We start from the raw sequence: 122483 nt of genomic DNA on the forward strand, positions 1-122483 counted from the left end.
TTCATAACATTAAATAAGATTATGAAATCAGGCCCGGTGGCGGAGTGATTAACTACACTATTATAAAGCCTTAATTAGCGGCCTTCCCTCCGGGGAATGAATGTTAAGAGAGAGCAGATTTGAACTCTGTAAGAGTTATCTTAATCACAGCTTTCACTGTTAAGTTATAAAACAGTATCAGAGACTCTCAGATGCACTATAGTGAATTATTATCAAGCTTAAGATGTTCATTCTGAGAGTTGTCAGACACTAATTCTCACTGATCTTACAATTAACAGCTTCTCAGACACTTCAAGTTAGATCAGTACTAGAGTGATTGAGATCTAGAATGTCTGCAGAATAGTGAATTATTATCAAGCTTAACTGATCAGATATCATCTCTCTCACTCTAGGCATTCACTTTCAGAGAATGAGATTTAAAAACTATTTAATTAGAACACTCTGAGTCTAGTAAGAACCTAGATGAGATGAGACCTAGGCACTCTTAATAGGTGATTAGTGTAAGCAAGACTGTGACAGTCAATTGATAGGCTGGAATACTGAGATTAGCAGCTGGAAGATTAGAGACTTAACTAGAATTGAGTAGCTCTGATGTTATTCTTAGTGAGAATCTCACTTATGAGTAAGCTAGTTACAGAAGCTAGCTGGGCGGCAGCTCTTTAAAGAGAATGATAATCCCTGAAGTGAGCCTGAGAGAACAGAGACAGCGGTCAGTTATATAGAGTGTTAAAATATGTATATAACTTAAGATGTAAACTGCAGAGATCTTGTTCTGTAGCTCTCTTTACTGTACTTGTTTCTTTCTGTTCTTTTCTATCTATCTATTTAATGTGTCTATCTTTAAGACTATGTTCTCTTTTCCTTTGTCATGATATTTTCAAATGATTTCAAAGTATTAAAAGGTGTTGAAATACTGTAATTTATAAACAGTTTTTATATTCTGAGCTGGAATTTTCTAATTTTATATATCTGAAATTGATAAGTGTATAATAGTTGACTCTATAGATATAGGAAAAACCCTGAGAACTAAAGATTCTCAGGTAGATATCATAGTCTCTGACTGCATACATCTATAATTGAAGAATAATAATAATAAAATATAGATTATGAAATCATCTCTCACTTACATAATATCATAATATAGTACTTATTTATTGAAAATTCAATAGAGAGTCTTGTTAAATATTATTACTTTTCTAAACACAGATTATAATTCATATAATTTTAATTATAAAAAAAATATGAAATATAAAAAAAAAACAAAAAAAACAAAAAATAAAATAAAAACAAGAAAAAATCACAATGAGAAAAAAAATATAAATAAAAAAAATATAAATAAAAGAAAAAGAAAAAAATAAAAAATAAAAATAAAAAAAATCAAGATTACAGAGCTGCAGCACTTTTAAAATACTCACTTCTCAGAGTCTTTATAATATTTATTATTAACTGTGTATCTCTCACAGTGAGAATAACACAGCTGTAACAGATTATTATTTTAATATTATCTAATAAATAATTAGAATATATCTGTATAAATGTGAATAATTAGAAAATATATACTTAAAAAGTATGATCAGAGTGAACTCTGCTATCACTTGAATAATATCAAGAACAGAATACTAGAATTAATGATTCTCTTCATCAATTTCATAGATAAGATATGTGAAGATAATCTTGAGAAATATAAGATTCTCTGACTTCTAGTAAAAATGAATCTCATGAAGAGACTCTATTTACATGATATCAGAGGCTGAGTGTTATCAAAAAGTGTTACTTTTATACAATGTATATATACTTACTGCAGTGATTCATTCTCTGTGTATATGACTGAGAGTTACAGCTTTTTCACACTGCACAGCTCTCTCTGAGATACTGTTATCAGTTTATAACTTATACAGTCTCTCAGTTCAACATGTGCTGTATGTATACAGCTCTGTGTACTGAGACTGTGTTGATCATTATGATCTGATGTGATACTCACTTTTCACAGGCCATGTTTTGTTTGATTGAGAGAGGAAGAGAAGAGATGCAACTACTGTTTTATTTAAGAGAGAGATGAATAATTGAATCTATAGAAGATAATTTGATTTCTTCTGCATTTGAAATTTAATTAGTCTATACTCTTCAATTTGAGAGTTTCTGAGAGTGTTTTAATAGTTTTCATACCAGCTTGAAATTAGTAATTGATTGAAGAAGAGAAAAGAGAGAAGAAAGAAATAAGAACAACTTATCTTTATAATATGAAAACAGAGAATTACTGCAATTATTTATTCTAGTAACAAAGATCTGTTTTCTGTATGTATCTCTGATACAGATTATATGATAACTGTATATAAAGAATATCAACAGTGTATGTATTGAATGAAGATGATATTGCTATATAACACTGTAGCTGTTTCTATACATCTCTGAAAGCTGTTAATATTTTCTTTAAGTCTCTCTATATTTAAGAAGTCAGTAATATATTTCAATGCACTTCTTCTTTCATCATTATCATTATCATCATTATTATTACTATCATCATTATTATTATCATCACTATCATTATCATTATTATTATTATTATCATTATCATTATTATTATCATTATTATTATATTATTTCTGATCATCTCTTCTACCTTCACCTCTCTTCAACACTTATTAAAATCAATTATGTTATTTCTCTTCAAATATTCTGTGATTCTGTGAATTATCAAGGCGCGTGAGCACTGTCACAGATTAGAGAGAGAGAAGAAGAAGATGTTTAAGTAAGAGAAGATAGATTGTAAGACATGTTATAATGCCTTGAAGAGACTCTGTAAGAAAGTAGAATAATAACAATTTTAAGTAATACTTCTGATAGATTTAGACTGAACTAAGTATAGAAATAATACAGATAATACTATCTGTAAGAGATTGAAAAAGAAGACAGTGAAGAGTCTCATACAGTAGTGATGAGATCAGAAAAAGTTCTGAGAATAATTTGAGATTAAGATAAAGAGAGAGAGAGAGAAGAAGAGTATTACTGCAAATAAGCAGTAATAGAAGAAGATTGAGAGAGTGTTAAAGTAGAAGATAAAGAAGTTAAAACTGATAAGTTTTTTATTTATTAAAAGATAATGATTTTTGATAATACTTCTGTTCTCTAATTGATTAGCAGAAGCTGATAGAGAAGAAGAGAATTAAGGTCTTATTCAGGTCTTGAATGCACTTCATAATTCAGAACATTGAGAAGACAGCTCTGATCTCTGAGTATGTCAATCTGCTTACTGCTGAGATGAAACCTGAGACAGCAGACCAGAAAATGCAGGATTTTGAGATACAGATTAATCTGACTGAGAGAGAGCAGCAGAAACTCTCTTCTGAGAAGACAGTGAAGAGAGATTTTAAGATGATTATTATCTTGAATAAGGAGAAGAAGAAGAAGAATAAGAATGAGAAGTGAATTGTGAAGAATGATAAGAATAGACTGACCGTGTGACTGTGTCTAAGACCAGGACCAGATTTTTTAATAGTCTTATTATCAATTCGACCGATCTCATTACACGGTTTTAACATTCAATAGTAGTCTCATACTGTTTCAGTGGCACTTACTGTCTACTCTTGTCACATTTTCCAAATGAGACCATGATTTTCACTTCTCAATTTAAATTATTTTTATTGCTTTAAATGACTTTAAATCTCATTTGAGCATTACTGTAACGTGGTGAAACCGAAGCGGTGACTAGTCAGCAGCATTATGTAGAGATAGTTGTTAAGAAGCTGTATAAGTGAGCTTGACTATCTTGCTTAAATAGCAAGCTTGTAGGCTACAGGGTTATTGTGAGAATATCACAGATATAATACTTAGTATACTAAGAAAATTGTATGAGAAACACAGTAACTCTTGTATATATTTCAGTAGAAGAAAAACAAATCACTGACTTCTTTGATAAGAAGTCAGTATCTAGTTATTCTATATAGACAATGAGTAGATACTCTTCTCTCATTTCATAAGTAAGAATAGCCAGAGTAATATCTCAGCAGCATCTCACTGTTAAGAAAGTGTAATCTGCTGATCTTATATAGAAGCAAGATTCTCATATTCATTAATTAAATCTTCATATAATATATCTGAATAATGTCATAGAGTGATTGAAAACCAGTTCAGACAGAATGAAATCATCTGTATGAAAGTAATAAGCTATGTGAAACTGTAATAAGGTCTTGACACAGCTGAGAGTGTGACAATGCTCTTTTCTTTAAGAACATAGTTCTGATACTCTCAAGATTACTGAATTAGAAGTTATCTTTATTGTATAGCAATGATTATCAACTGATTAATAGTGTATATACTGTGTATAATATAAAGAAATAAATGAGTTTTTCTGCTGACTGTGTAGGTCTTTCTTTCTCATCTCTGTTCAAATCAAACATATAATAAGTGAGTTTCTTATATATTAATTTAAAATGTGAAAAATGTAGTTAACAAGTGACTTGCAGATCTCTCATTATATTTCATTCTATATATGAAATTCTCTACAAAAGTGATGTATTTTAGAGATAAAGCTAACAGTAGTGATGAGATTTTTCAAAAAGATTCTTCTTCTCTATGATACATTTTTCTTCCCTCTCTCTCAATTGTAACAGTGAGTGTATGAGAGTATTGTTCTTAAAAGATAATAAAGAGCTTATTCTGATATTTTCTAGTGAATAATAAATGTCTTTGTGATGCAGCTGCAGTCTCTGTGACTGCTAAGAAAGCTCAGTTGAAGGTGAAGACAGCAGTATTGATGAATCACAGAAGTATCACTCTTATTATCATATCTTCTTCTTCTTCTCCTGCTTCTCTTACAGCTGTGGTGATAGTCACTGTGTCTTGCAGTGAGATGTCATTTCTTCTGCCAGTCAGTTCATTCATGTTCAGTTCTTCCTCTGCCTTCTTCACTGCTGTTGCAACACTGTCTCTCTCTCTCAGTCAACACAGTGATGTATGACCTCATGTGATCATTTGAAGAGAATTTCAGAAAGAGCTTGATTCTGGAAACAGTGACTTCAAGAAGCTCATTTTATAGTTTCTCTTTCATAACACATCTGAGCTCTGCTCAGAATGCTGCTAAGTTGAGTCTGCAGAGTTCTGCAGTTTCTTTGTCTTCTTCTTGTAAGAAGACTCTGATGTGATCTCTGATCAGTATCATCACTTGTCTGTACTATGCTAAGCAGCTGAAGAAAGAAGAAATCTTATATATTTATCTCTTCTCTCACTCTCATTATTTCTGTTATACTTGTAAGAACAACTCCTGCCTCTCTGTAAGTATTATCTACTCTATGAGAAGATGTTGTATCAGTTCTGACAAGAAGCTTAGATATTCAAGTAGTACAGAACAAGAATCTCAGAGCTTTAAGTATTAATGAATTTCATTAAGACTGAGAAGATCTCTCTTACTTATCTGCAAAAGAAGACAAAAGTGTGAATCTCTGAGATGAAAAAACATCTTAGAATGACTGATCTCAAGAAGAAGTCAGTCAGTACTGTTATTAAAAGCATCACAGAGATCAATCACTGATTAAAGAGAATCTCACTTCAGTTGAAGCAGATGACTGAGATACTTTATAAGTTAATAAGTTAATACTTTCAGTATCTCTCATACTCTTCTATAGCATGCTTCTCTGCAGCACTGCAGTGCTAACTTCTCAGCAGACAAAGATACTGATATTGAAGACTTTAATAATAAAGAATGAGTTTGATAAGAATGTGATTATTAATAAGTAGACTCTGATCTTCTCTTTTTACTTTTTCAACAGACTGCAGCTCTATTAGAATAGCAGCAGTTCATAAGTTAATAATATTAATCTTTGTTGATTTTAAATATCTCTTTCTTTTCTTATTAACTGCTTCAGGAATTTTACACTTGTATAGTCTCATTAAACTTCTAAAAATTCTTTGAGAAAAAATAGAAGAAGAGTACTATAAAGTTCATAAGATACTGACTTATTATCATGAGATCATCTTTAAAAAACTCTTTGAGAAAAATGAGAAGTTTTAAGTAATATTTCTTACTCAATATCTCTAATGTGTAATAGAGCAGTCTCTACTAGCTGTCTTATAGCTTGCAATCTCTTTCTCAGCATTTTTCAAATACTTAAACAGTTCTTACAAATTCTCTGATAATAAATACTCTTTTCATTTAATAAGATATTGAAGCTTGTTATAATATATTCACTTATACAATATTTTCTTCATAAGATATTCAGTATCATTCTCAATCTTAATATTATTCAGCTGAGATAACTCTGTCTCAGAGTATTGTTTATAGAGCTTCAAATAGAAAATGTAAAAAACAGAATGAATTAATTTCAATTCTGAGAATAATTTCAACTTATATGTCTGCTTACTCATCACTCTTGTTATCAGAAAAGATTCTAGTCATTACTCACTGAGCTTCTTACACAGTCTCATTGTCTTGATATTCTTTGCTGAAAGTAGTACCTGATTCTCTATTAAGAACTTCATTAAAAGATGTTTTTAATTATAGTATTCTGTCTATTACTTCTGAGTGTGATGAATGCTTTTCACTGTCTTCTTATAAATTTTATTCAAAAGTTTCAATCTCACTTTTACTTTTAATACTGAGAAATACTCTGTTCTCTGTATCTGTTTAACATTCTGACTGTCTATTCTCTTCTTTGAAATATCATCTGTGATATCACTGAATAATGAAGAATTATATTCATAATAAGTATAGAAAGAAGATACTTTTAAGATTACATTCTTTACATTGTTATATATGAATTCAGTGATCAGAAGATGTTTGAGTCAATTATTCTGATAATATGAATAGAATACTTAAAGATGCTGTTCTAATGTCTGATTCTGATATTCAGTCTGATCATCTGTCTGCAGATGAAATACAGTACTGAGAAGATATCTTATCATAGATATCTTATCATAAGATAATAGTAAAAAGTCAATCAGTATTTACTGATAAAGAGAGATTCTCAATCTGTTATCAATAATTTTGAAGTATCATGATTATAAATGATGATATCTAAAAACAGATCAGTTAATTCAGAGACTGTAATCTTTTTATAAATAGAGATATATTTTATTATCTTTATAAAACAGTTAACAATGACTAAAATTGAGTTATATTCTTTGACTCTTGTCAACTTCAGCAGATTAACTATGAAATTCATTAATAGATTCTATCATAAGCTCTTTAAGACAGACAGTGATGCTAATTCACTGTATTGCTTATATCACAGAATCTTTATTCTTTAATAGATATTATAAGTCTTAATATACTCTTTGATATTTATCTGAAGCTTGTCTTAAATGTATTTATATTTTAGAAGCTTCTTAGTCTTCTCTAATCTGAAGTACTCTGTATGAGAATTATTATAATGAATTCTCAATAACTTCTGATACATCACTCTACTATAAGAGACAAAGACTGAATTATTCAGCAGTAGAAGTTCATATTCTTCTAGTTATCAGTAACTTGATTTCTTAGCAGTACTGTTCTGCTCAGAGTCTGTCTCTTTTAAGTTTAAACTGAATTCTTTCTTCTTCAACTTCTGAATTTAAGCTGTAATAGAGATGTCTCTCTTCTATAACTCATCAATGAATTTTAAAAGTAGCTGAGTTAAAAGATTATAAACTGTTTCATCCTTTGTCAATTCAATAATAGTAGGATATAATATGAGAAGCTTATAATCTTCAGTATCAGTTCTCTGCAGAGATCTAGGTTTTCTTTCATCTTCTATACTGAGTCATACAGCTGTCTTATCAGTGCTGTTTCTAAGCTTCAGAGAATTTCAATTCTCTGCAGTCAGCTTCTTCTACAGTGATGACAGAGATTCTTTTATAGAATTCTTCTCTACATCAATAATATTATAATCAGGCTGTTTAAATAATGTGTTAACAGAATTAAGCTGATCTGAATAGTATCAGATATAGAAATCATACTCTGAAAGCAGCTTCACTTATCTGACTTGATATTCTATCAAGCTCTTTGTTGTCAAGAAGTATTGCAGATTTATATAATCAGTGAGAACTTACACTGAGTACTTACTACTCTGAAGATAATATTATTAGATCTTAAAGAATTCAACAATTACTAACATTTCTTGATTATAAGTATCATATCTTCTCTGCATAAGTGATAACTTCTTAAAGAAGAAGATCACTGATCTTCATTTATAGTGTCTTATAGACTCTGTGAAAAAGCCTTCTCTCACAGACATTTTATTATCTATATTTTCAGAAATGATTATTCTCTGATTCTTCTAACATTGAAAGATCTTCAGTGTTAACTGTGAAAAGATTTCACAGATCTCATTCTCAGATATATCAGTCTCACACTGACTGAGTAAGTCAGAGTTAAAGTGATTTAGTATTATAATATCTATAAAAGCTTGTTTCAATTCTGCAAACATCTGCACAGTATCTTGAGTGAGAGTAAACAGTTCTATTTTTCTGTCTTTCACACTTTTCTTTAATATATCTGTAAGAGAGACAGTAATTCATGAATATGTATAGATGAATTGTCTGTAGAAATTTGCAAATTCTAGAAATATCTGTATCTTGTGATATGTTCACAGCACTGATCAGTTCTCAATGACAGAGACTCAGCTTCTGTTCATTAAAATGCTGTTCATCTTAATAATATAATCTAAGAAATCAATCTTCTGCATGTAGAACAAGCATTTTTCAGTATTTGTATAGAGTTAATACTGTCTCAAGCAACTCAACACTTCTTAAACATGAGTATTGTATTCTTCCTTCATTTTTGAGAAGATTAGAATGTTGTTCAAGTATACTATACAGAAGATGTTGACAAGGCCTCACAGTATCTCATTTATATAGATCTGAAAGATGACTGAAGTGTTATAAAGATCAAAAGATAAAACAAGATATTCAAAATTACTGTATTTGATATAAAAAGCTGTTTTTCAAATGTTATCTTTATTAACTCTGATTCTATGATAGACATTCTGTATATCAATCTTTGAGAATATCTTTGCTTCAGATAATTAATCAATCATCTCATCAATTAACAGTAATGAATAGTAATTCTTAACTGTCATCTTATTAAGACCTCTGTAGTCTATACATAGGCATAGTCTACTGTTCTTCTTGAGTATAAAGAGTATAGATGCTTCTGTCAGACTCTTTGATAAGTATATTCAGTTCTTTGATTACACTTTCTCAAGATATTTACACAGAACATTCAATTTCTTTATAGACAAGTTATAAGAAGGTCTGTACAGCATCATTACATCATCTTCAAGATGAATCTTATATCATATCTTGATGTCAGAAAACTTCACTGCTTTCTTTTCTGAAAAGACATTCTTATAATCTGTAAAGAGACATTATATACATCTGTTTTTAATAATGAATACTGCTGTTAATCTTGCAGTGAGAGTGATGACTTCTTCATCTGTTCTTAAGTCTCAGTCATCTGCTACACAGTATATTAACTCTATCTTTTTCTCAAGATTCTTCTGATGAAACTCTTCAGATTTCTCTTTCACTGTCTCTTCATTAGTAAGATAGTACTGTTACATCTGAGTGACTCAGTCAATAAGAGAATTGTTTTCTCTCAATTACAGATGATCTAGAATGACATTCTCATCTATGATATTAACAGTGTAAAGAAGCAGACTGCTCTTCTTAAAGATTTCTTTTAAATCTGTAATCACACACTTTGCTTGAATTATGCTAAAACAGTGATATTTTATTTCATCAGTAAATTTCATATAATCTGACAAGTCTATCTTCTTTCAACTCTTCATCAAAGAAAAGAAGTAGAATATGAAGTTAGTATTCATCTCAGAGTTAAGTAGGCATCTCACTAATATCTTCTCATTTGAGATATGCATTGTGATCATAATATGAACTTAGAGATATAAGATATGAGAATTGTTAATTCTTCATTTCTTTCTCTTCTTTATCTTTCACAGATACATTTGTCAGAAGAGAAGTCAACTTTGAGAGAATATCTTCTCAGTTTCTTCTCTTCTTCAGCTTCTTATAATCACTAGTATAGTGATTATCAGCTTCACAGTTAAAACAGAGATCTTTATTAAATCTTTTTTAATATTTCTTCACAGTGAGTGAAGAATCAGAATACTTAGAATTCTTCTTTACTTTCTTTACACTGAAGCTGTCACAGTGCTGTTTAGATTCTGTTATTAATTACTTAGAAGAGATCTTGTTAATCTTTTTCTCAAAGAATTGATTATTTAAATAGATTCAAGAAGTCAGATTGACAAGCTCAGTGTAATTAATTAATAAACTCTGATACTGTGATATTATTATCTGTGTCTTGTGAGTCAGCTTCATGAGATAAAGCTGTGTTTTTAATTGATTCAAATCATTAATCAATTTCTCTTAATATTCTTTAAATCTTACATTGAAATTGAAAGAATTCTTATCATCTTATTAATATAATAAGTTGAATCACTGTATTATTATGAAGTCATGATTGCAGTGATCTTTAATTTAATTCAGTAGAAAGTTCTTGAATTCTTCTCAAGTTATTACAGTATCAGTACACTCAAGCTCTCTCTTCTTAATAACTCAAGTAGTCACAGAGATGTCTTCGAAGAGGTTGATGATATATATTACTTATATCTCATGAGTATTATACTGACTCAGATTAAGACAGAATTTTCATTCAAGAATACAGATAAAGCTGTGAAATTCAGACAATGTCTTTCTCTTATATCTCAGAGAATCTCTGATCTTAATCTCTCTATCTTCATGATAGATGTAGATGTGTAGAGGCTGCAGCAGTGACAGAGTGATTGAAGAGCTCATATTAAAATACACAGCAGATTCAGAAATCTCAGATTTCTGCTGAGATAGAGATGTATACACTCTAGAGAATGATGTGAAGTTTTCTTTAGAGAATGAAGTTGAGTCAGTCTCAGCACAGGTGTGTGAGATCATATTAGTCTGTTAATAGAGCTTGACTGATTCAAACTTGTAATCAGATTGAGCAATTTGAATTGTAATGTAACAGAACTGAAGCAGTGACTAGTCAGCAGTATTATATAGAGATAGTTGTTAAGAAGCTGTATAAGTGAGCTTGACTATCTTGCTTAAATAGGGAGTTTATAGACTACAGAGTTATTGTGAGAATATCACAGATATAATACTTAGTATACTAAGAAAATTGTATGAGAAATGCAGTAACTCTTATATATATTTCAGTAGAAGAAAAACAAATCACTGACTTTTTTAATGAGAAGTCAGTATCTAGTTATTCTATATAGACAATGAGCAGATACTCTTCTCTTATTTCATAAGTAAGAATAGTCAGAGTAATACCTCAGCAGTATCTCACTGTTAAGAAAGTGTAATCTGCTGATCTTATATAGAAGTGAGATTCTCATATTCATTAATTGAATCTTTATATGATATATCTGAATAATGTCATAGAGTGCTTGAAAACTGGTTCAGACAGAATGAAATCATCCGCATGAAAGTGATGAGCTGTGTGAAACCGCAACAGGGCCTTGGCGCGGCTGAGAGCGTGACAATTATCAAAAAGTGTTACTTTTTAAAAAATTAAAAATAGTTTAAAAAAAACCTTAAAATGTCTAAAAATAGTAACTTTATGTCAAGAAAGAGACTAAATGAAATCAAATAAGATCACTTTCTCATTTTTTTCAAGTCATGGTTTCATTTTAAGATCTCATATATGGTCACTTTGCATGTTTTTTTAATGACTAGTCTCAGCGGGATTCATATCAAGAAATGTATGAGACCAGATCAAATGAAATTAAACATGAAATTCATGATTTCAGCGGCCAGTCTAGATAAGAAGAATGAGAAAGAGAAGAAAGATAATAAGTAGAAAAACTTTTTTTCTTTTTATATTAGTTAGTTATAAGTTCATAATTATTAATAATTGAAATTAATTTTAAGTTTTTAAAAATTATTGTACAAGTTGTAATCAATGTCAGGAATAATATATATATATATATTTAACTATCATGATTCACAAATCACTATAATGTATAAGTATCAATATTTTTTCAACATTAATATTTACAATATTAATATATTTTTAATGATATTATCTGATAATATAATTTGATAACACTCTCTTTCACAATATTAATATATTTCAAGAAATATGACAGAGATTAATCAAGATTGTTTATTTACTTTTATATATTGATAATATTCAATCTGAGTTAGTACTAAAATTATAACTAAGTTAAGAAAGAAGATTATTTTCTTTTATAATAATTCTTCTTATATATATCAGTGATCAGTTATTATCTTTATTAAAAATAAATTATCATCTTTCTTAAAATCTTTATTACATCTTCTGAATTTACTTCTTTTACTTCTTTCACTTCTATTAAAGATTTATAAACTCTTTAAGAAATCACTGTGAATCACAAAGTCTATATTATTTATAATTCAATGCAGAATGCTCTCTTTCAATTATAATGAATAATCACTTCATTCTTCATATCTGATTCCAGGTTATGAAATTTATGAAAAACTTAACACAAACATTGAGATAAACTATGAAATAATTATTAACAGATTACATTGCAGATTACTGAAGAGTTATCTCTCTGCTATAATCACTACAACTTCATTCAGAAATATTCATTATAAACTAATTATGACTCTGATAAAATTTTCTGACATCTGAAGTCATCAGAATGCAGATAATAAAAGAAAAATAATCAGAAAATTACTACTGAGCTGATAAGTTACTCTACTAGATAATGATTTTTAATAATACTAACTTTCTAATTTGAAGGAAATCATGTGAAAACAATTATATATCAGTACTCTGATTTCACAACTCTTATCTAATAACTTCTGTGAACAATTACTTTGTATATATATATCTCTAAATCTTTCTCTTTAATTAATTGAAAACTCTGAATTCTGAACACTTCTTTAAATGCTTAATTCAAATCTTCATATTTTATATTGATTATGTCTTCAGTTCAATCTTGAGACATACTACAAAGCTAATATACAATATCTAGAATCAGAGTTGAAGAATCATTGAAGAGTATCTCTCATAGTGAATTCATGAACTAGTATAAACAATCTTATATTTATGAAAGTTATATATTATTACATTAATAAGAACTGAACTTATTAAGAGATATTAATTGAATTTGAATCATTGATCAGTAGTCATACTGATAATTATATAGCAGAGGTATTAATAACAGTAATTAAAACTAACTATTGAGATATTAGTCTCAGTCTTCTTACAATTATAACTGATAATGCTGTGAATAACTACACTATAGTGAAGAGCTTGAAGTAAAAATTGACTTTGTATTTCTAGAATGATAAACAAGGTCATATTTTCTGCATTACTCATGTGATTCAACTTGTGATGTAAACACTGATAAAGAATCTTATCATCAAGATAATAAATAATGAGATGACTGATTCTTGAGATGAGAATGAGATGAAAGTAATTACTTAAGTAACTTTTACATTCATTTTACAAAAGATAATGTTTTTTGATAACACTTTTTAATATTGCTTTTTAATAACACTTTTTAATAATACTACTGTTAATTTTGAATAGATTGACTAATAATTTAAATATCATAGATTTGAAACATTATTATTATTATTATTATTATTATTCTTTCATTATACTCATATGCAAGCGGAGCTTATGATGAGTCCTTGCGTGATGTTAAATACAGGTCAAGTGTTGATTATACAGAAGGAAATACAGGTGTTAAGATCATGTCAAGATAACAAGAACATAGGAAAATACAAAGAAGTGACAATTAGATACATGCGATAATAACTTCCCAGCCCAGGAACATAGAGTGATTCATTGAAGTGATTTGTACATCTCTGTATTTATTAGAAACCTGAGGTGCTTGAGTTCTGGATTTAATGTATTCCCTGCGGGTTTCGAACCCACGCGCCTTGGTTTCTCACGCCAAGGCGCTACCAGGTGGCCGCATTAACCATTCGGCCACCGGGGATTTGAAACATTATTAATACAATTTGTATCTTCTCTAAACAATAACAATGATTTCATGATATTCAATAAATAAACAAATCAGTCACATCACTGAATATGATACAGAATATTAGAATATGATGAAGTTTAATATATGAGATAACTGTTCAGACTCTTTAATTGTGTCAGATGATTGATCATTGAGTGTAATACTCTGATTGAAAAAAGATTCAGACATTGAAACTTTCTGATATGAAGTGAACTTAGTTGAAATATGTGATTAATTTACTGTTTCAGTTTTATAAGATAATAAAGACAGTCTCAATTACTTATATATCAATACTGCAGTCAGTCTAATGAGTATATAACAGTTTATTTACTTATCTTAAGAAGTAGTTAAATCACTTAAAAAGAAATTCAGTCTGAGATGATGTTATAGTGCAGGCTATTATTACTATAAGAGATAAACTGATATATTATTACAGCAAAACTGAACAATCTTTTACAGAGTACTATGCTGTAGCAGCTCTACTAGATTTCTCTCATTGAGTTAATATCTACACTTCTCAAGATTGAACAGAGAAGAAATAAGACTCATATGTCAAATTAGTCTAAGACTACTATAATATCAACTATCAGAGATTTGAACAAGCAGATATTAGAGATATGAAGACAGTGAAATATAATTTCCTAGTAAGTAACAATCTTTGATAACACTTCATATTATATAGAACTATAATACTAACTTTGAAACAGAACTTGTATACATTGATTGCAACTAAAAATCAGATAAAACTATATACTTATAAAACTGAATTTAACTGCTATCTTTAAGATAATCTGATAAATTTACACATCAAATCAATTCTAGAGTTATGAAAAATTGTTAAGAGTATATATTCAACTATTGCATTGATGATGTATGATATTCTAATAATTTCATTAACAGAGGTGGAAATGAAGTGAAAGTTCAACTCAAGTCAAGATATTTATCACTATTATCAGAGACAATTATAAGAAGAAACAATCAAGAAACTTATGATTGTAAAACATGAAATTATCAGACAGTTTAATACCTCTGATTACAGTATATCAGAGAAGTGTAGTTTTCATGAGAAAGTAAAGAATAAACTTATACAAGAATGTACTTAGTTATTTCATGAGCATTATCAATAATTGTTATCAAATTCTGATTATATAAGCAATCACTGAATAAACTGAATGAGACTGAATTTAATCTTCAGTCTCAGTCTCATTTTGATTTTGAAAGAATGATCATCTTTCATAGTTTATTCTGAGAAATTACTCTCATTTCACTGTTCTTATATTAAATCTGGTTATTTTTCACACCATTTCTCTCAGAAATGATTCATTTTCAGATTTTTTTAATGCTTAGTTCTGATGAGACTAGACTGGCCGCCGGGACTATGAATTTCACATTTGATCTCATTTGGTCTGGTCTCATACATTTCTTGATGTGAATCTCACTAGAACTAGTCATTAAAAAAACATGCAAAGTGACTATATATCAGATCTTAAAATGAAATCATGACTTGAAAAAAATGAGAAAGTGATTTCATTTGATCTCATTTAGTCTCATTCTTGGTATAAAGTTACTATTTTTAGACACTTTAAGGTTTTTTTTAGACTATTTTTAATTTTTTAAAAAGTAACACTTTTTGATAACACTCAAATGAGATTTAAAGTCATTTAAAGCAATAAAAATAATTTAAATTGAGAAGTGAAAATCATGATCTCATTTGAAAAATGTGATAAGAGTAGACAGTAAGTCTCATTGAAACAGTATGAAACTACTATCTAATGTTAAAACCATGTAATGAGATCAGTCAAATTGGTAATGAGACTATCAAAAAATCTGGTCCTGGTCTCAGACACGGTCACACGGTCAGTCTAGATGAGACTCACGCTAAGAAATGTATGAAATCAGATCAAATGAAATCAAATGTGAAATTCATGATCCCGCCGGCCAGTCTACACTGAAGTAATTCTTATAAAACCTAATAGAAAAGCTTCAATTTCTAAGTTATATAGAGTAATATCCTGCAAAAAAGGGTGCAGAATTAAGCAGATCTATTCAAAAAATTGTGTCCTGGTCTTTTATAAAGAGAAAAATAAAAGAATCTTGTTTAGACAAGTGGAATGAAAGCTGGCAGAAACAAAAGAAGAGTATACATTATTCAAGATTTGAAACAAAACCCAAGTGGAAATCTTGTTCAATTAAATGTAAAAAGAAAATATTCTCATCTATAATACAGCTGAAACTAGGACATGGCTATTTCAAATCTTATATACAAAGATTTGATGATAGATTTGACTCAATAGAATGCTCATTCTGCAATACAAATGAGAATCCTGAGCATATTGTAATGCACTGTGCATTATACAATAGTCTCAGAGCCAGATTGAAAGAGAAGTATGATCTAAATCAATTAAATATGAGATTCTTATTCTCAACTGAGACAGGAATTAAATACTTAATAGACTTTCTATCAGAAACTCAAGCAGCTACAAGAAAATGGCTAAATTCAGAATTATCTGAATATGAAGAGGAGGAAATCAACCAGATATAGTCTGTTAAAACAGCTATATACTATCTTTTAATAATTTGTTTTGTTACAGTCTTTCTTTATTTTATCTTTTCATTTCAATTTCTTTCTGTCTATCTATTTAATGTGTCTATCTTTAAGACTGTGTTCTCTTTTCCTTTGTCATGATATTGTCAAATGGTTTCAAAGTATGAGATGATGTTAAAACACTGCAATTTGTAAACAGTTTTTGTATTCTGGGCTGGAATTTTCTGATTTTGCATATCTGAAATTGATGAATGTATAATAGTTAACTTTACAGATATAGGAAAAACCCTGAGAACTAAAAGTTCTCAGGTAGATGTCATAGTCTCTGACTGCATACATCTATAATTGAAGAATAATAATAATAATAGAGTAATATCTCTATTGAACTGTCTAGAAAAGGTTTTAGAAAAGATAATAGCTACTTAACTATCTTTTATAAGCTCTATTAATAACTCTCTTCTATTTAGTGAATAAATGAAAGATAGAAAATAATACTCTGTAATTAACACTGTTCTCTCAGTTATTTATAATAGTTAAATAGCAAAGCATGAACATCTGGTCTCAACTGCAGTTTTTATTGATATAAAAGATACATTTAATCATGTTTCAAAGTCGAAGTTAATTCAGACTTTGAAGATGTTAAAACTGTTACTTTCTCTAATAAAATGAGTTAACTGTTTTATATTTAAAAGAATTATATAACTATTCTTTGATAGAATGAAATAAGACAAGACTGAGATAAAAATAGAAGTACTGTAAGAATCTTCAATCTTACTCATTTTATTTGCAATATACACTGCATATCTATTCAAGAATAGAGACATAAAAATAGTGAGATCTTCAAGTTATATGAATGATATTGATCTAGTCTACTGTTTAGAAACAATCAAAGAGAATTTAGAAGTGATTGAAAAAGTAGTAAAGAAAATCTTTATTAGAGCAGATATCAATCAAATTCAATTTAATATAAATAAAACTGAGTTAATTCATTTCTTTTCTAGATTAAATGAGAAAGAACTATATCTAACTCTTTTAAATAAAGAGATTAAACCCAGTTTAAATGTCAAATGATTAGAAGTATGATTAAACTCTAAGTTGAATTTTAAATATCATATTCAACAAAGAACTATCAAGGCAGAAAGACTATTAAATAGCATAATCACACTATTAAATACTGAGAGAGATCTATTCTTCCAGGCCATGAGACAGTTATATATAGCCTGTATTATCTCAGTAGCTGATTGTGAAGTTTAAGTTTGATGAAATAATCAAGAAAATTTCACTAAACTCTTTCAAAGTCTGTAAAACAGAGCTTTGAGAAGAATTCTGAGAGTATTTAAATCATCTTCTATTAAAGCAATGAAAATTGAAGCTTCAATTCTCTCCTCTACTATTAGATTTGAAAAGGCCTGTATGAACTATACTCTGAGAGTTATAAAGATGAGCTTAAATTATATAATCAGAGAAAGAGTCTCTTCTTCATTTTCACTAATTAACTTAGAAAATAAACTGAATTGAAATAGATTTCTTGATTGAAATGAAAATAATTCTTCAAAGAAAATACTCTCTCAACTATACAGACTATACTCACTGATTAAAAATCAATTTTCTTTATTAAATATTGAAAAAGGTGATCATGAGAAGATATCTCTCTGAAGAGAAAAGCTTAAATCTCTCATAGTGTAAGAATAAGTACTCGCAGGCGATTATTCAGGTGTTTGCAGCTTGGCGTGATATGTACTGTTAACTACTAGAAGTATTCACAGTAGAAAGGTAAATGTAGATATTAAATGTATAATAGCATTTAAGCTGAGTTATGAATAGTAGTCATGAAGTTCAGTCTATATAGTTATATATACTCAAGAGCTGCTAACTCTATTAATTATATGAGAGATAGAAATAGAAGTAAAGAATCTATAAGAAGTGAGATTTCTTATATATCTCTCTCTCTCTAAGACTTCATCTGTGAAGTCTTTCACTGAGTGATTTCATAGAATCAGACTCAGTACTGCAGTGATACTCACTAAAAACTCTTCATATCTATAAAAAATCTCAGTGAGGAAAAATCTCTTGTTATTATAAAGAGAAAAGAGTCTGTTACTCAGTTTCTTATTCTGTGAGATTCTTTATAATCTACAGATCTTTCTCTGACTATTATACAGATTCATCTCATATCTTTTATATAGAAGAGTTTCAGTTGACTAGACTGACTGTGTGACCGTGTATGAGATCAGGACCAGATTTTTTGATAGTCTCATTATCAATTTGACTGATCTCATTATATGGTTTTAACATTAGATAGTAGTTTCATACTGTCTCAGTGAGACTTACTGTCTACTCTTGTCACATTTTTCAAATAAGATCATGATTTCTACTTCTCAATTTAAAATATTTTTATTACTTTAAATGACTTTAAATCTCATTTGAGTGTTATCAAAAAGTGTTACTTTTTAAAAAATTAAAAATAGTCTAAAAAAAACCTTAAAATGTCTAAAAATAGTAACTTTATGCCAAGAATGAGACTAAATGAGATCAAATGAGATCACTTTCTCATTTTTTTCAAGTCATGGTTTCATTTTAAGATCTCATATATAGTCACTTTGCATGTTTTTTTAATGACTAGTCCCAGCGGGATTCATGCTAAGAAATGTATGAGACTAGACTAAATAAGATTAAATGTGAAATTCATGATTCTGATGATCAGTCTACAGTTAACTCTCAACTATTTCTGTAAGATTCTCATATAATTATTACACAGATTTATTTCACAGATGAATTACTTTCTGTGAGACTATTCTTATCAAAGAGAAGTATTCATGAGTTAATCTTTCACTTATTCTTGCAAATCATTCTTCTTTAACACTGTAGAGTTGTAAGAAATTTTTCATTCTTTTATCAACTCTATAGAATTGCAGAATCAAGATATCTATGATCTGCAATCACTCTTTATAGTTATATAGAAAGATTCAGATCTGTGATTTATAATCATTCTTTACTTACTAAAGTGATCTGACTGTTTTATAAGATCACTCATAGTGTAAATAAATCTCTTCAGAGTAGTATAAATACTTCAGATCTATTTATAAAATCTCATCTTCTTTTCTCTTTTTCTATAACTGCTTTTATTTTTATAAACTATGAGTATTCTTATCAATCTGTAAAGTGTTTTTACTCAGATAATAGAGAGAGAGTATTTCTAACAATGTCTATATATTGATTCAAGAACTTCTCAAGAATAAAAGTTTTTTCAATTTTAATATCTTTATAAACAATGTCTGATCACTGTTGAGCTTCTTATAAGTATTCTTATAACTTCTCTGATCACTTTTTATTAGCTGATAAAGCAGAGATATTATTATCTGTGATAGTGTCTTTATCTTCTTCAGCTCTGTCACTGTATCTAATCTTCAGATCAGCAGTTAACTCTGTATCTCTCTCAGATCAGTCTCTGACTTTAAGCAGTACAGTTCTATTCTTTACTATAAGTCTTACTGAAAGTAATTTCTTACAGACTCTAGCTAATAGTTTCTGCAAAGCTCTCAGTGCTGTCAGTGCTCTCTGCATCTGCACAGATCTATAATCATCTTCTTTCTACTTATACAATCTCTGATCAGATATATGTGAATATGTCTAGATTCTCTATTAATAGTTCTCACACTGCAGCACATTTCTGTAATCTTATTATTAATAAGAGATAAGTCTCTGAGTATCTGTAAAATCTGAGTAATCAAGACAATGCAAATGTTATAAATTTGTGATAAGAGTTAATCTGAATAGATAAGCTCTCTCTCTGTATCTTAATTATTTCTAAGCTGAATACTTCAGTATAACTGAAAGAGTGAATACAGCTTTATAAGAGATATCTGATTCTATGTACAGATGATTAGCTCTCAAGACTCTGTTATAACTGTATATATTCTGATATCTGACTCTCTTGAAGTCTGTGCATTTCTAACAGTCTTTGTGTCAAATATAATAATTGTCTGTATCACAGATATGATGCTCTCTGCTTCTTTAAAGAGAAGAATTAATAGTTATAAGAGAATTGAATATTATAAATATTGAGAATATAAGTGTGGGTTTTCTTTATTTTTTCTTTATTAATCTCTAAATTGTATTCACAGCTCTGTTTTTATTTTTCTTTATTTTTAGCTTTAATAATAATATAATTTCTTCTTTTCTTTATATATACTGTGAACTGTTCATCTCAGTAGAAACTTATTATCTTATAGACTAGAATTTATAAATAACAGTATTAATATCTTTATTATAATCAGATTCTTAGTGAAGATTATATTATTCTAACTTATCAGAATTTACAGTATAAAAGTTATATCTCAGCTTCTATAGATATCTTATCTACTTAAATAATTCTTAAGTGAACTTATTCATCTTATCAGAATATTCTTATTACTGAATCTTGAATCAGAGCTTATAATCTTACTTCTCTGAGTTAATAATTTCTTTAATCTGATATTCTCTTTCACTCTCTAGTACTTTATAAATAGAGTGATAAGTCACAGAATTCTCTTCTAAGAATTTCTTATATTTATAAAGTAAAGAGATATGAAAAACATTATATATCTACAGCTTAAATGACAGTTTTAATCTATAGAACTGTAAACTAACTTTCTTTATAATGTTATAAGACTCTATCTATAAGAGATTCAGCTTCTTACTAAATCTCTATATAATAATGTTTTTCAGACTTAGTCAGACTCTATTATCTTTCTTAAAACTTGTAAGAGGCCTACACCGAATAGATCGGTATAATATTGATAGGTCTTATATGACAAAGATAAAAACGTTAAAAAAGAAAAGAAAGAGAAAGTGCGAGAATTAGTGATTGAGATGAATATTTATACGCGTATGTGGTGGTGTACGCGGTGGAGCTTCGGGGTGAAAGAATATGCACATGTTCATAGTGACCGCGGATCAGTGATTGAGAATGAAAGAATCTATGAAGTGTAATGAAATAGTCTATATGATTGATCAGGTGCAGCCTGCTACATTAGCCTCTTCTTTTCAGAAGCAGTTCTCATCAGTCAAGAGCTGCTGTTTCAGATAATATGAAACTCAGAGTTCAGATCAGTTGATTATAGCTGACTCATTTTATAAGATATTATCAGCTTCAGCTGCAGAATCTCTCATCAAGAATATCTTCAATCTCTCACTCAAGCTCATTATTCTCTTCTATGATATCTGACAGTTGTCAGTTAGAAGTCAGCTGAGAAGGAAACAGATCAGTGACAGTGTGATAAAGTAAGCTTGTATAAAATACATTATGAATCTCTGATAATGTGTCAAGATAATAGTTATAACTATCTAGAACTTCTATCACTTTATATCTGACATAGCAGTAGTTTAGTATACAAGATAAACATGTGATTCATATATTCTTGAGATTCAATTATACAAGGTCTTCTATTTTATACTGCTCTGTAGAATCTCATCAGATATTAATTTAATCTTCTTAATCTTATTTTACAGTTGCTATGAAGACTTCTACTCAGTCACAGATATCTCAGAGCTTTATTACTATATTATCAGTGATCTGAATTGAACTATAAGAGTTCAGTGTGAACTATGTAGTCTCTAGAAGATTCAACACTTTCATGTAAGATCTGTGTGTAAGAAAGAACAGACTTATATCTATTAAAATAGTATCTCAACTGTTGATAGTGATCTCTGCATATAGAAGAAGATTATATCAATCATCTTATAAGTAATTACAGAACTTATGAAGATAATTCTTTACAGTCTGAATTATTCATTCTGATGTATTATCAGTCTCAGAGTGATAGATAGTTAACAGACAGTATATAATCTTGAGAACTTGACAGATTCTTATTCAGAGAGTGCTTATAAATTAACAGTTCTAATCTGATACTATTAATCTCAGTAATTCATATATCTAATAGAATGAACTCTGTAAAAAGGCTTCAGTAACTTATTCAGTATTCATCTTATTACAAGATTTCAATATTATATTCTTACTTAGTTGATCAATGATGATCAGAATATTTCTACAACTCTTACTCTCAGATAGATTAATAGTGAAGTCAATTACTACATCTCATCAGATTCTATCAGAGATATTAAGTAATTTCAGTAGATTTTTTCTACAGTTCTTTCATAAGATAATAGAAGAATAGTAATTACAGTTTCAGATAAAGCATCTGATACTGTTTAATATTTCAGATCAGTAGAATTCTCAGAAGATTATTCTATACAGTTATTCACAGTCTGAATAACTGATTATATATAAATTATACATCTCTTGCATTATCTGAGTGTGTAAGAATTCAGAGTGAGAGACTCAGTATTGTTTATGAAATTGTAGAGTGTTATTATCATTGATTGAATATTCTGAGATATCAGTTCTTATATATAGTTCTGAGGAAAATCAGAGTGCTTTTTAATATACTGCTTCAGTGAGAATCTGAAGAAGTTCATCAATCTGAGCTGTCATATATCATAGTTTATTCAGTGTAGAGAAAGTGAAGATATTAATATCAGTTCTAATTGAAGAAGCATGTATGATACTGTGAGCTGTTTTATCTTGATTAACTAGTATCTTCAGATTCAAGAGCTGATGCTCTCAGTTCATTCAGTGAGTATCTGTTACATTGAATGATATATCTTACTCTTATTATAAGAGAGCATCTGTCATCAAGTTCTGACTGTCAGAATGATAGTGTATTGTAAAATAAAAGCAGCTTAGAAACTCAGATCATCATGTCTATTATTCAGTAAGTTTATAAGTAGTTAAGAAGTATTTGAGATTCTTATAATCTGTGACTATCTCAAATTCAGAGATACTTCAGAGTTCAGAGTCTCATTCTTCTAAATAATGTATAATTATGAGAAGTTTCTTATCATAGATCTTATAATTGCATTCAGTGAGACTTAGTTTCTTAGATATGAAGACATATAATTGTAGAATATCTTTATCATTATATTATAATATCACTTCTTCTGTTATATAGTCAGAGAAATCAGCTTCAATAACTATCTTATAATCAGAATTAAATATTATCAGCAGAGAGATATTAATGAATATCTTCTTTATCTATATAAATACAGCTTCAGTATTCACTGATCATTGAAATACTGAGTCTTTCTTAGTAAGATCTGTAAGTAATCTTATAATATCTGAGAAGTTTTATATAAATTGCTGATAGAAGTTAGTAAATCTGATAAAGCTTTATATATCTTTCATAGTACACAGAGCTTCTCATTCAAGAATGATGAAGACTTTCTCAGAATTCATTCAAATCCTCTTATCAGCTTCTATAATAAAACTCAGATACTTGATACTCTTGACTTTAAAATCATACTTATTAATATCTATCAGTAGTTCTGCTTCTTGTAGCTATTGTAATATCTTTTATACATATTCTTAATATTCTTTTCTGAATTCATTGATGAAGATGAGAATGTCATTCAGATAAGTAGATATAAACTTATTAAGAAAATCTTGAAGTACTCAGTTAATATACTTCTGAAATGTACTGAGAGTATTAGTCAGTTCAAAGAGTGTGACTATTCATTCAAAGAGACTATAATATGTTTGAAATACTGTAAGTTATTCATCTTCTTCAGTGATATAAATCTTATGAAACACAGTAATGACATCTAGTTTTATAAATTATTGAGCTTACTCAATCTGTGCTAGAGTTTCATTGATAAGAGATAAAGAATATTAATCTTTCTTTGTCAATCTGTTCAGATCTCAGTAGTTCACACAGAATCAGAGTTCTTCATCTAATTTCTTTGTAAAGAGAATGAGAACTGCAGTGAAAGAGTTACTAATATGTATAAATTCTTTATTCAACAGATCATTGAGTGTCTTTTAAAGAAGAAGAAGTTCATCTCAGAACATGTTATAAAGAGAATCTTATAACAGTTTGAGATTCTTATCATTCTTTTTCTCTAACTTGATACTGTGATTCACTTCAGAATCTTGTAAGAGAGATATATTTATAATATTATCTTATCAGAAGACATCTAGATATTCATGATATTATTAAGAGAGTTTTATATGAGAATCTGTTATTATAATACAGAATAACTTTTCTAAGATCTTTTTAATATCAGTCAGACTGATGAAATAGATTGATATATAATTCTGCTATTAACAAGCTTGTTAATAACTCTGTCAGTGATTTTAGTAATGACTTCTTTTTCAGAGTATTTTATATGTGTTGACAGAGATCTGTGTCAGATTCATGATCTTGTGAATGTTATCTTCATGAACTCTATCATTGTTAGAAAATATCAAGCTTCTGTTTTAAGTATTCAATAAGATATCTTATTCAGATAGTCAGACAAGTTCTAATATAAGATTATAATCAAGATTATTAACTTTATATGCATAGATATCTTCACACTGATGTTCTTTCATATCTATGATCAGCTTTATTATGTAACAGATATAAATGTTCTTTAGATTATTAAATTCTGTGAGAAGTCAGAGTTTTAATAGAGAGATACACTGAAGATTATAATATCTTATAACTGAAGATTTTATCATTGTATAGTGACATAGACTGCTGTCTATCATGGCTTTCATATTATATATATTATCAATCACAGTAGATACAAGAATCACATTCATTATTATCTTCTCTTCAAATTATTATCATCTGACCTCTTCAAGCTTCTGTTTATAAATTTGAATAGAAGTTAATCTTTACTCTGTTTCATCAGAGCATTCTGATAGTTATCTTCTGAATCTTTCTTCACTACAATATAATTGATACAGACAGACACTGATCTTTCTCTCAAGTATGAAGATATATAGATTAATTAGTAGTTGAAAGCAATGTGTTCTGATTAGTTACAGTTAATGTACACTTCACATTGATATTAATCAGTGACTTCTTCAGAAGTGATCTCAGGAACTCAGAAGCCTGTTTGAACAGTGAAAACTCTTACTTATGCATAGACATTTGAATCTATTCAGTTCATAGCATCTGTATCATTACTGTTACTTCTCTTTAGTGCAGATGTATGAGTGACTGAGATGTAACATCTTCTATCACTATTCTGTATACTCTTGAGCTTGATAAGACAGTCATTCAATGTTCAGAGCTGTGTGCAGAAGTCTTCATAAGTCTGATCTTTATCTACACTTACAAGAGTCTGTAAGAGTTTGAAAGTTAATATCTTCTTAAGCATGCTAATCTTCATTTAATTCTTTCAAGATTGATTCTCTGCTTCTAGAATCTTAGTATTAAAGTCAGGAATAAATGTTATAAGAGAAGTGTTTCTCTGTCAGATACTCTGTAATCAATCTAATACTTTCTATTGCATGACAGTATCTCAGAACAGAACATTAAGATGTTTTATAATATTATCAGATATTCTCAACACTGATTCACATACTTTTATTTATAAATGAAACTTCTGTTTCATGTGATTCTTCAATTATTCATTGATATATTAATCTTGATTAATTAATAAACTGATGAAATCTTTATCTATACTCAGTTTCATAAGCACTTTCATTCTTCATGATAAGTAGAGAGTGAGATTGAAAGTATTAAAATATATAGAAGTATCTAAGCATTCTTTCAGTGCTTTTATATTCAATTCTATAGATATTGAAATCACATGAGTTAATCATTGAATCTCTTTATATTGAAGTTGTTGAGTTGCATGTATATCAGCTATTTATTATTGTTGTAATTTCAACATTGCTTAGAGTCACTGTGACATCACATCTATATTTGTGTTCAAGAGTTTCATATTATCATTAGACATGATTATATCAATTATCAAATATGTAATTGTATTCTTATATATCTGAGTGTCAGAACTCTCAGATCTTTCACTGATATTCTCTTATAAAATCTTATTCTCTTTGTAAGATCTTGTTACAGAGCTAGAGTAACTGATGAGTAAGCTTCTATCTGAGAACTCAGTGTTCACTTAACTGTTTAACTATTTCTCTATTTCTTACACATTGTTACACATTCAGATATCTCTTGATGAGTAATTGTTTCTAATAAGAAGACAATGAATGTTTTTATAGTATAAGAGGCCTACACTGAATAGATCAGTATAATATTGATAGGTCTTATATAACAAAGATAAAAACATTAAAGAAGGAAAGAAAGAGAAAGTGCAAGAATTAGTGATTGAGATGAATATTTATACGCGTATGTGGTGGCGTACGCGGTGGAGCTTCGAGGCGGAAGAATATGCGCGTGTTCGTAGCGGCCGCGGATCGGCGATCGGGAATGGAAGAATCTATGAAGTGTAATGAAATAGTCTATATGATTGATCGGGCGCAGCCCGCCACAAAACTCTTTATAATATACTTAGAGTCATAGTATCTCTTCTAATACTCTTGAGTCTTTCTCAAGAATTTACAGACTTTCTTCTGAATATTCTGAATTCTCTCAGCTTATTCACAGATATTATCACACTCTATAGTATACTCTCACAGATTTATCAAGATTATTCACAGATAAGTCTCAGTGAGTATCTCAAAGAGAGTTTTATCTGTACTGATATACTTTAAGTTATTATATACAAACTTTATAAGTAATAATTAATATATTCAGTTATTCTGATTGTAATTAATAAAGCACTGTAGATACTGTTTTAATATACTTATCACATATTCTATCTGATTATCTGTCTATTAATAAAAAATTATACTTAGATCTCATAAGATCTTCAGTATAGTTATTAGATCAGATCAGAACTTCTCTATAAAGATTAATTCTCTATCTGAGATAATATTTATAGATAATTCATACAACTGAATCATATTACAGATGAAGATATAAGTTAAATTCTTTGACTTTAAGTTCTTATAAGTGAGTATAAAGTGTGTTATCTTGATAAAGTAATCTACTACTATCAGCACACTGTTAAAGCAGGCATTATATATATTCTTACTTTCAGAAAGACTTATAAGAATGTTTATTTCTAGCTGTTTTCAAGATTTCTACAGAATAAATAGAGAAGTAAGTTCTTTATATAATCTGAACTATACTACTTATGAACTCTGATAAATAGTATAAGAATTCACTATCTTCTTTATAAGTTCTTACATCTTCAGTTAGAAGTATTTTCTTATAAGTAATTTATAAGTTCTAGTATCTGTAAAATAATCTGCTACAGAAGAGTCATAATATCTTTTAATAAGTTCTATATATAGAAACTTATTTATAGATATATAAATTTAGTTCTCTCTTAATAAAAGATTATTTAAGTCTCTTCAATTCTTTATTTCTGCAGAATTGATTTCTGCTGTAAGTAGTTTTTAAATATACTGAGTATATTTATTCTTCAGTTATAGTTCAGATAATCTGAATAGAAGATCTTATAAATACTTATACTCTGTTTTTTCTTATATCAGGTCTTTTATAGTGTTTCTTAAAGTCTGTAAATTCTTTAGATTATAAGTACTGTCTTCAAGAATTCTTATAAAGATTCTCAGAGTATTGACTCTCAGTGTTATAGAGAGTAGTTATACAGACTTCTTCTCTCTCTTCTCTCTCTTCTCTCATATAGAATTAAGAGACTCTTCAGTTAACTTCTTTATAATACTCAGTCTGAGTATTCTATGAAGCTTTTCTATCTTCTCTAGTCTCTCTGTATCTGTTATTCTAGTCTTCTTAATATAGTCAGATTTGTGAGAGAGTCTATCTGCTGAGTTCTTAGTTCTCTTGATATATTCTATTTTAAATCAGAACTTACTCAGTCTCTGAGCTCAGTAAACTTACTACTGTGAGAGTTTCTTAGTTGAAGTAAACTATTATAAGCTATTATAATCAGTTTTAATAGTAATCACTGTTATAAGACTCTTAAAGTAGTGATATTAGTAATAAAAGAATTTCACTATTATAAGACACTTCTGATTTTAAATATTATAGTTAATCTCTGCAGATTATATTTTCTATAGAAAAAAGATCACTGAAACCTAGTTCTTATTTAACTGTAGTTATAAGACTATTTCTGAAATTATAAAGAAAAAGATATCTGTCTTCAATCTAATTAAGAGTAAGAAATTAAAGTAAAACAGTATCACTGTATCTATAAATATCTATTTTAATCTTATAAAGATCTTATAAGCTTCTGAGATAAGAAAGTTCTTACAGTTCTCTCTTCTTAATAATCTTTTTATTCTTTATTTATGAAATAACTTCTTCTTATTTTCATTCTTTAGTATGTCTATAAGAGTTAAGAAGATTCTTATAAATGTAAAGATAAACTATCTATAGAAATTCACAAAGCTCAGAAAGATCTGAATTTCATGAATACTAGTTAACTCTGACTATAATAGAATAGTCTTAATCTGTAAAGATTTTATTTAAATATTATCTGCAGTGATTATATATTCTAGAAAATTAATCTGACAGATACTGAAGTTATACTTTATAAGCTTAATATACAGTTCTATCTTATCTAAGATCTTTAATATAGTTTATATATACTCAGTGTATTCTTTCTTCTTTACAGAGTATATTATCACATCATTTAGATGTATTGTTACAAAGACATTCAGATATACATGAAGTATTTTATTAATAAAAGACTGAAATACTGTAGAGATATTAATTAAATCAAAAGATATTACTAGATATTTAAATAATCTCAGTGCAGTTCTAAAGATAGTCTTTTATTCATTTTCAGACTGTATTCACAGTTATATATATATATTAATTATATTCAGTTATATGAATATAACAGCTTCTATAAGACAGTTAATCACATTCTTAATCAAAGACAGAGAGTAGTGACTCTTTATAGTCTTGAAGTTTAGATTACAGTAGTTTACATATAATCTGAGATCTTTATTCTTCTTTTTTATAAATAATATAGAGGTTTCTATAAAGATCTGTAAAGATTAGATAAAGTTATTCTTCAGATTCTTTTTCACATACATCTGTAAGATCTCTATCTTATAATGAGAGAGCTTATAGATTAGTCTTCAGAAGAGTTTCTACTCTTTTATTAAATCTATTATTAGATTCTTCTTATAGTGAGATAAAAGCTCAGCTATCTTTACTAAGCTGAATATCTCTATAAGATCTCAGTATTTCTCTAATATCTGAAGCTCAGTTTTCATAATTACAAAGTTCTCAGATATTTATAAACTTATTATATAGATGAGCTTATCTTCTCTAATTAACTCTACAGTATTAACTGATTCTATCTCTGTAAGTAAGTCTGTTAATACTGATTGAAAGTATAAACCTGACTTATAGATAGCTATGTGCAGATTATATCTTTAAAGTTATATAAGTCTTAAGTATATATTATCTATAATATCTATGATAATTATAGTTTTTATAAATCTTTTTCAAGTTTCAGAGAGATCTTGTAATTTAAAGATAACTCTTATAAGTCTCTTAACTCTCAGATCTGAGTTCTTATATTCTATTTATTATAAGAGCAGATTCTCAGTTTTTATCACTTAGCTTATTTACTTTATAAGCTTTAGAAATACTACAGTGATCTGAGACTCTGAGTCTATTAATACTTTTCATACTTGTAGAACAGTAGTATCACAGTGCAGTCTCTTTCTATAAGTATATATTTTTATTAAGAGAGTAACAGATTCAGATATCAGCTTTAAGACTCTTAAGAAGACTGTTACTAACTCTGTCTATGACTTTTTAAATTTCTATTTTAATTTGTCTGAATAGTTTGTATAAAGATATTCTGATTTAAAATAGATAAAGTAAAGATTCTTTTTCTTAGTCTCTCTATTATATACTTTATTTATAGAAGCTTATGAAGCTCTCTCTCTTTACTTAATAGTTAGATATAAATCTCTCTATATCTTATTATCTTTTCTTAGTAAATCTATTCTCTGTTATTCTGACTTTTACAGAATTAGTGAATAATTCACTCTTTACAGATCTATGACTCTCACAGTAATCTGTAAGTAATAAATAAGAGTTATCAGTTTCTTCAGAGTTAAGAACTTAGAGTCTTACTTAATAAGTTTATTCTATATATTTTTATTCAGTCTCTTTATAAATATCATTATTCAGATCTTGTTTCAGAGCTCTGTTTTCACAGATCTTAATTTATATCATAATTTTATAAAGCACTGTAAGTAGTTTTTATCAGATTTCTTATCTTTTTTTCTAATATTAATAATCACAGTTCAGATATTCTCTATTCAGCTTATAAAGTCTCTCAACTTATTCTCTAAATAGATCTTGAGAACAGATCAGTAGAATCTCTTATAATTATTCTCTAGATAATTCAGCCAGTTCTTGACTTCAGTGTAATAGAGATCTATTATTATATAAATAATAGCTTTTTCATCTTTTATATCACACAGCTGAGCTTGTAAGTCAATTTCAAATATAAACTTATAAAAGCTTTTATAGATTGTGATTCAGTAGAAGATCTTAAGTAATTATAGCTTAAGAAAGTTTCTTTTCAATTCATAGTTATCTCTGAAAATCATGTTTAGAGACTCAGTTTAAGAATATTTACAGATAGTAAGTATTTCTTATAGAAAAATAGCTTAATTCTGTGAGAGATACTTAAGAATATTCTTTATTAAGATTGATTTATTTATAAGTTCAGAGAATTTCTCTATTACAGATATAAAGAATAATATTCTATAAGTAATTAATATATTCTCTGAGACTTCTTTTACAGAGATTATTCATAATTTGAGTGACTGCTTCTAAGTGTCTATAGTAGAGTTTATAGAGATTAAAGTATATAAGTTTCTAGTTCTTTCAGTTATAATAAGTAGTTACTGACTGATAGAGCTTGAAATATAAAAATAAGTGCTTACAGATAATTATTCAGATGTTTACAGCTTGATATAATATATACTATTAACTACTAGAAGTATTTATAATAGAAAGATAAAATATAGAGATTAAATATATAATAGTATTTAAGCTGAGTTATGAATAGTAGTTGTGAACTTCAGTCTATATAGTTATGTGTAATTAAGAGCTGCTAACTCTATTAATTACATAAGAGATAGAAATAGAGGTAAAGAATCTGTAAGAAGCGGAATTTCTTACATTATCTTTAAGACTATATTCTCTTTTCTTTTATCATGATATTATTAAATGATTTCAAAGTATCAGAAGATGTTAAAATACTGTAATTTGTAAACAGTTTTTATATTCTGAACTGGAATTTTTTAATTTTACATATCTGAAATTGATAAATGTATAATAGTTGACTTTATAGATATAGAAAAAACTCTGAGAACTAAAAGTTCTCAGATAGATATCATAGTCTCTGACTGTATACATCTATAATTGAAGAATAATAATAATAATAATAATAATAATAATCTCATACATTTCTTAGCACGAATTCTGCTGAGACTAATTATTAAAAAAACATGTAAAGTAACTATTCATCAGATCTCAGAATGAAATCATGACTTGGAAAAAATAAGAAAGTGATCTCATTTAATTTCATTTAATCTTATTCTTGATATAAAGTCACTATTTTTAGACATTTTAAGGTTTTTTTTAGATTATTTTTAATTTTTTAAAAAGTAATACTTTTTAATAATACTCAAATGAGATTTAAAGTCATTTAAAGTAATAAAAAGAATTTAAATTGAGAAGTGAAAATCATGGTCTCATTTGAAAAATGTGACAAGAGTAGACAGTAAGTCTCACTGAAACAGTATAAGACTACTATCTAATCTTAAAACTGTGTAATGGGATCAATCAAATTGGTAATGGGACCATCAAATATTCTGGTCCTGGTCTCAGACACGGTCACACGGTCAGTCTAATCAGAGATCTTTTGATAGATTCAATCCAGTCTGCGAAGAAGAAGGATATCTCGACATTGATCACAGGTCAATCATTTTGAAGGAGTAGCAGGAGGTTCAGGAGGTTCTGATGGTGAAGGTGCAATAGCAAATAAGTCCATATTGAATCAGAGAATGATAATAATGAGTATAGGAATCGCGTACGTATGGAATAAGAATAATGAATGAGAAGCTTGCTTCTTATATTATATGAGGATATTTAGAGACGCGGCACCCCAGAATGAACGTTAGAATGCCACTAAAATATTAGGGCGGCACTAACGAAAACACCGGGGCATACCTGCGTAATGTTCAGGTCAGGGGGTGCCGGGAAAATTCTGTTTTCACAAGCAATACGTCCGCCACAATATGAGCCTAGTATCCGATTCCGATGGGCCCAAGAACATCTAGCTCCCACAGTAGAAAGCGTCGTGCGGGTTCTCCTCCGTCATCAACTTCCAGGGACACGAAGACAATCTCGAAAACTTCAAGCACCTCGGCCTACAGTCGGAATTTTCAGCAAAATCTAATCGACCACGGTGTTTATCCGGACGGATATGGATATCCTGATGGCCAAATCCCTTCAACACCAAAAAATATGAAGGAGATAATTGAACGATTAGCTGAACCCTGGCCCTCGCAGATACACATGCATCTAATGATCTAAAGAGAAGTCCATCACAACCTCAGTGATTCCAATTCTTGATGGTGATATCAGTGACCCGAAATGTGTTGGAGGGGACTACTCATTTAGAAATCTTACTTCTTTAACTGATGGAACACTGGCTGCTGCTAAACCAGATCACTTCTATGGTGCATGTCCTGAGCAGCTGAACCATCAAATCCGTGTAGATCTTAGCCATCATATTGTCCCGGATGATCTCCCAATGGCACCAAACTTCGTTTTCGAGGCAAAAGGCCCTGATGGATCTCTTGCTGTAGCCACACGGCAGGCATGTTATGATGGCGCACTGGGTGCCCGCGGGATGCATGCTCTACAATCCTACCAGCAAGGTGAACCGACCTATGATAACAATGCTTACACTCTTACGTCGACTTATCATGGCGGTCAACTAAAGCTATACACCACTCATGTTAGCAAGTCAGACAATCCAGATAGTCATCCTGAATATTTTATGACACAGCTCCGATCATTTGCACTCACTCATACTTCTGAGGCCTTTTAACAAGGAGCTTCAGCGTACCGAAATGGCCGAGATTGGGCAAAAGAAACAAGGGATGAACTTACTAGAGTGGTGAATACAAGGTTCTCCGAGGCTCGGTCTCCGCATTCATCTATATTCCAACACCGGACGACTTCCGATTTAACACCCATCCTGGATGATTCTGATGGGTCAACTGAGCGTGATGAATATCAAAATGCCCAATGGACCTTTGCGGCTCCAGTTGAAGAAGAAGAAGTGCCTCGAGGAAATCCCAAAACGCCGAAGATCCGTGCCAGCGAGTCCCTTGGTACGGCCGGTCATGCGGCCAGCTAAGCAACCGATAAGGCCTCCACACTTCCGAACTGAAGACGTGCACATGAATATGGTTCTACATCGATGCTAAAAATCGTGCTGTGAATTATTAACCGTGCTGTGAATCATTATACCCACTTTTTGTGCAATTCATTTAGCTAGTTTCCGTTTGAAATTATTAATGGTTTCTTGATTCTTCGATCCCAGGGACTCTGTAGCATTGAACTGATGTCCACAAGTTGGTTCCACAAAAGACGTTTGGTCCAAACGGGATGGGGCGGGGAAGAGGCAGTAGTTAATGCCAAGACAAGGGCAACTTCGCTGGGAGCTAGTTGTTTTATCCCTTTGAGTATTACGCATAAATACTTCGCACCGCCCTACCACCAGCCTCGTCACGGTGATAACTGAGTGTAGGGTGTCCTGCGATGGAACAGTCTCCGCAGCTATAACGAGGATCATTTCGGCCCATCCCGTTCGTTAATTGGTCCAGAGGAATCCAACGCGCGTGCGAACCTTGGTAAATCTTTTTTCATAACGTGCTCCGATCAAACAATCCTGGGGCCAAGGCAACTCCGTCCACACGCAGCCGGCATGTTACTGAAAATATAAGTCGATAACGGAAATTCTGCCAACTGACCCTGTGACTCAAAAAAAAATGGAAGAGAAAGAAAATGGAGACAGGACATTTAAGCGCCGTGGTTCATCATACCCCAAACTCTCTTAATCTGAACATGTCCCTCAAAATACCCCGCCCTTTGATGACCTTTTGTTATTAAGTCCTTTTTTATATATAGGAAAACTGCTCATGCACATACTCTCCTGAATATTTCCTAATAGATATCAAGTGTCAATTCCTCGAAAGAGTGCACCGTTGCGGTCACTTACCACAAGTCCCTAAGCAATCCTTGCGGCGAAGCTAGGGCAAAGGAAGAGGTGTGCACTGTAGGAAACTCAGCCCACGCTGTCACCACCGGCGCGGCTGGCTGTGGTCTTCAAGGATGTTGATGGCAAGGCTCCTCCTATGCGCGAAGGACCAGGTCGGTGGTAGCCCATCTCGGCTAATAATAATTAGGGACACTTCCCCCTAGCTAAAACTTCCGCTAGGTGGCTGGAGCGACGGCGGGTTCGATGAGACGGATGTTGCCTGGAGCGAATATTGACTGATAACGAGTTTATCGTCAACCTGACGCTCATCCGAACTAAGGTTGTCGGTCGCGATCTCTTCACATTATATACTGTTTCCGGTCTGTTTCGTGCGAACCAACGTGGCGGTCGAGGAAACCTGTTTTCCGGTGTCAAATTAGCCTCCGTTGAGTACGTTGAGTTTTGAAATGATGCAAGGTAGACCCGGTCGCAATTCAGGATCTTTTGTTGTCGCAGCCGCTGCAACACTTTTCATCAACTTCTTCTCTCGATAGTGGTTATTAAGCCCCACCATTGCCGATAGTAGTTGACCGTAAGCCCAGATATCATTTCTCTGGCGCATTTCAAGTGGCGAAGTGGGAGGATCCGACATATCTTGTATTTCTGGCGCCAGCCATTCATGGGCGACCACTTATATCAATTAGAATGGCATTCCCCTCGCTATCGATCACCACGTTGAATGTTTTCAAATCCATGTGCGTATTATTATTGCTGAGATGTATCTGGTTGAGGGCTTCAGCAATCTGTAGCGCCCACCTCCGCCATGGGTGATTGCTTCTATGTGTCTTCTTCAGTATCCCCTCCAATGCCCCGCCCGAATGGTAATCCAACAGGATGTGTCGAATATGGATTACTTGAGATAACGACGGCAACTAGCTGCACAATGCTTGGTATACCGCGAAAGAGCCTAAGATTCTGTACTTCTCGCTGAAGAACCACACTATCCCATGGGGTAGAAAGGCCTATCGATCTCTTTGTAGAGAAACCTTCAAACTCTAGGCGTCTCTGGGGTTTTTTTTCTTCTTTCCATCTAGAGAATACTTTGACGTGCCATTTGTTGTGGCCCAAACGAACAATAATGGCGTTCAGCGAGAGGGCCGGGAACCTCCAATGCAACGGTAAGACTCGTCTTCCTGGTACGTCCGCGGGACAAGTTTGACGCTACATAACTCCATCAGTATAAGCACTTCAAATTGCTCGTCCAGGTATAAATGTTGGCAATTTAAGAATAGCATTTTTTCAGCCCCGGTCTTGCAATCCTTGCAATCAACTAGCTTTAACACTGAATCCTATAACTAGAGCTTGGAAGCTTACGTAACGTATCCTTTGTTTTCTCGGTCGCCCATATCATATCATATATTAAAAATAATATAAATATCTTTCTATATATATTTATTTTATCATTTTTATAGTGTGTATTATAAGATGTTACGGAGTATATACTCCGTAGAGGAGATTCAACTGACCCATTTTGTGCCAAGTAAGGACCTCGGTCAGCTCACTAGTGCTGATGTTGCTATGTACAGTAACTTACATAACATAGCACGGGGGCGTTGGAGGTCCTACACAAGCCCTAATCCATCCGTATATTGGCCTAATAGGGCATCCGGCCGACAAGATCCATGGATATAATTACACAACCAACCACCTCCTCCGACATTTTTTAGCGGGAGTGGGGGTATCTAGGCAAATTTCCCATATATCTCATCATTGACCTCGGCATTGAAAGCTCCCTATACTCAGTCCAACCCTGATCCGGTAGTTAGCCGGTTGCGATGGATCCGCTGAATATTTCCCAAGCAAGCAGGCTTAGGACCATTGTACGGATGACAGCTGCGAAGAATCCAGAGTCTACTCAGCTTATAAGAGTAGCATAACTCGTTCAAAGCCAATCCAGAAAGTACGTCTTCTATGACTAGATCTTTCTGATTCCTGCAGCAATCCTCTCTATTGCAATCTTTTTCCTATACCAAGTTATAACTTCAATTTTGTTATTTATCCAGCATCATGGTGATGAAGTCCCGCTGGTCCATTGAAATCCCAAACACATCGTTGCTGACGGTGGTATTCAAATCCCCCACGTATCCTCTATCCAAGACGAAGAGGTGTTTTTCGGATGCTGCCCGGCCAGATACTCACTTTTTTACCGTCCATGAGTACCGTCTGTGGTGCCAGCGCTTCGCTGCTGGGCTTCAAAAGGCGGGCCTGAAGACAGGAGATCGTGTACTCCTATTCTCCAGCAATGATTTATTTTACCCGGTGGCCTTCATGGGCATCGTCATGGCAGGTGGGATCTTCACGGGAGCAAACCCAACTTATACACCCAGAGAATTGGCGTATCAGTTGAAGGATTCCGGGGCGACATATATGCTATGTGCAGATGGGAGTTTAGACACGGGGATTGCTGCAGCCGAATTGATTGGCATGGGCAAAAACAGGATATTCGTGTTCGATAGCGCGTTGTTTGATGGGAAGGGAGAAGGGCGCAAGGGCTGTCGATATTGGGGAGACCTCATCGTCTCACCGGCGGAGGGAAGCAGCTTCTCTTGGGACACGCTATTAACACCCGAAGAAGTGGATCGAACCCTTGCCCTCAATTACAGCTCTGGGACTTCTGGGGCCCCGAAGGGAGTACAGGTAACGCATAGGAATTACGTCGCAAATCTGCTCCAATTTGACTATTCAGCGTACTTGCGGAGCGATTGGGAAGAGAGGGATAGATCTACCCGTTGGCTATGTTTTCTTCCCATGTACCATGCCATGGCGCAAAACATATTCATCGCATCGTCACTGTCGCGAGGAATACCCGTTTACATCATGGCGAGGTTTGACTTCGTTCAGATGTTGGAAGCGGTACAGAAGCTCCGGATTACGAGTCTGACAGTCGTACCGCCGATCGCTGTCGCCCTTGCGAAGCATCCACTGGTCAAGAAATATGACCTGAGCAGCGTCTTGGCTGTCTCAAGCGGAGCGGCCCCGTTATCCAGAGAAATCTCAGAGGAAGTCGAAGCTTTGTTTCCAGCAGGGAAGCTGTATGTCAGACAGGGATGGGGCATGACGGAGTATGGCTAGCCCCTGTCCGCGCTTATTCTTTAATTTTTTTTGGAACCTAGCTAATGTGCCCGTGCTTTTTCTTTTTCTTTTTCCTTTTTTCGACAGGACTACGTTGTCAATGCTGGGATGGGACCCCAACGATCTGGGAACTAGCGCATCTGTTGGTGAATTAAATGCGAATTGCGAAGCAAAGATTATGGCCGACGACGGAGTGACAGAGCTTGCGCGGAACCAGCGAGGCGAAATCTGGGTCAGAGGCCCTAATGTAATGAAGGGCTACTGGAACAAACCCGAGGCCACCAAGGAGACATTAACAGAAGACAGGTGGTTGAAAACAGGTGACATCGGATACGTGGATGACACAGGAAAGTTCTATATCGTTGATCGAATGAAAGTATGTGAACCGCTGTCAAAATTGTCTATCGCAGGAATCATGCTCTAACATGATGCTTAGGAACTTATCAAGGTGAAAGGCAACCAGGTTGCGCCGGCAGAGCTAGAAGGGCTCCTTCTTGAACATCCCGCGATCGCGGATGCCGCCGTGATAGGAGTAACAAAGTAGGTTCTTTTAGCTTCCAGGTTCAGTATGCGTGAATGTACAGTACCAGCTAATGAGTATCCTTCGATAAAGAAACAACGAAGAGTACCCCCGTGCCTACGTCACCCTCAAACCAGGGCAAACCGCTACTACTGAGGATATCACCGGCTTTGTCAAACAGAGAGTGTCGCCCACAAAGAGGATCACCGGAGGAGTTGTGTTCACCAACCATATACCGAAAAATCCGTCCGGAAAGATCCTAAGAAGAGTACTTCGGGATCAAGCACAACAGGAAATCCGCCAAGAGAGCGCAAAGTTATAGTCATTGTTCTTAGAAAACCTTACGAGGTTCATTTCAGTGGAGTCTTTGTTAGTTTGAACAATTCTATTGGTAACGTTAAAGGCTATAATAGGTTGTTGGTTAAAGTGAAGTAATTTAATATGTCTAGAGTGCCATAATGTATATGAAGTTGGCGAAACGCAAATATATGAAAACGCTATGGTAGCTGGATATAGCTCAAACATGACCGCTGAATATCAGCAAAATTAGCTTGAAAAACAAATAAACTACAGAGTCAGGCTCATATCGTGAACAGCCAAGCAGGCCTTGCCGTTCGTTGATATCCATCCATTCAAAGGGATATCATGTGATATAAAAAGAGGCTGGCTGGAGTGTTATGAAACAACCTGGCAAGAATTGCTCCAAATCTACCTCTTGATTCTCGCAGCGGAACATTGCCCCATTCCGTTGCACGATGGAATATTAGATGGCATTTTGTTATCCAGTGCCGTCCCCCAGACTTCCTACCCTGAGCCTCCAAAGGCCTAGGATAATCGTTCTCCACCCTGGCAACCGAAGGTTGAAGTCAGGTTCAACAGGATATCTGGGGTGCAAGATCGAGAGAATCACTAATCGAAGGACTTGAGTATTCATCGAACACTGAAGAAGAAGAAACAAGCTGGCATCCAATCATCGCAATATCATATACAACGCCTATATTCTTGCTTCCTCCGCCAGTGCAACAGCGTCAAATAAACCCTTTCTTCCAACGCAAATACTGTGGCCTGGTGTTTGTCTTCTCTGATCTAACCTTGGTAGGATGTACTCCGTACCACGGACCGCAACGAAAAGCATGTTCCTGAACTGGTTAACTCAATGGTTAGCCCGACGGACCCAAATGTTGTGACTTTGCGGTCGAGTAAACCTTCTTCACATTCGACCAGACCCCCGGGCAGGGAGGATTCGAGGGATAGGCACCAAGATACCACTGTCTGCAACGCATACACTTGAATCTCGCTCTTTTGGTACATCCAGCTACAGCCTTTATGACCATCGATAAATTTTTTGAATGACCTGGCATTTTCGATGAGCAGGAAGGACTACAGTATACGGTATCTCATTCGAGGGGGGGCTAGGTCTGTTGAAGCCCCGGCGGGCATTTGCAATGTCATCAGCAGAGCGTGCTTCCGCGCCCGCGTGTGGGATCTGAATATTTATTTCCGTTGGAACGAGCAACACGCATACCACTCGAGGAATACAGAATCTCCTCTCTGTTGCCAGCAAAATTTCCCCAGCGGCGCTCATTGCAGTCCGAAGTTTCCGGCGGCGATCATGTAGCTGCTATTTCAAGCGTACGCTGCATCCGTCTTCTTCACGGTTATTGTGTTAGCGGCGCAAACTATTGTGGCGACCCTGGATTCTAGATCCTTTGAGCCAGGTCGTCGAAAACGAGATGAACGGCTTTGTCGATGTTCATAGGATATATGTGTTCCGCATCTTGAGACATCGAATGAGCTGCCATTTGAGAGGATTGAGTGATATTTCCTGACTAGGATAGTGGAATTTCAACTTGGTGAGGGCAAAGATTGTGGATGTTAGAGCTGAGCTCTAGTTGCCTTAGTTCCCACAAGTCCTATCATTCTTGTCATTTTGGTTAAATCTTGGGCATCGCCCTGCGCAGTGATGCAGTTTCTTTTATGATCGAGGCTGATTGGAGGGATGGCTCGTTCTCATGAAGAATACGGAGCAGGTGTCTCTGTTCTTGTTTGAAGTGCCACTCGCGTATCCATCGCCTATTTGTGGTTTGCCCCTTTCTATTCTTTAGTTCTCCATTGCTTTATTTATTTTATTTTATTTTTGCTTTTTCTCCATCCCCCATCGTCCCTATCGGCCCGGCCGCCCCTGTCGCCACATATCGAGGACCTTCGGTCTTCTATTTTTATTGATTTGGATAGTCTGTACAGATAGGTCGACGGGGTGGATTGAATGATCCCACTACCAAACTCTATCACTCTCTCAAAAAACCCACTCTCTCGACGGCCCAGCATCCACATCCAATCGATTAAATGAACCGTTACCCAGTGATTTCCAAGCTCTGGAAAAGGCCATCAGTTCATGGAGGTGAACAGCAAAATGGGAACTACAAATGATGGCGATACCTCCGGAGAGTAGAACGTGCATGATGTTTCTTCTGCGTGTTCGTATCATCACAAGACCCTAAAGAGCTGATTGACTGAAAATAGGCGAAAAGAATCTACTCAATTTTGGGCCTTCTGTTTCCTCCACGTTTTATTCGTTCCTCTCCTTTTACACAACTATCCATTTAGAAGAGTAATTACGTCGTTCTAGGGGTCAGTGTGGTGATGTGTCAAATCCGTATATCGCCTCCTGCCGACATCATTCATTTCTGTGTTAAACATTCGATTGCGCGAAAGTCCAGTAATATGGTGATCCATAAAGGGGGAAAGGGGAAAATATCCAGTTGGATATCTCGGATTTTTGGTTGGGGGGGGCAGGTGTGAGTTCGTTGAGCTAGGTAAAGTAAGTATGCAAAGCACCAGAGACAGAGAAACTTCAACCATTTGGATAGAATTCTGGACAGTTCGTGTCATTTATCATAGACACAAATCCCGAATATCACTGACCAGCCTATCTAATCTACCAATTCACTAAAAATTCCATCTTTCGTGGGACATAAGGAAAACATGTTGCCTGCCATGATGGCTGTGGCGTCGTTGACGTCAAGCCCTTTTTGCTCATTCGTTCCTTGCATCGGCGAGGTTGGGCTGACAGCCAGTGAAAATAAATTCTCGTTCTTGAAGAAACCCGAGTTGCATGCTTCCTACGCCCAATAAGTTTTTAAAAACTCCCACCTTAGTCTCCACTCACGCGGCCCCCAACTCGCGATGAAAAACCTCTCCATCATATTTTTAAATAATCGCCGCTCCGTCGCCTTAAGTGCAAGTAATGTGTAAAAGCGTGGCGGTTGACATGAGCAGGGGTTCTAGCATCAGCGCTCGCCATCGCCAGGTGAAGGCAAAGAATGGGAATTGAGAAGCATTGCATCAGCAACGGAATAAGCATGCTCACACAACATCGAAATACTAAATCGTCTATACCGGATCGCAAAAAAGAAACGGCAAACTGGGTGTGCTAGTCTAGGATGCATGCCATCTTTGTTTGTACCCTCTCTCCCACAAATTTGCCAGTTCTGCTAACTTCAGCCAGGAGTGAGATGGAGAGTTTACTCAAGGAGAGCACAAGTGGGTGATTAACATTGATATTCTCCTGCTATTTGCGGTATAATTGTCTCTAACTTTGTTCCTACAGGTATCGGACGAATCGAGGCTATCTGTAGATATGTCCGTCCGGATGGCGCACCTCTCCCAAAATGGCCAGGCTAGTGTGTGTGAAAGACTTTAGATATTGCATGGCAAACATGTAGCTACAGTCCGTCAAAATAAACGTGGCCAAATCAACAGGGAGCGATTCGGGGGCGTGGCAAAGTGACGCGACACTTTTACATCTAAGGTAGCGAACGGATTGAGGTCTCAGTCAGGCGCTGGAAGACAATCGATTTATTGTATTGTTCGCCATGGTTTCGTCTTCCGTGGCATCTGGGTGTGTCACTTGTACACTCCTGGAATGTAAGGGCAGTTGAAGGAGGGCGAATTCTCTGCTATTTCCAATCCCCTACAGTCTGATTTGGGATCTGGAAACTATCGACCTGGTAGGAGGACCTGCAAACGTCACTTTGATCCTCTTTCAAAAGCTCATTGGATGGCAATGCAATGATTACTTGGCTCCCAAATATGTCCTAACATTAGTCATAGGCGAAAGGTTTATGCGCCATCATCTTCATATTCACGGAGATAACTGAGGGCAGAGGCATCGTCACCTGCGCTGGGGCTGCGTGCTAGTAGCGTCTGCCTTGAAGATCGCATAGCAAAGAAAAAGCCGGCATTTTTCTCCACTTCTAAGCTGCTGAATTCCACCACAATATAAAGACAGCAATAGTACAATAACTAACGAATATATACAGCCATATATGAAGTCATGGTTGCTGTTGCTGTGTTATTGACAATAATAATCAAGCTCAAGTTCAACGAAGGCTCGCACTTCTATTAGAATATGTTTGGAAGTATATTTCGATCTTCATCTTAAGACGCAAGTCAACCGGTTTGAGACGTGAAATTTGACCGGAACTACAGCTGACGGCGAAGCTGTGCTCCTCATGTGAAAAATGCGCAAGCCGGTCAGCTTCCATCGTACCTTAGTGAAGTCATTTAATTTGGGTTATGTGACCGTTCGTAGGCTCACCGAATATCTCTTACAGATTGTGCCGGAGTACGGAGTATGCGCTAAATATAGAGATGTAAACAAAGGACGAAATTTTTGATATGGGAATGGAACGACAACTCCGAACGCCTAATTGTGCCAACAGAGGGCTGGATTACCAGGTTCGACCCCGAAAACTCGGTCGATGGCTGTGATGGCGATGGTTAGGGTTTTCACGCGTCTCTAAGATCGACCATTCGGAAAAGTTTATCGGTAGGTGTACTCCGTACTCCGTACATTGGTTCAAAATAAAGAATTCTGTGAGTTGTAAAAAGCAGTTGCTCTCAATTTGTCAAATTGGCGAAGGCAACAACGGCGACCAGCGAAGCAATTTCACATTCTCGGGTTCATCGTGTCAGAGAACGGCGATGTTGGGTTCGGTAATAAGAATAATGAGCAGAGCCGAAACTAGCTGCGGATGGAACGAACGACTTCCACATCTTTGCTTTCTGGTCTGGTACTTTTTTCAAGAAACCCCTTTGACTGGTCACAGGCTGCAAAGGGTATCTGCTTATGCCAGTCATGAGCAGGCACTCAGCTGAAACTGTGCGCACTTTTGCGGCTCTTGTGGGCGAAAATCCTGCTAGTCCTTCCCAATCACGCGTTCTCACATATGGTTGTGGCTAGAGACTCAACTTGCAGGCAGCAAACGTGGTAAATATAAAACTCCATCCATGGAGATTGGTCGATCGATCCAACGAGTGATTTTGAGGCGGGGGGCATGAACTCTTGATGTGGAGTTCGCGCATCCTGGGCCATCAACCGACAGCAGAACATCCAGTCTGATCCAGACCAGGGATGCGAGGGCTAGGGTAGGCTATTTGGCCTAGCGCGAAGACAACCTTCCAGTCTCAGCCTTTGGGATCACCCGGAGGAATCATGGCTGAGCTGAAAAACTACCTGCGACTTGGCCGCTAGTGTTATTTTAAGCTATGGAATGGGCCGCATGGCCATCCTGTCACTAACAGATTTTGGGATTTCCTGGATTTTCGATAACTGCTTGCAGGCTTGTTAGCAAAATTCTCGTCTCTTGACGTGTTTGTTCTTACATTGCCACAGTGGGAATTAAAAGTTTTTGCTTGCTTCCCTTGCGTCAGTAAGATTTGGCGGCTTCGAAAAAGGGCACGGGAGAAAATCCTGCTTTGTATTCGCCTCTGACAAAAGTGCATTGATGGCCATTTCTTCTGTAGACGTTGGTCATCCTGCTCCTCCCGCACTGCTGGTGATTACGAGCTCATGAACGTGCTTTAGCCCGCCCTGGCCTAATAATGATGTGGAAACAGCTATGTTGGTAGATTGTCTGATGAGCCATCCATTATTGGCAGGATGAAGCAATTGCCAGTTTCTTGTAGACGAGGAGCTGATGGCGTTGGTTGGACTGAGCTGACCCTCCAATACGTACTGCGTAGAGCAGATCGGAGCAGTTAGATCAAAGCTTAACCCAAGATAGCCCATCTCCAGCATGAAGCTTTCCTCGAAGTTGTTCTAGCATCCACCTTCGGCGATGCAGGTGGGTGGGAATCAGCTCCACGTTGCAGTTAGTTACCCCTCCGCCAAGTACGTCAACCCGCCAGTTTGGGAAATTGGGGGATAAGACGGTGCAGCTTTTTGAGATTAGCTAGATAGCTGTTCTTTTTCTGCTTTTAGCATATACCTGGGGCAAACAGCAGCTTGCCATGAAAGCCAGACGCTGGTCGGCGCTGTGTTGGTTGGCTGAAGTGGATGTGGGATTGCAGACGGCGGCGGCGAACTTCTACCGCTTACGGAGGATTGGATAAGTTTTATTCAGTTTCATTGAAATGTAGGTATAATAAGAACCCCTGACACCCTCACCCCTTGCCATTCATCGCCGTTTGTCTTTCGTTGTTTCGGGTCAGCTTCGCAGGTGTTGTTGTGTTTGGAACGTTCGTCACCCTGCGCAGGCTCCGCCCCTTTTTCCATAACGCATCATCGGTCAGGTCCATGGCAGGGACAGGATGAAATAATCATCATTCGCAATTAAAATCGAACCATTGTATCTCAATTGAAAGGAATCAATTTATTTTCTTTTCTTTTAGTCGTCTTTTAATTTTGTTTTAAAATCTGCCAATATCCATGGCCCCGACAAATGAAACGCAGCGCCCCCAAGCGCTTCCTACCCTCCCATCATATTTATACATCCTTATACCAGTTTTCGTCCTAATATCCATCGCGTTTATTAAACGCCGTAAGAAATCACGATTTCCTCCCTCCGGTAACACAAAACATAAAGTTTTTGCGCCAAAAATTTCCGAGAAGCCCATCACCACCGACGAGGAGAATGCAAACTCCATCGCACAATGTGCCACCAGAAAGACGTTACCTGGGCGTCAAGCTCAACAACCTGAGTCCAACGTATGTATTTCAGGTGATCCATCTAAAATGAAGTCTCCTGAAGAAAACGCAACCCGATCAGCAACACTTCTTGACGCACAAGCCCAGCACTGGCATCAACTTCCCAATCATCAGCCGATGCTTCTAGCTCAACAATCCCCAATTCCACCCGAGCTACCAAGGCGAAACTCTGGGGATTCGCCAGGCCCTCTTCAGATGCTACCACCGACACCTCACTGGCAACCTGAGGAAACCGCTTGTCTCGCTGACAATATGAGCAAAGCACATCCACATCCACATCCACATCCGCATCCGCATCCCTTGGGTTCTCCGGTGATGCATAAACAGCCTGTCGATTTCCCACAGGTTCAAAGTGAGGCGGTTCAGTTTTACCCCAGGGCGGGACCTGATAAGCGTCAGGCCTGGAGACGGAGAATCCTCGAGTGTAATTAAGAATAGGAGAAGTTCACCCAAGTTGTATAATTTCCATCATCTCTTATTTTTCTTGATATCCATTGGGAGGGATTTTGCCGCGGGCCATTTTCTAGATATTTTCCTTACGAGATGTTCTTGCTTTTTAATGACGTTCCTTACCGTGACCATAGTCGACGGAAACAAATAATGTCTTTCACGGCGCCTCCAAAACTGAGATGGCGAACTTGAAATTAAAAACAATGATTGTTAAAATCTCTTGAAAATCTCTTAAAAAAATGAACAATTTATCTTCACCTTCTGTCACCATCTCTATTCCTGCAGTGCTAGGGCATGCAGAAACTCCGGTTCTGATCTCCAGGGTCCGCATCGTCAGGAACAGGGCAAGGCCTCATAGGAAATAGGAGCAGCACATTCCGTATATTAGCTGAGTTGAAGCAGTCTGGGTATGTAGGTGTGAGCACCACTTTTTGTATGAATCACCACAAGAACTTGCGTGCGGCTGGTTAGCCATTCGACATAGCCGTGACATCCCGATAGCATCTGACGATATAGGATAGCTTGGAGGAGAAATTCTTGAACCATTTCCGCGACCCAACGACCTACTGCCTGAGCAAGGGCATGGTGGGGTTGAATTAGAGTAATGTAGGACACTGGGGCAAAAGAGCTCGATCACCACCAGGCTTTTACTGGTCGTGAAGGGTCCGAACCATTCCACTTATGTCAACAAGTAAAATGAATTGGAGGAGTAAACGAGCCACCCTCCGCAAGAAACGAATGGTGTTGCAATCAGGAGATAAAAAGGCGTGGATATCAAATGACGGCAAAAGGAAACTGAACAGAATTTTTGAAGCAGGGGATAAAAGGTTGCGATACTCTGAACGATTGTCAATAAAGTAAGTATGAGAAAGAAGAGCATGCAGGAGTTATAATTTCATTCTGTCCAACCCATATAGAAGGAGGAAGAAAGACAAATAGAAATAGCGAGCAGAATATAACATGCAGGGGTAAAGCCTAGCATGCTAAAAGAATTGTCTCCTCATGCTGGGAAGCGTGTGGGATACACTTCTTACGGCGGACGTCGAGGCGCATGGGTAAGCAAGGTCAACAATCGTTGTATACAAAGATATTCATTCACGCTGGCAACCATCGTGTGAGATATTCGCTTTCTGAGCAGTGTTGCCGTCGCTTTGCCTGTTCGCCCACGACGTTTCAAGCAATTTCAGTCACCCTCGCGGCTCGGCTTATCTAAGCGCTGACTAACCGTTCAAACCCAGGCTCTGACGTCGCTATTTTGATGGGTATGTATATGAATATATTGAAGTCTGGCAACTAACTACAACTCTCGACACCGTCTTCGATTTGTCGCTGTTTCAACAATGGTGCGGAAGTTGTCTGACTCCTATTCTTCCTCCGACGTTACATCCATCAACCTCACCCATCTCCTTGCCCGCCTCGAGAACAACCTGCTATCTCCTTCCGCAGATCTCAAACTGCTACGTCGATCTCCCTATCACCGAGCTAGAGTTGGAGCTGTGAGCATACAAAGCAAATCCTACCTATATGAACATGGCTATCCGCTGACAGCTTCTGAAAGAACATCGAATATGCGCGAACCCTAATCCTGAAACTCGAACTCACCCTCCCGAACATCAAAATCCAATCGCGCAAACATGCTCTCCAGACTGATCTTGCCCAGAAGCGGCAGCAAATCAAGACTCTTAAAACCCATCTAGACGAAATTGCAGCCGCCGCAGCCGAAACGGATCCAGATACCCAGACCTTCTCGTCGGACAACGAGGATGATTTGCTACCAACACCAAATGACAGTACCCCAGATACAACATCCCCACCGCCAACCAGAGGAGCAGACCAAGCATCAACAAGACATGAAGAAGTAGAAGATGAGAGAAAAGGAGAAGAAAGCGAAGCAGAGGAGACCACCCAAGAACGAAGAAACGATGAACAAGTTGTAGATAAACCGCCATCACCATCTCCAACACAACCACGAGAGCCATCACCATCAAACACCTTCCGCGGCAGACACCCCCATCACCACCGTTATCCATCATCATCATCAGCCACCACCCCAACGGCCACAACAACAGGCACATCCCTCCCCACCGCCACCACCACCACTATTAGACCCCTATTCCCCAACCGCCCAACCCCCACCACCTCATCCACCCCCTCCGCACAAACCGCCCTCTCCCAAAACGAAGCCGAACAAGACACCCTAACCACCTCCCTCCTCGCGCTAGCCACCCAACTAAAAACCTCCACGCAGAACCTACACACGAGCCTCGAGTCCGAAAAGTCAATCATCGAGCGGGCGGCGGAGGGTTTGGACCAGAGCACGACGGGGATGGAGGCGGCGGGGAAGCGGTTAGGGGCGCTGAGGCGCATGGCGGAGGGCAGGGGGTGGTGGGGGCGTGCGTTGATGTATGTGTGGATATTTGGGCTGTGGGTTGTGGCGGTGTTGATTGTGTTTGTAGGGCCGAAGTTGAGGTTTTGAAGAACGAGGGGCCGGGTTGGTTGGTTTATGGGAGTTGGTTTATGGAAGTGGGTGGTGCACTGGTGTAGATTACTTCATGCGGGGGGGGGGGGTATGGGATGGATGGGACTTTACTCTATCTCCTATGGAAGCCCTATGAACAATTATTCTTTATTAGTTTTGTTTCGTTACGACTACTACTCGTCTAGACAGCCCTGGAGATATCGTCTTATATAACTACCACATACATACCACATGTATGCAGCATGCCAGCGCAAAAAGACTTTATTCGTTCGTTGGTGTGGCCCGTGGCCCGTGATCCATAAAGTACCCCAACTCACCCATTACCCCCCCCCCACCCCAACAAACAACATCCTCCCTTCAGGCCCAATTACCCACCACCACGCCAACAACCCAGCTATTACCACCACACAGTTCTTTTCCATGCAATATTATCATTCTTATCGGATTTCAACATCCTTCGCCGTCCCCATACCATCTCATTCATCCATTTGTCTTTTGCTACCGCACAATCCCTTTCCTTTCATAAAACATGTCGGGTAATAACCCATCAACACTAGGCCCCCAGCCAGTCAAAATTTACTCCCGGAGCATAGACTAGTACAAGAAGTTCAGCGGTGTGTATGGAAACCATATTAGCACACCCAGCCCACCTATACACATATCAGATTGACCTCCAAAGGTAAAAAACGGCGATAAGTGGGTATTGCATTTCATTTCCTGCCTAAAATCTGATTTGCGAATTGTTTCAAAAAGTAGGGAAAAAAGGAGGACAAGTAGCAGACATAAAAAAAAAAAAAAAAAAGCAGAGGGAATTGGTAGACAAATAGCCCGGTCAGATAAAAAACCAAAAAGCTAATGTGTAGAAATCCGCCCGCTGATACAGGCAGAGCTAAGGTTCGAAAACAAGGCAAATAGCGAAACAAATAAAACATACTCAAGTAAAAAAAAAAAAGAGAATGAGAGAAACCCCATGGTATTTGAAGAAATAAAAGAAAATGGAAATGGAAATTCGATAAGAGGGAAACCCATATAAAGTCACAAGAAATACAGAAAGTTAAGGGGAAAAGCCCCAAGAAAAAAAGTAGGAGAAAAAACAAGAACACACGCACACACAGGTACATATCAAGGGATATAACAAGGGAATTAGAAAGGGAAATAAGGAAATAAGATATCGAAAGAAAAAAAGAAAAGAAAAGAAAAGAAAAGAGCAAGCCGAGTAGGAAATCATGCAGTAGGAAAAAAAACAAAAGGAAGGTGGACAGTTGACAGCCCTGCAGCACCGGGGGGTTTGTTAAGATTGCGCCATCAGAAACCAGGGCGGCAAGAGGCAACGATCGGAGTGGCACCGTATCATTTTATCTCCTCAGACCAAGAGGTGGGGAGCGAGGGGTTGTAATCAAAAAAGAAAAGGGAAGATCGTATGTCCCGTAGTTGCGGTACTGACGAGAGGTCCAATACGCCGTATTTTGTTTTAGAGTAAGGAAAAGGTCTCAACGCCATTGTGAGCCCGGTAATAGGCAAAGTAGGAGAGGGATAGATGTAAAGGAAAACTTGGACGGCTCTGTTTGGTGGCGGTGGTTGGGCGTGGGGCAAATTATTCTGAAAAAAAGGGGGAAAATCGAGGGTGATATCAAATACAGATGAAACGAACAGAAATAATCTAAATTAGTGGGAGCCAAAAGACCTATCCAAAAGGATTTCGTTATATCAATCCACAGAGGCGAAGGTTGTCTTGGATGATTATATCTGGACTCGGAGGGTCAGCAAAGTTTCGAATCTAGATATATGCAGGTATTTCAATTGGGAGTCACATACCGTTAACTGCCATCATAACGAACCGGATTTGCGATGTGTCAGTAGCGCAAGTGAAATGGGTATAGATTTGTTTCGTTTCGGCCTGGTTAAGCGATACGAAGCGATTGAGAATGTAGTCGCACGCGGCAGTGTACTCGGGACCACCTAGTAGAAAGTGTTAACATCCAATTGTCCATCTCCACAACACGGGGTAAGCAAACCTTCGTAGTCAGGGAAGTAGTTCTTCATCGGGCTGACAGGCAACTTCTCCTTGAACCGATCAATCTTGTTCAGGAAGAGGATGATCGAGGTCTTGGTAAACCATCTCGAGTTGCAAATAGAATCGAAAAGTGTGAGAGCCTCCTGCATACGGTTCACGGTTTCGTCCTCGAACAAAAGCTGGTCGTACTCTGAGATTGCTACAAGGAAAAGAATGGTGGTGACGTTTTCGAAGCAGTGGATCCACTTCTTACGTTCAGAGCGTTGCCCGCCAACGTCGAACATACGGTAAGTGAGGTCGCCAATAATGAACGTTGTCTCGGTGATACCAGTAGTCTTGACACGGGAGCGGAGGACGTCCTGATCGCTGGGCAAATAATCGGATCCAGCAATACGTTTGATGGAGTCGAAGTAGCTACAAATCTTGGTAAGAAGCCGAACTTTATCTAAAAATAATAAAAATAGAAATAAAAAAAAAATAATTAAAAAAATGGAGGTAAACTTACTATCGTGCTGAGTCGTTCAGCTGATACTCGCGAGATCGTCGGAAACATTCTTGCACACCAGCATCGTTCCATAAAGCGTCAATGGCGTTGCCAACATCAGCAGGTAAGCTGTCGCCTTCAATCTGAGCTGGTTGAATGAAGATGGTCTGAACATGGTATTCTGCACGCTGGTCGTCCAAGGGAATATCAAGACCTTCCATAGCTTCAAGAATTACACGCATTGACTGCACGGTGTTGCTGAAAATGATTTCCTTGAAAGACTCCCTCTCATCCCGCGAATAGGAACCCTCGTGGATGAGTTTCATTTGCTTCAGAATGGTAGATTTACCGGACTCGCCAGCGCCTGGATGTATTAAAATGGAGTAAGCCAAAAGCTTGCATGCATTGGTCTAGTAATCGTAGAAAGGAGTCGACTGCTTACCAAGTAGAAGCATCTTGATCTCATTCTTCTGCAGCAGCTTATCTCGTTTGAGCTGGTTCTCAATCTCCTCGTTTCTGGCCTTCCCCTCCTTATCCTCAGTGCTCATTCCGCACCCCATCTTGGCGGTTCAAATGTGATATCTAAGTAACTGCGGACGAGTTTTCGCGAGGTAGAAAGAGCGATAGATCACTCCAAACGGGTTTGGGCGAAATGGGAATCTACACACAACACAGGTTGGTCGATCAGTATGTTTAGGGAGTTCAGTTAATCTTAAATGTGCATACTTGATGCGTTCGCGGCGATTGGGGTTTTTCTTTCTTTCTTTTTTTTTTTTTTTTGGGGGGGGGGGCAGGGAGGAGAATAGTGAAGGGGTTGATTGGTGCGAATGCCACCGTCCCGAAACAGCGGGCGACACCTGGTTTGCTTGCTTTTAGAAATAAAACGATAGCCTGTTACTCACGGTAGTCTGACTATCCACCTATCCACGAATTGAACCAAAGACAAGTTAAGTTAATCCAGAACCGTCTTCAAAAATGCCTCCAGCCTTTTTTTATGCCAGGGTAAAACAGGTTGATCGACGAAGAAAATATGTGGTCGGGTGAAGTAGCTTGGGCGACCAATCTCAATCGCGAACAGTACAGTGAACGAGCGTTTTATTTTCACCAAAAAGGCCGGCCTGCTTTCAAGCTGAGGATAGCCAAGTCACAACTCCAATCCAAGATAACGGAGATGGAGATGTAAGGGGGGCGAGGGGGAGAGAGGCGATGGATAGAGGTGGAAGGGTGATAGTGATGGCGGTGATGGCGGTGATGGCGGTGATGGAGGTGGATTGAAGTTGAAGCTGGACGAACAATGGAGGAGAAAGAGGAGAGGAGATTGAAGGAGACGGACGGGGAAGAAGCCGGGAAGGGAAGGGGGGAGGAGGGAGATTGGTTGGCAGTGGTCGTATGGTATGGTCACAGCCCGCATATAATACGCCCACCTGTTCCCAGCGCTTGCAACACACGCCCAAACACCGCCCGCAGCCCCTCCCCCAACTGGCCCCCAAGCCGCCCAAACGTCCACTGGGGACACACTGGAGACACACTGGAGACACACTCTCTGGCACAAGCTCGCTGCGCTGCTAGGCGCCAAGCCAGCGGTGGGTACGTGAAATACGCTTGTACGGCTGGCACAGGCCGGCCGGAGAAAGAGTTCTTCCCGGCACCACCACCACCACCGCGATCCGGGTATTCTTACCCCCAGCAAGAATAGGGGGTAAGTTTCATCTCAACGATGTGAAATCCATAATAATAATGAGGTCTGCTTGGACTGCAGGCGGCGGTGAGGATTTTCGCTCTTAATATAAAGGGAAGAATCTTCTACAAGTGGATATTCTTAATACACCCATACTGACAAACGCGCATCCCCCCTTTTCCAGGGCCAATCAGTAGAGTACGCAGCTTCCCGCCGGTCCCCTCGTCCAGCCATGAATACCTCTCACAAAGTGTCTCCCAAAGAGACAAGAGGGCCTGGAAATGATAGCAAAAACGAAGTATCGTCCCCATTCAAATTCTGCTGAAGAATCGGCAGATTGTTCTGATAGTGGACCATACATAAACCGCCACTCCGAGCAGCCGAGGGAAAATATAAAAATACAGTTCATTTATTATTGGCAGACTGCAACTGGGAAAGTATTGTACATTACATATGTCGCCACTGGAATCCCTATCAGACCCATTCTCGGTTCCGAAGAATCAAGAAAAAGAAAATACAACATGCAAATAATTATTCAGCCAAGTTGATCCATCCTTTGACGTGATGTCGCTTGTTCGCTTTGAGAGTGTTTGGCGCTAACCTCCCCTGCTCCAGGGCTAGAGCCGGCGTTGATTTGATTCTTGTTTAGCGAATAATATTCTTTTGGCACCGCTCGCAGCCCAGAGTTTCCACGAGCCGCCCTAGTTTACTGCTAAGAATGCTAACCTTGTCTCAAAGTTTTAATTTCCTTCTGCTCCTTGGGGACAGAGCGCTCTCGCATGAGCATAGTATGAGTATGAGCAATGTCTGGCTACACAACAATTCTCGGGAATGGCCTGGGAAAAAACACATATACGAATCCTTTGGAATGTGCATATCACACGGAGTACACAGGCGCCGTTTGGCAGTTCAACGGGGCTCCAAATTCGGTCCGTCAAGAGACAAAGAGCTTCTGAGCTGTTACAGCTTACAGGGGAGGCATTATTATTATTATTATTGTCCTTTTTCCTTCCACAGCCCTTCCAGAAGCATGCCAGAAGGATCTACGCTGTTATGCAGTCAGTCCAACCGTCGCGCCTAGCATTCTACTCCGTACATGGGTTCCCTTTTTTCAATTGGCTCCCCTTTTTGGAGTTCAAGCCCACATAGCCAGGAAGAAATATATCATATGTAATAACAACACCTTAGTTACGGCAAATTCCGGTGAGAGTCGAATAAAATAATTCATTCCGCTGCCAGGATCACCCTCTCAAAGTCGAAGAATCAATACTCCTCAGCATAATCAAAAAATAAAAAAAATAAAAAAATAAAAAATCTGGATTTCATAAACACCTACGTAGCGCCTGTAGAACTGCATTCTTATTATCCCAACAAGTGAGCTCTACACTATAAGTCGTATTTTCCCCGATAGAATGACTTCCTCAAAACCTCCCTCCAACAAACTGGTTCACTCTAGACGACGTTGAAGAAAATATAAAATAAACATACAACATACTCCATAAACATAAACCAAAAACTAACTTCACCAATTTCCCCCCCTTCATTCCATCAAAAGAGGTTATCTTGACTCCAGACAAAGAGCGAGATTGGGTTTAACGTTTCGCGGTTGACCCCTGTCCAGTCCCATGGAAACGGAACGGAGCAACAACAAATCAGAAAAAAAAAAAAAAAAAAAAAAAAAAAAAAAAAAAACTTCATCTTGATATCAAGTACGTACAGCAGAGTCTAACTAGAGCTAGAGACGAAAAACGAAAAACAAAACAAAACCAGAAAGAAAAGAACCCTCCCTTAGAACTTAGAACTGGCTGGTGGTCCCAACTTCTCCAGCGCGGCGGTAGTGAAAAAAAAAAAAAAAGACGTTTGCCAGTTCCTCAATAATATCTTTTCCCCCGCCTTGTAGTTCTTTTATTATTTAACTATCCTGTTTCAGCAACCTCAGCGCCCCAAATGGCAAAAAGGGAGTTCGTTTCAGTTGGCCCCCGCCTGGCCTGCGGGCAAATGTGACTGCTGTTCGGCTGTTGATATGTACAGTTAAGTACTCCGTAGTTACAGAGAAAATACAAAATATTAAAAAAAAAGAATCAGAATCAGAGAAAGAGAGGAGAAAGAAACGGGAAAGTAGCTAGCTATATTGCCTCATCGGATTACTTCGACGAAGGGGATAAAGAGTTACCTGCGATGAGTTTTATACATGTATGGGTGGGAGGAAACGTAAAAAGCAGCTTTGACTCCTCCCCACAGAAATCCCTCTTCAAAACCAACTTGTGAGCTCTCACCCACCCATGGTAGACTTAAAATGGCTGGGTGTACTGCGTATACTGTGTATAGCTGCCCCTCAGATATTTGAAATACGAAGTTCAGGGCGATTGGATCTCCAAAAAAGAATACTGAAAAAAGAGGTCGGGTCGGGTAAGTGGAAGAAACCTCGCTGGCAACAGATCGCACTATACCGTTGTGAATTCTCTTTCCCCATGCAGGCGCTTCGCCGGCCGGAACATTCCCCTCCTTTTAACGAAAATAAACAAAGAAAAGAAACGGGAGGGAGGCAAATCGAATCAGAAACATGAAATAAAAATATTTTCAATCAACAAACTCCTGGTATTATATGTATGTGTATGGATATATCCACTATGCCAACCCCCATGTAATCCCCCTCTCTAGGCTACCGAGGTAGAGCAGCAGTAAAACATAAAGTAACAAAGCATGCACAGCGAAATGAATGTACTATTCTAAGAGAAACAGCAGCTGGGGTTGTGAAAGCAGGGCTGAGGAGTAGTAAAGAACCAAAAAGAATGTCTGAGGATAAAAAGTGGTGATAAAACAGAAGAGGAGGAAAGTGTATAGGTATGTATATAACTTCATGAACAGGAGAAGGGGAAAAAAAAAAGGTATATACCTCCTAAAACAAACCGATAACTAACCAAACGCCCCAATGAATCATAACACGACGGCTCCTTTCTGGTATCTAGCTAGGTATAAAGAAACGAAAAGGTACGGACTTTTTTCAGATACCATTCACTAGGTGACTATTCCCAGTGTCACCCAGTTCACTTTCGTCGTCACCATCGCCGTTATTCATCATTTTCTCCATAAACGTAATATAATCATACTTCGGTATGTTGCGATCCTCCAAGAGATCCGGGCCATCATGTCGGGGCATGGTTTCCAGAAGGTTATCGATAAGCTCCTCAGGGATGAGGGAATGCCGAAGATCCAGTTCGGTGACATACGGCTGAAAATTGATACGCCAGTTAGCAATCACACAACAGGAAGAAATTTTCTTCTGGTACAACACTTGGCACGGACGCCGAACATGACTATGGCCAATAGAAGATACATACCTTCCCATCAGCCACCTCTTTGAAACTTTGAAAGACCTGCTCTGCCGTGTTCTGGTCCTCCGTAACACTGACCATGAATCGAATGAACTGCTCGAAGCTGACGCCAGCGTTCCGCTCAACTCTTGCTGGGCCACAGGTTTCCAGAAAAACCTCGTGCATCTCCTCCTCGTCGTAAACTAAACCCAAACTTGCCAATGCAGCTGAAAACTCGATCTCATGCAGGGTATTGGAAGAGTCTCGGTCAAAATGTCTAAAGACAGACTCGAATTCTTCAAGCTGGATCGGAGTGAGATTGGTCATGTTTCTTGCTACCGTCTGATTTTCCAAGAAGGCTAGCTTTTTGCTGACACTCGATTTAACCAATCCGAGTTCGTATGCGAGTTCGTCATACGTATATGTGGTGAAATCATTTTCCTCAATATTGGCCTCTATACACCGCTCTTCCAATTCAGCTATTGTTTCCAGGAAGGCATCTAGAGGCGGGAGGTTATCGTTGAGGCGTTGCACATGCGATAGCTGGTCCTCGACATCCCCCTCGAGGCCAGAAATAGCAAGCGATAGTGTATTGAGGGTCAATGCAAAGTCGTTCGCCTTGTCAGCGAACGAACGCCGCAGGGCATTCTTAATATCACGGATGGTCTCATTTATTAGCTGGCTGCGCTCACGTTCATTTTGGGTTAGGGCACTCCATTCCTGGTCCAAGACTTCAAGCCTCAACTCCGGAGGCGGTTCATAGGCTCGCAGACGGTATGTGCTAAGCTTCGTTTTGATGTTCCCCAGTAGAGCCGCAAGATCAGATTTCTCTGCAACCCACTTCCTCTTCTGGTTTCTCTTATATGCCCCAAACTTACTCGCCTGCTCCTTGGCATCTGCATAAGTTCCCTCGAACGACGACTCACGCCATTCGGCTCGCTGCGCTCTAATAGCCTGGAGAAGCTCTTTCATTCTGCGTTCGAATGAGTTCTGCATCTCCCATGCTCCTTGCATATTCATAACAAATTTCTCCACTCGTCGGCCTGCATTTTCTACTCTTTCAAGCTGGGAAAACGCATGGAACCAATATGCGATATATGTCATGAGCGATCGTTCGTCAGGTTTCGCGACGTCGCATACGTCTTCCACATCAAGCAAATCAGGTATACCAATATCGCTCGACGCAATATCAAAAGCCAGCTGCATATTGCCCTTATGGTCGCTCTTGTCCAGAGAATCGAAATCGATAAGATCGGGCCTGTGGATATCAAGCAAGGCACAAAAGGCTAGTCCATCGTTCCAACTCGCCGAAAAATCTCTCACTTCCACTCCCGGATAACAGGCTGTTTTTCTTTGGCACCACAATAACAATCCTTCTTTCGCCGTCATTCCCTCCTCGCTAATATCGCTGATCGTGAATCGTAGAATAAGGGTCCATATCAGTCCGAGAATAATCTTTCTATTTCCGTCTACTATATCCTCAGCGCCAATGTTTGTCATCTGTATACCCCGCCCCTTGACGTAGTCGAGACTCTTGTTTGCATTCTCGAATTTCTGGACCCGCAGTTTGGGTTTGGAGGCATATCGACCGAGAGATTCATTTCCCAGAATCTCAAGTATGTGAATGAGGATGACCTATATCCAACGAGACAAACCAGTTATAAGATTATTCCAATGCGCACGGCCAGAAAAAGAACAAGAGGGAAAGGACAAACAGATGAAAAAGGATATGAAAACAAGGGGAAACAAGAAAAAAACAAAGAAATGTATTTTGAGAGCATTATAAAGGGATAAAGAAAACAACGTACCCCATCAGAGAGGTCCTTGACTAAATCATCAATGGCTAAGTTCCGAACTTTTAACTTGTTGTTAAGCCTGTAGCACCAAGTGGAAAAAGGAAAAAGAACAGTAAGCAAATGGTTAGCCAGCCCATCCAATCTGAAAAAAAAAGGAAAAGGTGTTAAGAACAACAGCAATTAAAGCAGCAGAGCCCGCACCAACCATTTTGTGAACGTTTTCTGTTGGACCGTAATCCATTGCTTCTCTTCCATCAACAACATCACTCGGTTGGGGTTTGCAAAGCCAAATCCAGTTCCAGCGCGACGGCGATAAGAGGCCAAATTAGAATCAAAGCAGTGGTAAGGACTTGGTGGTTTGTTCGGGAAAAGGGCGTAGTGGTTGTAATGATGGTGACTGTGGGAGGAGTTGTGGTGGTGGTGGTGGATAAGCTGTGGTGGTGGTGGAAGCGGCATATGGGCGATAGATAAGCGGTGGTGGTAACGTTAATGTATGTATCTACTATTTAGTGCTGCTGCCGAAGTAAACAAAGCGTTCCTTGGCTGCGAGCCAGACTGCGCCAGACTGTGCCAGCGCGTGGTTACGCCGCAACCAGGTAGTTAAAGGTCCCAGCGCCGAGCCCTCTTTCCCGGGGCAGTCTCCCAGCCAAGTCGGCAACCTTGTTTCAACAACAACAACAGTTCGTCACGACCGGGGAGGGGGATGGTGGTTTATCCTTGACGCTGGCGGTGCTATAGGAAGAGAGGAAGAGTTATGGAGCAATAAGCAGCAGCAACATCAACAGCAACAGCAACAGCAGCAGCAACAGAAGTCATTTCTTGTTAGAGTTTGAATGAAAGAAAAAGTCCCGTCTATCTGACAAGGCAATGGAAGGGTTCTTCTACTATTTTTTACTCTCTGCCCCACTGATATACACCCGTTACAATTGGACGCGGGGCCCTACTGAAGACACGTCACAACAGCTGCCACGATGAGCCAGTCACTTCAAAGCTTCACTGCGGTTGTATCTGTAAGTTAAAGACTCAGAAACATCCAGCCTGTGTTAAGGTTCGTTCCTTTAGGTGTTCCGCGACTTAGAATTTTAAAAACGGGTTGCCATGTGCATTTCACCCCCTATTTGTTTCATCCCAAGTGGCGCATAGAGCCAAAATCGCGGTAACTTTAGAACGAGTGCATTTGAAACCAATCAAACAAGATATTCAACCATTTCTATGCTCTGCAGCTGTACATACAAATAAAGCACCTAAATAAATAACCCACGTCTGGAAAAGCAGAGCGGCGATGACCATAACCGAAAAATAAACGAAAAGTTAATGTTTTTTCTTGTAAAGGAATGAACACAATAAATAATAAGGTCTCCACAAGAATGCGCCTGACAAAAAGCAGTTTGCATGAACCACCCTTCCTAGAAACGATGTACCTTCTTTGGCCGAAACTCTTTTCAATTTGGACAACTTTTGATCGTCCTCAATGCCCCCCACATGAAAGCAAGCTAGCTTACTCAATCATGTCAATATCATCATGCAGAGCGGTGGACGCAGGGGCTGCAGAAAAGGATGTGGCAGCAGGAGCAGCGGCACCGTTACCATTCCCATTGGCCGCCGTAGTGTTACCCCAGTAATCCTCCATCTCCTGATCTAGTTCTTCCTGCGTCTTTTTTGCCCTCCTATTCCCTGCTCGCCGCCCAGATCCTGCCGCACTGCCATTTCGCTCTTGACGGTCTTTCACCTCCCCAGGCCGCCGTCCTCTACCTCTTCCACCATCACCACGTCGCCGTGGCGATCGCTGGCCTGGGACGTAGCGATCGATGTGTTCCGGCGCAGGCTTTGAGACATCGCTTCTACGGCCCCTTCCGCCAACACGACCCGAAGTGTCATCGACGTTTTCGCTCGCTTCTGGGCTGAGACTGCGACTGTCTCGAGTGTGGGGCTTTTCAGTTCGGTCAAATAGGCTACCTTTTGGCTTTTCAGCAAAGTCGAACGGATTACGCCCAGCGGGTCTCCCCGAGGTGGAAGACATCATCGTGAGAGTGATTGGTTGCCCTTTCGCGTTCGCGCCATCAAACTCTCGGATGGCAGTTTGGGCATCCACTAAACGCTTATACGTCACAAACGCAACTCCTTCTGAACGTCCGGCTCGGTCGTACCGTAGAGAAAGCGCGTTAATTGGTCCGATGCGGGTAAAAAGATCCTGTCGCATATTCAGAACTGGTTCAAAGGTTTGAATTCAATTTGTAGTGGGTGTTTCTTAAATTACCTCGAGATCATCTTCTGTTAAGTCGTAATGGAGATTGGTGACGCGGAGTTTGGCACCGGTTTGGGGTCTACAGCGTGGATTTAGCAAACGTTGTCCATTTTGGCTTCATCCACTGGGAGTGGGGGAGAACATACTGTTCCGGTTCTGGAGAATACCGGTCGAGGCGACGGGCTCGGCTACCACGGTAGGAAGGAGCTAGACGATGTGTTAAGGAATTAAGGCCATGTATAGGATGATTGAATGAACGCACTGTTTCTATCATCCTCGAACTTATCATGAACCCAATCGCTTTGTCGATGTTAGAAAAAATAGGCTACCAAGACGAGAGGAAAGCACGAAATAGCGTCCTACAGATCTAAATTGGCGCGCTCTGTTCTGAAGGGCTGTTGCTCAATAAGAAGGGGGGAGGTCAGCTGAAGGTCATCTAGATGTTGTTTGCCAATACCCGATGGCTTGGGAGGAGGATGAGCAAGCCGGGAGCTTGTCTGCCTTCACGATACGGCTAGGGTGCGAGAGGAAAAGGAGGAGGACCTAAAAGCCAACCCAGTTAATCACAGTTCCTTTATATAGGCTTGGAAGCGACCAAACTACAGACCTTTTTGACACCGTTTCGAGGCGCATTGCTCCGTCGAGGACGGTTGCGAGCTTGCCCACGGTTTGAGGACTTTTGTGAAGAGAAACGTTAGTTATGAGTTTGCACAAATCATGCTATACGGAACGGCGGTTCTTCAGGCCAAGTAACACCAGCTTGGAGGAGCTCGTTAAAAAGACTTACGGGCCGTTCCGCTATGATCTCATCCAAGCTTCGGTCCATGACTGGAGGAAGTGAGAGAACAGAGGCAATAGCACAGGGGAAGAGGTCGTAGCAATTAAGGTAAAAGTACAGCAGGGATTAAACGGTTTGGTTTGTACAGGATGCTCCAGCGTAATCTTTTATGGCTGTGAGGCGAAGAGGCTGTATCTATCAATGGGAAAGGAGGCTGGAAGAAAGTGTACACAGCTCAGGGTGATGTTGGACATTTTGCCGCCAGGGCAAACGGAAGGCGGCCATCCGCGGCAAAAGTACTGTGGCGTTTCAATAAGCGCCCGCGTAAACGCGTTTATAGAGGAAACCTTCAGGTGTTGCGGTCTAATAATTTTCTTTCCTTCAAAACATATTATATTATTATTTTTCAACGTGTTTGACTTTCAAAAACCTCTTCGAACCTTGGACACTACCAGAAGAGCATTTTGAGACATGCATGGCAGCTGTCTAGTAGGGCAGCAGCCAAAACGACAGCGAAACCATGTCATTCGTTATGAACCGAGTTGACTCAGTTTCACTTTCTTTCACTTAATGAAACAACACCAATATCGGGTGGGTTGAGGTCGACAAATGCGGCGCATATTTTGAAGGGGAATGAATTAGAGTGACCAGCACTCATCCGACCTGAACCAATCACACATCTGGCACCTCCTGCCAGTAAACACCCGCTGACATGACCTGATACTCGACTTTGTGTGTCAGGGGAAAGAGAATATATTTTCTCCCGCACTCCAAGGGGCAGAAATCACCCCTAAGCCCAAATTCACCCGTTGTAGTAGTTAGTCCTCACCCTGAAGATTAAGGGGGCCACGGGAAGAATATCCACTGTAGAGTGAGGTGAGTGAGCCCTCTACGGGCTGCCCTCCCGGGAATATGAAAATTTTGAGAGACTGAGTGAATTGTAGAAGTTTTGTAATATATATTTTTTCTACTGAAGGACGCTTTCAACAACCCAGGTAGCTAGCTGTTTATGTTGGTCATTCTCCCGTTGGGATGCAAGGTACAAGGAAAGTTGAACAAAAGGGGGTGAGGAAACGGGGTACCACTACAGATGGCAAGTAATGAACGGACATGCATAGAAATAGATAGGACAAATGAATGAATGGAGAAATGGTACACTGATATACCAGTCTACAATGAAAAGAAAATGAATAGAGTTATCATTACATACCCATAAGCATACACATACCAGAGTGTGTAGATGAGTCCACAAGGTGATTATTATTTGGCATCGATTCTGTCTTTTCATAGCAAAACTATATCTAGCCACATAAAATATATTGCTTTTCTTTTCTTCTGTGTTGTGTCATTGGCAAAGGGATGGGATGGGAAGACGGCCAGCTCGACATCTGTCTCTCATACTTTTGCTTCGCATGCGCCGACTTTTCATATTCTGTGAGGGCTTGTCTATCTCCACAGTCCATACGGCTCCCTGCAAGCTTTCCATAACTTGATAGTCCCGTCCTCGCTGCCGGTTCCATACAACTTTCCATCTGGAGAGTAACTGACGGACCATATCGGTCCATGATGACCCTTCTGAACTTCTGTAAATGATGAATGTCAGTGGGCCAGTTCTTCTGGTTTGGAAGTGGATAGTTTTAGGGTAGTGTGGACTAGTATAGGCAGAAAGGAAAGACATACCAAGCTCCTCGTTAGTTTCCAAGTCGTATACCCGCGCCCAGGTGTCTCCCACAGATCCCGTCACATACCTTCCAGTCTGTTTATTCACAGCGACGCTTGCAACTTCGTACTTGAAGTCCACTTTTCTAAACAAGCGGCCAGGACTGGTTCCGTCGAAGAAATAGGCTGACTTCCCAGCAGCGACGCTCAAGATTCCTGGGTCGTTAGGCGTGGTGGAGAGCGCGTTCAACTCGCAGCTCCCAATCGTGCCATCGACGGTATGCTCTACGAAGGGAAGACGCGAGCGGAGATCCCACCATCTTATTTTTCGATCTTCACAGGCCGTGGTGATGATATTGTAATCCTGGTTCCAGATGATTGACTTGATGGTGCCACCATGAACCCCTGGGCCAATTTCAAAACTTGTCATTGGCGTTGACGTTGACCCACCACTGACTCCATTAACTCCAGTTGATCCATACGGAGACGTTGGAGACGAAGTACTGCTCTTTCCGCTTTGCGAAAGATCGAAAATGCGGAGTTTCTTCTCCATTCCACCAGTTGCCAGAATTTGAGGATTAGCTTGCATCGGGAACGCGACGGCACGGACGATATGTGCGTGCTGAAGTGTGTGCAAGCATTCTCCCGTATGCGTATCCCAAACCTTTCTATGAGTAAAGATTCAAGTAAGCCCCCAGTTCAAAATGCGGAAATTTTGCGAGAGTAGGTAAACGAACGCAGAGAAATCCGCAGCAGCAGTTGCTGCTATTGTGGCGTCTGACGAAAGGCGAGCCTGCCATACTGCGCCTTTGTGGCCCATGAATGTACCAATCCTATTCCACCATTAGCAATCGCACAACCTCACTAGCGCACCGAAATCAAACTGACCAGTCCCCAGTTACTCCATCCCTGAGCATCGGATTGTTATCTAGAAAGAGCGCTCAGTTTAACTAGATCTATAATCCCCCCGAGCCGCACGGGAAAATACCTTTACATGCTGAAATCAGGTAGTATTGATCGTCCTCCACCAGGGAAGAAAAGCTTAGGTGGGTAACAGGCCGAGAATGTCCATGGCAAGTCAGAGGGACAACCTTGGAAGATTCTATACGTCATTTTCGCCATTAGATCCTGGTATTGGTGGCTGGGAGGTCGTCTTGTGCCCAGCAATGGGCAACAAGACAGTGGACTGTTGACATGAAATTGCAACCGGGGAAGTCACCCAAAGTGAGAAGGATGCTTACCAGAAGCCATTTAGAGCTGTAAAAGAAGAAAGAGATAGATAAAGAAAATGATGGTGAAAGAGGAAAAAGTAGATACAATAAAAGGATCGGACTAGAATTCCGCAGTGAGGAGTTGGAAGCTGCTCCGCTTGCAAAACCTCAAAAAGACTAGGATGAGATCTTTCGAGAAAGACCAAAGATGGAGAGACGTCTTGCGACAGATGAAAAACTATAGCCCCGAGATTTCCTTTAATGATAAACCGGGGGAAAGAAAAATCATCAGATTCGTTATGGCGTTCCAGTCGTAAAAATGGAGGGTGGTAGCGGGTATAGCGTTAGCGAGCCCAAGAGTAAAAAGAGGGAGGGAGAGGCAAGGGAAGAGAAAGACGTTAATAAGCGGAGAAGCTGCGGATAAAGAAAAAGAAGAATAACTAAGAAAGGATAGAATAGAAGAGAAGAGGAGGTCTTTGGGGGGAGGGGGGGGGGAGGTGTTCTACTACTGAGGCCGAGCTGGTCTTCTTCTACCAACGATGGTGCAGGCGGAGGTTGGGCAACCCTGTGGCAGCAAGCATTGCAGGATCTGATAGCAGGACGAAGCGGTCCCACATCGCCGCTTGGCCGTATTGGGACTAGTGGGTGGCGCTAGTCCCTAATGAGGTAAGGCGCCACGCCACATGATTTCTATATCTCAACCTTGGATTTTTCCCCGATGTTCCCTTCAAGATCTGCGATATCAAACTTACTCGGATACAGATGGATCGCACAAATTTGCCAGAAAGGTGCTCTCCTATTCTCCTATTTCCCTTCCAAGGGACAGCCAACAAGGCATGCCGGCTGCATGAATGAAACCCCGGATGCTGTCCCATCCATGGCTGATATTAGTGTCTGGATTCAAACCGGCCATGCAACTGCCGCCTGATAATGAATTATTATATATGTTGGAACAAGATTCTGCAATTCTCGATCTCATCCATTTTACTCATCAGTGTCCATGGGCCGAATGTCTCATTTCCTTAAACTATTAGCGTTGTATCAGAATGACTGGTCCTTTCTATTTTGGCCATTCATGCAACTGATAGACAATCACGGACTCTTGGCTTCTGGTGGCCCGATTTCGTTGCTTAATTCCTTGATCTTTGGCTGGTGGGATATCCGCCCGCAGCATATGAAACTCAATCTCATTGCTGTGGAGGGATTATTACATCCAACTGGGCAATTAATCCTCGGCAAGTACTCCGTAGTATGTCGGTTGATGCGTTATAATAGTTGAAACCTCCCTGGCAATGGGCATCTGGATCTTTGCCAGATATTATGTAGCAACCGGGTTCGTAGCCAAATCCTATCTATCGTAGTCACAGTTTAGCCAGTTAAAATATCCAGCACAAAAGTTCACAGGATGGAGTTGGGCGATTTAGTAAGCATTGTTGACTCCTCAAGTTCCCCACCAATAGCAGCGGGGTGCCTGGCCATGCCTACTACCCTACCCTACCCTACCACGGTGCTGGAGCATTGTTCCAACCCCAACCCGCAACACCTTTTGTCCTCTAATACCTAATACACTCTCCAAATTCAAATTCAGTTATTGCATCAGAATTCAGAGAACAGTGGCAGCGAAAATCAATCAAACGAATAGTAGCAAGGTCTAAGGACCGCTTAGGGGCAATAGCCTATATGCCAGACTTCAAGATCTCGGCCACTTTGGAGGGCCACACCGATGATGTAAGTGCTTGCTAACGAGATACCTACGGGACCCCGTCCCAATCAATGACGTCTGAAAATGGGAAACTAATAGTCCCTTGTACCTAAAGGTTCGCGCTGTGGCTTTTCCTAACTCCAAAGCTGTCTTGTCCGCCTCGCGGGATGCGACCGTCCGTGTCTGGAACCTCACCTCCACTCCGCCTCCGGTCTACGACTACAAAATATCTTCCCACGGGTCCGCTTTCATAAACTCCTTAGCCTACTACCCTCCAACCTCAGACTATCCCGAAGGGCTGATATTCTCCGGTGGTCAAGATACTATTATTGAGGCACGGCAGCCCGGGAAACCTGCTGACGCAAATGCAGATGCGATGCTTCTTGGTCATTCTCACAATGTATGCTCCATAGATGTCTGTCCGGAGGGCCAGTGGGTAGTGAGCGGGAGTTGGGATTCTTCAGCAAAATTGTGGAAGGTTGGGAAGTGGGAATGCGAAGTTACACTTGAAGATCACCAAGGGAGCGTCTGGGCTGTGCTGGCTTTTGACAAGACAACTATAGTAACCGGTACGGGCACTTTAAAACGAATGCATTTTGCCGTATTAGAGGGGTTCGTACTGACTATTTTTTAGGATGCGCTGATCAAATGATCCGCATATATAACCTGGCTGGAAAACTATTGCGAAGTATGAAGGCTGGCGACGTTGTTCGTGCCCTCTGTAAACTTCCTCCAAACCACCCGTCGGGCGGGCAGATAGCGTCAGCCAGCAATGATGGCATTATACGATTATGGACCCTAGAAGGCCTACAAGTTGCGGAACTCCGTGGTCATGAAAGTTTCATCTATTCATTGACCACCTTACCGACGGGGGAAATAGTTAGCTCGGGTGAGGACCGGACTGTCAGGATATGGAGTGGTGATCGATGCATACAGACCATTACACATCCAGCAATATCTGTCTGGAGCATTGCAGCATGTCAAGAAAACGGTGACATTGTTAGCGGGGCCAGCGATAGAATTACTCGAGTCTTCAGTAGAGCCCAGGAGCGCCATGCAGATCCTACCGTGATCGCCCAATTTGAAACCTCAGTCAAGGAGTCGTCTATCCCACAGCAGCAAGTTGGGAATATCAATAAAGAGAAACTACCAGGTCCAGAGTTCTTGAAGCAAAAGCTGGGAACGAAAGAAGGCCAGGTTCAGATGATTCGCGAGGATGATGGAAGTGTCACGGCTCATACTTGGTCAACAGCCACGAGCCAGTGGATATCTGTGGGAACTGTAGTTGACTCTGCAGCCAGCAGTGGTAGAAAGGTGGAATATCTCGGGCAGGACTACGACTACGTTTTCGATGTTGATATAGAGGATGGGAAGCCTCCCCTGAAACTTCCATATAACCTTTCGCAAAACCCGTACGAAGCAGCGACCAAATTTATACAAAATAACGAATTACCGATGGGGTATCTGGACCAGGTCGCTAATTTCATAACCACAAATACACAGGGTGCTTCCCTTGGTTCGTCAGCGACACAAAGCCAAGGCCCACCGCCTCCAGGAGCCGATCCATGGGGCGAAGAAAAGAGATATCGGCCTGGTGATGGATCAGCCAACAATGCTCCATCCATTCCAACATCTCGTCCGAAAGTTTTACCACAAGCATCATACCTTGCTATAAAAACCGCAAATATCAAGGCAATCCAGAAAAAGGTTTTGGAACTGAATGAGCAACTCGTTAGTTCTGGATCGAAAGACCTTTCGCTGAGTCCGTCTGAAGTGGAGACTGTCATAGGTCTCTGCAATCAACTGAATCAGACATCCCCGTTAAAAGAATCGCCGCAGGTCGAGTTCGGAATACCACTGATCGTCAAAATAGCAACTGCATGGCCCGTTGCTAACCGGCTTCCCGGTCTTGATTTACTCCGTCTGCTCGCTGCCGCAAGCCCTGTGACAGCCTCAACGGACTATGTTGGTGGTGATCTGATCTCAACTCTCATCTCAAGCGGCGTTTTCGAGTCACCTCTCAACGTGAATAACGCGATGTTAACAGTACGGACTTTTGCAAATTTATTCGAAACCAAAGCTGGTCGAGCTCTAGCAATTAGCAGGTTTGACGACATCATGACGCAAATCGGGTCTGTAACTGCAAACTCTGGGGGGACGCCGAATCGCAACCTAACCATCGCCATTGCAACCCTATATATTAACTTCTCTGTCTTCGTTACAAGTGACGGGAGGGCTTCGAGTCCTGAATCCTCGGAGAAAGCCCTCTTGCTTCTCGATGGATTAACTAAACTTCTGATGAAAGAAAAAGACTCTGAAGCTGTATATCGTGTGCTTGTTGCGTTGGGTACTTTAGTTACAGCGCTTGGGGAAGAAGTGAAAAGCGCCGCGAAAGAAATATATGACATCAACATGGCACTATCGAAGGTTATTAGTTGTGGATTTGGTAGGGAACCAAGGGTCAAGAGTGTGGTTGATGAGATCAGAAGTGCGCTTGGATAAACGAAGGCCATTCTCGTTTCTTACCCTATTACCCTCCTAGACTAGCGTCGACTAACATTTATATTGAAATTTATTTCATCTTCAATGTTTGTCACCAACATGCCGTACCAATGAGAATAAATGTTGTTAGAAGGAAGGAATCAGTAATTTCAATGAGATATGTATGAAATCTACCATCCCCTTCCCCTAAAGCCGCTGCACCCCTCACAACTTCCCTTCCTTATTAACATCCACCTCAACAATCTGCTCTACCCCAGGATACTCAGGAATATCCAAATCATACCTCTCCACAATACCCTTAGTCAGAAACCTGCCTCCCAAAAAATGCCTTCCCGTAAACCATTTAGCCAACGGCTTCGCAGCTGTCAAGCTGATCAGCGTTTGGGGCATAAACTTTGCCCCAGGCCCTTCCTTCGGCGGGCCAGTTTCTATATCCCATGAGCTAGGCGCGTCAACGCTCAGGATGGGTACCTTGGTTTCCTCCATAAGCGAGATTACTCTCGGGAACGGGTCGCGAAGTGGTCCTAGGAACGAGAAGCCGAAAATTGCATCGATTACGAAATCACTGGTTTGGAGGGTACCTGCGAAGTCGGTTGTGAAGGGGACGGAGAGGTTGTGTAGTTGGGTTTTTAGGCGCTATTTTCTTGTAGTTTCGTTAGAAGTTTCTTGCGATATTGGATATGTTTAGGCTGAGTGACTTGGTAATAGGGAAGGAGCGGGAATTGTGCATAGTCCTTGCAAGTGATAAGGATACAAACCGCGTATAATTCATTTTTCCCTTGTTTCGGGTAATATACAGTCGGCTTATATCCATAGTGAGCTAGGTGACGAGCGGCAACAAGCCCATCACCACCTGCGTGAGTTATATATCGTCAGTCAGCTTAATACTGTGGACCAACGATACGGCAGCACAGGTAAAACAAGGCTTCCGAAATAGGCCAGCTCTGATCCCATACCGTTATTTCCGGGGCCACAGGCTACGAGGACATTTCTGCCTGTGGATGGAGGATGAACTCGATAGACTGTCGTCAAGCAATACACCCAGTCAGCCACCCTGAACCAGACACTGTACGTGAAAGCAAATCGTTATTTCTCAGCTAGGTATAAGACAATACCAGCTTGTGATACAGAAAGCCCCGCCAGCTCCATGAGCTGATCGAGGGAGAAACCCCCTTTGTCCATGAGGTCCTTGTCAAGGGACGCCGCATCTTTTGCGCTAATGGTCTAATGGGTCGTATCAGATGTAATGTATCTTGTAATGAGGGACACATGTCGAAGTAGAAAAGATTATACGAACTTTGAGCGTCATGGTTGTGAGCGATCTATACTTTTGGAAATGGGTAAGTAATCCACCTGCTCGCGGTCGGACACGGTACATGTAAGTTATTAGATGAGAGAAGTAGCACGTAGCTTGCCGTCTTGAGGGTTTTTAGTGGCCGCTAATATAAATTTTAGGGGGACCAGAAATTGGCAATGGCCTGCTTGCGACGATGTATGTCCAACATCTCCGAGTCTGTTCTGTAGAGGTAAACTTGGGATGACGTCGTTAAGTCGGAAAATGTTGCTGATGTAACTAAGTTAATGGTCTCTCTGGGCTTCACGCTAGATCCCCATCCGTTTGCTATATAATTATATAACTATAATGGTTGAACAATAGCTGCAATGCCTACCGATTGTTTCAATGTTGCTTCACTTTGGAGACTGTCTAGCGCGTGCTAACTACCAACCCATTCAGCAGCTTGCGGGTGAGAGCATGCGCGACTGGTTTATAAATTCGTGATTTTTCTAGCCATTATATACTAACTATATACTCCGTATAATGGTTTGAATCTTAGGCGGATAATGGTCAAACATAACAAATTAAGATCCTACTTACCTTAGACTAATACTATTCATCGATGATTACACCTCAAATAATCACCTATCTTAGAAGAATCCACTGCACTGCTGGGCCAATTTCGTATTGTTTCTCCCTCATGAACGCCCAGCGGGAACCCGTAATTATATCACGTGATATTTCGCTTCAATTGTTTCTCCGGATCTGTCAAAATGTTCAGAGCCGCAACCTTCGCCGTCCATCGAATCCCGCAGTTGAATTGTGATCTCAATCGATCGCCGGAGTTTTTCGATACCCATTGTCCTCCTTTATAATGGTCGTCAAAATTCGTTTATCCCGTTTCGGGAACCGCCACCAGCCGTTCTACAACATTGTTGTGGCGCAAGCACGGTATGTGAAGCCCGACGCCGCAAACTCAAGCACGCAGCTCTCCTATAATACTCTGATTTCACATCGCCCCCCTCTCCTTCCTGGATATGCAGAGTGCGACAGGAGATCGGAATATATCTGCTCGGATTGTCGCCGCCGATGAAAGAGTTACGCGTCATTCGTTGCGTTCAAATCCGCTAGTACACCACGTTGGGATATGAATATATTTGGCTGACCATTCGGGTGCCTTGCGGGCTGGGATTCACAGGTCGGCGCGAGATTCGAAACCGCTGGAAGTTATCGGAACTTACAGTCCTATTCCTAGGATACCAACTGGCCTCTCGGAAGCAGAAGCCAAGGTAGCAAAGCCTTTCAAAGATATCGCGCTCGATAGGTCGCGGACGAAATACTGGTTGGGTGTTGGTGCACAACCGAGCGAACCTGTATGGAGATTGCTGAGTTTGGTATGTCCTACGTTGTGGTTTTTCTAGTAGGCTTCAATTAGTTTGATTTCTCTGTATTATTGGCTTCCCCATTCCTAGGTGAAAGTACTGGGCTGGGTTTGGGGGTGGTGTGTTTGTCTGGATTTAGATAGGAAGTGCTCGCGACCTGGTTGCTAGATTGTATTTGGAGATTGTAGCGTTTCATTACCTTCTCATTCAATATTGGATCACATCAGATCATGTATGGATTTCTAACACATCATGTATAAATTAGGTGGGCCTCGTTGAACCTCGACTCGGGAAAATGCGAACAAATAATGCAGCGGAAAAAGCTACACAATAATGAACCTTCCCGGTGTTCCCAACGAAACTCTCTACGCCTGTGGTAGCTAGGCTGAATGAGTCCTTTGCGCTCCTGAACAGTATGATCCGCCAAGCAAAAGAAAGAAGGCAGGAAAGGGCAATTACCATCAACGATATTCACGCGGGATAAAACAGCCGGTATCAAACTAGATATCCTGCTCTTCACCTGCATACGCACTACATGTACCAACCTTACGTTTTCTCGAGAGCGTGATTTCATCATTTTACGGCGTTTGGATTTCTCCAATTAGTTGTCTGTGTTCATTTTCTTTCTTTTTTTAATATCCGTTATCGCTTATGTATGTGTATTTCTAGAAAATGTTGGTTTGAATTGAGTTGTATATTAGATGAATAATTATTCCACGTAGGATATATGAGTGTAGAAAGAGGGCTCGTATCATTTAATCAGCCAGAAAATTTGTAAACGCAGGAAAGCAGATACAGGAACGGTTACTCAAAACGACGGTTTCCAAAATAGGTGGCGAACAGAACTGCGGGCATAATCTGTCGCTTCATATTCAAGATGAGTACTCAGCAACAAGAAATAGGGGGAAAAAACAATACGTAGGATATAGTAAAAAACATGATATGTACTCAAAGGGTGGGTTTGACTGTCAGAATATGTTAAACCGTCCCCAGAAATAATTGAACTTCCTAGAGAAGATAGGCCAACAAGCGAGAGCCCAGAAGTACGACATAATCAAGTGGTCAGGGAGAGCTATCGGGAACGAGTTAGACACGCATGGATTACACATAAACTGGGTGAAATGCTTAAACGCTTAGATCAGGCAAACCGATTTCAGCTATTATCGTCATTCAAAGCCAAGTTATGGCCGCGAGATTTGGCCTTATTGAAACGAGGGTTCGGCTTTGAGGAAGACAGAATTGTGACATTCGCTCTCACGCCTGGTATGGCTGTTGTGGTTGACCACCGTTTTTGAGCAGGGGAGCATCCGTGTTCGCTGTATTCGAGTCTCCAAAGTTAGACGTCATCACTGGATCCCTTGCTGTGGGAACGGGACCATTAACGGCAATTCTCTTAAACCCAACACTTTTACTCCACTGCTTTGTTGGGGCTTGAGGGTCGATTTGGTTGGGATACACAAAGCCGGCCATTATGCGACCCGCGGAGGTGTAGAAAAGATACTTTCGCATCCTGGATGGCCTTGCAGAGCCAAACAAGCACAAAAGGCATGTTGCGGATGTGATGAAGAGAGTGAAAACGAGGGCGATGAAGGCGGGAATAGCGAATTTCAGGTCGTACTTGATAACTTTCCAGAAGACGAGCACTGGGACTTCGCGTTGGTCATTGTTCGCCGGCTGCGGCGAGCCTTGGCCATCTCCATTGTCACGTCTGGCAACACTCGCCCGCATCTGCGAAATCCAGCCCTTGGTTCCTAGGACCGCGTTCGCAGCAACGTCTGTCCACACTAAGTTGATGATCCTTGCTGTGGTGTTTGCTTTAGAGGACAATTCCTGCCATTTTGCATACATCGCCATGTTTGTTTGCCCAGAATAATCAGTGACTCCGATTGGCGGGGACGTGCTTACATCATAAGCTGTCTTGAACCCGCTAGTATGGAAATACATACCCGGTAGGTTTGAGTATCCCACCGGTGACCTACCAAGATGTCCAGCGTATCCGGGGAGCCATAATGACTCCTTTTGAATGACCGAAATATCGTCCCTCCCTTTGTATTCATCCGACACCAAACCCCACAGAGGTAAAACTTCATTCAAAATTTCTTCAGAGCGCTCAACTCCCCAAAGCGGTTTGTCGGCATCCTTTGCGTAAGTCCTTTCGCGGATACTGCGAATTGCAAGACTTTTCAGTCCATCCGTGCCGTTGAATCGGAAATCGACCGTCTTTATCACAGCACGGGCTGCCGACGCACAACTATACAAAGGCACAGTCCAGGCGGTGCCCGGTTCGAACACTAGCGAACGAGATCCATCGCCGCGTGTGGCAGCTCCAAATGCCATCCCACACACTGCGCTGATATTCGTAATATTTGCATAGTCAAGGCCACCGGCTCCCTGGCACAGAGTTTCTACAAAATGGTCAGCCCCATAGATACTCGTTTGAGAGGTGAACTAAAGTAACTTACCTATGGAGCTAAAATTTGCTTTGGTAATATCGAACGGATTTGGGTAATCATCGCCGGAACCTGTGCTATTAACCGTGGAGTTCGTCAACCTTGAAGCAAGTTTTAGGTAGCTGCCGAAATTTTGGTTTGTGAGGAATCTATCAGGATATGCCCTTATATTTCCTTCCAGAGGGAATGCTTTGTTCATTTCAGAATTCATGTAGGAAAAGGGCTCCAAATTCTTGGTTCTCGGATTGGAAACGTTGAGGTAGATCATAGTGAGTGCATTGTTGAGGTACGCAGCCTTGTGTGCCCTTCCACGCAAATCAGGATCACTCTGGCTGTTGAATCGGTCGTATGTAGGATAATCGGTATTGAGATCCACAAATCCACCGCGATCAGTAAGGACTAGATTTTGAATCGTGCTAGTGCCAGAGAAACTAATTTCGAAATCCATAGTCAAATTAGTATCGATACACACTGTATGAGGCTCAACAAAGAGCAGGTCCTCCGACCACTCGCTGCCATAAGGTAGCGGCGATGGAGTGGTGTGGTTACGAAACCCAATTCCACCGTTTTTAGTATCAACGATCAGGCCTTCCACGTTATCATATGCATTATTCAGCGCCAGGACACCTGCCTGTCGGTAATCTCCGACCAAGAATCTGGAACCATTGTTGACATCATTTTCCCTTCCGATTCCATACGACCTCCATTCAATATCCCAAAGGCTAGAAACAGTGGGCGGCAAGGACTTGAGGCCGCTCTGATACATTTCCTTGATTTTTGGCGAGATTCGGGCATCGTAGCCATAGGGAAAGTATTGCGAACCATTTCGATGAGTTTCGATCACGACATCTGAGCCAGGGCATTTAGTGTGCCCCATATTACCACAAAATCGATTAAACCCTAGGTCGGTCCTTGGTGGTGTTCCAAATCCAAATGAAGAGTGGTCTTGGGTGTACTGAAAAGGGTGAAAAGTTTTTGATTCAGCAGGAACAATAGCATCATACAGGCCTAAAGGGGTGACAATTGCTGCAATGGCGATAACTCCAAGAACCAAGGGTCTCATCAACGCTTCAAGCTGGACAACTCTGCTCACGGGACCAGAGGTAACAGTATCGGCTCCGACAAAGGTCGGCCAATAGGTCGAATGCAAAGCACGGGCAACCTGAGTCCTACTCGCGTGGATGAGAATCTACTAGAAGAAAGGTATTAGGGGCTAGCAGAAGTCCTACCATGTTGCAGCCGTATTTTCCTCTCTTAAAAGGCCACTTAATATGAGAGAAGTTGCCGTTGGAGTGAAACGTTGAACTGGTAGTAAGTAGTCAGCTAGGGGATATTCGAACGAAAATCGAGGCTTCTTGAACTATCCGTAGCTGTCAATGTCAAAAAAACCCGTACGTATAAAAATTCCTGCGGCAATTATGCCGGACATATAACCAACCGTCAACTCGGTCATCTTCCCAACTGGTCCTTGAGACACGTACAAAAATAAAATAGCAAAAAGAAAGGGTGTACCCAGGGGATACAAGAAAGAAAGGAGGAGCTCAAGAGAACGAAAAGGAAACGAGTGACTGGGCTGTAGGTGCTTTATGAAGAGTTACTTGATCAAAAGAATGGACGCATGGCAGGCAGCCAAGGGGGAAGCGGCTCATCCACAGAATAAAATGACTGTGAGGGGGGGAAATATCGACAAGGACGAAGATGAAGCAGTAGGCGAGTTGCCTGTCTTCATGCTTATTAGCGCGAGTTAGAGCGGCTCAAAACTCGTATTTTGACGTCCTCTCTGGTTTTTAGCCCCAATCGACCCTTGAGATGTACGCAGTAGCCATCGTCAAACATGTGGAGCAACAATGGAGGGACCATTCCAGCGAAATTATTATCTCCGCTAGTGGGGTGTTGATTGCTTGAAAATTAATTGACTGATGCCATGAGAAACTGCCAGGGATCGAATACGTTTCTCCTCTTGATTGGATCTCGTCTCTGGGAGAATGGCTCCATCGATTCATCACCACGCTTTTGTTCTTTGTTTCGCACAGCCCGTCAACAAAGTTACAACCTTTCTATCTCTCTAATCCGGGGCGAAAAAGAACAAGACCAGGGTAACGATCAGACAGGAATCCAAGGACAAAACACTTGTCAGGGGCATTTCTATCCGCTCTTCAATGTACCAATATTTAGATTTCAGGGTCCATTAGAGTTGGGAGTGAGAAGAAAAACAAAATTTCATTGAAAACTGTTGATCAACCTGCAAAGAATGAGGCGCTGCTGGGAGCGCATCTCCCTTTTTCAGCTGGGGACGCTAAATAAGTAAAACGGTTCTTCAGTGATGCTCAGCTTATGGTGAGTTTGGGCCACAATTGACTTGACGGATAGACGATTGTTGTTGCATCCAGAACTTCTGGGGGGGTCGAATACGATAATCATTGACAATGCCTGATGCAACCCCATTTCGAAGGGCAGGAGGACGAAGAAAGATCTGAACTTCCACCACGATCGCGCTTCCGGAGTAACGCCCATCCACTCTTAGTGATCTGTGAAGCTATGAACCTGGCCCTGCCTTTCGCCATCTAGCTCTCTTGCTGGCTGGTGTGTTGGTAGCCATGATGGCCACGATTGTGACCACTTTCAATACTCCGTACATCATACAACAACGTTTCGTGAGGCGTTCTGAGAAGTTTGATCGGCACGGACCAAATCAGGAGAGGCGAAGAAGCGGCTCTGCGATTGTCGTTGACATTTGCTTGGGGGCTTTGGGGGCGTTGTGCAAATAAGGAATAGTGGGCTTGGCATACTCCTCCAACCTTAAAACCTTGTTGCTGCATGGGTGTTCTCAGCTGAGGTTTCCCTGTAAAGCTGCCCTCTGACTCGGCACCTGGATCTTGCTTTGGCTTCGGATAGATAATGCTACCTCCAGTACACGGGAGTGGAACCATAATCTGCCCTTGTTGAAGCGGCGTGAGCGGCGAGGTTCCTTCTCGCTGAATGTTGTTGAATTCTCCCATCATCCCCACCTCGTACTTCGAGGCATGGGATGTTGAAAGCATTTCTCGCCCTGTGAAGAAAAAGTGTCAACATCTCTTTCGGAAGGAGATATCAAGGGCCGCCCTTGGCCACTGTCCAGGGATACTAATTTTTTGCTTGGCAGTCACCGGCTTCTCCAGCTTGCTTGATTGTTCTGTGCCCATAAAAATTTTCAAAAGTTGAGGGTATTGCCGCCAAATCTACCCGATCAACGAAGCACGCATATTAAATTTAGATCACTTTTGGACCAATTTTCGCTCGATTTTAACGGTTAATATGAATAGATTTTGAAAGATCGCCTCAGGTGCCATATATTCTCTCGCAATAAATTATCTTGAGTTACGCCAACTCACAAAGAGCTGTGATGATTGCTACCAGAGATAAGCCTCTCGAGAAATTCTCGGTTCAATCGAGATTCAGATTTCTCCGTTTCTCTTATTCCTTTGAGCATCTCAAGTGAATAATGCTCCCTAGGTATTTCACCGTTCGGATGCACCCGTCCCTGTGCTCTGACGGAGATGTTCATCCCATTTCGAATCAAGTATCATCGCAGACACATTTCCTAGCCCTAAGGCCCCATGATGCGAGTTTTTTTGTACGGCGTAGAACAAGATATGAATATATCTACACAACCTCCCTACTAGAGTCTACATATCAATTCAGGAAGCTGTCTGTTTGTATATACCACGTTAAATCGAGCAACAGCATTTTCTATATACCCACTTGTTTCTGGCTCATGGGTCTAATATCTCCTTCTGTTCCATTTTTCCACTTCATCTTTCCAAATCCCTCATGCTTAGACAAACTACCCTTCTTATGGATTTTATGCGTAGAAAGTTTTGAAAAAGATTTTTAACAATCACATGAATTCACGTTCTTCTGTTACGTGGCCATGCTACTTGTTATAAGATCAGACAAGGCACATTCTTTATCATCTATTCTACATATACTTGCATTAGCATCCATCTATTGATACTCTCCTACAGGCTTAGAACATCTTCTTAATATTTTAAATAATATAGAAAGACAACTGACTTAGCACTGAGTTCTCGGTGCATACTAAATATGTATTTTACATACACTGTTAGCAACAGCAAGTTTTGACCATATTTTAAGTGAAGATGTATTAGGTCACTAGTCATTATACTTAAAAGAGATATATATTCACATTCTCTACATTTCTTTGAGGACAAACACATTTGCAATTGAGGACAAGAGATATCTGATTCTACCTCCACATTTTCATTTTCTGGTTTAAAAGATCAGCATCGCATGAGAAATACTACTTTTGACAAATGCAACCAAAAGCTCACCCACCCACTACTGAACTTTTCACCAAAACATACCATTCTAGAAGTCCTCGTGGAACAATCACTTGGCCAATTCTATCCTTGATATTTATATCTCCACAATAACAAAAGAGGATCTCCCGAGTCCTGAGGGATGTGGCACGCCAAGGCATGCAACGCGGAGAAATTAGCGGTAGAAACCAAAAATCACAACCGCGATTTAGTTATTATTTGGTCCCAAGACAACAATGTGTCAGCCAAAATCATCGCACTCCTAACTAAACACGAAAAAAGAGCCTTCACTCAAGACGTCCTTCTATCCCAGCACGCGCGGCTGCGCAGCTTCTGGCAACATGGAACATGGACCGAGAAATGAGATTATTCTTGGTTAATCACCATCCTTGTGCTCCACAGGCTGTGAAAGTTGGGCTTGCACCCGCTGAGACGACGCGACAGCGAGATTTTGCTTCCAGTATCTTATTGGCCAGCCTGGGTGATGGCGCGGACCTAGGCAACCCCGGTACATTGGTCCTGGGTTCGGTTTTTCTTAGAGAGAGCAGCGGGCGCTGTAAGTCGGTGATGAAATAGGGGCCCCGGCTGAAATGATGTGGACATGGGTCACGTCCCACCGGGCTTACCGGCCCAAGTAGCACATTACTGGCAGTTAGGAGGGGATCGTATCAACAATTGGTGGATACGATGATCAACTTTTTCTTTCCCTCCACACCGGGAGACTGGAGTCCCTGTCTGGGGTTTGGTTTGGTAAGAAAATAAATTCTCTGAATTGGCGCGCCTAATTTGGTGGTCAAATAATGACAGGGAACCCTCCATTTTGTTGATTTCCCGAGTCCTGTTCTCATCTTCTCCTTTCTTGTTCTTTTATTTCCACGATTCTGGTTTGGCAGGTTCCATTTTTCTAATTTTTCCATTTTTTTCTTTTCTCCCAAGAATTCCATTTTGCGCGTCTGCCGCTCCGACGCTAGCTGATTGGCTGATCCTCAGGTTTATAAGTGAGGGAAAAGAACAGGCTAAGGTGCGTTTCAATTTTTGTCACATCATTCTAGCCCGTTTTCCTAAGCCTTTTTCCCAGCCATAGGCGTATGGCTTTCCTCCCCCCTATAAAGCTTTGACTCTATTTGGGTAGGGCCGGTTGCGAATGACTCCTCTCAGGCACGGACAGTTTGGTGCCCATCAAACATCTGCCAGACAGGAATCGTAAATGGAAGACCCCCTTCTTCGTCAAATCAACTCATCTTATATTAGTCAGGCTTCCACGGTTGTTTGGACTGCTCTTAGGGGTTATAGAGTGTATCCATTCAATTATTGATAACAAAAATTCACAAACGCATACATATAACAGTTAGCGTCAGGATTATTCCAAGTTTCAGGAGTCGGAACTCGTCCATGGATGTACGCACCGGCCAGAACAATCCACTTTCCCCTCATTAGCTAAGAAGGCTGAACCTTGATTGGAAGGGGACAGGTGCATACTCATTCCAACGGTTGGGTTGGGTTCAGTTAAAAGAATGACTGGGGATGAGTTTCATTGGGTTCAACAGATCCCACCAAGTTCCAACAACGGGTTTCTTTATCCGGTCGACCATGAACTGAGAGGAATAAAACTCGAGATGATCGAAATTCCTCGCCGTGTACAGATCTGTAAAGCGGCCGCGAGATCTCTTTCTAGTCGTCGAACATGTTAAAGCACGAATGAGAGGAGAGGCTCCGTCTGGTCCCCAACCCCTAAGCTGGGGGCTTCCCCGGAAAACCTTGGAGGACAGGAGGGATCGTCTTGGCAGGAAAGAAGCAGGAAGACGCAAGGAATGGCACAATGAATCTGCAGATGTTATCAAAAGAGGAAGTTTGGGGTTGGATACGCGCTGTTGGTCAACTTCAAATGCATTTGTTGAAGCCATCCGTTGTAGATATGGTTTCGTCCGTATGTCAAGTGCTCATAGATTCGGTGGAGATATGTCTTCAGACGGTCAGGTGAAGGGTTCATCTTATCTCGCGGGGCCCTTCTTAAGTGTTAAATTTTTTTCCCTAATCGTTTCTCTGGGGTGTTGCACATATATGCGGTTATTTCATGTAGTTCCCATGGGCAAGGAAAGCATCCCCAACGTCATCTTCACTGGATGATAGCTGGGTGTCGAGAGACAGTGAAGTTGTGCAGAACGGGCTGGAGACTACTTTTTAACTCAAAGGTGCGCATTGTTCCAGGTTACTGCGATGATGGCCACCATCCTTGCGCTGTTCCATAATCGGTAAACTCCCAGGGCATCCGGAAGTATTTATTTTAAACCTTAAGCATTTTGCACCACGCAACAAATTTTACAAAAGTGGACTCAGCAGAGCCATTCGGATCCTACTCTGTAGCAGTTCTGGAGATCTACAGCTATCGTTAGTTTTTACTATCGGGCTATCAGGTCCTCTATCGTTCCCCATAACTGTCCACCCGTCACCCCTAAAAGGCGCCTAGACTCTAGGCTCCCCCGCGCCCGGAGTAAGCCTAATGGTGTACCTAGGTAACACCCATCGCCACTAAAGATTCCTGCCTGCGGAGAACCACCAATTTCGCCGCAGAGCCTCTTCTTCCTCTCATCCTCCCATCCATCTTCATCCTGTGTCAACCACATACCATACCTCTTCATCTCTCCATCTCCACATCTCCTCGTCTCCTCATCTCCTCATCTCTCCATTTCTCCATTTCTCTCTCCCCATCTTGCCATCTTGCCATCTCGCCATCTCCAAACTCCAGCTTCATCTCCAAGTCGCGCTTTTCTCTGCATCGTCCTCCCTCTTCCTCCAACCCCATACGCTCTTCCCACCAATCCGTCCCAATTTCCGTACCCTCCCTCACGTAACCCCCTTGGATCGGCCACCTAGCCATCGCGCCAGCCAACCACATTCGCTGTGCTGCCAACCCTGCACTCTAGCGGGCGCAGGAGACTGGTAACTGCACCCAGACACACACTTCCAATCACACTAGCAAGTCTTAGCTGAAGCAGCCAAGCAGCAGCCTGTCCTGCCGTCTCTGCTCCCAGCGCACTTGTCGTACCTTTCTCCGACCTTTTCGATCTCGGCTCTCGCTCGTCTGGGCTCGAAGCTTGCGCGATTCCAACAGTGACTGTCACCTCTCCGAATAAGAGACAAGCCCATCGAAAAAATCTTCCGGCGCACCTTAACACTATTCCGCCATTATTATTCTACCAATAACATCGGCACCGTGTCGCCCATCTTCAATCACCACCCTCGCGCATATTTATTCGACTTGCTATTGGAGATCCATCTCTCAGAACCCAGTTGTTTTTCTGGCCCTGGGTCAATCTGGAACCCTTGTTAGTAGTCCTCGTTCCTTTCTTCATCTTCAACCTGACCCAACTCTCCCCATTGTTCGCATCCGCCCTCTTGTCTGCACATAGCCTTTCTTCTCCTTTCTTCCTTTCGCTCTCTTGCTCGTTTCAGCTCTCAAATCGCTCTTCATATTTTCCCCGTTTATTGTTCATTTTGTGTCATTTTTCTTGCGGTTCCTTCTACCAAACACACCTCCCTCCCCGAAAAAACGGGCCAAAAAAAGCGAAAGAAGCCCCCTGTACAACCTTCCATTGGATTCATCACCCGATCCTCGTCTTCCTATACCGTCACGGTCTCTGCTCAATGTTGAGTTCGGAGCGCGGCATCTTCCTTTGGCTTCCCATTTTGTTATTGCAGCTATCTTACGCTATCGTCCTCATCGCATCGCTTTGTTGATTTGGATTATCTGTACACCCAACGCATCTTTACTGGATCCACACACACTCCATTATTCTGCAATTCCACTTTATTCGGTCTATCGCTCATTGTCAATCACTTGTATTGCGATTTTCAAAGTTATAGTATTGACATTTGCGAAACAGCTACCTTTCTCAGCTCGACGTCCTCTAGCGATGCGCAGAAGTTCTTAACCTGTTCGTCACACCAATCCTACGCCGACCAGCCTCCTATCTCCTTTCTCGCGTCGAGTCTGACCTTCGATCCTCCTCGAACTCGATTTAAACAAATTTCTCGAATTATACTACAGCTTCTTACGATCGCTTCGTATTGCTACTGTTTATCAACCGTGAGACCCATCAATTTACGCGACCCGCGACACCTTCGCGAGGATCGTCCTAAAGGAGAAAAGGGGACTTTCGACTTCCTCTCTACGCCAGCACGTTCCTTGCCTTAAGCGTCTTTATATCGACCATGAGCAACGGTCAGTCGAACCAGTCGGACGCAATGTACAATAGGCCAACGCTGAAGCGCAACGGCTCCAGTTCTGCCGCAATTTCCCATCTCCCAGTCTCCACACCCAACGGCACATCCAACATACACAACGCGAGTATACCCGAACCATTCTCTCCTGTATCATCTCAACCATCATCGACCGCTTCCGCAGCTTTTAATACCATGCTTCCGCCGATAGGCCAGCCGTCATTGCATCTTGCAGAAATGGATGCTGGTGGAAATGGCATGCCGAATATGAACGGCATGAGTGGAGCATATCCTACTAAAAATGTTAATGGCGGCACTGTTGCTGTTCTTTTGCGACGTTTAGCACCAACATACAGCAACGAGTTGCTGCACGGGCTACTTACATTTTCCCAACACTTGGTCGATTACGCTTTCGTTCCGAACGAACATCCTGAAGACGGCCAGTGTCGCTCTGCGATCGCACGTTTCGAAACGAGAGCCGCAGCAGAGGAAGTTCGGAACGCTCTCCATGGCAAACTGAACAGCACGGGTGAAGCTAATATGATCGTTGAAATTCTTAATGCTCCATCTGCCTCCCTTGTGCGCCGCAATACAATCGACCATGCGTCAAGCCGCGCCCTGTCAAACTCCGCGTCTCAAGTTAGCGCTCCGCCGTCCCTAACGCGCCAGACGTCGCTTTTCAATGGCGCCTTCCAGGCTTTCGAAAGAGCAGGGAATAATGAGCTTCCAGCGCCAGACGGAAATTCTCAACTCACATCCATATTCTCCCCTCAGTCGCCGATCGAAAATTCAATCAGTGATCGCTCGTACGGCTCCGGCAAAATGATGATCAAACAAGATCCTGACGAAGATACCGGCGACTTGTTGAGTGACCCTGTTGGGTATGCCCGGAACGGACCTTCTAATCCGGTAGCTTTGCAGCGGCGGTTGACCAACCCACCAGTCCCTCTATCTCACTTCGCCAGCCTCTCGTTGTCGACAAATGTTGGTACTCCCATGCAGCAATTGGGTGGCACTCGATCGAATACGAGTATTGGGACTCCCACCAGTACAATGCCACCCGGCCTTTCATCTACAATAGTACCAAATTCTGGATACATGCATGCTTCTCAATATCATCGGGTAAATTATCCACCCGTCAACCCAGCCGATCAGAACCCTCCTTGCAACACCTTGTACGTGGGAAACCTCCCACATGATACCTCAGAAGACGAGCTGAAGGCTTTGTTTACCAAACAACGCGGATACAAGCGACTCTGCTTCCGGAATAAGCAGAACGGACCCATGTGCTTCGTCGAATTTGAAGACATCTCTTTTGCGACCAAGGCTCTCCATGAGTTGTACGGATACCAATTGTCTAACAGCGTTAAAGGCGGTATTCGCCTTAGCTTCTCCAAAAACCCTCTCGGGGTCCGCCCAGGCCCACCTCCTGGAATGAATGCAGTGCCCAATGCTAATGCTGGGAAATCGACAAATGGCAACGGAATGCCACTCTTCGCAACAGCAAACACTTTCCCACCTGGATTGGGCATCCCTCCTGGTTTCGCGAGCACAAACAATTCGATCAATCCACTTATGGCCGGCATCAACAACGCTGCAGCCAACACCACCTTTAATAGCCACTCAGTGTCGGGGCTCGGGATGAACCCTGGCACTATTGGGACATCACGTTCGCAGGCTCTTAATGGCGGACCTGTCGGCGGAGTGGCAGGTCCAGGTATGGCAAACATGAATGTCACTGCTTATGCTGATTTCATGGGCCGATAGATCAAAGCATATAAACGCATCTATATAATGTTTTGCATGTGTGATGAGTACTGGAGCGTCTGGCGTTATGGAACACTGGACTCTACATGTTAGATCGTCATGCGACGCTGGCCTCTGCCTCTTTTGATGTTTTGCCCCATGCCACGACCCTTTTTGTGCTTTGATTTCCACTATTATATTTTTGTTCTTGAGTAAATTTCCACTTTTGTTTTATACTTGCATCGATATTTATTTGTCTCCCTCAGTTTATTTTTTGCCATTTTCTCATAGTTACAGGCTTATTCTCGGGGCTATTGACCACTGCATGGAATCTTGAAGGAAGGAGCGGCTATTTTATTGTTCGGGATTAGCGAGAAAGTGCATATTGCTCCGGCGCATTTTGCTTGTGCGCGCTTGGGCCTTGCTGGAACTCAGGAGGACTCGTTCCCGTTCTCGTTTACAACCCCCCCCCCCCCCGCGCGGACAAAAAAGGGGGTTGTAATTTGGGTCTTCTTTTCGTGGCCGGCTCCTTTTACCTCTTTATTGCATCTCATTTTCTTATTTCCCAAATTTTGCGTCTGTGTCGCACTACGAACATCATTTTCTCCTTGTCCATTTACCCTTTATCCGTTTTCTGCCTTCGCAGATGTTTTCTGGGGTACATCATTTATTTTGCTGAGCCAGCCCTATTATTTTTCAAAAATTATTCCCCTCAAAAATTATCCCCCCTTTACACGCAACATCATTTTTGTAGCCTTCATTTCAAGCGCGTCGATATATTTTTTTCGTGGGATATTTTTCCTTCTTTTTCTTATTCGTCGATGACCTCTTCCCCCGCTCCTCTCCGCCCCCCAAATGAAAGAAGAAAAAGAAAAAAACACCTCGAGAGATTTGCCCATTTCACAAAGCGGCCATGTTAAGGCGTACATATTAAACGATTGTGTTTTACTTGTCTGTTTCTTGGCGTGGGAAAAATGGGCCTCTGCAGGATACGTATACGAGAAGGATGATCAGGAATCTTCTCGTGCTGGATTCATGGATATTTTCTTGTTTTTTCGTGCGCCTTTTATTATTTTCTGCTGCAAGGTTCGGTGTTTTTTTTTATTTCACTTGTTTTGCTTGCTAATTTTGTGGCCATATCTGTCTCTATCTCTCCAGTTGTATTCCCCTCCAGCATTTGCGTTCTTACTACTCATGTCTCCCCTGCTGGTTGGCATCCTATTTATTTATCATTGCCTCATTCATCTTGTCCAGCTTCTTTTATTACATCTTTAAAAAATCATTATTTATACAATGCGCTACACAAACTTTTGTTCCACACCCTTTGAACCTTTCTATACCATACCTGCACACGCGGCGCCCCTTTCATTTTCAATTTCTAAAAAATTTCCTCTTCCCCTGCCCTTCTATTTATGGAGTCAAATTCTCACCAATGGCATGATTATCATATCATCTCCCATCAGCAAGTGATTACTCTTCCAAATGAAACAGAGAGATATGGATACTTGTTGGATCAATAACTTATTTTCCCCTTCAGCATAGCTAGGCTTATAGTCAATGATCTACACAGAGACGCGGGTCGCTGAAACATTTTACGTTTGCTTTATTGCCATTGGTCTTCTTCTTTTCAGCTTCACTTTCATCATCCTCCGTATCGATTTTTGGCTCCCTTATAATGAATTTCGAGATCCATATCCATCGGTGTACACTTTGGTGCGACCTCGCCGCTAATGAAAATTGCGCTAGTCCTCTTTCGAACTGCTTCCACGTGATCACCTCAACTGGAGAAAAAAAATTGCTTCAAACAATTTCCACCAGTCCACTACATCTCCAATCTCCAATTCTACCCTCAACCAACTTGTTCAGGCAGCCATTGAACCTCCCAATCATTCATTTTACATATCCTCAATTGGCTGCCTTAACCCCTCTCTACCCATTTTTCCCGCCCAGTTTTCACCCCTTTTGTTGTAGAACGCTCCATCCAACCTCTTCTTACACTCACTCACATACACACATCAACACACAAGATGCCTCCTCGGCTAGGAGGCCTGCGACGGCTGTCTTGCAGTCTTACATCCAATCCCTCACCTTCTCAATCATCAGCCCCCTTGTGCCTCTCCTTCACCCTCCTCCTATCCTCATCATCCACCACCGCCCCTTCCCAACGCCGACTACAACATGACGCCGCCGCTGCTCCAACGCCCGCTGAGCCCCAGAACGACAAAGATGAAGAAAAGCGGCGAAAAGTGCATATGTGGCTAAAGGGCCCGGGTGCGGTGTTTAAGAACCCAAAACCGGGCAGCACAAACTATATCAGCGCCTATAACAACAATGGCATGTTGATCCGCTCCAAGGAGGGCGGCAAAGACACAGATGCGGAAACGCTGGAAGACCTTAGACCATTCCCGCTTAATCCGACGTTTGTGAGCGAGTCAGTTCTCAGTGAGGATTTAAGGAATGAGATTCATAGACAGGTTGTCGAATATGGGAAGTCGCCTAGAGAAGTTAGTGTTATGCATGGGGTGGATTTGAAAAGAGTTGCAGCTGTGGTTAGGTTGGTGGAGCTGGAGAAGAAATGGGTTGCAGAGGTATGTATAGTTTGTGTTTTCTTTTCTCAAGTCGGTTTCATTTTATCTGCCTTATATTGTCCGCCTCCCTCTTCTATACTTTGTCATGATGAGCAAAACAAATTCGATTAGTCTTGAAGACTCCTAAATTCCCATTCTGGAGAATGCTTACTTAAAATTTAAATTACAACTCTCTGAGACAATACCTTTTATTATCTACAAATTTCGGAGTTTCATGGTCATAACCACGAGTTGATCTACTTGAAACAGCCTTGCTAACAGCCAATATAATAGAACAAACCTCGCGCAATCCCGTACGCTCGGGCTGTACATCAGATGATCCCTACGACACCCTTAAAAAAATACCCTGAGCGGCCTGTTCCCCACGAATCCATAAACGATCTCCCTGTCCACCGTCTCACAGAAGCTCAAATTTTCCACCCAGTCTCAGAATCCCGACAATTCACCCGCGTCGACGCAGGGCGCGTCTTCTCCGCCGCACCCGCCCTCCCCCACGCCTCCGCCAACACCCCACATAATACCCCAGAAGCCATCGAAAAAGTAACTCACAACCCCCACATGATCGAAAAACTTGGCAAACCCAACAACGAAGAAGAAGTCCTCCAACCCGCAGACTACCGAATCCCACACCCTCACCTTGTCGCCTTCGCGCACGACCGGTTCCAGAGACCCGGCGAGTACCGGGAGCACAAGAAGCGGTTTGCGGAGCGGATTGAGAGGGAAGCGGCTGCCATGCGGAAGCGGCAGGAAGTTGCAAAGGCGAAGGAAGAGGCAAAGATGACCCGAATCCAGCCGGAGGGTAGCCGCTTTGAGTTCCGGTTCAGAGACGTGGTGGTATCTCGCGAGACGACTGGGATGGATGGTCGTGGAACGAGCGCGCCTGGTCGTCGGTATGGTGTGCCTAGTTATGAGAGGAAGAGGGGGGCTATAAAGATACCCACCAAAGTGGAGGTTTAAATGCCGGGGAATTTCGATCCAGGCCTTTTTTCTCTCTCTTTTTTTTTTTTTTTTTTCATTGTATAACTCATTTTATGTATTATGCAATTGTGTGTGCGCAGCTGCGCTGTACTGTGTACAATAAATACCTCTGTTCCCCCTTCTTGTTTTCATTGGGCAACACACAGGATTGGACTGGCTGGGAGGTGATTAGGATATCATTTTATTATTATTATTATCATCATAGTTTCTACATCTGTCATGAGCCATAGAGTTCAAGAAGATGATCAAAGCCCCGCTAACCCTCCTCCTCACTTGCATGTATGTACGATGATCCTGCTCGATTCGACTTTTGCTTCAAGTCGAATTGCTTTGCTGCTTGAAGGGTAGTAGTAGGTAGAAAGATGAGCATGGCAGGCATATAGAAGGGAATAATCAGGAACTAAATGGAAAGGGGAAAAAAAAGTGCGCAGCAAATCTATCTACACTTCTTATTGTTTGAGTGATTGCCAGAGAAGGAATCGGAAAGAAAAGAGAGAAGAAGAAAAGAGAGAGCAAGAGAAACTTGAAAGAGTTGTTGTATATAGTTCTTTTAGGCAAACGCAAAGCAGAACAATAGAAAAAAGAAAGAGAAAGAGAAAAGAGAATATAAACAACTAACAATAAGAAACTCCTACCAACAATAGTAATATATAACGATCAAATATTCCCAAGCCATATGTATATAAAAGAAAAAGAAAAGAAAAAGAAAACAGAATCATGCCAACATTTACTACACAAACCATTCAAAATCATTCTCTTAAACCGCTTTCTTTTGCTCGGAATGAAAATCAAAACAAACAAGGTAGTCCCGCTGGAATAGGATGGGGTGGGAAAGAAGTTGAAAAAGAAAAAAACGAGAAAAGGAATTTCCCACAAGATAGGTAGATAAATATGTAAGTAGGTAGATAGAACGAAACGAATAGAAAGCAAAGCATCTAGGGGGGAAACAAAAAAGTTTCCACGGTCATTTTTCTTTTCCTTAAAGAAAACAACAAGAGAAAAAGAAAAAAGGAGGACGCTCCCAACACCAAAGCATGGCACCTTAAATTAATCAAAATGAGAGACGGGGAAAGGAAAGGGGAAGGAGAAAAGAAAACATGATTTTGAGAAAAGGGACTGGGGAAGTCAGAGTCTCTCCTGAAGAAAACACAATAAAGAAGAAAGAAAAGGAAACGAGACAAGAGAAAAAAGGGAAATCAGGAAATTAAAACACACTAAGTGAACAAAAGCAAGACGGGAAACTGAATTAAAATCTCTCTTCTATCCCCTTCCCCCCATATCCTCTCTCTGTTGCAAAAACAAAACACGCCAAATCATATCGTATATAAAAATTTCCATATTCGTTATACTTTCGGTATCCTGGGCGACACACCACCGCCACTATTCCGATTCGTCCGCTTGGTACCTGAGGAATGCGTGCTTGTGCTACTTCTTGCACCAGGACTCGTCGCGTCCAGCTTTGAAGAACCATTTGCGACGCCAGTTATCGCTGCTGCTGCTGCTGATGAGGAGGCATTGGAGCTAGGCTCTTTCGCAGGAGTAGATGCTGGTACTTGTTTGATGGGATTGGCAGAGATTACCGGGGTGCTGCTGTCTTGGCTAGTTGAGGCTTCGTTGGTGGTTTTATGAGCATTATGATCGTCGATGGTAGTATGGTTGTTGTGAAGGCTGCTGCTCACGGTCTTTACACTCCCGCCGTTCCCGCCGTTGGAGCTTACATGGATATTCTGGTGGGACTTCTTGTGTTGGAGAGGAGCGGATTCACCGGTGGGTTCAGGGATCGTTGTTGTAGTTGTTGTCGTCGTAGTAGTAGACACTAGAACTTCTGGGTTTTGCTGCTCGTCGAATTTTCTCCATTTTCTCCATCCCTCGAAATCAATTAGGGCTTGCATGCATCCCCACTCGGTTACTTTTTGTTCTAGCCACACCATATTCACGGGCTACGGTGCAGTTTTCCTTAATGTCAGCATAGGGTATTTCGCAGTTGATAAATAAGGAAAGTGGGAAAGAGGAAATTTCCAAGAGTAGTGGTAGACGTAATAAGGGAAAGGAGAAACACCCCCCACCTTGGTCAAGAAATCATTGCATCCCGCAGCTAGAGCCTCATTTCGATCACTCTGCAAACTGCTAGCCGTCAACGCAACGATGATAACAGGACTGTTAAACGCTTCTGGGTTCTCCAGCTTATCCTCGGGCCTGAGGGTTTCCGGGCATCGGCTATGTCTACCCTCAACCGGTGAGCTCGGTGACGAGGAAGACGATGAGCCCTTTACTGCCGGGCCCGAAACAGTCCTCGAGAAAACTCCGATGTTATTGAGTCGTTCATATCGTCGGATTTCCTTGGTAGCTTCAAGGCCGCTTAGGACTGGGAGCTGAATATCCATTAGGACTAGATGGAACCCGCCGGCTCGCCATTTGTTGACAGCTTCCCGACCATTCATTGCGGTAGACCACCGCACTTTGAGGCGTTTCATGAATGCTTCGAGAAGCCTGAGGTTGATAATGTTATCCTCCACGATTAAGACATTGATAGGAGGCACGGTTCCGTCTAGCAGGCTCGTGGGAAGGGAGCCATTGGTGCCGCGGTTTTTGACCTTCCGTAATTTTGGGGCTGGGCGAGGGGAAGACGTGCGAGCTGGTGGAGATGTAGCATCTTTCTGTGGTTGTTCGGGTGAGGGAGCGGGAGGGGTTGACGTGGATGGAGGTGGAGGAATAGGGGACATTGCATTTATTGGCGCAGTGGTAGTATCTACAAAATCAGAGACAAGACAAAAACACGCAGAAAAGTGAAAGTTAGCAGACGTCATACTGATAAAGAAGAAGAACGAGGAGGAAGGTAGAAAATAAAAAGTAAAAATAAAAAAAAATAAAAATAAAAATAAAAAAAATAGCTTAAAAGAAATAGACTAGTCGACGACCCTGACGAACTCTAGACGATACGGAGAAGTCGTAGACGTACCGGCCAAGTTTTGATTCGGGGACGTAGACACGACGGTAGGCGAAGCAGTAGGTTGGCGGCCGTACTTGGGGCGAGATTGAAGTTGATGCTGGTGCCAGGAGCCACGACTCCCTGGTGAAGGAACTGGAGGGAGTTGTCCGGTTGTAATTACAGACATGGAATGCACGGGGGGGGCGTGATGGGAGCTAGCTGCGCTGGCATTGGAAGCGGATCCAGAAACATTGGATGGAGGAATCATTGCCATTGGAGGGAAATACTCTCCCGATTCTCCTGGATGCAGATCATCTGAGTGGCAGTAGCCAAGGTTATGTTGTCGGGGTGAAGGTTTTGGAGTGCGTCGTTGAGGAATTTCAATGATCAGTGCTTCGTCCACAGTTTGTCCACCTGGGTAAAAAGTATCCAATGTGCGGCCCACGGGTTCCTCCGGGCCAAGGACTCGTTCATGGGAGCTCTGTCTACTCGAAGGTTCCCGCGGAAGCAGTTTGATAATGATATCCGGAGAGTCGAAGGTGCGGCCAAGGGAATTGCTGTATTTCTTCAAGATGACATCACGCAGGTCATCGACCAGATCCTCCTCTGTGACCGCTACCAATGTCGGGGAGGAATTGGGCCGCTTAACCCATATCTTCCGATTGATCATGTCTCGGTGAATGGAAGGGAGGCCGCTGGAGAAATAATCCCCACCGGCCGATGGAGACGGTTCGAGGAGGGTGTTTATTAGTCGCTGCTGGGACGAGGGGACCAGGGATTGACGGCGGACGGCAATGCTTGGCCGGGCAACCGGTTTGACGGAAGTAGGGGTGAGTTTGATAGATGTACCTGCAGTGGATAACGGGGTATTGGAACGGCGAGACTCATCAACAAAGTTCAGAGATGAGGCGGATGTTACGGAGGAGCGAGGGTGGGCCTGACGAGAAGAGCGGAAGGGGGAGGAGCCCTTGTCCTTTGAGAAGGCTCTGGAGAGGGAATATGCTTCCAAAGGACGATGTAGTAAGCGGTCTTCTTTTGGGTCCAGAGCACGCGAGCTGCTTGAGGAGGAGCGGGCAGAGGATTCTGCGTCGAAGCCTCCTTCTGCGGCAGTGGAAGATTGGAAACTGACAGCCGGGAATTGGTCGACGTGCTCAGCTATCTCCTCATCGTTGTCTCTAGGCTCCGTGGGTAACGGGTGCTGCTGCTGCTGCTGCTGCTGCTGATCTGGTTGGGTTGAATTGGTTGGGGCTGCTTGATCCCCAGGCTGCAGTCTCCTCGCCGCTAACGGGGAGAGCAGGTCGGAGCTGTCATCTGTTGGGCTGATGGGCGACGAGGAGGCGGAGAAGCGGGAATTTACGGCGGAGCGAGGATGAGGGAGGGGGTGGAGGTGGAGCTGGGGTTGGCGGCGGTGGTGGTGGTGGTCGCCGTCTTGGTCAGGGTGGTGGACTTGGTAGTGGTGGTCGTGCTCGGCAGGTACAGAGGCAGGCGAAGCACCGGCAGCAGGATGGGCATTGGGATTGGGATTGGGATTGGGATTGACGAGATTGCTGGTGGCCGTTGGGGTGGTTGTGCTGGCGGTGCTGGCGGTGCTGGTGGAGGTTGTGGAGGTTGTGCTGGTGGTGGTGCTAGGGCTGGGAGAGTTGGGCACGACAAAGTTTGCGGAAGACCAGGAAGACCGACGCAGCAGTTTGGCCGTCAACCGCGACAGTCGACGCTCTCGATCCATGGGCTGGCGGCTGGGGGCAAACAGCTACCCGCGGCTGGCAGCTGGAGAGCTCGCTGGGTAGAGCCTCTACCGCATCGTATGGCCGTCTTTTCTATGAATGATGTAACATATATGCATGCATATATCTCTAGAAGGCAAGAGGAGCAAGTGTGGGGGGATGGGAGAGAATAGGTTTGTGAGAATCGCGGGATTTCGTCCCGTCAACAGTTTACAAGGAATAGTTAATAAAGGGCGGGCGGGATGAGGAGATTTCCCGGTGGGTATTTAAGCTAAGATAGCTCGAGAGCTAAAAACTATCGCTAACAGGGAGCTGAGCTGTCTGACTCGGGGATGGGATGGGATGGGATGGGCGCACTGACTGGATGGAGTGAAGAATAAATAATAAAGAATGAATAAAGAATATAAAGAATATAGATAAAAGGATGGTCAGGCACCGCGAATATTCAACAGCCAGAGAGAGCAACTGTCACGGGTAGTAAGCAGCAGCAAGTCGCGTGGCCCCTCTCCGGCAATAGAATACAGTGACAATAATACAGTCAGTCAGTCAGTCAGTCAGTCAGTCAGTCAGCCATAACAGAGGGCACAAGGAGAGAGTGAATGTGTTACTGTTGTTCTGCTGGAGGAAGAGGAAGAGGATGGGGATGATATGGTAGTTAATATGATGAGATGGTTGTTGATATGTGAGATGTGAGATGGGAGATGTTGTCCCGGCTCAAAAAACGGCTCAACAGCAACCAACAACCGTTTGGCTGGGCCCTGCAATATTTATTCCTGTTATATACATTAGATAGAGATATACCAACAGACATCAAAATCAGAACAAACTTCCGCTGCCCAAGCACTTTTATCATGCACTGCTCACTGCTACACTGCTCTTCTTTGAGCCGAAGTTGAATATCTGCTTCCTACAACTTCCGTCCGTGTACAGTATATACATATGTATGTATATCTATTCCATTGGAGGGAGAATGATATTGATTGATATTTGTGCATTAAACGCTACGCCCTAAATACTCTACCTTCGACAGTCGAATTTCCAACCCAAGTCGAGGAGTAGTTAACTATTTACCAAGCTGCGTGCCAATGAATGCCCCTCTCTCCCCTCTCTATCTCTTGTGGCTTTATATTCCAACAACTGACCAATAAAGAGCTAACGTTCGGTAGTTCTACCGGAGATTTCATTTGAATAAAATATTGCAATTTCATGCAGTTGTATCCTTATCCTTTTGTCAACAGGGCATCAGAAATGTCGACTATGAAAGAAAAAAAAAAAAAAAAAAATGAAAAGAAAAAATAGAAGAAAAAAAAAACATGCAATGATTTCTCTAGATTTCTTCCGATTTTCCATTTTCGTTTCTTTTTCTCAGTGTGAGGGTGAGGGTTGGTTGGGTTGGTTAACTACTCCGTACAGGCGCCGGAAGAACAATGCCGGACGGAGTTTAAATGATTAACTATAGTTACAAAGGCTTCTTTCTTACTACTGCGTATGTTACATACAATAATAATCGCATTCAAAAAACACGAGGACTGAGCTTTGCATCAACATAAAAATTATGACAGAGATTTATTATTTATTTGCTCGAATATACAGATGTCTGACAGGCTCCTCCTACGTAATCGTTCCAGTAAGTGTAAGTACAGTAGTTACAGTAATGGTATATGCCTGACTGACTCTCAGGCGGAGTTGCTCTCCTTGTCTAGTTAGTTACTTGGTACTTGGTGGGAGGTCAAACAGCAGTGAGATTTGAAGAAAATATGTGTAGAAGTCAGTCAGCAGCATGTGGTGGTCTCTGACCCAGAGCAGGAATCTTTTTCTTTCCCCCTAGAATGACACCACCCATCGGGGTGTGTGTAGTGTTTGTGTGTGTACACACCTTTCTCAAGTTGCTTCTGCTCTCAAATGCTTGCTATATCAAAAGACAAACAAAGAGCAAGTCACGCTAGGAATACCCTACCCTACAGTACATTATCTCTTCTAGCTTAGTTACACTATCTGTGTCATTTTGTGCAAGCATCATCCGCGATAGAGGTCTGCAGATATTTCCCCCCCCCCAAAAAAAAAAAAAAAAGGAATGCTTTCCAAACACCACCCCTCTGCCGCAACTTATGAGCGGAGCCGACCAAACAATCGGCTAGATAGGATTAAGACGACTGCAATAGTGGCGGAGTCCGCAAACTAGATATAAAGCGCTTGTTTCAATCATTGGGAATTTCCATCGCAAGCATTTTTCCATCCAAGCTAGATGTCAGATGCCATAGATTAGCGGGAGTCGATGACAACAGAAATCACAAGCGATTTCTATTTTCGCATGGACTTCGAGTACTAAATGCAACTTGTGGTATGGGTAGATAGATAGATATGTGTGTCTGTCTGTCTCCGCCCCAACAAGCTCTCCATATGTATGGAATGGCTATTTGATGTTTTCAGAGGCTCTCCTTCTCCTGCCAATGGCACCCAGAATGGTGTAGGGGCAAGAGGAGGGATGGCAGGCGAACGGGCTTCTCTTGAAACAGACACCGAAAGGGAATGAACCGAAGCTGATGAGTCGAAAGCAGATAATGAGCGGAGTATTGCACGGAAGCAGTTTGTACTCGGCTGTCGATGTGTGCCCAATATGAAGGAAGGGCAAGATGTTGGAAGGAAATTGGTCAACAGCTTGGGCTTGGCAAATAACAATGCCTTAGCCGAAGTATGTTAACTAACAAACTTATACTTGCGATTTCAAAATGATGATGAACTTCTGTCAAAGCCTCACCGACTTATTTTTTTTTATGTTATAAGACTCCGCAACCATGACTGGATCCAATAGTGAGTGACCATGTCCATCCGCTTGGCCAGAAACCCGCGGACGGAATTCTTTATCCTATATGAAAGTATAGCTTCATACGAGAAGGCTTAGCCTCTTGTTGAAATGGCGGTCGAAGAAGTCTTATTTAGGAGCCGTTTGAGAAGCTAAAACACTCATCTTTCCATAATCTCAATCTCAAAGCTGTGGAAAGTCAATTTGAGCATGGTGGTTGAAGTGTTCCCTCTCGCACTGCTCATATATGTGCTTTTTCTTTTGAACTGGCTGAGCGCTAAGTTACCTGTTAAAAAAGTTCTCAATTTCATTCCAATTTCATTCCAATTTTAGGACATGTTCTGATATTTACCAGCGAATCAAAGCATGTGCTTGTGATGGTTACATGTAAAATGCATAAGCTTTGCTAGCGCTGATCAAAAGCTCATCAGAGTGGTGTCTTAACGTTTTTATATGGCCCGCATTATCGTTTCGATGCCAACCAGTCTGGGGGGCTTTTTCCTTGGCCTTAACTTTTAAGTTGCAAGAAGAAGGCTTCTCAACTGTGGCTTTGCTTGAACGCCATGATCGTCATGGTAACTAGTGGTGTTGATCTTCCGATCAGGGATGGAGTCTGCATCAAAGCAGACGTGTATGTTATAGCGTATGTACCATTATTCCGCTCTACCGTGGGATGGATGGAGGAGAGCAAATCATTGAGAGGGCTTGACCAGTTATCCAGTCATCTGCTTCCGACCCAGCAAAGGAACTCCACTAGATCTACCGGATGATGGGCGAGGCCACTTTGAGAAGTGGTTCTCGACAAGAGGTTTGGGGGTGTCACAGATGCTGCCAATGCAAGCCACTGCGATAGGAGCGGATCATATTGTCCGGCGCCGGAGGTTCTCCTCACCAGAAGACAGTCGATCAGTGGTGGTGGAACTGGTGAATGACGGGAGCTGCACACAGGTTTGCTGGTTCGTCTCTGTGGGTTTAAATGGCGGGAGATTCCCAAGGTCGTTGCGAAAAAAATAAAAAGCTGCAACAGGAACATACAAAAATATATCCCCTCAGAGCGGCTTCCCTCATATATAAATATATACATATATAAACCCACCATAACCATGTTCATCGCCTTCAACGCCTTCGACATCATGGCCGTGAACAGATCGATCGCCGAGAAGGCAGCAGCAAATCGAGCACAAGCAGATAACGATGCCCTTCTCCTCCTCGGCCTGGATAGACAGCAGCAACAGCTCACAGCAACAACAACAACAAGGTCAACTAAACGAAACCGACATATGCAGAAACAGAGCCTGCGTCGATGGACATCTCCTCCTATTAGTCCCCCCTCGCTCTCACCCTCACGATCTCATATAGATACGGAGGAACAATATCAGCTACAATCCTTACACGGTTGGTGGACCGCCATCCAAAACCGATTTCATAGGCTCAGCGGCTCGAACGGGCGATATTACGCTCTCTGCGACTAATTTCTTTCTTTCTTCCCTTCTTTCTCCCTCTTTTTTTGCCGTCGAAGATAACGGATCTTAAAGACCAATCTTGCATAAATTCTCCCACCCCTATTTCGAGAACAGAAACAGGTGGCCGGCCTACGTTTGATTTGATATTTAGCCGTTGCCGTCGTCGAGGGAAAAAAAAAAAAAAGAAAAAAAAAAGAAAAAACCCTGGTGTCCAACTGAGATCTTTCTTTCTTCGCATCCCAAGCTCTTTTGGTCGGTATATTTTCGATCCCCATCATCCCCAGACAGAGATTGGGCTAGTGTCTCTCTCCCAGCTACTGTACTCTATCTGGGATTCTCTACTATTCATCTATTCATTTTCCTCAGCGCCACTTTTTTTTCCACTTTTTTTTCCCTTTAACTAGTAAAACCGACATAACAACCGCAGGATCCGATCCTCGAGCGAAAATGAAAGCGCAGGGGAGGGGAATGCACTCAGCGACAAAATCGCCAGCCAGCCAGCACCCAAACAAACGAATGAAACACAATCTCCGATGGAATATATATAACTGTGCCCCTTACCTGGCGCACATGCTATCGTGCCATCGCTAAAGGGAGAGGGGAGAGAAGGGAAAAGCAACAGCGGGAAAAAGTAGCAAACGGGTGAAAATTTATAGCTACTTCTATCTATACACATGCCGAGCCATTGTAGGAGGTTAGCGGTAGGGAGAGGAAACCAGCGAGTGATGTTGGTGATGATGATGATTGGGTGCAAGAGAAGAGCCGTGAGAATGGAGGCGGATTATATTTTTCCATGTACATGTACATATACAGTACATACATACGTGTAAGGGGAGGGGAGGGGGGATATGAATCTGTAGAAAACTATCTCCTACATCCTTCCTATATACATTCTGGATGGACACAGAACCCTCAGGAATACTTTATATAAATCATCAACAGGATCTTCTCCTCTTGCATGTTGCATAATCACAGCAATAACAATCATGCCTGGTAGAGATATATTCCATCGCTGGGTCAATAAATCAGCTAGCTGACTTTCTCTTGTCTCTGCTTGATGTAACTGTCATTTCTCCATCTCTCATACACACTCTCATACACATTCTCATACTCGCAGATAAATAACTAAACAATAATGAATATATATATATATAAAATAGTATCTGTATTCTCTAGATCTCTTGATCTTTTCACCTTTTACGCAAAATGATAGGTCATTCATAATAATGATAATAGTAAATATATTCATCAGTCAGGAAAATATGAGACATGATTTGGTTCTTCTTTTTTCTTTTCTTTTTTTTTTCTTTTCTTTCGTTTTGTTGTTTGTTGATAGGATTTGAGAAAACAAGAAAGAAAAAGAGGAAGAGAAGAGAAGAGAAATGAGAGTATCAAAATCAATAATAAGTAAAACAAGAAAATAGAAATGGAAGGGGGAGGGTTGCGGGTAATTCCTTTTTTGTTTTCATAGTGAATTTGGGGAAGGGAGAAACGATAATGGACAGAACAATCAATAAAGTGACATTAAAAAACGTTCCCTTTCTTTTCTCTCTCTCTCGCGCCTCCTTCAGCTTCGACGAGTAGAAAGACGGTCTTTGTAAAAAGAGAGACAAGGGTAGACCACAGGTAAATAAGGTGAATAAATGGGGGTCTTGTGTGAGGATACAGTAGCTTGCTGGTGTGGATATGAAGAAGATGGGAGATACACAGACACATACTGCATACACATATAACATATCAAGACAGCTCTACAGGGGAGAGGCGGAAGAAAGATGTATAAAATGGCAAGGGCAAGGAAAATAGAAAAGAAGTAAAGAGAAGAAGAAGAAAACGGAAAATGATGAAAATGATATATTCCCCCCGCCACCCTTTCCATAAACACAGAGCGACGAAAAAAAGAAAATAAAAAGGCATCAAATAAAATCAAATTGAACAAGTAGAAAAAATCGAAAAGTGACAAAAAGGAGAGAGAAAAAAAGAACCTATATCAGAATAAGATAATTCGACGGCGCAATCCCCGTCTCCCCACTCGCTTTCTTCGCCTGCCACCACCGCCCGCTCACATCTGATACATCAAGGATCTCATGCTTGGCAAAACTAATCTCATTCGCGTCATCTGGGTTCGCTTCGTAGGAGTAGATTGCCTTTGCCCGGTACGGGTACTCAGTTGGCTGGCTGACTTCGTTTGTCGATTGGTGGTCTTGACCGATAGTGCTTCCACCGCCAAGATTCGTCTGTGAGCCCAAGGTGGTTCCGAAGCGGTTTTGGATGTCTGCGCCGTTGGTGGCGGTTGGTGGGAAACCGGAGACGGGGGAGGAAGTTTCGAAGCCGTTTAGTTGGGCGGAGGTATACATCTGGGGAGGTTGGTTGGCAGAGACGGTTGTCTCTGGTCGGGCGCCGTAGTTATTGGATATAGGTTTGCTATTGCGGTACGAGTGGTGTTGTTCCTTGCCAGCACCCATTGAGTCGTGGTAGCCGCGGGACGAGGAGTGGCGTGAGGATCCGAAGTAGAATATCCAAACGATCTGTATAAATTAGTCGCGTGTGTTAGCATATTTTTGGCTTTTTCGTTCGGTTTGAACAGCCTACTTCGGGGGTTTTGGTGGCAGTTTTGGTGGCAGGTAGATAAAAATAAAATAAAAATAAAGGACATATACATACGATAACCATAGATTGGAGAATGAAGCCTGCGGCAGCAGCCTGTTTCGAGGCCTCGTCATCATAGATCAACGAATTGACGGCAAGCGATGTAAAAGCCAGGCCGGCAGCGAGATAACCGACGATCTAGCAGTATCAACAATATATTAGTCTACTTGGGTTTTGGTTTATGACAGAGACGGGATGTTGACATGGCGGATTGAGGGAAGAGAGGGTGAGCGTACCGCGACACCATATACATGGCTTGTTTGCGACCCCAGAACTATGGAAATACCGATGATTGCACATAGCATATAGCCAACAGCCCACCATGCGAAGTTAGGGAACAGACCTTGGATATCTGAAATGACACACGTCACGAAAGATAATAGCCATGCAATCTAAAAGTTTCGAAGACGAGGGATTTTGTTAGAATTTCAAATCTAGTTTAAAAAGGGCAGTAGCCTATTTCCCCCGTAAAAGCCAAGTGGCGGCATTTACCCGTGTTGGAATAAGCAAGAGTAGAAGGAAGAAAGGAAGGGAAAAAAAAAGGGACAGAAATACCATAGACGTGGAAATAGTTATCAGGGCGAATGGATCGCCAACAATGTTATTAAGATCCATGCGAGCCATGTTGGATCGCCGATTGTGGACAGCAACAGGAGACCTTCTCTGAAAGGAAGGGGAGTAGTTCGCGGAATAGGTCACCATTCAAGCGCGGGAAACGCTTTTTGTGGTATGGTGAAAAGTTCAATCACAAAGAATTCAAGGATTTATATTTTTTGCGCTGACCGAGAACGATGGGGAGGGAGAGGGGGTGTTGGTTGAACGGAGGTGAGCGCGTTGATGACTTCCACACAACACAAGGATATTTATTCGATTGACCAGGAGGATTATGGGTGACAAGCAGGATATAGATAACCGGGAGGCAGGGTATCGATCGAGGGGAGCGGGAATGCACACGAGGACGAGGGACGACGTGATGCGTTATTGAGGTGGAACTAATTGGCCGTGATTGTAGTTGTATTCCTTGCTCTCTCTCCTTTCACTCTTTTTCCCCAGCGATGTGTCTGTCGGCACGAGGTTGTGCGATAGGTAGGTAGTATTAAAACAAACGGTACGATGAAGCAGAGTTTTTTCTTTTGTGAGGTGATGAATAGATAGAGATGGATGGGTTGGTTCCAAGGTTTGATTGATGGGAGGAATCCCAGAGGAATGACAGCCACGAAACGGGTACTAGTTCAAATTCACGGAGCGAAAACAGGGCGTCTCGAGAAGAAGCGATCGCGATGGAGTTTGTTCGTAGGGAGGGGAGGAGGGTGAGTTGGAGGGGGACAAAGACGACAATAAATGACAATAAATGACGATTGACGATTAACGTATACTTTTGGCCGTTTGGATATTCCGTGGACGGGATAGGGTGTCGCGGGAAGAGACGAGGGAGGGCCAAGGGGTGGGTGGGTGGGGTGACAAGAAGGGTCGAGCACCAGGCTCGTGGGAGAAGAAGAGAGAACAAGAAGAAGAAGAAACAAGAAGAAGAGAAGGGGGCTACAAAAGAGTGAATGGGCGCTGGTAGAGTTGCAGCGCGATGGATGCGATGAAGAAGACGAAGAAGAATAACAACAGAAGCAAAGGAATGAAGGAAGAAGATGTAGAGAGGCAGCGGTGGAGTTGGAGTTGGTTTAGTGGTTGCAGGTTGCAGGTTGCAGGTTGCAGGTTGCAGCGGTTGCAGTGGCTGTAGTGGTGTAGGTAGTGTACTCCGTTGCGTACGCAGCGTAGTGTAGTGTTAGTGCAGTGGTGTAGTCGTAGTGCAGTGCAGTGCAGTACTAAGTGTAGTGTACTGCGTAGTGTGTAGTGTAGTTTAGTGTAGTGTACTCCGTAGTGTTAGGGAGGTTAGTTGGAGTTGGAGAAAAGAAGGAGTTGTCGTGATTTTTCTGTGGACCGGGAATCAGCGGCTGGATTCTGGATTGGATTTTAGACGGACTTGGGCTCTTGAAGAGGCTGAGACGACGGGCCCCAGTTGCTGCCAGAACTGTATGTATGTATGTATGTATGTACCTGTATATGTACCGGTACCTGCGCCTGGCTGCGGGTCTGGGCTGGGCCGGCGTCAAGGGAAGGGTTCGGTCAATCTTTTAACTATTCTCTAGGGCTGAACAAAATAACCAAGCAGCCAATCCAGGTCCAGGGCATTCCAGTCATCTACTCTGCTGGGGACAATGACAAGAGTCTCAAAGAGTTTCAACCAGACCTCTCTCGGCTTGTTTCAAATGTCGCCGGCCTTATTTGCACCCAGTCTGGCCCAGTGCCTAGGTTCCGCTTAACGGGCACCAAACGGCGAAAAGCTGGGCTAGGCTAGAATACTTGATACAAAAGAGAACGAGTGGTCACTGGAATGTTGAAGGAAAATGAAATATATCTATCTGGGGTCAACCATTTCGCCTTCATTAGCTCCATTGCATATATTCAAAACATCTGTATGTCCACTGAACAGCGAACGCTCGCCGACAGCCAACCAATCCAACCAACAATTACCCAGCTCAGACAGACATCCAGTCCTCATTTAGTTTGTGAGAGAATCCTCTGATGCACCCAACAGAAGAAAAAAAAAAAAGAAAAAAGAGGGTCCCTTGTTTTAGACTTCGATTGTACAGTACAGATGCCCAACAACATCAATACTAAACACAGAGAGAGAAGTATGTATAACCTTGACACAGTTTATTCTCTCTGCCTTATGGAGTAGAGTAGTTAGTTCTGTAAGGAATGAAATACTTCCTTTTCTTACCCTGATTTCTTCAAGAAGAATCCTCTCTCCCTCCTCTTCATTTTCTGATCTAATTTTCCAAAATATGACAGATCTCTCTCGGGTGTGACATGGAACCAACTAGCTCTAGCATCTTTTGCGCGCGGCAACTCTCTCTCAAGAAGAATAATAATCTTGATGTACCGGTACATGCGCTCTCCTCCCCTCCACTTCCCTCTCTAAAATTAGCCCTAGACCAGACTAGACCAGACCAGACTAGATCCTCGTTAAAGCAAAATACGGAGTACGCTGTATACGTAATATCTTCTTCGTAACTGAGCGATGAGACAGCCAGAGTATTAACGCCATCTCAGTATGAAAAAATAGGGTAGTTATAATAATAATAACCTTCCGCTCCAAGAAAGAAAGAATAGACAAGAGCGTTAACAGCTTCAATGCAATGCAATGCAATTCAATTCAATTTATTAATCTCTGTCTATGCACGTTTGCATCTAGTTAGGTACCTTAAGAATTCCAGGTTACACTATGTGTATCTTTTTAAACCAATAAAAAGAGAAAAATTAAAGCGTTAGTCATTGCTATAAAGTTCTTACCAAGTGTACCTTGGTAACTACTCAAACATATATATAAATCTCCATCTCATCTCCACCAGCCCTGTTTTTGTTTTATTCACCACCCACCCTAGGACAGCCCTATTCAACGTACCTTACTGCGTACTACTGCTATAGTTATATGTAGGCATATTGAGTTGGTCATAGCTACACACCTGCACATACAACATATACACATAAATGGGCACAAGAGATCCTACCGGCTTCTGTATCTACCGCGAGAAAAGTGATATGAGATGAATGACTATTGCCACACTCTGGCTTTGCTAGAAACCTTACGTACCCTTTGAAATAAAATAGTCCAGCTGAATATATTTTTCTTGAATTCTCCCAGGTTTCCTGGTCATGCATGTCAATCCCGCTCGCTCTGTCCCACGGGCCTGCTGCTAGCTAGGAAGAGAAGGGCAAGGAGGAGAGGTAGGTCGGAAACAGGGAAACAGGGAAACAGGGTAGAAAAATGCCGCAACCAAAAATAAAAAATAGGGTAAAAAAGGAGGACAAGAAAAACTCTAGCAAGGTGAAAAGGGAGAAAAGTATAACTATTGGTTTGCGCAGAAGGAAAACGCCCTACGCAGTAGATATATCGATGCATAGGCGGAGCATAGGTCCCGCAGAATAATAATAATAACATCATGATAAAATATACAAATGCCGCATAGATATCTTCCACCTGCTCACACTCCCGTCGCCAAGCCAGAAAGGAAAAGAAGCCAAAAAATAAAAATAAAAAATAAAAATAAAATTCCACGCCCCTACAATCTAACGCATATCTCCTACACCTCCCTCCTCCTCTCCAATCTCCTAACCCCCCTCTCCACTCTCTCAATCCTCCCCTCCCACTCCGCCCAAACCTCGCTCCCCCCCAAAACCCCAACCTCCACCCACCGCTTCGCCACTAGCGCACTGCGCGCCCTCAGCTCCGCTATTTCAGCTGCCTGCTGCTCCTGCACAGCCGCTAGTCGGTCTAGACGTGGTTGTAGCTCTATCAGGGAGGCGGAGAGGGAGGCGGGGGGGATGGGGAGGTCTTTGAGCGAGGTGAGGCGGGAGGCGGTTTCGGGGAAGGCGGAGGCGTAGGAGAGGATTATGGAGGTTAGGGCCTGTTGGGAGAGGGATGTGGGGATTGTTGGGGGATGCGATGCGGCGGATGAGGAGGAAGAGGTGTTGGTGGGGTGGATTGATTGGAAGAGGTCTGGGAAGCGGGAGTCTGTGGTTTTGAGGTGAGGGTAGGGGTGGGTGGTTAGTTAGTTCTTCTGATTGAGTTTCGTGGGTGTAATTTTAAAAGGGGTTGTTGTATAGAGCACGTAGGGCCGTAAACTTATTATAAAAAAGAGACATAGAAAAACACAAACGAAATGTGGGAAGAATAAACAAAGAAGGAAAAGAATAACGTACAAAGTCCCAAAACATCCCTCACAGCCGGCACTCTATCTGCCAGCGTCTTCAATTCATACTCCAGCCTCGCCAACCGCGTCGTCACTGGCTTCTCACCTTCGCCAACACCCGTCGCCGTTGTCAGCCGTGGCGGTTCCCCCGTCCAGCTCGCCTCGCCCGTTAACAGGTACTCAATCCTGCGTAGCCGCGACTTTAGTAGCTCGATCGTGTCCGCTGCCGTCTCTGTCGATGTGGGAATGGACGTGGGTCCCGGTGTAGATGCCTGGTTCGCCATGGTTATAGGTGCGGATGCGGGATCCGTGTTGTGCTATGGGCAAAGAGGGACAGAGCGTGTCAAGAGTATTCTTCTTTTCAAGTTTGTTACTATTATTATTGTTGTGGTTGCTATTATAAGTCTGGGGTGGTCGTTTCGGTCATGCGTTGAGGGAGGGGTTGCGTATCTTGAAGGTAGGTGAGTGGTGCGGAGGAATTGGGTCGTTCGTCAATTGAAGGCCACGGGGTTGCTCAATGCGCGAGATCATACAAATAGATGGAGAGCCAATTTGTTCTAGCTCTGCGTCCGCGAACCTTTTTATTGAGTTTCTGCTCTTGTTCGTCTGTCTTTGGTGATGTTTGAGAACTGGTACAGCTATGGGAAGAAGAGCTTTTGAGAACTGTTAGCATTGTGGCTATCTAGCCCCTGGTTTCACTCGATCAAATGCGGACAGTAACCGGCTAATAATACAATTAGCAGAGCAAATCAATATATCGGGCAAGCACTTAATTGATCGATACACCTGTAGCAGCTATGTGTAGCTTGTCTGGTGGCGAACTGCAGCGTGTCGCGATAGCAGGAGTGATTCTCAAAAACTCGAAGATTGTCCTCCTGGACAAAGCCACCAGCAGTCTAGACAGCGAGATCGAAGTATGTGTGCAACAAGGATTGAAGCAGCTCTGTGCTGGTCCGACTACGATTGTTATTATATTGCGTAAATAGGTCTCTCCAGGCCGCAAGCCACTGTCTCTTACTAACAGTTCCTTCTATAGGCATCGCCTATCTACTGTCATGGATGCGGATCAGATTCTTGTAGTGAAGGATGGGAGGATTTTGGAGAGGGGAACACATTCTGAACTGCAAAGGATATTACTATAGTCTGTGCAAACTACAAGGTATTTTTTACAGTTGACCTGATGGAGAACCAATCAGATATTTAATCCGATGTCTTTCATTATTTTTAGCTGCCACACTTGGCGCGCGCCTGATACTGATGCTGTAGGCTACTGGGGCAAAAGAGCTCAATCACTAGAAGGGCCGATCAACCCGCCAACAGACGTGTATACAGAAAACTTGACCTCGCTAAGTGCGCCACTTGACCTCGTTACATAATCATGACCCTGACCTCACACAATACAGTAATAATCAGTTGATAATTGACTTTCAATCTTTCAATTCACTCATTCATTCAGCTCATCAATCAATCAAAGCATGTATAGCTGATTCATAATCAATTTAATAGACAGATAAATTCATATAGAATATAAAGAGATGTTTTACAGAATTTTAAAATATATCAAGATAAAAATATTTAATAATTGATTTTAAATTGATTTTAAATTGATTCTGAATTGATTCTGAATTAATTATAGTAATAAAAATAGATTTAATCTATATATTTAAGTAATTAATAATTGATTGAAAATCAGTTGATAATCAATTCAGTATTATTATTAAATTCAAGAATAATTTCAGTATTAAATTGATTTTAAATTAATTTTAAATTGATTATAGTAATAAAAATAGATTTAATCTATATATTTAAGTAATTAATAATTGATTAAAAATCAGTTGATAATCAATTCAGTATTATTATTAAATTCAAGAATAATTTCAGTATTAAATTGATTTTAAATTGATTTTAAATTGATTCTGAATTAATTATTAATTAATTATAGTAATAAAATAAATTCAATCTATATATTTAAGTAATTAATAATTGATTGAAAATCAGTTAATAATTAATTCAGTGTAAATTATATAAATACTTACTTTATTATTAAATTCAAGAATAATTTCAGTACTAAATTAATTTTAAATTGATTTTAAATTGATTATAGAATTGATGGTAAATAATTAAGAAAGAAAGAGTGGTTTCAAATTATAAGAAAAGATGTATTGAGTGAGATCAGATAGTGGCACAGGCCACATTTACAAGATCAGCTTACATAACAAGGTCAAGTGACACACTTAGCAAGGTCAAGTATGTATACAGAAAACTTGACCTTACTAAGTGTATCACTTGATCTCATTATATAAGCTGATCTTGTAAATATGACCTGTGTCACTATCTGACCTCACTTAATACATCTTTTCTTGTAATTTGAAATCACTTAATTATTTATCATCAATTCTACAATCAATTCAAAATCAATTTAAAATTAATTTAATACTGAAATTATTCTTCAATTTAATAATAAAGTAAGTATTTATATAATTTACACTGAAATGATTATTAATTGATTTTCAATCAATTGTTAATTACTTAAATATACAGATTGAATTTATTTTATTACTATAATTAATTAATAATTAATTCAGAATCAATTCAAAATCAATTTAAAATCAATTTAATACTGAAATTATTCTTGAATTTAATAATAAAGTAAGTATTTATATAATTTACACTGAATTGATTATTAATTGATTTTCAATCAATTGTTAATTACTTAAATATATAGATTGAATTTATTTTTATTACTATAATTAATTAATAATCAATTTAAAATCAATTAATAATCAATTTAAAATCAATTTAAAATCAATTTAAAATTAATTATTAAATATTTTTGTCTTAATATATTTTAAAATTCTGTAAAATATCTCTTTATATTCTATATGAATTTATCTACTTATTTAATTGATTATGAATCAGTTATACATGCTTTTTAATTAATTGATAAGCTGAGTGAATAAATGAATTAAAAGATTGAAAGTTAATTATCAACTGATTATTACTGTATTATATAAGGTCAGAGTCATAATTATGTAACAAGGTCAAGTAATGCACTTAGTAAGATTAAGTTTTCTGCTTTTTATCAACAGATAGAAAGTAGAAAACTTGACCTTGTTATATAATCATAACTCTGACCTCGCATAATACAGTAATAATCAGTTGATAATTGACTTTCAATCTTTCAATTCACTCATTCATTCATTCATTCAGCTTATCAATCAATTAAAAAGCATGTATAACTGATTCATAATCAATTAAATGAATAGATAAATTCATATAGAATATAAAGAGATGTTTTACAGAATTTTAAAATATATTAAGATAAAAATATTTAATAATTAATTTTAAATTGATTCTGAATTAATTATTAATTAATTATAGTAATAAAAATAAATTCAATCTATATATTTAAGTAATTAACAATTGATTGAAAATCAATTAATAATCAATTCAGTGTAAATTATATAAATACTTACTTTATTATTAAATTCAAGAATAATTTCAGTATTAAATTAATTTTAAATTGATTTTAAATTAATTTTGAATTGATTGTAGAATTGATGATAAATAATTGAGTGATTTCAACTTATAAGAAAAGATGTATTAAGTGAAATCAGATAGTAACATAAGTCACATTTACAAGATCAGCTTACATAACAAGGTTAAGTGATGTACTTAGCAAGGTTAAATTTTCTGTATACACGTCCGAGCGGTATGATTAGTCAGCTTAGCACGTGCCTCTAGGTATTAATATAGTGATGAGTTATGTAATCTAGAGAGATTATCACAGATAATACACAATAGTTATCATAGTTAATATCTCTTCTTAAGATAATAAGAATTATATACGAAAACACTCAATTCATCAAAATAGTCTGTTAAAATTAAATATATATGTAAAATTAATCATTTCTGGCTTTTCTGCCTGTAAGATCTAATAAAATCATGAATTATATAAATATCACAGTATCTACAAATTTAATAAGTTTATTCATTATTATAAGAGGTCTACGCTGAATAGATCAGTATAATATTAATAGATCTTATATAACAAAGAGAAAAACATTAAAGAAGAAAAAGAAAGAGAAAGTGTAGAAATCAGTAATCAGAGTGAATATTTATACATATATGTAATAGTATATATAGTGAAGCTTCAGAGCAGAAGAATCTATATATGTTCATAATAACTAAGAATTGACAATTGAGAATGACTGAGAATCAGAGTGTATATGTTTAATAGTGAAATAGAAGAATCTATGAAGTGAAGTAGAAGAATCTATGAAGTGTAACAGAATAGTCTATATAATTGATCAGGCACAGCTCATTATATTAGCTTCCTTCTTTCAGAAGCAGTTCTCATTAGTTAAGAGTCACTGTTTTAAATAATATAAAACTCAGAGTTCAGATTAGTTAATCATAGCTAACTCATTTTATAAGATATTATCAGCTGCAGCTGTGAAGTCTCTTATTAAGAATATTCTCAATCTCTCACTCAAGCTCATTATCTTCTTCTAGAAGGTCTGGTGACTGTCAGTCAGAAGTCAGTTGAGAAGAGAACAGATTAATAACAGTGTAACAGAGTAAGCTTGTATAAAATACATTATGAATTTCTGATAATGTGTCAAGACAGTAGTTATGACTATCTAGAACTTCTATCACTTTATACTTAATATGATGATAATCTAGTGTATGAGATGAATGTATGATTTGTATATTCTTAAGATTCAATCATATCAGATCTTCTATCTTATATTGTTCAGTGAAGTCTCAGTGAACATTAATTTAATTCTCTTAATCTTGTTTCACAGTTGTCATGAAGATCTCTACTCAATCACAGACATCTCAGAGCTTTATTACTATACTGTCAACAATCTGAATCAGACTGCAGAGATCTGATGTGAACTGTATGATCTCTAGAAGATTCAACACTTTCATATAATATTCATATATAAGGAAGAATAGACTTATATCTGTTAAAATAGCATCTCAACTGTTGATAGCAACCTCTGTATGTAGAAGAAGATCATGTCAATCATCTTATAAGTGATTGTAGAACTTATGAAGATAATTCTTCATGATCTGAATTGTCTGTTCTGATACATCATCAGTCTCAAGATAATAGACAGTTAATAGACAGTATATAATCTTGAGAACTTGACAGATTCTTGTTCAGAGAGTGCTCATAAATTGACAGCTCTGATCTGATACTATAGATCTTAGTAATTCATATATCTGATAGAATGAGCTCTGTAGAAAAGCTTCAGCAACTTATTCAGTATTTATCTTATCACAAGATTTCAATATTACATCTTTACTCAATTAATTCATGATGATCAGAATGTTTCTACAATTCTTACTCTCAGATAGATTGATAGTGAAGTCAATTACTATATCTTATCAGATTCTATCAGAGACATTGAGTGATTTCAATAGATCTTTTCTACAGTTCTTTCATAAGATAGTAGAAGAACAGTGATTGCAGTTTCAGATAAAGTATCTGATACTGTTTAATATTTCAGATTAGTAGAACTCTTGAGAGATCATTCTATATAGTTGTTCACAGTCTGAATAATCAGTTATATATGAATCATGCATCTCTTGCATTATCTGAGTGTGTAAGAGTTTAGAGTGAGAGACTCAGTATTATTCACAGAATTGTAGAGTGTTATTATCATTGATTGAGTATTCTGAGATATCAGTTCTTATATATAGTTCTGAAGAAAATCAGAGTGCTTCTTGATATACTGCTTCAGTGAGAGTCTGAAGAAGTTCATCTGTCTGAGCTGCTATATATCACAGTTCATTCAGTGTAGAGAAAGTGAAGATATCAATGACAGTTCTAACTGAAGAAGCATGTATAGTTCTAATCAGAGAAGTATGTATAGTGCTATGAACTGTTTCATCTTGATTAACTGATATCTTTGAGTTCAAGAGTCAGTGCTCTCAGTTCATTCAATGAGTATCTGTTACATTGAATAGTATATCTTACTCTTGTTATAAGAGAGCATTTGTCATCAAGTTCTGACTATCAGAATGATAGTGTATTATAAAATGAAAGCAGCTTAAGAACTCAGATCATCACATCTGTTATTCAGTGAGTTTATAGATAGTTATAAAGTATTTAAGATTCTTATAATCTATGATTATCTCAAATTCAGAGATACTTTGAAGTTCAGAGTTTCATTCTTCTAAACAGTATACAATTGTGAGAAGTTTCTTGTCATAGATCTTATAATTACATTCAGTAAGACTCAGTTTCTTAGATATGAAGACACATGATTATAGAATATCTTCATTATCATATTATAATATCACTTCTTCTATTATATAGTCAGAGAAATCAGTCTCAACAACTGTCTTACAATCAGAATCAAATGTTATTAGTAGAGAGATATTAATGAATATCTTCTTCATCTGTATAAATACAGCTTTAATATCTGCTAATCATTGAAATACTGAGTCTTTCTTAGTAAGATCTGTAAGTGATCTCATAATATCTGAGAAGTTTTATATAAATTGCTGATAGAAGTTAGTGAATTCAATGAAGCTTTATACATCTTTCACAGTATATGAAGCTTCTCATTCAAGAATAACAGAGATCTTCTCAGAATTCATTCAAATTCTTCTTATCAGCTTCTATGATGAAACCTAAGTATTTAGTACTCTAACTTTGAAATCATACTATCATATCATATAGGTCTACTCTCATAGCATGTATACTCTCATATATACTCTGATATCTTTCTGAATTTATTAGTGAAGATAAGAATGTCATCTAGATAAGTAGATACAAACTCATCAAGAAAATTTTGAAGTACTCAGTTGATATACTTCTGAAATATACTGAGAGTATTAGTCAGTTCAAAGAGTGTAACTATTCATTCAAAGAGATTATAATATATTTAAAATACTGTAAGTCATTCATCTTCTTCAGTGATGCAAATCTTATGAAATACAGTGATGATATCTAACTTTATAAATTATTAAGCTCATCTAATCTGTGCTAGAGTTTCATTGATAAGAGATAAGAGATATCAATCTTTCTTTGTCAATCTGTTCAGATCTCAGTAGTTCATACAGAATTGAAGTTCTTTATCTGACTTCTTTACAAAGAGAATAGAAGCTGCAGTGAAAGAGTTACTAATATGTACGAATTTCTTATCTAACAGATTATTGAGTGTCTTTTAGAGAAGAAGAAGTTCATCTCAAGATATATTATAAAGAGAATCTCATGATAATTCAGAGTTCTTATTATTTTTCTTTTCTAACTTGATACTGTGATTCACTTCTGAACCTCATAAGAGAGGTAGATTTATAGTATTATTATCTTACCAGAAGATATCTAGATATTCATAATATTATTAAGAGAGTTTTATACAAGAATCTGTTATTGTAACACAGAATAACTTTTCTAGAGTCTTTTTAATATCAGTCAGACTGATGAAATAGATTGATATATAATTCTGCTATTGATAATTCTTTCAGTAACTTCTTTTTCTGAGCATTTTATAGGTGTTAACAGAGATCTGTGTCAGATTCATAGTCTTATGAATGTCATTCTCATGAACTCTATCATTGTTAGAGAATATCAAGCTTCTATTTCAAGCATTCAATAAGATGCCTTGTTCAGATAGTCAGACAAGTTCTAATATAAGATTATAATCAAGATTATCAACTTCATATATGTAGACATCTTTATATTAATATTCTCTCACATCTATGATCAGCTTTATCATATAATAGATATAAATGTCTTTTAAATCATCAAATTCTGCAAGAAGTCAGAATCTTGATAAAGAAATATACTGAAGATTATAATATCTTACAACTGAAGATTTTATCATTGTATAGTAATATAGACTGCTGTCTATCATGACTTTCATATTATACATATTATCAATCACAGTAGATATAAGAATTGCATTCATTGTCATTTTCTCTTCAAATTATTATCATTCAATCTCTTCAAGCTTTTGTTTATGAATTTGAACAGAAGTTAATCTTTTTCCTGTTTCATCAGAGTATTCTCATAGTTATCTTCTGAATCTTTCTTCACTGCAATGTGATTGACGCGGACAGATGCTGATTCATTCTTTAAATGAGAAGACACTGATCTTTCTCTTAATTAAGAAGATGCTGATCTTTCTCTTGAGTGTGAAGATACATAGATCAATCAGCAGTTGAAAGTGATATGTTCTAATCAGTTACAGTTAATATATACTTCACATTAACATTGATTAGCAACTTCTTCAGAAGTGATCTCAGAAATTCAGAAGCCTGTTCAGATGACAGAGACTCTTACTTATATATAGACATTTGAGTCTACTTAATTCATGACATCTGCATCATTATTATTTCTCAGTGCAGATATATAAGTTACTGAGATGTAACATCTTCTGTCACTGTTCTGTATACTCTTAAGCTTGATAAGACAGTCATTCATTGTCTGAAGCTGTGTGCAGAAGCCTTTATAAGTCTGGTCTTTGTCTATACTTATAAGAGTTTATAAGAGTTCAAAAGTTAATGTCTTCTTGAGCATGCTAATCTTCATTTGATTCTCTTAAGATTGATTATCTACTTCTAGAATCTTGATATTGAAGTCAGAGATGAATGTTATAAGAGAAGTATTTCTCTGTCAGACACTCTGTAATCAATCTAATACTTTCTATTACATGATAGTGTCTTGAAACAGAATATTAAGATGTTTCATGATATTATCAGATATTCATAACACTGATTCATATACTTTCATTCATGAATAAAACTTCTATTTCATGTGATCTTTCAATCATTTATTAATATATCAATCTTGATTAATTAATAAATCAATGACATCTTCATCTACACTCAGTTTCATAAGCATTTTCATTCTTTATAATGAGTAGAGAGTGAGATCAGAAGTATTGAAATATACAGAAGTATCTAAGTATTCTTTCAGTGCTTTTATATTCAATTCTGTAGATATTGAAATCACATGAGTTAATCATTGAATCTCTTCATATTGATGTTATTGAGTTGCATGCATATCAGCTATTTATTATTATTATAGTTTCAACATTGCTCAGAGTCACTGTGGCACTGTGTCTATGCTTATGTTTGAGAGTTCTCTCATATTATTATTAGACATGGTTTTATCATTTATTGAATATGTGATATCTGTGAAATCTGAAGAAGTGTAATTGTATGAATATCTCATATATCTGAGTGTCAGAACTCTCAGATCTTTCACTGATATTCTCTTTATAAGATCTTATTACAGAGTCAGAGTAACTGATGAGCAAGCTTCTATCTAAGAACTCAGTGTTCACTTAACTGTTTAACTGTTTCTCTATTTCTTATGTGTTGTTACATGTTCAGATATCTCTTAATGAATAATTATTTCTAATGAGAAGATAATGTATGAATAATCATTTTCTAATAAGAAGATAATGAACATTTTTCTAATATAAGAGGTCTACACTGAATAGATCAGTATGATATTGATAGATCTTATATAATAAAGAGAAAAATGTTAAAGAAGAAAAAGAAAAAGAAAGTGTAGAAATCAGTAATCAGAGTGAATATTTATACATGTATATAATAGTATATACAGTGAAGCTTCAGAGTGGAAGAATCTATATACATTTATAACAGCTGAGAATTGATGATTGAGAATGGCTGAGAACCAGAGTGTACATGTTTGATAGTGAAATTGAAGAATCTATGAAGTGAAGTGAAAGAATCTATAAAGTGTAACAGAATAGTCTATATAATTGATCCGGCGCAGCCTGCCACAATTATTATTTAAGTAATAAAAATATATTTTAAATTAATAATTCTCTGATTTAACTGTCAATGTAAAAAATGAAAACATGTGTTAATATTAGACTGACTGAGTGACTAGACTGACTGTGTAACTATATCTGAGATCAGAATCAGAATATTTAACAATCTTATTATTAATTTAACTGATTTTATTACATAGTTTTAAGATTAAATAGTAGTCTTATACTATTTTAATAAGACTTACTATTTACTCTTATTATATTTTTTAAATAAGATCATGATTTTCACTTCTCAATTTAAATTCTTTTTATTACTTTAAATAACTTTAAATCTTATTTAAGTATTATTAAAAAGTGTTACTTTTTAAAAAATTAAAAATAGTCTAAAAAAACCTTAAAATGTCTAAAAATAATAACTTTATATCAAGAATAAGACTAAATGAAATTAAATAAAATTACTTTCTTATTTTTTCTAAGTTATAGTTTCATTTTAAGATCTGATAAATAGTTACTTTATAAGTTTTTTTAATAATTAATCTCAGTGAGATTTATATTAAGAAATGTATGAAATCAGATTAAATAAAATTATATCTAAAATTTATAGTCTTAGTAGTTAGTCTATATATAACTATGTCTGAGTGTAATATAATAAAACTGAAGTAGTAACTAGTCAGCAGTGTTATATAAAGATAGTTATTTAAAAAGCTGTATAAGTAAGCTTAACTATCTTACTTAAATAGTGAGCTTATAAGCTACAGAGTTATTATGAGAATATCACAGATATAATACTCAGTATACTAAGAAAATTATATGAGAAATGCAGTAACTCTTATATATATTTCAGTAGAAGAAAATGAATTACTGACTTCTTTGATTAGAAGTCAGTATCTAGTTATTTTATATAGATAATAAGTGAATACTCTTCTTCTATTCTATAAGTAAGAATAGCTGAAGTAATACCTCAGCAGCATCTCACTGTTATAAAAGAGTAATCTGCTAATCTTATATAGAAGTAAGATTCTTATATTTATTAATCAGATCTTTCTATATTATATCTGAATAATATTATAAAATGACTAAAAACTGATTTAAATAATCTGCAGAATGAATGAAATCGCCCCGGTGACTGAATGGTTAATACGGCCACTCAGTAGCGCCTTGGCGTGGGAAACCAAGGTGTGTGAGTTTGAAACCCGCAGGGGATACATTAAATCCGGAACTCAAGCACCTCAGGTTTCTAATAAATACAGAGGTGTACAAATCACTTCAATAAATTGCTCTATATTCCTGGGCTGGGAAGTTGTTATTGTATGTATCTAATTGTCACTTCTTTGTATTTTCCTATGTTCTTATTATCTTGACATGATCTTAACACCTGTATTTTCCTTCTGTATAATTAACACTTGACCTGTATTTAACATCACGCAAGAACTTATTATAAGCTTCACTTGTATATAAGTATAATGAAAGAATAATAATAATAATATGAATAAAATTATTCACAGAAAGTAATAAGCTATATAAAACTGTAACAGAATCTTAATATAGTTAAGAATATAATAATAATCTTTTCTTTAAGAGTATAGTTCTGATACTTTTAAAATTATCAGATTAGAAATTATCTTTATTATATAGTAATAATTATTAATTAATTAACAGTATATATACTGTATGTAATATAAAGAAATAGATGAGTTTCTCTGCTAACTGTATAAATCTTCTCTTTTCTATCTCTGTTTAAAGTAACTGTATGATAAGTGAATTTCTATAATCACAAACTACTTCATTACAAACTCACTTGATTTTTTGAATAAGAACCTGTCAATAGATTCATTGAAAAGCTCTCAATCAAATGAGCATTTTAATCTCATAGCTGACTGCATATCTCATGTAGTAGTGAAGTTATTCAGTCAAATATAGATCAGATGTTGTTTGAAACTTCTGTGTGAGATTATCTTCTATTCACCTCTATCATATTACAATCTCAGGTTAAATTATCATACAAATTGTGAGATGAATAGACCTAGTCATATGTATCAATCTTCTTGATTTTGAAAGATCTCTGATCTGTAATTATGAAGATATATGAGAAGAAATCTCTGCAAAAACTCTGTTCATCTTTAATGTTTTAAAATATCAATACTAAGTCTCACTCTTAGACTAGCCGGCGGGACTATGAATTTCACATTTGATTTCATTTAATCTGATCTTATACATTTCTTGATATAAGTCTCATCAGAATCAAGTATTAAAAAAATCTGAAAATGAATCATTTCTGAGAGAAATGATGTGAAAAATAATCAGATTTAATACAAGAACAGTGAAATGAGAGTAATTTCTCAGAATAGACTGTGAAAGATGATCATTCTTTCAAAATCAGAATAAGACTAAGACTGAAGATCAAATTCAGTCTCATGCAGTTTATTCAGTGATTGCTTATATAATCAGAATTTGGTAATAATTATTGATAATACTTATGAAATAATTAAATACATTCTTGTATAAGTTTATTCTTTACTTTCTTATGAAAACTACACTTCTCTAATATACTGTGATCAGAGATATTAAACTGTCTGATAATTTCATGTTTTATAATTATGAGTTTCTTGATTATTTCTTCTTATAATTGTCTCTGATAATAGTGATAAATATCTCAGCTTGAGTTGAACTTTTACTTCATTCTCATCTCTATCAATAAAATTGTCAGAATATCACATATCATCAGTACAACAGTTAAATATATACTCTTAACAATTTTTCATAACTCTAGAATTAATTTAATGTGTAAATTCATCAGATTATCTTGAAGATAGCAGTTAAATTCAGTTTTATAAGCATGTAGTTTTGTCTGATTTTCAGTTGTAATCAATGTATGTAAGTTCTGTTTTAAAGTTAGTATTATAGATCTATATGATATGAAGTGTTATCAAAGATTATTACTTACTAGAGAATTATATTTCAATGTCTTCATATCTCTAACATCTGCTTATTTAAATCTCTGATAGTTGACATTGTAATAATCTCAGATTAATTTAACATATAAGTCTCATTTCTTCTTTATTCAATCTTGAAAAGTGTAGATATTAACTTGATAGAAGAGATCTAGTAGAGCTGCTATAGCATAGTACTCTGTAAAAGATTGTTCAGTTTTACTGTAATAATATGCCAGTTTATTTCTTACAGTAATAATAGCCTGCACTATAGTATTATCTCAGACTAAATTTCTTTTTAAGTGATTCAACTACTTCTTAAGATGAGTAAATAAACTGCTATATACTCATCAGACTGACTACTGTATTAATATACAAGTGATTGAAACTGTCTTTATTATCTTATAAAACTGAAACAGTAAATCAATTACATATTTCAACTGAGTTCACTTTATATCAGAAAGTTTCAATATCTGAATCTTTTTCTAATCAGAGTGTTGCACTCAATGATTAATTATCTGATACAATCAAAGAGTCTAAACAGTTATTTTATATGTTAAACTTTACTATAATCTAATATTCTGTATCATATTCAGTGATGTGACTGATTTGTTTATTTATTAAATATTATAGAATCATTATTATTGTTTAGAGAAGATATAAATTATATTAATAATATTTCAAATCTGTGATATTTAAATTATTAATCAATCTATTCAAAATTAACAGTAGTATTATTAAAAAGCATAAAAAACAATATTAAAAAGTGTTATTAAAAAACATTATCTTTTACAAAGTAAATATAAAAGTTACTTGAGTAATTACTTTCATCTTATTCTCATTTCAAGAATCAGTTATTTTATTATTCATCATTTCAATGTTAAGATTCTTTATCAGTGTTTATATCACAAGTTGAACCACATGAGCAATGTAGAGAATATAATCTTATTTATTATTTCAGAAATACAAAGTCAATTTTTGCTTTAAGCTTTTTATTATAGTGTAGTTATTCACAGTACTATCAGTTGTAATTGTAAGAAGACTGAGACTAATATCTTAATAGTCATTTTTAATCACTGTTATTAATACCTCTGCTATATAATTCTCAGTATAACTACTGATTAATGATTTAAATTCAATTAATATTTCTTAATAAGTTCAGTTCTTATTAATATAATAATATATAACTCTTATAAATGTAAGATTATTTATACTAGTTTATACATTCACTGTGAGAGACACTCTTCATTGATTCTTCAACTCTGATTCTAGATATTATATATTAACTTTGTAGTATATCTCAAGATTGAATCAAAGACATAATCAATGTGAAATATGAAGATTTGAATTAAGTATTTAAAGAAGTGTTTGAAATTTAAGATTTTCAATTGATTAAAGAGAAAGATTCAGAGATATATATATATAAAGTAATTATTCACAGAAGTTATTAAATAAGAGTTATAAAATCAGAGTACTGATATATAATCATTTTCATATAATTTTCTTCAAATTAGAAAGTTAGTATTATCAAAAATCATTATCTGATAGAGTAACTTATCAGCTCAGTAGTAATTTTCTGATTATTTTTCTTTTATTATCTGTATTCTGATAACTTCAGATGTTGAGAAATTTCATCAGAGCTATAATCAGTTTATAATAAATGTTTCTGAATAAAGTTACAGTGATTATAGTAGAGAGATGACTTTTCAGTAATCTGTAATACAATCTATTAATAATTATTTCATAGTTTATCTCAATATTTATATTAAGTTTTTCATAAATTTCATGATCTGAAATCAGATGTAAAGAATAAAGTGATTATTTATCATGATTAAAAGAGAGTATTCTGTGTTAAATTGTAAATAATATAGACTTTGTAAGTCACAGTGATTTCTTAAAGAGTTTATGAATCTTCAATAGAAGTTAAAGAAGTGAAAGAAGTGAATTTAGAAGATATAATAAAGATTTAAGAAAGATAATAATTTATTTTTAATAAAGATAATAACTGATCACTGATATATATAATAAGAATTATTATAAGAGAAAATAATCTTCTTTCTTAACTTAGTTATAATTTTAGTACTAACTCAGATTGAATATTATCAATGTATAAAAGTAAATAAACAATCTTGATTAATCTCTATCATATGTCTTGAAATATATTAATATTATGAAAGACAGTGTCATTAAATTATATTATCAGATAATATCATTAAAAATATATTAATATTATAAATATCAATATGGAAAAAATGTTGATACTTATCCGTGATAGTGATTTATGAATCATGATAGTTAAATATATATATATATATTGTTTCGGACATTGATTACAACTTGTACAATAATTTTTGGCAACTTAAAATCAATTTCAATTATTAATAATTATGAACTTATAACTAACTAATATAAAAAGAAAAAAACTTTTTCTACTTATTATCTTTCTTCTCTTTCTTATTCTTCTTAGTATTCTTTACAATTCACTTCTCATTCTTATTCTTCTTCTTCTTCTTCTTATCTGAGATGATAATCAACTTAAAATCTCTCTTAACTGTCTTCTCAGAGAAGAGTTTCTGCTGCTTCTCTTTAGTCAGATCAATCTGTATCTCAAAATCCCGCATTTTCTGATCTGCTGCCTCAGGTTTCATCTCAGTGATAAGTAGATTAACATGCTCAGAGAGTAGAGCTGTCTTCTTAATATTCTGAATTATGAAGTACATTTAAGATCTGAATAAGATCTTAATTCTCTTCTCTATCAGCTTCTGCTAATTAATTAGAGAATAGAAGTATTATCAAAAATTATTATCTCTTAATAAATAAAAAACTTATCAGTTTTATCTTCTTTATCTCTTACTTTAACACTCTCTCAATCTTCTTTTATTATTACTTATTTATAGTAATACTCTTCTTCTCTCTTTCTCTCTTCATTTTAGTCTTAAATCATTCTCAGAACTTCTTCTGATTTTATTACTACTATATAAGACTCTTCACTGTCTTCTTTTTCAATCTCTTATAGATGATGTTATTCATATTATTTCTATACTTAGTTCAGTCTAAATCTATTAGAAGTATTACTTAAAATTATTATCATTCTACTCTCTTATAAAGCCTCTTCAAGACATTATAACATATCTTACAATCTGTCTTTTCTCACTTAAATACCTTCTTCTTCTCTCTCTTCAATCTGTGACAGCACTCATATATCTTGATAATTCACAGAACTGCAGAATATTTGAAGAGAAATAATATAATTAATTTCAGTAAGTGTTAAAGAGAGATAAAGATAGAGAAGACAGTCAGAAATAATATAATAATAATAATAATAATAATAATGATAATAGTGATAATAATGATGATAATAATAATAATAATAATAATAATAATAATAATGAAAGAAGAAGTGCATTGAAATATATTACTGACTTATCAAATATAAAGAGACTTAAAGAAAATATTAACAGCTTTCAGAGATGTACAGAAACAGCTACAGTGTTATATAACAATATTATCTTCATTTAATACATGCACTGTTAATATTCTTTATATACAGTTATTATAAAATCTATATCAGAGATACATACAGAAAACAGATCTTTATTATTAGAGAGAATGATTACAGTGATTCTCTGTTTTTATATTATAAAGATAAGTTATTTTTATTTCTTTCTTCTCTCTTTTCTCTTCTTCATTAACTCATCACTAAGTTCAAGCTGGTATGAAAACTATTGAAACACTCTTAGAAACTCTCAAATTGAAGAGTATAGACTAATTAAATTTTAAATACAGAAGAATTAAATTATATTTAATATTACTAATTATTCATTCTCTCTTAATAAAATAACAGTTGTGTCTTTTCTCTTCTCTCTTAAATAAAACATAGTCTGTGAAAAGTGAGTATCATGTCAGATTATAATGATTAACACAGTCTCAGCACACAGAGCTGTATACATACAGTGCATACTGAACTGAGAGACTATATGAGTTGTAAATCAGCAGCAGCATGTCAGAGAGAGTCATGCAGTGTGAGAAAGCTACAACTCTCAGTTATATATATAGAGAGTAAATTATTACAGTAAGTATATATACATTGTATAAAAGTAATACTTTTTAATAATACTCAGTCTCTGATATTATGAAAATAGAGTCTCTCTATAAGATTTATTTTTATCAAAAGTCAGAAAATCTTATATTTTTCAAGATTATCTTCACATATCTTATTTATGAAATTGATGAGAGAAATCATTGATTTCAGTATTCTATTCTTGATATTATTCAAGTAACAGCAGAGTTCACTCTGATCACACTTTTTAAGTGTATATTTTCTAAATATTCACATTTATATAGATATATACTGATTATTTATTAGATAATATTAAGACAATAACTCATCACAGCTGTATTACTCTCACTATAAGAAATACACAGTTAATAATAAATATTGTAAAGACTCTGAAAAGTAAGTATTTTGAAAATACTGCAGCTCTGTGATCTTGATTTTTTTTATTTTTATTTTTTATTTTTTTATTTTTCTTTTCTTTTATTTTTTTTTTCATTGTGATTTTTTCTTGTTTTTGTTTTATTTTTTATTTTTTGTTTTTTTTTTATATTTTATATTTTTTTCATAATTAAAATTATATGAATTATAATCTGTGTTCAGAAAAGTAATAATATTTAATAACACTCTCTATTGAATTTTTAACAAATGAGTACTATATTATGATATTATGTAAGTGAGAAGTGATTTTATAATCTCATTTAATATCATTCTCAATAATGAGATCAGAATGAAAATGTGACTAAGAATTCAAATATATTCTTTATTCTGAACTAGATTTTTATTTGAAAAGTGAATCTGAAATCTTTAATATTTAAAATAACATGATTTGAGATTAATGTAATGAATACAAATCATAATCAGAAGTAATACTTTTAGACAATATAATAACTGTAAAGTTTGATTCTAATCTCAGACATGATTACATAATCAGTCTACTCACTCTTATACTGCTCTTTTCAATCTGACTTATCTCTGATAGAAAAATACAAAAAGATATCTCAGTAATAATATCAAGTATATAATTAATAAATATATCTGAAGTGTAATCTCTGTGAATACTCTGTTTATCTTCAGTGTATCTAGACATCAATATTGAGTCTCACTCTTATACTATTTCTTTCAATCTAGCTTATTCTTAGCAGAAAAAATATAAAAAGATATCTTGATAACAGTATTCAATACATAATCAATGAATAATAAGTTAACAGTATATTAATAACTATAAAATCAGTATACTTTAAGATCTGACTGAGTCTTTGATCTCTGTACTGTGAGATATATTAAATCTAGTTTTAATATCTTAATATTTAATAGATTCTTTAAGAGATTGAGAATAGTAATACTAAATTTCTATTGAATTTAAGAATTAACTCTATATTAATATAATTATTGATAAAGTCTTCTATTTTGAGATATAAATAATTAGTTTCTCTACATCTCACTGATAATATTTATATTATTATATAGAAACAGACTTACATTCTCTATAATATCAAGACTCTGAAGAGAGAAAGTCTTGATAGAGAATATATAGTAGTACATATTCTAGCAGTTTCTATCTCATTCTTCTGCAGCAGTTAATATAAAAAAATATCTTAGAAATAGTTTTTTACTTCTCTTAAAAAAGTAAAATGTTTTTGTCTGAGTTTTACACAATATTCTTACAAAGAATTAAAAATAGAGTTATTTTCTATCATAATTTTATATTCTTTTAAGTAAGAATTACTTTTTCAGTGACTGAAGAGCTTTTATTAATACTTAATTCTTTTTTACACTCTTTATTAACTGATTTGAGTTATACACTTGTTATGTGAGAAGAATTGAATAATTTAGAATAAAATTAAATAGTTTTAATCAATTTCTCTGTAAAAAATTGATTTATTTATTATCAGTTTTTCTCTCAAAAACTGTTATAATATCTGATTTATTATTAATTGATATTATACTTTTTCTCACTGTATCTCAAGAAAGAGATTATAAAGATTTTATTAATTTATCTTAAAAATTAATTTTAGTTTATTAGATTCTCTTCAAAAATCTAATCTAGTTACTGAACTAGTATGAAAAAAATCAGGTGTTTTATATATAAAAGTCTTTTATTCTTCTTTTGAAACAGTCTGATTAACTTTTTAATTGAAAACAGACTTAGAAATCTCTTAATTAAAACAGTCTGATCAACTTTTTATTGAGTGAGAATAATGAGTGCAAAAATACACTCAGTTAATGTGGAAAAAGATGCTTTCTTAAATGCTATTTCAGAGATTGAAATTCTGAAGAGAAGAAAGAAAGAAGAAATAGAGAAATAACAAGTTCTTGAAATACAGAAACTTGAAAAAGTAAGTAAGATTCTTGAAAAGCAGTATCTGAGTGAGATAAATGAAGAAGTTCTGTTAATTCTTCATACTCAGACTAAATAACTATAGAAGATAATTAAGTTTAAACTTGAGATTCTAAACACAGTTTAAAAAACATTGAAAATTTCTAGTATAATCACTGACTCTTCATTTTACTCTTCTTCTTTTTCTACTTCTTCTTCTTCTTCTTTAAATTAGAAGAAAATATATGCTCAAGCAGCTGAATCTACTATCTCTAAATCTGCTATCTCAAAATCTGCTTAAAATTCTGAGAAAACTGAGAAGAATACTGCTCATACTTCTATTCATAGAAAAGTAGAGAAAAAAATACAAAAAGAGAAAAACTTTCAAATCTTCAGAAATAGAAGACTTATTCTCAAAGTCTTAAATCAGAATATCTTACAGAGAAACAAGCTAAACTTAAATCTTATTTTCAGAATTAGAAATGAAATTAATCAGCAGTTCTTTTCTCAGTTAATAACTGATATTAAAGT

At 38.5% G+C, this 122483-nt stretch overlaps 27 protein-coding genes across 32 annotated transcripts; 13 read left to right on the top strand and 14 right to left on the bottom strand.

Annotated features, from left to right (window-relative positions):
- Positions 1–3186: 3186 nt before the first annotated feature.
- On the top strand, positions 3187–3426 carry BDBG_16238 (uncharacterized protein; the record flags this gene model as incomplete). Its single annotated transcript, XM_031724229.1, has 1 exon — positions 3187–3426. One exon carries the CDS (start codon positions 3187–3189, stop codon positions 3424–3426), a length of 240 nt encoding a protein of 79 aa, XP_031576132.1.
- A 29279-nt stretch (positions 3427–32705) lies between these two features.
- BDBG_00923 (uncharacterized protein) lies at positions 32706–33813 on the top strand (the record flags this gene model as incomplete). Its single annotated transcript, XM_031720112.1, has 3 exons — positions 32706–32853; positions 33005–33433; positions 33506–33813. The coding sequence occupies 3 exons, from the start codon at positions 32706–32708 to the stop codon at positions 33811–33813; spliced, it is 885 nt and encodes a 294-aa protein (XP_031576133.1).
- Positions 33814–35092: 1279 nt separating this feature from the next.
- On the bottom strand, positions 35093–35308 carry BDBG_00924 (uncharacterized protein; the record flags this gene model as incomplete). Its single annotated transcript, XM_031720113.1, has 1 exon — positions 35093–35308. The coding sequence occupies one exon, from the start codon at positions 35306–35308 to the stop codon at positions 35093–35095; it is 216 nt and encodes a 71-aa protein (XP_031576134.1).
- Positions 35309–36120: 812 nt separating this feature from the next.
- On the top strand, positions 36121–42804 carry BDBG_00925 (4-coumarate-CoA ligase). The gene is made up of 6 exons (XM_002627971.2): positions 36121–36196; positions 36260–37778; positions 37876–38164; positions 38225–38328; positions 38402–41851; positions 41919–42804. Exons 2-5 carry the CDS (start codon positions 36724–36726, stop codon positions 38628–38630), a joined length of 1677 nt encoding a protein of 558 aa, XP_002628017.1. The 5' UTR covers positions 36121–36196; positions 36260–36723; the 3' UTR covers positions 38631–41851; positions 41919–42804.
- Positions 38572–40091, bottom strand: BDBG_16239 (uncharacterized protein). The gene is made up of 2 exons (XM_031724230.1): positions 39514–40091; positions 38572–39452 (listed from the first exon to the last, which is right to left on the bottom strand). Exons 1-2 carry the CDS (start codon positions 39667–39669, stop codon positions 39303–39305), a joined length of 306 nt encoding a protein of 101 aa, XP_031576135.1. The 5' UTR covers positions 39670–40091; the 3' UTR covers positions 38572–39302.
- Positions 42805–43498: 694 nt separating the features above from the next.
- On the top strand, positions 43499–46148 carry BDBG_00928 (uncharacterized protein). The gene has a single exon (XM_031720114.1). It carries the CDS (start codon positions 45021–45023, stop codon positions 45729–45731), a length of 711 nt encoding a protein of 236 aa, XP_031576136.1. The 5' UTR covers positions 43499–45020; the 3' UTR covers positions 45732–46148.
- BDBG_00930 lies at positions 43934–52813 on the bottom strand. 2 transcript variants are annotated; one of them, XM_031720115.1, is made up of 7 exons: positions 51629–52813; positions 51169–51386; positions 50748–51090; positions 50244–50656; positions 50044–50187; positions 47296–49974; positions 43934–47231 (listed from the first exon to the last, which is right to left on the bottom strand). In XM_031720115.1, exons 2-6 carry the CDS (start codon positions 51284–51286, stop codon positions 49931–49933), a joined length of 1062 nt encoding a protein of 353 aa, XP_031576137.1. In that variant the 5' UTR covers positions 51287–51386; positions 51629–52813; the 3' UTR covers positions 43934–47231; positions 47296–49930. The 2 variants fall into 2 exon arrangements, with proteins under 2 accessions (XP_031576137.1, XP_002628022.1); XM_002627976.2 differs by having other exon boundaries at positions 43934–49974.
- On the top strand, positions 46921–49430 carry BDBG_00929 (uncharacterized protein). The gene is made up of 3 exons (XM_002627975.2): positions 46921–47245; positions 47308–48907; positions 49112–49430. The coding sequence occupies exons 1-2, from the start codon at positions 47090–47092 to the stop codon at positions 48223–48225; spliced, it is 1074 nt and encodes a 357-aa protein (XP_002628021.1). The 5' UTR covers positions 46921–47089; the 3' UTR covers positions 48226–48907; positions 49112–49430.
- A 227-nt stretch (positions 52814–53040) lies between the features above and the next one.
- Positions 53041–53730, top strand: BDBG_16240 (uncharacterized protein). Its single transcript, XM_031724231.1, has one exon. The coding sequence runs from the start codon at positions 53123–53125 to the stop codon at positions 53483–53485; it is 363 nt and encodes a 120-aa protein (XP_031576138.1). The 5' UTR covers positions 53041–53122; the 3' UTR covers positions 53486–53730.
- A 342-nt stretch (positions 53731–54072) lies between these two features.
- On the bottom strand, positions 54073–58348 carry BDBG_00932 (alpha-actinin). Its single transcript, XM_002627978.2, has 4 exons — positions 57720–58348; positions 57527–57593; positions 55746–57353; positions 54073–55636 (listed from the first exon to the last, which is right to left on the bottom strand). The coding sequence occupies exons 1-4, from the start codon at positions 57968–57970 to the stop codon at positions 55409–55411; spliced, it is 2154 nt and encodes a 717-aa protein (XP_002628024.1). The 5' UTR covers positions 57971–58348; the 3' UTR covers positions 54073–55408.
- Positions 58349–58505: 157 nt separating this feature from the next.
- Positions 58506–60916, bottom strand: BDBG_00933 (RNA binding domain-containing protein). The gene is made up of 7 exons (XM_031720116.1): positions 60547–60916; positions 60367–60435; positions 60123–60154; positions 60022–60059; positions 59906–59966; positions 59772–59838; positions 58506–59705 (listed from the first exon to the last, which is right to left on the bottom strand). Exons 1-7 carry the CDS (start codon positions 60583–60585, stop codon positions 59013–59015), a joined length of 999 nt encoding a protein of 332 aa, XP_031576139.1. The 5' UTR covers positions 60586–60916; the 3' UTR covers positions 58506–59012.
- Positions 60917–61104: 188 nt separating this feature from the next.
- Positions 61105–63948, bottom strand: BDBG_00934 (WD repeat protein). The gene is made up of 6 exons (XM_031720117.1): positions 63438–63948; positions 63185–63298; positions 63085–63124; positions 62934–63029; positions 62218–62864; positions 61105–62120 (listed from the first exon to the last, which is right to left on the bottom strand). The coding sequence occupies exons 1-6, from the start codon at positions 63445–63447 to the stop codon at positions 61984–61986; spliced, it is 1044 nt and encodes a 347-aa protein (XP_031576140.1). The 5' UTR covers positions 63448–63948; the 3' UTR covers positions 61105–61983.
- A 206-nt stretch (positions 63949–64154) lies between these two features.
- On the top strand, positions 64155–68670 carry BDBG_00935 (polyubiquitin binding protein). Its single transcript, XM_002627981.2, has 3 exons — positions 64155–65135; positions 65225–65678; positions 65744–68670. The coding sequence occupies exons 1-3, from the start codon at positions 65088–65090 to the stop codon at positions 67609–67611; spliced, it is 2370 nt and encodes a 789-aa protein (XP_002628027.1). The 5' UTR covers positions 64155–65087; the 3' UTR covers positions 67612–68670.
- On the bottom strand, positions 66547–69556 carry BDBG_00936 (YjeF). The gene is made up of 8 exons (XM_031720118.1): positions 69488–69556; positions 69282–69372; positions 68909–69175; positions 68727–68835; positions 68568–68633; positions 68370–68464; positions 66775–68247; positions 66547–66700 (listed from the first exon to the last, which is right to left on the bottom strand). The coding sequence occupies exons 3-7, from the start codon at positions 68987–68989 to the stop codon at positions 67816–67818; spliced, it is 783 nt and encodes a 260-aa protein (XP_031576141.1). The 5' UTR covers positions 68990–69175; positions 69282–69372; positions 69488–69556; the 3' UTR covers positions 66547–66700; positions 66775–67815.
- On the top strand, positions 69252–71227 carry BDBG_00937 (mitochondrial 37S ribosomal protein MRPS16). Its single transcript, XM_002627983.2, has 4 exons — positions 69252–69356; positions 69447–69838; positions 70086–70281; positions 70535–71227. The coding sequence occupies exons 2-4, from the start codon at positions 69762–69764 to the stop codon at positions 70601–70603; spliced, it is 342 nt and encodes a 113-aa protein (XP_002628029.1). The 5' UTR covers positions 69252–69356; positions 69447–69761; the 3' UTR covers positions 70604–71227.
- Positions 71228–71523: 296 nt separating this feature from the next.
- On the bottom strand, positions 71524–74172 carry BDBG_00938 (uncharacterized protein; the record flags this gene model as incomplete). Its single annotated transcript, XM_031720119.1, has 4 exons — positions 71524–72674; positions 72732–73888; positions 73949–74024; positions 74115–74172. The coding sequence occupies 4 exons, from the start codon at positions 74170–74172 to the stop codon at positions 71524–71526; spliced, it is 2442 nt and encodes an 813-aa protein (XP_031576142.1).
- Positions 74173–75283: 1111 nt separating this feature from the next.
- Positions 75284–76514, bottom strand: BDBG_00939 (uncharacterized protein; the record flags this gene model as incomplete). Its single annotated transcript, XM_002627985.1, has 2 exons — positions 75284–75768; positions 76457–76514. 2 exons carry the CDS (start codon positions 76512–76514, stop codon positions 75284–75286), a joined length of 543 nt encoding a protein of 180 aa, XP_002628031.1.
- A 2868-nt stretch (positions 76515–79382) lies between these two features.
- Positions 79383–84731, top strand: BDBG_00942 (RNA binding protein). The gene is made up of 2 exons (XM_002627988.2): positions 79383–80364; positions 80923–84731. The coding sequence occupies exon 2, from the start codon at positions 81251–81253 to the stop codon at positions 83024–83026; it is 1776 nt and encodes a 591-aa protein (XP_002628034.1). The 5' UTR covers positions 79383–80364; positions 80923–81250; the 3' UTR covers positions 83027–84731.
- Positions 79674–79916, bottom strand: BDBG_00941 (uncharacterized protein; the record flags this gene model as incomplete). The annotated part of the gene is made up of 1 exon (XM_031720120.1): positions 79674–79916. One exon carries the CDS (start codon positions 79914–79916, stop codon positions 79674–79676), a length of 243 nt encoding a protein of 80 aa, XP_031576143.1.
- Positions 84732–84775: 44 nt separating the features above from the next.
- Positions 84776–87303, top strand: BDBG_00943 (uncharacterized protein). Its single transcript, XM_002627989.2, has 2 exons — positions 84776–85593; positions 85867–87303. The coding sequence occupies exons 1-2, from the start codon at positions 85033–85035 to the stop codon at positions 86548–86550; spliced, it is 1245 nt and encodes a 414-aa protein (XP_002628035.1). The 5' UTR covers positions 84776–85032; the 3' UTR covers positions 86551–87303.
- On the bottom strand, positions 86647–91275 carry BDBG_00944 (osomolarity two-component system, response regulator SSK1). The gene is made up of 3 exons (XM_002627990.2): positions 89531–91275; positions 88638–89320; positions 86647–88511 (listed from the first exon to the last, which is right to left on the bottom strand). The coding sequence occupies exons 1-3, from the start codon at positions 91224–91226 to the stop codon at positions 87915–87917; spliced, it is 2976 nt and encodes a 991-aa protein (XP_002628036.1). The 5' UTR covers positions 91227–91275; the 3' UTR covers positions 86647–87914.
- A 2683-nt stretch (positions 91276–93958) lies between these two features.
- Positions 93959–96612, top strand: BDBG_00946 (uncharacterized protein). The gene has a single exon (XM_031720121.1). The coding sequence runs from the start codon at positions 95131–95133 to the stop codon at positions 95497–95499; it is 369 nt and encodes a 122-aa protein (XP_031576144.1). The 5' UTR covers positions 93959–95130; the 3' UTR covers positions 95500–96612.
- On the bottom strand, positions 96411–100249 carry BDBG_00947 (SHO1 osmosensor). The gene is made up of 4 exons (XM_002627993.2): positions 98692–100249; positions 98373–98528; positions 98152–98274; positions 96411–98015 (listed from the first exon to the last, which is right to left on the bottom strand). The coding sequence occupies exons 1-4, from the start codon at positions 98836–98838 to the stop codon at positions 97473–97475; spliced, it is 969 nt and encodes a 322-aa protein (XP_002628039.2). The 5' UTR covers positions 98839–100249; the 3' UTR covers positions 96411–97472.
- On the top strand, positions 99343–100540 carry BDBG_00948 (uncharacterized protein; the record flags this gene model as incomplete). Its single annotated transcript, XM_002627994.2, has 3 exons — positions 99343–99446; positions 100016–100161; positions 100278–100540. 3 exons carry the CDS (start codon positions 99343–99345, stop codon positions 100484–100486), a joined length of 459 nt encoding a protein of 152 aa, XP_002628040.1. The 3' UTR covers positions 100487–100540.
- Positions 100541–101397: 857 nt separating this feature from the next.
- On the bottom strand, positions 101398–104080 carry BDBG_00949 (nuclear distribution protein). Of its 3 annotated transcripts, XM_031720123.1 has the most exons (4): positions 103907–104080; positions 103619–103841; positions 102895–103537; positions 101771–102706 (listed from the first exon to the last, which is right to left on the bottom strand). In XM_031720123.1, the coding sequence occupies exons 3-4, from the start codon at positions 103166–103168 to the stop codon at positions 102276–102278; spliced, it is 705 nt and encodes a 234-aa protein (XP_031576146.1). In that variant the 5' UTR covers positions 103169–103537; positions 103619–103841; positions 103907–104080; the 3' UTR covers positions 101771–102275. The 3 variants fall into 3 exon arrangements, with proteins under 3 accessions (XP_002628041.1, XP_031576146.1, XP_031576145.1); XM_031720122.1 differs by having other exon boundaries at positions 103619–104080; XM_002627995.2 differs by having other exon boundaries at positions 101398–102706; positions 102895–104080.
- On the top strand, positions 103407–104087 carry BDBG_00950 (ATP-binding cassette). Of its 3 annotated transcripts, none has more exons than XM_031720124.1 (3): positions 103407–103549; positions 103625–103798; positions 103921–104087. In XM_031720124.1, the coding sequence occupies exons 2-3, from the start codon at positions 103682–103684 to the stop codon at positions 104002–104004; spliced, it is 201 nt and encodes a 66-aa protein (XP_031576147.1). In that variant the 5' UTR covers positions 103407–103549; positions 103625–103681; the 3' UTR covers positions 104005–104087. The 3 variants fall into 3 exon arrangements, with proteins under 3 accessions (XP_031576147.1, XP_031576148.1, XP_031576149.1); XM_031720125.1 differs by having other exon boundaries at positions 103628–103798; XM_031720126.1 differs by having other exon boundaries at positions 103526–103798.
- Positions 104088–118058: 13971 nt separating this feature from the next.
- Positions 118059–118298, bottom strand: BDBG_16241 (uncharacterized protein; the record flags this gene model as incomplete). Its single annotated transcript, XM_031724232.1, has 1 exon — positions 118059–118298. The coding sequence occupies one exon, from the start codon at positions 118296–118298 to the stop codon at positions 118059–118061; it is 240 nt and encodes a 79-aa protein (XP_031576150.1).
- Between the last annotated feature and the right edge of the window lie 4185 nt (positions 118299–122483).

This window comes from Blastomyces gilchristii (assembly GCF_000003855.2).
Source record: "Blastomyces gilchristii SLH14081 genomic scaffold supercont1.2, whole genome shotgun sequence".
In the NCBI taxonomy this organism is placed as follows: Eukaryota; Fungi; Ascomycota; class Eurotiomycetes; order Onygenales; family Ajellomycetaceae; genus Blastomyces; species Blastomyces gilchristii.

Coding starts and splice junctions, on each gene's coding strand:
- BDBG_00925 (XM_002627971.2), top strand. CDS start 36,724: ATGGTGATGAAGTCCCGCTGGTCCATTGAAATCCCAAACACATCGTTG. Junction 38,165..38,224: donor ATATCGTTGATCGAATGAAA/GTATGTGAACCG, acceptor CATGATGCTTAG/GAACTTATCAAGGTGAAAGG. Junction 38,329..38,401: donor GCCGTGATAGGAGTAACAAA/GTAGGTTCTTTT, acceptor CCTTCGATAAAG/AAACAACGAAGAGTACCCCC.
- BDBG_16239 (XM_031724230.1), bottom strand. CDS start 39,669: ATGCCAGGTCATTCAAAAAATTTATCGATGGTCATAAAGGCTGTAGCT. Junction 39,453..39,513: donor TCTGGTCGAATGTGAAGAAG/GTTTACTCGACC, acceptor TGAGTTAACCAG/TTCAGGAACATGCTTTTCGT.
- BDBG_00928 (XM_031720114.1), top strand. CDS start 45,021: ATGGCCCCGACAAATGAAACGCAGCGCCCCCAAGCGCTTCCTACCCTC.
- BDBG_00929 (XM_002627975.2), top strand. CDS start 47,090: ATGGTGCGGAAGTTGTCTGACTCCTATTCTTCCTCCGACGTTACATCC. Junction 47,246..47,307: donor ACCGAGCTAGAGTTGGAGCT/GTGAGCATACAA, acceptor AGCTTCTGAAAG/AACATCGAATATGCGCGAAC.
- BDBG_00930 (XM_031720115.1), bottom strand. CDS start 51,286: ATGGGGTGCGGAATGAGCACTGAGGATAAGGAGGGGAAGGCCAGAAAC. Junction 51,091..51,168: donor GATCAAGATGCTTCTACTTG/GTAAGCAGTCGA, acceptor TAATACATCCAG/GCGCTGGCGAGTCCGGTAAA. Junction 50,188..50,243: donor CTACTTCCCTGACTACGAAG/GTTTGCTTACCC, acceptor ACTTTCTACTAG/GTGGTCCCGAGTACACTGCC.
- BDBG_16240 (XM_031724231.1), top strand. CDS start 53,123: ATGCTAACCTTGTCTCAAAGTTTTAATTTCCTTCTGCTCCTTGGGGAC.
- BDBG_00932 (XM_002627978.2), bottom strand. CDS start 57,970: ATGCCGCTTCCACCACCACCACAGCTTATCCACCACCACCACCACAAC. Junction 57,594..57,719: donor CAGAAAACGTTCACAAAATG/GTTGGTGCGGGC, acceptor TTGGTGCTACAG/GCTTAACAACAAGTTAAAAG. Junction 57,354..57,526: donor TCAAGGACCTCTCTGATGGG/GTACGTTGTTTT, acceptor CGTTGGATATAG/GTCATCCTCATTCACATACT.
- BDBG_00933 (XM_031720116.1), bottom strand. CDS start 60,585: ATGGACCGAAGCTTGGATGAGATCATAGCGGAACGGCCC. Junction 59,839..59,905: donor TATTCTCCAGAACCGGAACA/GTATGTTCTCCC, acceptor TCCACGCTGTAG/ACCCCAAACCGGTGCCAAAC. Junction 59,706..59,771: donor TAACAGAAGATGATCTCGAG/GTAATTTAAGAA, acceptor AATATGCGACAG/GATCTTTTTACCCGCATCGG.
- BDBG_00934 (XM_031720117.1), bottom strand. Junction 63,125..63,184: donor CCTGATTTCAGCATGTAAAG/GTATTTTCCCGT, acceptor CGCTCTTTCTAG/ATAACAATCCGATGCTCAGG. Junction 63,030..63,084: donor GATGGAGTAACTGGGGACTG/GTCAGTTTGATT, acceptor ATGGTGGAATAG/GATTGGTACATTCATGGGCC.
- BDBG_00935 (XM_002627981.2), top strand. CDS start 65,088: ATGCCAGACTTCAAGATCTCGGCCACTTTGGAGGGCCACACCGATGAT. Junction 65,136..65,224: donor TGGAGGGCCACACCGATGAT/GTAAGTGCTTGC, acceptor TTGTACCTAAAG/GTTCGCGCTGTGGCTTTTCC. Junction 65,679..65,743: donor CAAGACAACTATAGTAACCG/GTACGGGCACTT, acceptor ACTATTTTTTAG/GATGCGCTGATCAAATGATC.
- BDBG_00936 (XM_031720118.1), bottom strand. CDS start 68,989: ATGTACCGTGTCCGACCGCGAGCAGGTGGATTACTTACCCATTTCCAA. Junction 68,634..68,726: donor GCTTTCTGTATCACAAGCTG/GTATTGTCTTAT, acceptor GCTTGACGACAG/TCTATCGAGTTCATCCTCCA. Junction 68,248..68,369: donor GGAAAAATGAATTATACGCG/GTTTGTATCCTT, acceptor ACAAGAAAATAG/CGCCTAAAAACCCAACTACA.
- BDBG_00937 (XM_002627983.2), top strand. CDS start 69,762: ATGGTCGTCAAAATTCGTTTATCCCGTTTCGGGAACCGCCACCAGCCG. Junction 69,839..70,085: donor ATTGTTGTGGCGCAAGCACG/GTATGTGAAGCC, acceptor TGGGATTCACAG/GTCGGCGCGAGATTCGAAAC. Junction 70,282..70,534: donor TATGGAGATTGCTGAGTTTG/GTATGTCCTACG, acceptor TGTATAAATTAG/GTGGGCCTCGTTGAACCTCG.
- BDBG_00942 (XM_002627988.2), top strand. CDS start 81,251: ATGAGCAACGGTCAGTCGAACCAGTCGGACGCAATGTACAATAGGCCA.
- BDBG_00943 (XM_002627989.2), top strand. CDS start 85,033: ATGCCTCCTCGGCTAGGAGGCCTGCGACGGCTGTCTTGCAGTCTTACA. Junction 85,594..85,866: donor AGAAGAAATGGGTTGCAGAG/GTATGTATAGTT, acceptor CCAATATAATAG/AACAAACCTCGCGCAATCCC.
- BDBG_00944 (XM_002627990.2), bottom strand. CDS start 91,226: ATGGATCGAGAGCGTCGACTGTCGCGGTTGACGGCCAAACTGCTGCGT. Junction 89,321..89,530: donor CCCGAATCAAAACTTGGCCG/GTACGTCTACGA, acceptor CTGATTTTGTAG/ATACTACCACTGCGCCAATA. Junction 88,512..88,637: donor GCAATGATTTCTTGACCAAG/GTGGGGGGTGTT, acceptor ACTGCACCGTAG/CCCGTGAATATGGTGTGGCT.
- BDBG_00946 (XM_031720121.1), top strand. CDS start 95,131: ATGTTCATCGCCTTCAACGCCTTCGACATCATGGCCGTGAACAGATCG.
- BDBG_00947 (XM_002627993.2), bottom strand. CDS start 98,838: ATGGTGACCTATTCCGCGAACTACTCCCCTTCCTTTCAGAGAAGGTCT. Junction 98,529..98,691: donor TAACTATTTCCACGTCTATG/GTATTTCTGTCC, acceptor CGAAACTTTTAG/ATTGCATGGCTATTATCTTT. Junction 98,275..98,372: donor GCCATGTATATGGTGTCGCG/GTACGCTCACCC, acceptor TGATACTGCTAG/ATCGTCGGTTATCTCGCTGC.
- BDBG_00949 (XM_002627995.2), bottom strand. CDS start 103,168: ATGGCGAACCAGGCATCTACACCGGGACCCACGTCCATTCCCACATCG. Junction 102,707..102,894: donor GAGGGATGTTTTGGGACTTT/GTACGTTATTCT, acceptor TCAAAACCACAG/ACTCCCGCTTCCCAGACCTC.
- BDBG_00950 (XM_031720124.1), top strand. CDS start 103,682: ATGTGTAGCTTGTCTGGTGGCGAACTGCAGCGTGTCGCGATAGCAGGA. Junction 103,799..103,920: donor GTCTAGACAGCGAGATCGAA/GTATGTGTGCAA, acceptor TTCCTTCTATAG/GCATCGCCTATCTACTGTCA.